At 49.7% G+C, this 137,885-nt stretch overlaps 8 protein-coding genes across 15 annotated transcripts; 3 read left to right on the top strand and 5 right to left on the bottom strand.

The window, feature by feature from the left end:
* Positions 1-8,249: 8,249 nt before the first annotated feature.
* Positions 8,250-9,181, bottom strand: PPP1R3E (protein phosphatase 1 regulatory subunit 3E; the record flags this gene model as incomplete). The annotated part of the gene is made up of 2 exons (XM_080926195.1): positions 8,250-8,672; positions 8,765-9,181. 2 exons carry the CDS (start codon positions 9,179-9,181, stop codon positions 8,250-8,252), a joined length of 840 nt encoding a protein of 279 aa, XP_080782321.1.
* A 7,786-nt stretch (positions 9,182-16,967) lies between these two features.
* Positions 16,968-32,364, top strand: LOC308427964 (bcl-2-like protein 2; the record flags this gene model as incomplete). Of its 3 annotated transcripts, XM_080926264.1 has the most annotated exons (7): positions 27,817-28,155; positions 28,501-28,615; positions 29,258-29,325; positions 29,436-29,542; positions 30,432-30,519; positions 30,610-30,761; positions 31,480-32,364. In XM_080926264.1, 7 exons carry the CDS (start codon positions 27,817-27,819, stop codon positions 31,517-31,519), a joined length of 909 nt encoding a protein of 302 aa, XP_080782390.1. In that variant the 3' UTR covers positions 31,520-32,364. The 3 variants fall into 3 exon arrangements, with proteins under 3 accessions (XP_080782391.1, XP_080782392.1, XP_080782390.1); XM_080926265.1 differs by lacking the exons at positions 27,817-28,155; positions 28,501-28,615; positions 29,258-29,325; ... (2 more) ...; positions 30,610-30,761; positions 31,480-32,364 and adding exons at positions 16,968-17,044; positions 17,325-17,412; positions 17,868-18,307; positions 18,894-21,695; XM_080926266.1 differs by lacking the exons at positions 27,817-28,155; positions 28,501-28,615; positions 29,258-29,325; ... (2 more) ...; positions 30,610-30,761; positions 31,480-32,364 and adding exons at positions 17,122-17,242; positions 17,325-17,412; positions 17,868-18,307; positions 18,894-21,695.
* Positions 32,365-41,321: 8,957 nt separating this feature from the next.
* SLC22A17 (solute carrier family 22 member 17) lies at positions 41,322-47,361 on the bottom strand. 3 transcript variants are annotated; one of them, XM_080926961.1, is made up of 10 exons: positions 47,207-47,361; positions 46,584-47,075; positions 46,387-46,490; positions 44,272-44,426; positions 43,387-43,552; positions 43,065-43,210; positions 42,810-42,915; positions 42,435-42,652; positions 42,053-42,164; positions 41,322-41,898 (listed from the first exon to the last, which is right to left on the bottom strand). In XM_080926961.1, the coding sequence occupies exons 2-10, from the start codon at positions 46,848-46,850 to the stop codon at positions 41,610-41,612; spliced, it is 1,563 nt and encodes a 520-aa protein (XP_080783087.1). In that variant the 5' UTR covers positions 46,851-47,075; positions 47,207-47,361; the 3' UTR covers positions 41,322-41,609. The 3 variants fall into 3 exon arrangements, with proteins under 3 accessions (XP_080783087.1, XP_080783088.1, XP_080783089.1); XM_080926962.1 differs by having other exon boundaries at positions 46,584-47,072; XM_080926963.1 differs by lacking the exons at positions 44,272-44,426; positions 46,387-46,490; positions 46,584-47,075; positions 47,207-47,361 and adding an exon at positions 43,697-43,944 and having other exon boundaries at positions 43,387-43,427.
* A 3,512-nt stretch (positions 47,362-50,873) lies between these two features.
* Positions 50,874-59,324, bottom strand: EFS (embryonal Fyn-associated substrate). Of its 2 annotated transcripts, XM_080925856.1 has the most exons (6): positions 59,089-59,121; positions 54,606-54,884; positions 54,216-54,356; positions 53,406-54,125; positions 53,071-53,142; positions 50,874-51,737 (listed from the first exon to the last, which is right to left on the bottom strand). In XM_080925856.1, the coding sequence occupies exons 1-6, from the start codon at positions 59,104-59,106 to the stop codon at positions 51,303-51,305; spliced, it is 1,665 nt and encodes a 554-aa protein (XP_080781982.1). In that variant the 5' UTR covers positions 59,107-59,121; the 3' UTR covers positions 50,874-51,302. The 2 variants fall into 2 exon arrangements, with proteins under 2 accessions (XP_080781982.1, XP_080781983.1); XM_080925857.1 differs by lacking the exon at positions 54,606-54,884 and having other exon boundaries at positions 59,089-59,324.
* A 6,924-nt stretch (positions 59,325-66,248) lies between these two features.
* On the top strand, positions 66,249-68,911 carry IL25 (interleukin 25; the record flags this gene model as incomplete). Its single annotated transcript, XM_080926328.1, has 3 exons — positions 66,249-66,257; positions 66,427-66,671; positions 68,656-68,911. The coding sequence occupies 3 exons, from the start codon at positions 66,249-66,251 to the stop codon at positions 68,909-68,911; spliced, it is 510 nt and encodes a 169-aa protein (XP_080782454.1).
* A 1,242-nt stretch (positions 68,912-70,153) lies between these two features.
* Positions 70,154-72,231, top strand: CMTM5 (CKLF like MARVEL transmembrane domain containing 5; the record flags this gene model as incomplete). The annotated part of the gene is made up of 5 exons (XM_080926907.1): positions 70,154-70,279; positions 71,068-71,220; positions 71,712-71,804; positions 71,977-72,061; positions 72,139-72,231. The coding sequence occupies 5 exons, from the start codon at positions 70,154-70,156 to the stop codon at positions 72,150-72,152; spliced, it is 471 nt and encodes a 156-aa protein (XP_080783033.1). The 3' UTR covers positions 72,153-72,231.
* Positions 72,232-74,640: 2,409 nt separating this feature from the next.
* Positions 74,641-98,907, bottom strand: LOC308427969 (myosin-6). Of its 2 annotated transcripts, none has more exons than XM_080926277.1 (38): positions 98,776-98,907; positions 98,212-98,429; positions 96,885-97,028; positions 96,483-96,639; positions 96,361-96,388; positions 95,998-96,109; positions 95,675-95,767; positions 94,740-94,803; positions 94,420-94,518; positions 93,910-94,013; positions 93,689-93,827; positions 92,975-93,243; positions 92,552-92,722; positions 91,214-91,523; positions 90,598-90,668; positions 90,250-90,337; positions 90,047-90,164; positions 89,788-89,911; positions 89,412-89,548; positions 86,889-87,144; positions 86,486-86,728; positions 86,152-86,328; positions 85,770-85,915; positions 85,419-85,509; positions 83,545-83,934; positions 83,099-83,225; positions 82,893-83,011; positions 82,425-82,621; positions 81,707-81,890; positions 81,416-81,581; positions 81,205-81,329; positions 80,113-80,421; positions 79,054-79,257; positions 77,200-77,325; positions 76,833-77,108; positions 75,790-75,885; positions 75,034-75,168; positions 74,641-74,693 (listed from the first exon to the last, which is right to left on the bottom strand). In XM_080926277.1, the coding sequence occupies exons 2-38, from the start codon at positions 98,410-98,412 to the stop codon at positions 74,673-74,675; spliced, it is 5,817 nt and encodes a 1,938-aa protein (XP_080782403.1). In that variant the 5' UTR covers positions 98,413-98,429; positions 98,776-98,907; the 3' UTR covers positions 74,641-74,672. The 2 variants fall into 2 exon arrangements, with proteins under 2 accessions (XP_080782403.1, XP_080782402.1); XM_080926276.1 differs by having other exon boundaries at positions 74,645-74,696.
* Positions 98,908-103,627: 4,720 nt separating this feature from the next.
* On the bottom strand, positions 103,628-126,314 carry LOC308427729 (myosin-7). Of its 2 annotated transcripts, XM_080925920.1 has the most exons (40): positions 126,278-126,313; positions 125,087-125,139; positions 124,487-124,695; positions 124,067-124,210; positions 123,665-123,821; positions 123,557-123,584; positions 122,930-123,038; positions 122,754-122,846; positions 122,588-122,651; positions 122,155-122,253; positions 121,829-121,932; positions 121,171-121,309; positions 120,961-121,079; positions 120,697-120,846; positions 120,274-120,444; positions 118,924-119,233; positions 118,574-118,641; positions 118,183-118,270; positions 117,403-117,520; positions 117,144-117,267; positions 116,762-116,898; positions 116,275-116,530; positions 115,354-115,596; positions 115,053-115,229; positions 113,963-114,108; positions 112,368-112,458; positions 111,280-111,669; positions 110,967-111,093; positions 110,720-110,838; positions 108,652-108,848; positions 108,005-108,188; positions 107,714-107,879; positions 107,435-107,559; positions 106,614-106,922; positions 106,179-106,382; positions 105,948-106,073; positions 105,580-105,855; positions 104,532-104,627; positions 104,290-104,424; positions 103,628-103,754 (listed from the first exon to the last, which is right to left on the bottom strand). In XM_080925920.1, the coding sequence occupies exons 3-40, from the start codon at positions 124,685-124,687 to the stop codon at positions 103,737-103,739; spliced, it is 5,808 nt and encodes a 1,935-aa protein (XP_080782046.1). In that variant the 5' UTR covers positions 124,688-124,695; positions 125,087-125,139; positions 126,278-126,313; the 3' UTR covers positions 103,628-103,736. The 2 variants fall into 2 exon arrangements, with proteins under 2 accessions (XP_080782046.1, XP_080782045.1); XM_080925919.1 differs by having other exon boundaries at positions 120,697-121,079; positions 126,278-126,314.
* Positions 126,315-137,885: the final 11,571 nt, after the last annotated feature.

The raw sequence follows: 137,885 nt of genomic DNA, 5'->3' as shown, positions 1-137,885 counted from the left end.
CTTTTTAGTTATTTTTGTTCCACTTATAACTGTTCTTGTTAACTAGAGTATGGTAACTGAGGACAAGGACTTTTTGCTTAAAAGCTCACCCTGAGAAAGGATCAGAGCTATACTGGGACCCTGAATATCTAGTATAGTCACCAGCTGACTGAGAGACTTGATGTTGGCTTAAACTTGTGTCCTGTAGTCTTCTTTGGGGGATACTCCATGACGATCACAACGTGTAAAGATAATTTTGTCTGATTACCCTCACCTGAAAATGAACATTATGCTAGAAAACTAAAATCCTTTTTTTGTTTGCTTGTTTGTTTTTCTTTTTTTCCATATAGGGTTTTTCTGTAACCTTGGCCATCCTGGAACTCACTGCAGACCAGGGTGGCCTCGAACTCAAGAGATACAGCTACCTCTGCCTCCCTAGTGCTGGGCCTAAAGGCATGCACCACCATAGTTCAGCACCTTATTCTTTATAGTGTCATTTACCTGTCAGGGCAACGGGGTGGGGACAACTCAGTGGGTCCTGCTCCTAGCCTGATGACCTAGGTTTGATTCTATGAAAACCACACCCTGGAAGATGGGTGCCATGTCCACAAGAGGACACTCTGCCTCAATGTGTGGGTCTTGAACACACACGAACCAGTGGTAGTGCACTGCTCAGGAGGCAGAGGCAGGAGGATCTCTGTGAGTTCCAGGACATCCTGGTCTACATACTGAGTTTGAGGACAGCCAGGGCCACATAGTGAGACCTAGTTTCAAACAAACAACAAAAAAACAAAACAAAACAAAACAAAACAAAAAAGTTCAATCTGATTTTGTATCCAAACATAGAAAACCGTTTCCCGGGTAGGTAATTTTTCATCAGCTTAAAAACAAACTATAACTGATTTGCATTTTCCCAACCTATAAATGTTCACTTTAAAAAAAAAAAGATTTATTACATGTAAGTACACTTGTAGCTATCTTCTGACACACCAGAAGAGGGCATCAGATCTCATTACAGATGGTTGTGAGCCACCATGTGGTTGCTGGGATTTGAACTCAGGACCTCTGGAAGAGCAGTCAGTGCTCTTAACCACTGAGCCATCTCACCAGCCCCAAATGTTCACTTTTTGCCTAATTTTGTATCTACTTTCTTAAAGTTATATATTTGAGGGACACAGAAGTCTGACTCTACTCTGTAACCAAATGACCATGTTCAGTTTCTGTCCAGTTTTCTGTGTCTCCTCTCCTAAGAAATGCCAGAGTTCAAGGGAGCTGAAAGGCTGAATAGTCACAAGTGCAGGTGCTGGGAATTTGGGATGGATTTGAAACAGTAAAAGCTACATTAAAGAAAAAGTTCAGGTGGACCCACACCAAACTAAGATGTCCAAGTTGGGAAAGAGGCTAGGATCACAGAACCCCTGCACAGCCTCCACCTACCTCTCCCTGGGGGTCTGGTTCTCATGCCGAATCCTTCATATATGGTATCACTTCCAAAATGTACTGAGCGGGTGCTCTGCGATGACATCACAGCTTGACTATTATGATGTAATGAGGAGGCCCGTGACTATGGTCCAACTAGTGTCGGTGTTCTGGGTCTCATGGTCAAAGAAAGCAGGCCACTCAAGGACGAAGTAAGGCTCATCCCAGGGAGTTCCAGTCACTACAGACTGAATCTCCAACAGCTGTACAAAAGCATATTTACTGATTGATGCAGAGAAGTCAGTTTTTGAACTGACTTAAAACTAGTTCCTCATACCAACGCCCCTAACCTGACCTATGCCTGGTGAAGGAGACCTCACACCTCTCGCTTCATGCTTACTTACTGTTCTTACTTTGCTTCAGGGTTGCCTTCGATAAGCATGGAACTTATGTTTGCACTGCCTAAGAGTCAGGATATAACTTAACTCCCAAACAATGAAGCATCCTGACCTAAGAAGAAATTAGCTTCTCCCAAGCTGGTCCCTTTAGCTGAACCACGAGCTAGTACCAGGCAGCTAGAGCTTGGCCCTCTGGACTTTCCACTGTCCAAAATGATAAAAGCATCCGATTGGAGCATCTGGGGTCAGGGTTGCCAACCCCTCTGTACCTCTTTCTCACCCAACTTTTACATGGTCCAAGACTCCAGTAGACTGGGAGGATAGCTCAGTGGGTAAAGGTATTAGGTTAGATTCATAAAGCTGTCACCTTGACAGCAGCTGAAGTCATCTGAGAGGACAGAACTTCAGTTAAGAAAGTGCCTCCATGTCATGGTATGCAAAGGCTCCTGGTACCCGAGAGGCGGAGGCAAATGAATCTCTGAGTTGGAGGCTAACCTAATCTACAGTGCATTCCAGGATAGCCAGGGTTACAGAGAAACCCCTTCTCAAAAAGCAAACTGAGAGAAAGAGGGAGGAAAGGAGAAAAGAAAATGCTTCCGTGAGCACAAGCCTGTAGGGCATTTTCTTAGTGATTGATGGAGGAGACCCCAGCCTATGCAGATGGCGCCATCCCTGGGCTGGTAGTCCTGGGTATTGCAGGATATTTGATCACACTGTGAATCCCAGGATTGTGTTGTTTACTGAGAAAAAAAAAAAAAAAAAAAAAAACCTGTTTCTACTTGTGGTGTGGCTCAGCCCTAGTACATGCCTTTAATCCAAGAGCTTTCTGCTTTACTACTGTAAAAGGGATTAAATAAAGTCAACCTTAAGAGGCAGAACAGTCAACTACTTGACAAAAAGTGAACATAGGGTTATTAAAACACACATACACACACACACACACACACACACACACACACACACACATTGAGTAAGAGAGTCAGAAGGACAGAGACACACAGGAAGTAGAAGGAAAGGACAATCTGTAGAGTTCTGAGAAAGCATATAAAAAAAGACCTTTTGGGTTGTTGGCTATGGTAAAGGTCATTTGGGTGCTTTCTCTGCCTTGCTCCTGAGTCTTCATTGGTAAAACCAAACGATTGAAATTTTGTTCAAAACACCTGGGTTCTATAAAGTAAGCAGGCTGAGCAAGCCCTGAGGACCAAGCCAGTAACCAGCACCTTCCATGGTCTCTGTATCAGTTCCTGCCTCCAGGTCTCTGTCCTGTGTGAGTTTCTGTCCTGACTTCCTTTGGTGATGAACAGCAATGGGAAGTGTAAGCTGAATAAATCCTTTCCTCCCCTTTTAGTCACAGTGTATCAATCAATGCAGCAGCAGAAACCCTGAGTAAGACAGATACTTGTGGCAAAGCTTAAAGATCTGAGTCTTAGGAAAGGAAAAAAAGCCATCTCCAAATTATCCTCTAACTTCCACAAGATGCCCTCCCAATAAATAAGAATTATTAAATAGTAACTAGGTACAGTGGCTCATGGTTTCATCCAAGATGAGACAGGACTATGTTAAAGGTCAGCCTGGATTACCTAGGACCTGGCCAGCCAGAGTTGTAGAACAAGACTTGCAAAAATCTGACAAGACAAACAAAAGCAAGAAACGATGTGGGGAAGGGAACTCACTCTCAACAATCCCTGTTCTTCACCCAAATAAATAGCTTCCTCCCTGATTCTCTAATTTTATTTATTTAGGTTTTTCAAGACAAGAGTTTGTGTAGCCCTGGCTGTCCTGGAACTAACTCACTCTGTAGATCAGGCTAGCCTTGAACTCGCAGAGATCCACCTACCTCTGCTTCCTAAATGGTGGACTTAAAGCTCTGCCAGCTCAGGAGTCACTGACACATTATGATGCTGAAGTCACTTCCTGTTTCTGGACTTATGTTCTCCGGGAAGGAACCCGAACCCTGGGATCTCTTGAGACAAGGTTTTCATCCAGAGGAGCTCCCACAGAAGCCAGAAACAAGAATCCGGGAATGAAGCTGGAGGTTCAAGAGCTAGGGCTGCTTATGAAGGAAATGGGCAACATTCTTACAGAGGACATTTGGCCTGGTGGCACAGATCCCTGGCCCTGGGAAGAATGAGGCAAGTGTGCTACAAGTTTCAGACCTGGCTGGGTTAAGCAGCAGGACCATGCCTCAAGAGTCAGAATATCAAAGAGAAGGAGACTGGAGATAAAAGAGCCAGGTGGAGGGTTTCAAGGCAGGCAGAGGGCTCTGTGGGCCAGAGAAAGGTGTTCCTGTTGGGATCCAAGAAATGAAGTGTTGTCTCAGGAACCATAGGGAAAGCCTCTACCACAGTGCCTTATGTAGGACTCTTAAAGTTAATTAGAGCGAGCAAATACCATATCCCATGTGTGGGTGGACTAAGGCAGCAAGGGGTTGGGAGTGGGTGAAACTTGGAAAGAACAGCATGATGCCACAGGGTTGGAGAGAGTTCAGAGCACTGACTGTTCTTCCCGAGGTCCTGAGTTCAAATCCCTGCACCCACATGGTGGCTCACAGCCATTGGTTCTGACGGAATCTGATGCCCTCTTCTGGTGTCGGAAGACAGCAACAGTGTGCCAACATATATAAAATAAATTCGTCTTAGAAAGAAAGAAGAAAGAAGTAAGTTTGCCAGAAGAAAGGGCGTCTCGCTTGATTTGTGGGTGGTAGGCTTTATAATTCTGCTATACCAAATTCAAGATAAAAATAGGGAAAATCTTTTCCCCCCAGAGGCAGGGTCTCACTGTGTATTCCTGAAACTTGCTCTGTAGACTAGGCTGGCCTTAAACTCAAGAGAGCTGCCTGCCTCTGCCTCCTTTTGTCCTGGGATTAAACACATGAATCACCACACCTCGTAAAAGAGGGAAAATCTTAGTCACCTGCCAGGAAAGTGACATCCGGGTAGGAAATGTCTTCTGGGAATCTCAAAAGGACTAGGTAGACAAATGCCACTCGAGACAGTACACATAGCAGCCCTTCCCTATTTGACAAGGCCTCGGTACACTGGAATTGTTAGTCCAGGCCTAACCTTGGGGACTAGAGAAGCATCACCTTGTCCCCAAGTGCTGTGCACTTGGATAAACAAGCCACTGGGCAGTGGTGATGAACACCTTTGATCCCAGCACTCGGGAGGCAGAGGCAGGCAGATCTCTGAGTTCGAGGCCAGCCTGGTCTATAGAGTTCCAGGAGAACCAGGGCTATACAGAGAAACCTTGTCTAGAAAAACAAAATGAAGCCACAAACCAACAGACTACCCAAACAAACTATAAGACTCTGGGCTGGGCTGGAGAGATGGTTCACCTACTAATCTTCCCAAGGGACTGAATTCAAATCCCAGCAACCACATGGTGGTTCACAACCATCTGTAACAGGATCCTCTCTTCTTGTGTGTCTGACAACAGCAACAATGTACTCACATAAAATAAATAAATCTTTTTAAAAAGAAGACAACGACCCCTGTTCTATATAGCTGAGGGTAGGGGTGTGAACAAGCCATGGTACCCCTTACAGAGAAAGCTCAGAATAAACTATGGTTCCCTAGCCCAAGCTCATGTTTGCCCACTTGGTACTACCAGGGGTCTCAGGGAGGAAACCCAGCAAAGACCACCTAGCAGTTACCCTAAGTTTGGAACCTTTCTCCAGGAGATGTCAAATAATTTACATGGGCAAGAGTGATGGGTGGGGAGGGAGGGAAGGAGGCACAGCCAATGGTATAGAGGATTGGCCAGGACAGAAGCCCACTGTATGGAGACCTGGCATTTCAGTAGGTTCCCAAGTTCTCTGGCAGGCAGGTGGGATAGGGCCTTGCTGGCCCTGCAGAGCTGGAATCCCGGCACAGGAGACAGCAGGAAAAAAACCTGAGGAACGATGGTCCTTCCCTAGGGTGAATAATACATCTATAGCAAAGTTTTTAATTTTGTTCTTATAGAAAAAAATACATACCACGGTTACACACAGACTGTGGGGCCTCCTGGGCTCACAATCCTACAGTCCTGAACAAATTACTGAGCTTAGACTTATTTCTAAAACAGGGATAATGCTCAAGTCACAGTGCCATTTGAAACATGCATGTAAAACATTTAGCATACAAAAGTTGAATGGGAGCCATTACTACTGTTAATATGACGTAACAATTAACACACACATTAAGGATGATGTCATAACACCTGAACCTCAACCCAGTGTCCCTGGGCTCCTTGTTGAAGACTAGAGAGTGCTTTGTTTGGGAGTTTCCAAGACAATTCTTGTCTTCACATTGCTGAACCTGAAGGTGGTCCACAGATGCAGCCATCTTCTTCACAAGGTAAAATGATGCTTAAATGGGCATTTATCCGAGGCATGACCAGAGGGGCAAAGGACAAGCCCCAAACTGAATTGAGTGTATGTGTAGATACCTGGCAGAGAAGAGGTACTGGAAAGGGGTGTGGGATGCCAGCTACCTGGGAGGTCCTTGTTTAACTGTGACATTAGGAATTCCTTGCCCTCTAGAGAGGTGTCTGAGGGAGGTGGATCAACAATGGCCTCCGAGGAAAAGAAGCTACAGCTCCTGCTATCTCAAGGGAAAAGGGTATCCAGCAGAGACTAACTTGTGAAGAGAGGAAATAAAGGTGTCCTACATGCTCAAAGAATCAAGTGGTGGGGAGGGAGAAAGGCAAGGAGAGGAAATAAGCAGCAAACCAACTCCCACCTCAGGAAAGACATGAAGTGAGAATGGAGTCACAGAAGACTCCACCTTTTCCATTTCACTGGCTCAGGGTATGGCTCAAACTGCCACCTTCTGGTGTCATTTTGTTCTCAAATGGCTCTCATGATTTCTATCTCTTGTACCCATAGTCCTTTGTTCTCCAGATATCCAAGACTGTTCCGTTCCGGAGCTCCCAATTAACACTTTCCCCGAAGAGCTGAGCTCGTCTCCATTTTTCTCTAAGGACCCAGACGAAAAGTCTGTGGAGGCAAGAGCAAAATCCAAAGGGCACAGGCTGAGGTATGGCTTGGGAACTATAGAGCACACTGGGTGACTGCTGGTTGCTTCCTGGGCCGTGGGCTCAGAGTACTGGGTAAGTCTTGTTCCTCCTCCTTCTTCTCCTCCTCCTCCTTCTTCACAATTTTCTGGGAGTCAAATGTAGCCCAGGATAGCTTGGTAATCATATGTAGCCCTGGCTGGCCTCAAACTCAAAACAGTCTGCCTGTGTGTGCCACCACACCTGGCTTGCTGTGTGGTCTTTTAATTGTAGCACTGTAGGGTTGAAAGATGTTGTTTCTAACCTATATTGTGCCATGAACAGGCCATATAATGCTAAAAAATAAAATAAAAAAGTAGCCCTAAGAGCAGAGAGGGTCACACCAATGACCCTAGCACAGCAAAGGTAAGGCAAGATGGCTGCCCATTGGAGGCCAGCCTGGGCTAGAGACCATGTTGAAAGAAAGAGAGGAGTGGAGTAGCTTTAAGAAAGGAAGAATGAAAAGTAGCCTTAAGAAAGAAGCCGAAAGAAAAAAAAAAAAAAAAAAAAAAAGAAAGGGGGGGGGGTAGATAGTTGAGAGATACCTCAGGGAGCTAGCTATCTAACTCCACTTTCTCACAGAGGAAACTGGAACCCAAAGACACAAAGAGACCTCAACCATACAGACACTCGGTGGTTTCCTCTTTAAGAGGCACAAAGAATAAATCGGTAGGGATTTTCATGATTCACTGTCCCTTGACATAAAGTGCTTAGAGGTTTCAAGAAGGCACCCAGATAAGAAGGCTGGAATTCACTTTTCTGGAAGCCTACGTAAACCCCTTGGATGCCCCACTATTTGGCTACAAGGGCAGGGTGGGGAGTTACTCTTGCCACCGTCTTTATTCCCAATGCTTGCATGATAGCTGAAGGAACTCAAAAAGTAACCTGTCATTGCTCCATCCTCCCCCCACCCCGTCCGAAGACTGAAGCCACGGGCTGCTGAGAGACAAGGGAATCCACAAGGGAATCCGGTCATACTGCCGGAAAGCAATGGTCAAATTCCTGGGGTTAAGCAAGGCAATTTCGGTTCAGATGAAGCTAGGATGGGCAGGACACAGGAACGTGAGGTGGTAAGGCCAGTTAAGAGGAAAGCAATCCGAATGACTTCACTGGGCTGGACTTTATACATCAAGGCTCCTCAGTCCATAAAGCTCCCAGCCCAAGGAGGCTTCCTGACCTTCCAGAGCCCTTCTGGTCCTATCTCATTCCTTGAGCTCCTTCCACTTAAACCCACCAATTTTTCCACCCCAATCTCGCTGAGTTTCGCAGGCAGTTTCCAGCCACCTCCGCTTGACTCTGGACCGCTCTCCACCCATCTGCCAATTGTGGTTCCCTGGTTCCTTGCGCCACAGCCCCCCCCCCCCCCCCACGCCTGGATGCTTCCACTTTTTCCCTGCTGTGGCCAGTAGGAGCCTAGTCTCAAATAAAATGGATCCAGCCCTGGGGCTCCGCGGCTCCGGCACCGCCAGGGTGCTCGGGCCCAAGGAGCGCGTAATCGCGGCCGCCGTTGTTGTCCCAGAACTCGCGGCCCGTAACCCGGTAGCGAAGGGCAAAGAGCAGCGTACCGCCCACCGGCGGCGCGGGCAGGCGGAAAGCGAAGCGGTCGGCCCGTGGCGGGGCCGGAGCAGGACCGGCGTAGGAGGCGGGCGATTCCCGCAGGCTGCGCCAGCCGTCCGCGCTCCAGCGCACGCTCACGCGCTTCTCGTAGGCCAGGTCCAGCACGCGCGCGCTCCCGGCCACGCCCAGAGGGCTCGCGTCTGCGCGCTCCAGGCAGATTCGCTGCGCCTGCAGTCGGGCGGCGAAGCCGGGCTCCAGGGCTGGCTCCAGGGCGACGCGCGCCTCCTGCGGAGAGAGAGGGCGGGGAGGCAGGTCAGGGCCGGACTCCGGAGAGGATAAGGCGGAGGCCCGGGGGCGGGGCACGGCGGGGCGCCTACCTGGAGGCCGCGGGCGCGCGGCGGGCACGGCGCGAAGTGGCGCAGGGCGTCCCTCTGCAGTTGCACCTGCACGTGGCGGGGTACCCGGGGCGGTTCCCCGGGGCGGAAGCGCCGGACCACGGCCAGCTCCAAGCCCAGCGCGTCGGCGAAACGCACTCTCTTGCGAGTGTCAGGGCTGCGGCTGCGGGCTGTCCGCGCCCCGCCGCCACCCGCGGGCGCAGAGCGGGCCCTGCGCCCCCGACCCGGAACGTGAGCCCGCGAGCGGGCGCCCGGCCGGGTCCCGCCTTCCCCCGGCTCCTCCTCCGACTCCTCCTCGAGGCTGGGCCGCTGGCTGCGGTAGTACGCGCGCTCCGTCAAGGCTGCTATAAAGCTCAGGTTGCGGGGGATGTCCGTGCGCGGTGGCCGCTCGTGGGACATGTCACTCCTGCGCCCCAGAGGGGCCAGCGCACAGTGCCCGGCGCGTCCTCGCCCTCCCGCCGGCTCTGTGTCCGCGCATAAGGTGCAGGGCTGCTCGGCAGCAGCTGACTGTGGACTCTCCTTGCTGTCACCCCGCGTACCCGGCCTGCTCGTTTTCCTTGACCATCTTTCCCTTCCTTTGGAGGCCAGCCCCGGTGTCAGACTATCCGTCCCGCTTGCTTCCAGCTCTCTGCTCTGAGCGTGCGCTCAGCGGCGCTCACCCTTCGGTTCTGCGGGCCTCGCTGACCCGGCCCCCGCCCACAGCCCTCTGACAGGTGGCTGGCATCTATCTTCACTGCTGCACCAGGGGGCGTGTCTGCCTCCATCCTTGGGGTCCCAGATAAATTACTCCAGTAAAAGAAGGGTTAAAGAGGAAGGGGAAAAAAATCTTTGTTTCTTTCCTTCCTTCTTTCTTTCTTTCTTTTCTTTTCTTTTTTTTCTTTTTTTCTTTTTTTTTTTTTTTTTTTTTTTTTGCACGAGAAAGTTAAAAGTGCTGACTATTTAACTCTCCTTAGATCTCAGCGTTTTCTTAAACCCAGGCTACAATGGGTGGCGATGGGTGTAGTGACAGAAAGGGCATGAATCCTAGATAGACTCAAAGAATGAGCGGCGGCATACCGCCTACTGAGAAAAGTAATGGCAACACCTAGCTTCCAGCCCTATGTCCCTGTGGCTTAGTTGTATGACCTTGAGAAAGGAGTAATTTCTCTTTACCTTGGTTTTCTCGAAGTTAAAAAGAAAAGAAAAGAAAAGAAAAAGTAGTTCTGGTCTCTAACTGCAAATCTTTTCAAGCATGAAGACTGTTGGGATTCTGTAAACCCCACCCCTCAGTTATTTGGCAATAGCTACCTATGCTCCGTCCCAGTGACCTGACACTATAAAGGGGGCTGCTTGCCCCCTCCTCTCTCTCTTGCTCTCCCATCCTTACCCCTCGCTTTCCCCTTCCCTTCCCCCCTCTCTCTCCACGTGCTCATGGCCGGCCTCTTCTCCTCTACTCCTCTATTCCTCTCTTTCTCTCTCTCTCTGCTTCTACCACCCTCTTAACTCCCCCATGACTTGAATAAACTCTATTCTGTACTATACTGTCGTGTGGCTGGTCCCTCAGGGGGAAGAGATTCCCAACATGAGTCCCCAGAGGCATTTCCCTTGCCCCCAGGCCTCACCGAATCTCCATGGACCATATCACCCCCACCACACACACACACACACACACACACACATCTTCATTCTTTTTCTAACAAAGACTGTTTCTGATTCGTGGCAGTTTTTACACATAATAGGTCTTCCAGTTATCGAGTTGAGTACCCAAAAGACACAGGACAGGCTGTTTTTCATTTTATTTTTGAAAAAAATACACTAGTGACAATGGTATGTAGAATGTTTTCTAACTTCTCTACTGATCTTTTTTGTTTAATAACAAAGGTTTGCTTCATTTTTAGTTATCTATATGGTGTCCGGGTTATGTATGCAGGAATGCAGGTACCCACAGAGGCCAAAAGGGGGCATCAGAGAGCTGTGAGCTGGTATAAATGGGTGCTAAAACTACACCAGGGTCCTCTAGAAGAGTGCTCTTAACTGCTGAGCCATCTCTCCTGCTTTCTATGCAGTTTTATAATACCCAACACTAGGCATTATTATAGTATTTATAATTGTTTCAAATATTACAGATGAGAAAATTGAGAGAGGGAAGAGATCCTTGCCCAGCAAGTGTCACATAGCTACCAATTGTGGAGCTAGGATTAGGACTTCAGTTAGTTTTATACAACATTAAAACATAATTGATAGTAATGATAATACTAGTATTTTCGTTACATGATAACCTCTGATATAGAAGTGGACGATGTGAGGCTGTAAAGATGGCTCACTTACCACTGCTCCAGTGGCTCTGATAGCATTTTCTGGCCTCCAAGGACACCTGCACACACATGAGTATAGCTCCCACTTGGACACAGACAAGCACATAATTAAAACTAAAAAAAAATTGTAATGGGCTGGGCATGGAGGTTTACTCCTTAAATCCCAGGACTTGGGAAGCAGGAACAAGCAGATTGCTGCAGTAATTATTAAAACTGGAAAGGCTTATCTCTTTATCGGCCCCCCACGGGGTCTCACTCCACGGGCGCTGCTTCTAGTGTGGAGCCGGTGCACAGACTGTCGCTTGGTCCAAGCCGCCCCCATCTCACTCTGCATACATGACTGCCTCCAACCCGGGTAAAAGTACCTCCTTGCCTAGCACAAACATAACTCTAAGGCCCGATAGCTTTTCACTCAGGTTTATATACCAAACTCTCAACCCACAAACTCTCTACACAATAAGATTACATCCAATGGACAAAGATATAAACTGCCCTTCTACATGAGATATAAGACCTATAAAATCCTTAATGTTCATAGCTACCTAATGCCAATTAAGTCCACCTGGATCCAGTTCATCCTTCCCGATGTCCATCTTGGTCCTTTTCTGTCCTCCTCACTCTCCCTTTTCTCTCCCTGACCCTCTCTCTCCACCTCCCTTCCCCTGCCCAATCACCAGCTCTCGCCTTTATTTAACAAATTAAAATGGAAAGGTTCTGATGAAGTCCTGAGTACAGTGACTAGGCAGCACTTCTTGGGGAAGTGAAATTAGCATCAAAATACAAACGGTTGTAGGACAATCCACACAGATCCCTAAGTTTGAGGCCAGCCTGGTTTACAGAGTGAATTCCAGAACAGCTGGGGCTACACCGAGAAAAACCCTGTCTTGAAAACCCAAAATAAACAAGCAAATAAATAAATAATATTTTGGGGCCAGGCATAATGGTGCAGGTGCACACCTTTGATCCCAGCACTCAAGAGGAAGAGGCAAATAGATCTCTGTTAGTTCAGAGGTTAGCCCTCGTCCACATGAGTTCCAGGACAGTCATGGCTATGTAGATAGACCTTGTTTTAAGAAGAAGAAGAGGAGGAGGAAAGAAAGAAATGTTACAAATAAAGTTTCCACATTGATTTATTCATTTGCAATCTTGGGATTTGAACCCATGGCCTCATACATGCTGGGCAAACACTCTATCACTGAGTTCATGAAGTCTCTCTAAATTTTTAGCAGGATGGCTTAACAAAACAACTATACAAGGGACTCAACTGGGTGTGAATATGAGACTTAATGCTATGTTATTATTGTACAGTTCATTCCTGTGTGCTCACCACAGCATTAAACATAGCATTAGCTAGGACTCACTTTAAAGTCAATACTGTGTTTCATACTTCACACACAAGATACATGGACACACTTTGTGTCTAAGCTGTAAAATAATTTGTCAGTGTTGGTGGTAGCTCGGGACAGTCAGTGGAAGAAAGAACCACTACAGGATGAATTCTGGCTTCTTAGCAACAGGGGGAACCACTTGGTGGGACTGGACCCCAACAGCCTCCTACAAGCTCTTTGCTGTTGATGCTCCTGTCGCTTTGGTTTTGTTTGGTTTTCTGAGACAGGGTTTTCGTATGTAGCCCTGGATGACCTGGCACTCTCTCTGTAGACCAGGTTGGCCTCAAACTCAGAGATCCACCTGCCTCTGCCTCTGGAGTATAGAGACTAAATGCATGTTTGCACCACTATACTCAGTTTAGAAGCTCTTTTTATTGTTATACAAAAAAACCTTTAACAAGTTAATGTCCTCAGACCAAAACTTCTTCTCTGACCTAGGGACTGTCTTAAAAGACCTATTACCTAAGCAGTTGTCAGCCATAGCTTGCTGTACCCTCTCCAAAAGCTTTGAGAAACATTCAAAGGAATAACCCCATAAAATCTCAGAAGAAAATCGCTGACAAAAGGCTACTGCAAAGCTTAGGTGTCATCACTCAAGATTCCTGCCAGATACCAACAGTTTGGCTAAAATCCCGTAACAATGATTGTACTACTACTGCCTTGTCTACAGCTGGAGCTACCACGTTTGGCTTTGTATGCTGGGGCTGGGAAGACCTTTCTTGCTTTAAATATTAAAAAGAATGATTTAACCTTTTAATGGCTCCCCTCGGCCTCACTCCACCAATTCGGCTCTAGTATGGAGCAGAGCGCACAGACTTTGTCACTCAGTCCACAGGCCACACCCTCCATGAGATTCCCTTCCCAGGTGGTTCACTCCGCCCACCCTGGTGCTTCTGTCTCAGGTGGATAGACTGCCCCAGCTTGTTTCTTTACCCCTCCGCCAGGCACAAACATTACTCCAAAACCTGATAAATTTTCATGTTGGTTTATATATTTTTAATCCACAAACCCTCTACACAATATGATTATATCCAATGGACAAAGATACAAACTGCCCTTCTATAAGAGATAAGAGACCTATAGAATCCCTTAAAATATCCATATCTACCTAACGCCAATTAAGACCACCTGGAGCTTTGGACAAAATATAAAAGTCTGGCTTTGATCTTCTAGCTGCTCAGACTGACACTGAATCTTCCAACTTACTTTTCTAAATAGTTTTTTGAGACAAGTTTTCTCTGTGTAAAAAGCCCTGGCTGTCCTGGACTCATTTCATAGACAAGGCTGTCCTCGAACTCAGAAATCCATCAACCTCTGCCTCCTGAGTGTTGGGATTAAAGGAGTGTGCTGCTTTGCCAGTATAAATCTTTATTTCTTAAAACAGCAATTGCAATAATCTCTAAACATCTGACTGGAACTGCTCAGAGATTGGCAGGAGGTATCAAATGATTCATTTAGTCGACATGTGCAGTTGACTTATTTGGCCATGAAGACACAAATGTGAATAAACTTCCCAGCCCTGACTGTCAAGGACCTTAAAAATGAAAGGTCAGATAGAAATATATTAGTGTATCTTAAGACCAGTAATAAGGGGGCTGGAGAGATGGCTCAGTGGTTAAGAGTACTGACTGCTCTTCCAGAGGTCCTGAGTTCAAATTCCATCAACCACATGGTGGCTCACAACCATCTGTAATGAGATCTGGTTTGTCTGAAGATAGCTACAGTGTAATTATATATAATAAATAAATACATCTTTTAAAAAAAGAATTTTCAGAGATCTTTCTGCCTCTACCTCCCTAGTGCTGGGAATGAAGGGACCTACCATTAGGTCTGGCCTGGCAATAAATTTATCTTAAAAAAAAGAGAGAGAGAGAGAAAAAAAAGACCAGTAATAAAAGCAAATTCAGTGTGGGGTGCATTAATTCCTACACTAATCAGGAGGTGCAGAAGGCTCATCAAGGCCATCTTTATCTACAGAGTGATTTCAAGGCCAGCCTGGAACCCACTGCAAAATAATCCCCCCAAGAGTATTCCTGGTAAATGTCTTAGATTCAACCATATTGCAAATGAAAACCTTAAACTGGATTGTGAAGGCCTGAATAACCACTGCCTTTCTGGTAACACCAAAACCAGTTTGAATAAAACTCCCATATTTGATAGCTGTCAAATGGTTTAAGTCCCCAAGGCCTCCCTGAGTAACTGACATCTTGTTTGGGAAGCTGAGATGTGAATGGTAGGCAAGTTGCCCGCCACAGTTGAACAACCCAACCAATGGGAGCAAGTTAAGTGTACCCCAAAGACATGTTCCTAAGGAAATCCCCTATCCCTAAATCCTGAGTGATAGGGTAACGTGGCACACATTTGTGGATTTCAGGCTTAAAAGCTCAGTAGCTTAGGATCACAGTCTCAGCTCCCATTTCTGATCAATCAGCCCAGAGGTGTGTTTTCAATGAACTATCCCTGATTGATTGAAATCTGTGTCCTGTATCCCAATACGATCTGTCTATAAAAGCAAATGGGGGCATCTTGCTGTGGCTTCGAGAATGATGAGTCTAAGAACAGAGGAGAAATGCGGGTAGATGGATGGAAGAACTGACAAGACTGGAACAGGCTGCATGTTCAGATGGAGCTGAGTGGGAACTCGGAACTGCTGTGGATTCCAGCTATAAGAACAGTGCTGACTACCAACGTGAAGAGGAGGCCATTTTGAGGCAATACATTGTCAAAGTGTGAACTTACAGGTCAGACTGGACTGATCTAGATTTAAGTCCTAGCTTCTCCTTGATGTGTGGATTTGGGCAAATGGTTTAATCTTTTCAAATCCTAGCTCCCCCCTCCCCCCCCCCCCCCCCCGTGGTATAAGGATTAAGCAGTCTAAGGAATGAGGTGAGAACAAAAATTTAAAAATTATACATGTAAAAAAAGTTCTGTGGCTCACACCTGCAATACCACCTGTGTGGACAGCTGGTGTAGACAGATTGTGAGTTCAAGGTCAGATTGACCTACAAGGAAAGAGCGTACACTGGGGGAGGGGGAGAATGAACACAGTCAATTCCCATAATGTAATCGCTACTTATGATCATGGTCATTGTGGCTTCTCTGGTGAACACAAAAATGGGAACACCAAGGTTTTAGTGGGAGAAGCAGAAGAAAGGACTGAAGGAAGGAAGCGTGAGTGGGTTGCCTCTTCCTGACCTTAGCTGCAGTTCCAGAGCCTGGGTGAGGATCCAGGTGGGAGGATCCCCAAGCTGATGAGCGCCCTCCTGTGGATCTGCTGCAGTCAGAAAGCTTCCTGCCTTGGAAACTTGCTCTCCAGAAATATATTATCATGTGCTGGGCAGTGCTACCTCATGCCTGTAATCCCATAATGTCTGAGGCAGGAGCAGGCAGATCTCTGTGAGTTCAAGGCCAGCCTGTTCTACAGAGTGAGTTCCAGGGGTATACAGAAAGAAACCATGTCTCAAAATACACACATACACACACACACACACAGACATGTTTTATATATATATTTATGCTATAAAATATGCACATATACATATATACATATATATATGCCTTTATATTATATATACATATGTTCACATTTTATAAATGTGTATATGAAATATATAAAAATGTATAAACTATACTGATAAATGTACTTTATATTTATATTGATACATTTATATATTATACACAATGTATGTTTATACTTATAAATACACTTACATAAATATATATTGTATGTGTATATATAAAAGCATATACTTATATAGACATATGTGCATAAATAAATGTATATATATCCATATTCTCATGTAAGTTATAGATACATATAATCTGTAAAACAGTCATTAACCTTAACATTGGTAACCTGTATTTATGGAGGGTGTGTATGATTAGTAAGTTTGTATCAATTTGTGCCTTTTATTAATTTTTTTTTTAAATAATAAGAATTAACTCATGTGGTGGGTAAGAAACTTAAGAAAAAATCAATCTGACAAAGATTGCTTGTGGACACTGTAAACCAAGGCCTGCCCCTGCCACCTTGATACCTAGCCGAAACTCCAGCCCAGGAAGAGCCCACTGCATTAGAGGTCCTGAGGGGAAGGAAGTGTGTGTGTGTGTGTTCAGTGTCCCTACTAGTTCCACAAGGGCAAGGCGTTGTTCCCAACTTAATGGGAACTGCTCTTTTTTTTCCTAGGCACGCAATCCAAAGCTGGAAAGTTCAACAAGTGCATGAACAGAGAAGACCTTCCGGAAATGCTGAATTTGCACTGAGCTGCTGAGGCCCGGTGTGTTTCTCTGGATAGGCTGCGGGCTTAGCGGGCAGCCGGCACAGGTCACCACGGCCTCTGAACAGCCCTTCATTGGCCCTCTCTTCCCGGAGTTGTGGCTCTTCCCAGCCCTGCCTCCCAGCCCCGCCCCTCTCTCTGGACGCATCTCTGTGTCCCATCATCACCCGGCGCCGGGCCCTCCCTCCCTGCCCTCCCCTCCTCCCTCCTTCCTTCCTTCCCTTCCTCCCTCTCTCCCTCCCTCCCTCCCAGCTCCTCCACCAGGAAACAACCGGATTCCGGATCCCGGCTGCGGCCTGACCCGTGAGATTCCTTAACCTGGCGGGCGGGCGGGGTTGGAGACCAGCTAAGGGTGGGGGAATGGGAGGAGCTGGGCCTTTAGGCTGCTCTTGGGGGAACCGGGAGTTGAGATGGTGTCGGCAGGAAGCCCGTGGTCCCGGGTTTCCCGAGAGGGCAGTCATTAAACATGGAATCGCTCCCACAGCTGGCAAAGCGTTGGAGGTAGGGCTCAGTCCAGTTCTTTCCGGGCCAGACCCAGATCCCTGGCCTTTTCCACCGAGTCCTCTCTCCCTCCCCTTTTCAGGGCTCCACTCTAACCGGGAGGATGAAAGGCCTCAGCTGGGGGCTCCCTGCCACCAGCACTGGGTCCTAAGAGCTGCCATCCAGGCTGGGTAAGTGTCCTGTTCCTTCCTGCCCCATTACAGCCCTTGGCTTTTCCCATCTTCCTATTCAGCCCCCGTCTCCTCCCTATCTTGTGCCTCTGCCAACACCTTCACATCTTCACATCAGGTCTTAAGCCTCTTCCTGTAACCAAAAAGGGGTGTGTGTGTGTGTGTGTGTGTGTGTGTGTGCAGAGGTGTTATACAGCTGGTGTTGTCGTATGAAAGGAATCTGAAGTAGTCTAAAAATAAGATTTCCTGTTGCACACTTAATTTGACATGTTATACGTGGCCAGCTGCTTATGTTCTAAACCTCCCCATGACTTAAACCCTTTGCTCTTGCTTGTCCGAGCCCAGTGGCCTCTGAGCATTTCACCCATCTCGGGAGCTTGATCAAACAGTAAATGTCCCTTCTTGGTCTCTGTCAATATTTTTCATATATTTATGTCAGTCTGTCATCCTTTCAGCCGCCCGGATGGCGACCCCAGCCTCAACCCCAGACACACGGGCTCTAGTGGCTGACTTTGTAGGCTATAAGCTGAGGCAGAAGGGTTATGTCTGTGGAGCTGGCCCTGGGGAAGGCCCAGCAGCTGACCCGCTGCACCAAGCCATGCGGGCCGCTGGAGACGAGTTTGAGACCCGCTTCCGGCGCACCTTCTCTGACCTGGCCGCTCAGCTACACGTTACCCCAGGCTCAGCCCAGCAACGCTTCACCCAGGTTTCCGATGAACTTTTCCAAGGGGGCCCCAACTGGGGCCGTCTAGTGGCATTCTTTGTCTTTGGGGCTGCCCTGTGCGCTGAGAGTGTCAACAAAGAAATGGAGCCATTGGTGGGACAAGTGCAGGATTGGATGGTGACCTACCTGGAGACACGGCTGGCTGACTGGATCCACAGCAGTGGGGGCTGGGTAAGAAGCTTCTCAATCGCTGCTCTCCACATCCCTCTGCAAAGTTGGTCTTCATGGGAAAATGGGGCCTCTGATGGGAGGCTGGGGTTGTGCTGGAAGGGCTCAGTTCCTCTATTTAAGTAGAATCAGACTGAGAGCATCAAGCTAACTGTACCCAGGGCTGCCATGCAGTAATCGCTTGGATGGGTTTCAGGGTCCCAAGGAGAAGACTGAATATAAACAAGGAGTTTTATAAACAGCCTTCAGAGAAAAGTTGTGACCCCTGTCCCCATCCCGAGTACATAGCATGGGTGGTGGGGTCGGATAGGCATGGGTCTTGGCTAGGCAAGCCTTAGCAAAGGATGCCAGCTCTGAACAGAACTTTATTGCCATGCAGGGGATGGGGTTCACTTCATGCAGATGGTGCAGAGGAGCCAGGGAAGGGCTTCCGTGGGGCTTGTGGGTAGTAGAGCTTTGGCTGGAGCAGCTGGGTGTGGGGGCAGTGCTCACAGTGGATGGAACTGGAACTCTTCCTTCCCTCTTCTCTCCACTATCCTTTCCTGATATCCCTCTCTCCTTCTTTCTCTACGCCCCTTCTCTCCCACAGGCGGAGTTCACAGCTCTATACGGGGACGGGGCCCTGGAGGAGGCACGGCGTCTGCGGGAGGGGAACTGGGCGTCAGTGAGGACAGTGCTGACGGGGGCTGTGGCACTGGGGGCCCTGGTAACTGTAGGGGCCTTTTTTGCTAGCAAGTGAGAAAGTCTAGGGCCAAGCGGGGCTAGGTGTGGCTAGGGGCCAGGAGAGCTGGAACAATAGAGAATGCCCTTGGAAGAAGCTGGATGGTCACGGAACAGAGGCAGGGGAAGGTGGTGTGTGTGGGAGCCAAGCATGCCAGGCAGGTGGCAGGAAGAATGAGTTGGAAACATTAAGGAATGTTTCAAGGCCAGGAACCCAGAGGGTGGAGTCATCCCACGGCTTGGGGGGGAAGCGGGAGGAATCCTGCCCGTACCGTGGGCACACAACTACCCGGAACTCGGCTTGTAGTTCCGAGGAAGGCGAACTTGCTTAAGAGATCTGTGTCTCTACTAGATGGATGGGATTTAGGGAACCTCGAATCCACCTCCCTTTGGAATGGAAGCTTGGTGATCAGGTGACTGGATGAAATGGCTGTGGCTGTGGGCTGCATGGGTACACCCGTGAATGTGCACACGCAAGCATGCTCGTGCATGCTGGGCTGTTTGTTGACTCTGGTGAAGGGGTACTTAGAGAAAACATTCCTTCTTGCTGTGGCAAGAACAAGGGCCAGTTCACTGCCCTTCTCCCCTCTGCCCCTTCCCTTGACCTTCTGTCTCCAGGCTGAGGGAGGAACACTGTACCTGGACTAGAGCTCTGGTACTGCTGCAAGTTGTTGGCAGGGCTTTGGAGAGAAGAGTTCTGCAGCTAGCCTTGTTCTTCATCACCTCCCTTTTGTGTGTATCTGTGCACCGGGGCTGACCAAGGGTTAAGGCTGTGGAGCCTGGATGGGTAGACGCTTTGGTAGTTGGACTTGCCTGTCACCTTCCCCTCCAATGGCGACACAGCGGTGCCTAAAGTGTTGCCTGTTTCTAGGACCTCTCTCTATCCAGCTGAAACTATAAATTGGGGCTCCAATTCTCCTTTAGAAGATATGGACAGAAATGCTGATCTAGGATTCAGTTTAGTTTCTAAACTGTCTCAGTGAGACTGCCCATCCTAGAGAGGACCATTCCAGCTCTTGGGAGTGATGGGGACAGGTACTCCTTGACTGGCCTGTTCTGTGTGGTGGCTTTTGGTGCTGCTTTATCAGGGGCCAGGTGTATGGGTTCTAGAGTACCTGCCATGACCTAAGCACGTTTTCTCTTGAAGCTCTTTGCATAGGTTGTGTTGTCAACACTTGAGTCCCTCAAGATGGTCACATTAGAACTCGCAGTCCGGTCCTCTAGAACAAAGGCAGACTGTAGCTCTTTCTTTTGAGGGAGAGATGATTCACTCCAAATACATGCCCTGAGCCAGACCTCACTGCTGCACTTTCCAAGGTGCTAACGTTGCTGCTCTTTAACGCCGACTTCGTCTGCAGTGCTCTAGAGCCCTACCTGCCTGTCCTGAGCACTGAGCAGCTTGGCTAGGCCACAGCTGACGCACCTCTTCGCTTGGTCCTAGAATGTGGCATCAGATTGTGCCTGCTAGAATGTGGGACCAAATTGGCCTCAGGTGTTTAGTCCAGACTTTTGCTTTTGAGAGAAGGTTGCACTTTTTTAATAGTGTCTATGGGGATGTGGGACGCTGCATGTACCAGTTGGTCTGTTTTGAGGGTGATGATCTTAGAAACTCAGAGCTGTCTGTGGCAAGCAGTTAGAGTGGGAGGCTCTAACTTGCTCAGGACAAACTAGGCCAGTGGTTTTCAAACTGCTTGGCAGAGCCCCGAAGTGTCCTAGGGGCTGCCTCAGGAGTCCTTAGGGAGATGAGGGAGTGGAGGGTTGGGCAGTTTGCCCAAACAGAACAGCTCCCCTTGTAGTTGTCTTATGGATCGGGGTTCAGGGTAAGATTTTATCTGTGGTAAGGGCTTTGCTGCTGAAAAAGTTAGAAAACCACTGACTAGACCATCAGCTCCACCTGGAGCCTGTGCTCCTCCGAGTTCAGGGAAGACTCTCTGCTCTGCCCTCTCCACAGGATACCCACCCAAGTTAGCCTTCCCGGTGGCCTTTAGCAAACAGGGGCAGTGGGAACCAGGGTCCGACATGCTCTGCTCTCAAGCCTTCAGAGGGGTGGAAGGAGAGGCCGTGTTATGATAGGCTGAATTCCCAGAAGCTTAGCTTAGATGGGGCCACAGTGGGGGGTTGTGACCTGTTCTGCCCTTTGTTTTAAGGGCCAGTGGAAACCCAGAGACCCTTCTGTCAGGGAAAACCAGGGACTGTCTTTTAGAGCCATATAGTTCCTTGGGATTAGCTCTTAGCCAAGAGGGCTGAGTATGGCTCCCAACTTTTAAATCCATTTCATTCTTTTAAATGAGGGAGATGGATATAATTTTTCAGATATTAAGTAGGTAGAGAGAGGATGTTCTTGCTCTCCAAAGCCCAAAGGGACAAATAGGGACTTTGCTTAGGCCAAGGCAAAAGCGGAAGTGGGGTACACAGTCCTGCAGTTACCAACCCTACTCCCCACTTACACTAGGGCATACATATACTATTTTACTTTTTTAAATCATAAACGGCAGGAGAACAGATTTGGTTAGTTTAGAAGAAAAAAAGCTCTATAAATATAAATATATATTCCTGTATTTTTATTTAATAATTTATAAATGCCAAGTTCATTTGACTTTTATTTTTGTGTAATATGTAATGGTCGTATTAAAAATAAATAAATAAATAAAGCCCAGAAATTTAATGAGAAGTACTGAACAGGGTTTTGTGACTTCTATACCGTACAGCCTGGGTTTTAGAACTTTCCTTAAACCAGTCATTTCTTATGACCATGGCCTTACTAAGGAAAAGAAATTGAGTTATAGGGATTTGGGGAAGAAAGTATTGAGGTTAAAAAACAAAAAACAAACAAAAAACAATCCACACTCACCTCACTCCTGGCCAAATACCCAAACCTAAGAACTCTATACCAACTCTAGCCTCAAGAAGGTACAGACACTATGGTACATCTGGAGCCCCCCAAACACAACAACCCCCTCCTCAAATATCCTGGCTTGGTGTGGTGGCACACAGTTGCAATCCCAGTAGTCGGGTAAAGCTAGGAGGGTGGGCCACCCAGGTATCTAGTGAGGTCAAGGCCAACTAAGGCTTCATGAGACATTGTCTCTAAACAAATTAATAGAAAGCAAAAGGTAATGCATGGAGGATGTTCTTAAGTAATATTCTCAAGTACAAAAAGCTAGGCTGTGAACTCAACTATGAGTTTTTGGCAGCCAAAGCAATCTGAAAAACAGTAGGATTCAAAGCTGTATGGTGACTCAGAAGGCAGAGTTTCCTGAAAAGATACTTAGTGACAGAATCAGTGGCAAATAGAATACTTTATATCTCTGTCCTTTTAGAAATGCCAAGCTGGGGTCCAGAAGGTCTTAAGTTTGTCTATCAGCCTCATTATAATTTAGACCAATATGTGACCTTATGGTGGTCTGATAACTGAGTTTTAGATAGTTCTGTGTAAAATCAACTCACCCAGATGGCACTTTTAGTAAAGCGGAGCAATATTTAGTTACCTTCTGACCACTGTGGGGGTAGAGAGGTTAGGCTGGGGTAGTGGCTCGTGCCTTAAATCTCTTGCACTTCAGGAGCAAGGACTTGAAGTATAGATCTGGCTGGGACCACACACACACACACACACACACACACACACAGAGAGAGAGAGAGAGAGAGAGAGACAGAGAGACAGAGAGGGAGAGAGGGAGAGAGAGGGGGAGGGAGGGAGTCTGCTCCAAGCCAGCCCAGCTGCAAGATAAGACTCATTGTCAGGAGAAAGAACAAAACCAAAACCCTACAGTGTCTTGCAAATGGGTATATTATAGATATTCTTCATCAAGTTTTGTTTACTTTTTCTTTCATTTTTTGAAATAGGATCTTGCTTGTAGCCTGGTCTGGCCTCAGAATTCAGTGTTGAGATTCCAGGTGTGTGCCACCAGGTCTGGCTGAATTGAGAATTAAAACAAAAAAACAAAAAAACAAAAAAAAACAAAAAAAAAAAAAAAAAAAACACCCTTAAATGCGGTTATGGGGAATATCCGTAAAATAACAATAAATAACTAATTGATAACCAATAAATAATAAAAACACAACCCAGAGCTGGATGTGGTGCTTCCAGTTTATACTTTCTGCCTCTGGGAAATAAGAGGCAGGATTGGTAGTTCAGTGTCAGTGTGGCTTACATGAGACCCTGATCAACACACATGAAGACAACAGAAGTTTTGACCAGAAAGCATAGTATGACAGATTACATGGTTGCTTTTCATTCATCATTCACCTCTAGAGAAAACTTAAATATTTTCAGCGTGTTAACATAGTTCTAGAGAATGGGAAGACACGTCTCAGCTCACGCGTTGATTTTACACTCCAGTAGGCAATCAAACAAATTTCATACAGGTGGTAGTAACACACACCTATAATCCCAGCACTTGAGAGGCAGAGGCAGGATGACTTCTTTGAGTTCAAGGCCAGCCTAGTGAGCAGAGCAGGTTCCAAGACAGGCAGGGATACACCAAAAAGCCATGTCTTGAAAAATAAAACAAAATAGATAAATCTCATAAATATGTTAGAAGGTAGTAAATACTAGGAGCAAAGATGCATGGTAACATACACCTTTCATCCTAGTGTCAGGCAGCTGCCAGGCAGCTCTGCAAGTTCAAGGCCAGCCTGGCATACATGTGAGACCCCCCCCCCCCCATGTAAAGATAGTTTTAAATAAAAAAGTCAAGGGTAGAAATATGTAGATACTCTAATTTTAAATCAAATGGTCAGGGAAACCTCATGTCTAAGATGACAAGTCAAACCATGAATTATGGTATAATTGAAGATACCTATTAGCACTTAAAATTCCTTGAATTTTCCTATAAAAAAAATAATGTGTGACAGTGTGAAGACGCACACTTTATATGTGTGAGCCTCCCTATTGCAATGAAGACTTCAGCGAGAGCAGATGATACCATCTATGGTTTTGTTTGGTGGGTGGGTTTTGTTCTTTCTGCTGTCAGTATTGTCTGATTTGGGGGGAAGGGGTTATGAATATAAGAATCTGATAGAGCAACTTAAAGCAAGGTTTTCAGATAAAAACTTGTTTGAAAAGTTAACCTGTCAAGCTCAGTGATGGGCACAGACACTCGCAATCTCAACATTAAAGGGATGGGAGGTGACACTGAAAGCTGGAGGTTGATCTGTCTACATAGTGAGTTCTAAGCCAGCCAGGGCCACATAGGCACACCCTTTATCAAAATCAGCCACTCAGTGGGCTGGCAAGATGATTCAGTGGGCAGTGGTGCTAGCCGCAGTGGCTGGCAATCTGAGTTCAGCCTTGGATGGTGGCAAGGGTATACTGAGTCTGGCTAGTCCTCTTACCTCACACAAGTGCCATGATACATGTGTTCCCTTCAAATGAGCGTAAGAAGAAGAAAAATTAAAGTTAGCTACTCAGTTGAGCTAGAGAAATGGCTATTGGTTAAGAGCACTTGCTGCTCAGATTAGAGGAATTCAGATCCTAGGATCTGTGTCTAGTTCAAACCCACCTGTAACCCCATCTCCAGGAGATTACAAACACCTTCTGGTTTCTGTGGGCACCAAAACAGACCCATCTATAAATAAAATGTTTTAAAAGTTATCCAGTCGGGCTGGAGAGATGGCCCAGCGATTAAGAGCACTGACTGCTCTTCCAGAGGTCCTGAGTTCAAATCCCAGAAACCACACGGTGGCTCACAACCATCTGTAATGAGATCTGACGCCCTCTTCTGGTGTGTCTGAAGATAGCAACGGTGTACTCACATATATCAAATAAATAAAAATCTTTTTTAAAAAAGTTATCCAGTCAACACTGAAATTAAGCAGCCTGGTAGAAACCCCTTTCACATTTAAATGATACCTCAGTTCTGTACAAGGTCTGATCTAGGAAGTTAATGCAAGCTAGGTCACACCACATCAGAAGACACCAGGATCTTTCTAAAATAGAAGACACCAAAGGCTGGACAGATAGCTCAGCATCATGAGTACTTTACTGCTCTTACAGAGCTGGTTTATATCTGAGCACCCATAGAACAGCTCACAACCGCCTGTACTCCAGTTCCAGGGAGTCTGACACCCTCTGGCTTTTGTGGGCTCTTACATGTAAGTGCTATACATAAACTTACACAGCACACATATACATGCATATAAAAGTAGTAAGTCTTTAAAAAGAGCATAAGGCTTCAAGTCAGCACTGTCCAGTGAAATATGATGCAAGTCACAAAGAGAGTTTTCCATTTTTCTAGGAGCCTCATTAAAAATGTAAGAGAGTGCCTTTAATCCTAGCAGTAGGAAGGTGGAAGCCTAAGGCTCTCACTATGTCCTTAAATACACTATGTAGACCAGGTTGGCCTTGAACTCAGAGACCCACCTGCCTCTCCCCCCCCCCCTTTGAGACACTCATGTAGCCCAGGTTAGCCTCAGCTTTCCTATGTAAGTGAGGCTAGCCTTCAACTCCTGATGCTTCTGCTTTCCCACTCCCCAAGCCCTAGGAATTCAGGCTATGTTTTAAAGATTTTAAAAATGTATATGTGTGTGAGAGAGAGTATGTGCATGTGTGTTAGTGCCCATGGAGGCCAGGAGGTTGAATTCAATAGAGCTGAAGTTACAGGTGGAGTGAGCGTGTGGGTGCTGAGAACTGAACTCAGGTCAAGAACTCCTGTGGTTTTTGAGACCAGGTTTCTCTGTGGCCTGGCTGTCCTGGAACTTGATCTGTAGATCTGCTGGCTTCATACTCACAGAGATCCACTTGCCTCTGCCTCTCCCCAGTGCTGGGATTAAAGGCACTCTAGCAGACTGATCTGGGACTCCTGGCTACTGTTTTTCTGTTTCAGCTTCTCAGGTGCTAAGATTACACATGTGTATAACAGTGTTGAGAAAATAATAACTTTAGGAAGCTGTGGTGGCAGGAGGATCTCAGGTTTGAGTCCAGAATGCATAACACGGCCCAGTCTCAAAAAAAAAAAAAAAAAAAAAGCCCGGCAGTGGTGGTGGCAGCACTTGGGAGGCAGAGGCAGGCAGATCTTGAAGTTTGAGGCCAGGCTGGTCTACAGAGGGAGCTCAAGGAAAGCCAGGGCTACACAGAGAGATCCGGTGTCAAATAACAAAATGAAAGGGATTTAGGGGAATATGGTTTTGCAAAGGGTATTTATCTAATAGATGGGTGTGGCAGCACACACCTTTAATCCCAGAATTTAGGAAATGGAGGTAGGCGGGTCTCTGAGATCAAAGTCAGCCTCAGCTATATAAATTGAGCTTCAGGCCAGCCAGAGTCAGTCAGTGAGATCCGGACTGAACAACATCACATTTCCGTTAGTTACCTTGCTTAAATTGGGCGCCAGCAAACCCTTCAAATTTTGAATTGCTTGGAATCAGTATACAAGACCTTTCTTTGGAACTCATTCAGTGCCTGACTTCGTTGATCAACTTTAGTTTAAATGAATTCGCAGCAACAGTTTGACTCTGCTTCCAGCTCCCAAAGTCCTGAGGTAAGGAATGCAACAGTGGGGTGTATTGAGCCATGTTTTCTGGCTTTGCTTAGCTTAAAGGGATTCCTTTTTGCCCCACTCCCCTGTTGCAACTGAGTTAACCTTTTTGATTGTGTTTGTATGAATCTACCCCCCCCCCACCATCCCCAGACTTGCATGGGGAATTTTCTCTGGGGTCTTCACAGGGGAATGGAAGCTAGGAACCTGCAGCTAGAAGTTGCAGTCACCCACTAATCACACGTGTCCTCTGCTAAGTGTTTCACCATTTATGGATACAAATACAGACAGGACTTGGGCGGCCTGCCTACAGCCACTCCACCTAACTAGGAAGCAGTGGGAATAGGCCCTCTTGTCTCAAGATAGAGTGGGAAGGCTGGTGGAAGGCATTCTCACTGAGGTGGCTTGGTTTAGGAGGAATTGCACTTATAGAGGATAAATCTGTGAATGAGAGGCATGGAGATGACATTTGCAAACTAGCCCTAAGGCTTCAGTAAGGGTTTTTTTGACACTCCAGCTGGCCAGGAAAAAGAGGGTGCTGTAACAAGTTAGGCAAGAGAACAGGCTGAATCTAAGCAGGGATTAGAATCCAAAAGAATCACCTATGCAGAACAACCGGACAGAGCTCCAAGTCTGAGTGAGGATTAGTGAGGTTTGTTGATCCTTATTTTTTTTTTTTTTTTTTCTTTAAATTTTGAGGTTACTTCTCTATGTAGTGCTGACTGTCCTGGAAACTCAATCTATAGAGTAGTCTGGTTTTGAACTCAGAGAAATCCGCTTGCCTCCGCTTTTCAAGCGCTGGTATTAAAGGCATAGGCCACAACACTTGGCCAGGCTTTCCCTAGCGTTAAACCAGGCAACCCTTTCGGGAGCTAGGATCACCTGTCTTACAACGGGTGTCAGCCCGTCGAATCCCGTAAGCCAATCGGCATTTAAGAATGGGCCATTTCGGTGAGGCGTTTGGAAGATTGGTCCTTTCACTTCACCAGTCAGGGGCCAATTGCGAAGCAGCCTCCATGTTGTGGGCCCGCCCATGGGCGGAGGATAAGCGGAAAGTCGTCACAGTGCAGGCGTATTGTTACCTAAGGACTCGACAGGAGGTGGGGTGTGTTGATTGACAGGCCTATTTCACCTACCGGGTTCAGAGAATTTGGCACAGTGGCCCGCCTTAGAGGTGGGATCTTGTTTGATTGCCAAGTAGAATTCCCCAATAGTATTCGAGCTCGAGGTAACGGGCAGGCAGACTGACTAATGAATCCTCGGCGTGGCCGGCTCAGTTCTCCAATCGCCGAGCGGCGGGCCCCAGTCTGAGCGGCGATGGCGGCGGCGGCGGCGGCGGCAGCAGCAGCGGGGGCTGCGGGCGGTCGGGGCTCCGGGCCGGGGCGGCGGCGCCATCTTGTGCCCGGGGCCGGTGGGGAGGCCGGGGAGGGGGACCCGGGGGGCGCAGGGGACTACGGGAACGGCCTGGAGTCTGAGGAGCTGGAGCCTGGGGAGCTGCTGCCGGAGCCCGAGCCCGAAGAGGAGCCGCCCCGGCCCCGCGCCCCTCCGGGAGCTCCGGGTCCTGGGCCCGGCTCGGGAGCCCCCGGCAGTCAGGAGGAGGAGGAAGAGCCGGGACTGGTTGAGACCGATCCCGGAGACGGCGCCATTGAGGACCCGGTGAGGGGAGGAGGCCGAGCGAGCGGGCCGGGTCATGGGAGGGCCGGGAGCACGGGCAGGAGGCAGGCAGGCGGGGGGTGGGGTTGGGCGGGGAATAACGTGGCTGGTGGCGGGCCGAGGCCGTTCGTGAGCGGCCTGATGGGGCATCATGGGTGCCTAGGGTGGCTCTTGAGGAGGTAAATTGACTCTTTTTTTCGGCGTGTTTTTTTTTTTTTAATTTATTTTTTATTTCAATCACGACCCTCGAACGAGGCGATGGAAATGGCCGAGCATGGCTGTGGCCGGGCCCAGACAAAATGTACGGCCCAGCCCCTGCGTCTGTGGTTAACTGCTCATTCATTGTAGGAGCTAGAAGCGATCAAAGCTCGAGTCAGGGAGATGGAGGAAGAGGCTGAGAAGCTAAAGGAGCTACAAAACGAGGTAGAGAAGCAGATGAATATGAGTCCACCCCCAGGCAATGGTGAGTAAATCGCCTCTTGCACATACAGTCCGGGTCTTTGGTTGATGGGGGGGGGGGTTACTGTAGCGTGGCATTAGAGGCTCGAGATCTTGAAGCTGCTCATGTGAGCAAATTTTCTGGGCAGGTACTGTGGTCCATAGTTCATAGTCTGACCTTTGTTAGACTTTCAAGCTGCTTTGGTAATAGTCTTGTGCCTTCCTTTGTCTGATTTATAAATGTGTTTCTCTTTGTTCTTAGTTTGTCTGTAACCTTGTGGCGATTACCAGCTGGCATTTGACCTTCAAGTCTTAATACGTTTTAGTTAGAGACCCTTTATTAGGACTTAGAAGGTGACGGATAGCTGTAAGGAGTTTTTTTAAATGTCAGATTTCAGTCCATTCAGTTACATGCACTCTGAGGCATTCAGCCAGAGCTGAATAGAGACTCGACTTGAGAAATGTGAAATCTTAAACACCTTTTTTCCTATGGTTTTTAAGAGGTAATTTCTTTCATGTATAGTGAGACCTACTATGTGCTGGGCACTGTTCTAGGTAATTGGTATAGCAGAACAGACCAAAGTCTTAGCCTGTTGGTGGAAGTGTGTATGTATTGATCCGGCAGAAAGTGTGCTTGCTTAAAGTAATTTTTTCTTTCCTCTAAAAGCTGGCCCAGTGATCATGTCTCTTGAGGAGAAGATGGAGGCTGATGCCCGTTCTATCTACGTTGGCAATGTATGTATTAAGGAAGTCTGGTTTGGGTCTAAGGGGACCTGCTTTTTTATTTCTTTGTTACCTGTTTAGATAGGAGTTCCCCCAGTACTTATAAAGTGTCCTTTCCTCAGGTGGACTACGGTGCAACAGCAGAAGAGCTGGAAGCCCATTTTCATGGCTGTGGTTCAGTCAACCGTGTGACTATACTCTGTGACAAATTTAGTGGCCATCCCAAAGGGTAAGGAGGGGATAAGCTGAGATCAGTTTAGTTACAGTTTAAAAATACATACCACTTTCAGTACCACTGCCACCATTGTCCAAGCTGGGAATTGAACCCAGGACCTTGATCATGCTGAGTGTGTGCTGTTGATCTACTCAGGTAGTGTTAACTCATCTTAAAAGTTCTACTTATTTAGGTGGTTAGTTTTGTTTTCGAGTTAGGGTTTCTCTGTTTAACCCTGGATATACTGGAATTAGCTCTGTAAACCAGGCTGGCTTCACACTCAATCTACCTGCTTCTGCCTCTCCAGTGCTGGGATTGGGCTTTAGGCTTATACATGACTGGCCTAACTTAAATTTCCCAAAGAATGGTAATTGCTTGTTAAAACAAGTAGTTTTGCCTGTTACATGTCTAGAAAGGTACATCAGTAGTTGTATATTAAGTGCTTCAAACACCAGGTAATAAACTAAAGACTGCAGGGGTGGGATTGCAAACTAGAAGGCAGCATCTACTCAGCACTGTGTATGGCTATATGGAAATCTGGAGACTGAACTATTGGACTCAGGGTGTATGCTAGGCAAGTCCTCTCACTGAGACATATCACACACACACACTTTTCAAACTTTTTATTGTGAAATGGGGTTTCTTAAGTTGCCCAGGCTGGTCTTAGCTACTCTGTAGTTTGGACAGACCATGAACTTAGGTTCTCCTGCCTCAGCCTATTGAATAGTTGGGCTGTTCACTATACCCAATAATACTTGGAAGTTTTTTTTATATAAATAGCTGCTATTTAAATAATTATTTTAAAACATTAACATTACATTCCATTTAACTATATTTTTACAAGTTGGGTTTAATCTGTAAGCTATTTGTAAAGTCTGATAAAATGGCCAAGTATTCTTTTCAGGTTTGCATATATAGAGTTCTCAGACAAAGAGTCAGTGAGGACGTCCTTGGCCTTAGATGAGTCCCTGTTTAGAGGAAGACAAATCAAGGTAAGCATAGTAGCCTAGCTATCCATTATGTAGAGATTCTCTGTCCAGTTTGACTCTGTTTCAATGCTTTCTGTTCTCGGTCCTTTTTAGGTGATTCCCAAACGAACCAACAGACCAGGCATCAGCACAACAGACCGGGGTTTCCCTCGTGCCCGATACCGTGCCCGGACTACCAATTACAACAGCTCGAGATCTCGATTCTACAGTGGTTTTAACAGCAGGCCCCGGGGTCGAATCTACAGGTCAGGATAGATGGGCTGCTCCTCTTCCCCGCCTCCCATGAGCCCTTAGGCTTCGTTCTCTCCTGATCTGAGGACCCTTACTCCCTTGACCTCCCTTTGGTTCCAGGGACTTGTTTCTGCTTGTGCAGAGTAAGGAAGTAGTTGCAGGCCAGTTCTGTGTTTTCTTGAGCAGAAATTGGTGGGGGTGGATTTGTTCTGAGATGTTTCCTCCCTCAGCCTTCTATGTGGGAATTGGTGGCAGTGAAAGTCTGTACGCTGAGGTTATAAGGCCTTCGGTGGGGTGGGAAGCATGGCTTGGACACTTTCCCCATGCTTGGAAGGATTCAGCTCCTGGCTGTTCCTCCCACAGCCCCGTGGGAGGGCTTGTTCCCAAGGTTAGCTGTCTGATGGGGCCTAGTGGCTCCACAGTGTGGCTATGCTTTATTTAAATTGCACTGTAAGATAAACCCTGCCTTTTTACCAGATAGGGCTTAAGTGCTGTGGAGCACTGGACAAACAGTGGATCCTTTTTTCTTGTCCTCAGTATCTTAGATGGATTTCCTTGCCCCCCTTTCCCACCTCAAGGCCCCTAGGTTGCCAGTTGTGTTATTCCTGGATTGAGGCCTCACTTTTGAGGTGCTCCCTTCAGTCACTGGGGCAGTTGCGGGCCCACGGGGAGGGTCTTGCACTGAACTCTCTAGTAACCCTGTTAACACCCAACTCTCCTTCTTTCTTCCAGGGGCCGGGCTAGAGCGACATCATGGTATTCCCCTTACTAAAAAAAGTGTGTATTAGGAGGAGAGAGAGGAAAAAAAGAGGAAAGAAGGAAAAAAAAAAGAATTAAAAAAAAAAAAAAAGAAAAACAGAAGATGACCTTGATGGAAAAAATATTTTAAAAAAAGATATACTGTGGAGGGGGGAGAATCCCGTAACTAACTGAGAGGGACCGCTTTGGGGAGTAGGGGAAGGCCCAGGGAGTGGGGCAGGGGCTACGGATTCCCTCTGGGGATTCGCCATGGACACATCTCAACTGTGCAAAGCTGCTCCCTGTTTCCCTGCTCCCTTCCTCCTCTTCGGGCCTGCTCAGGGGTAGGTGGGCACGGGTGGTAGGGCTTTTTTTACCCAGGGCTCTGGAAGGACACCGGACTGTTCCGCTTGTCTCCTTCCCTCGTCTCTCCCTGCCTTTTGCAGTCCCTGCCTGCTCCTGCCCTACCTGGTCTCCGCCCACCCTGCCCTTCTTCCCTCCGGCTCCCTGCCCCTCCAGTTTGCCTGGTGATCTATTTTGTTTCCTTTTGTGTTTCTTTTTCTGTTTTGAGTGTCTTTCTTTGCAGGTTTCTGTAGCCGGACGATCTCGCTCCCAGCGGCTCCAGTGTAAATTCCCCTTACCCTTGGGGAAATGCACTACTTTGTTTTGGGGAGTTTGGGGGTGTTTTTGTTTTTCAGGTGTTTTTGTTTTGTTTTGTTTTTTTCCTTTACCTTTTTTTTTTCCCTTTTATTTGGAGGGAATGGGAGGAAGTGGGAACAGGGTGGATAGGGGGTGGCTTTTGTTTTTATTTTTTTTTTAACTCATTTCCAGGGGATGGGAGTTTTTTTTTAAATAATGTGTCATGAATAAAGTTGTTTATGAAAAAAATTGGCTCTTTGAGTGTATCATTACATACCAGTTCTCTTAAGTCACAGATGGTTTTTAGTTTGGCAGGAGAAGTGTTGGGTGTTACAGAAGTTACAACTAGGGCTGGGTGGGCGACTCAGTGGTTAGAGCACTGACTGCTCTTCCACTGGTCCTTAGTTAATTCCCAGCAACCACATGGTGGCTCACAACCATCTGTAGTGGGATCAGATGCCCTCTTCTGGTGTGTCTGAGGATAGCGGCAGAGTACTCATGAAATCTTTACTTCCCCCCCAAAAAACTTTACAACTATTCATTTGAGGATGATTGGTTCATCTTTTGATCAGTAAAAGCAGCACTGGGATGTGGGCAGTCTGAGTTTGAGGTCATCCTGATCACCCTAGCTAACAGGGCAGCCAGGGTTAATATAGTTAACAGTGAGACAACTGAAAGCTGGATGAGTGCAAATGGACTGTATCATTTCTGAATTTGGGTCTTATTAACTCTTGTGTCTCAAGATGGACTCAAGAAGTGAAAAACAAGGACAACTAAAGGTCCCTCCCTGAGCCAGGATACTGTCACACCTTTCAACACAGGTAGAAGGAGGCAGATCTCTGAGTTAAAAGATCAGTTTGTCTATAGAGTTGCAGGCCAGAGGGGATTACAGTTCTAAATCGCAAGGTCAAACTGAAATCTTGGGTACTACATTATTTAATGCAAAACTGTTGGCAAGATGATTTTATTAGTGAGTTGTCTATACATGTACCATACCATATTTGCACTACCTGTGGAGGCCAAAAAGGGATGTGAGGATTCCAGGAACTGGTAAGGGCTGAAAACCAAACATCTGGAAGAGCGCTCACTACTCTTAACCACTGAACCATCATCCAACCCTAGCCTCAGGTTATCCATTCTGCCATTGCTAGTTCTGATGACTTGGTCTACATACCCTTCAGAACTCAAGAGCTGTGTTCTGCACCCATGAGACCTAATCCCGCTCATGTTTTCATGCAAGAGTGAACCACCAATGTATTTAGCATTTAGCCATTGTATTACCTCTTGTTTAAGTCCCCTGAGATACAGCTGAAATATATGATCTCTGGATACTTCTGCAAAGACAGGTTAACAGGAAGCAGTCTACAGTTTGGTATTGGAATAGCTTGAATGTGGTGGGGACTAACCCCATGCAAGAGGATTGCTTATAGATATACAGTAGAACTTTTATTATTTTGGTTTTTGGATTGTTTTTTTTTTTTTTTCTTTTTTTTTTTTTTTTTCTTTCTTTCTGTTTTTAAGTGGTTAGAAGACAGAAAACATGTCAAGAGGACTATTTTGTGAAGTTCTGGGAATCAAATCCTTGTCATGGGCCTTTACCCACTGGCTAGTTGGTAGTCAAAAAATACGAAAGTGAAGCCAGACATAATGGTACTTGCCTTTAATTCCAGCACTTAGGAAGGAGGCAGAGGCTGGCAGATCTCTAAATTCGAGGGCAGCCTGATCTACATAGTTCCAGGACAGCCAGAGCTACCTGAGACCCAGTGAGACCCTGTCTCAAAAACAAACCCCACTGAACTTGTTACAAATAAATACTGGTCTGTTCTCACTTATCCACTAGAGGGCACTAAATGGTTAGTTCTGAAAGATCCTAGACTTTGTTTTGAGACAAGGTTTCATTATGTAGCCTGGGAGGATATATGTAGCCTGTAACCTGGTAAGTATAGAGACCAGACTGGCCTGGTACTCGAGATCTGCCTGCCTATTTCTACGTGATGGCTGCATTTTAAGGTATGCACCACCACTCCCAGAACAAATTCAGTTTTGTGAATGAATTACTTTATGTCTGTTCCATTCTACTCTCACGTTTGTTATTTCTTCTGTTCTTTTACTACTTGGGTAACTTGTTCTTGTTGCTAAAAAGACCTGTGATGCCACCAATGAACATGAATTCAGAACTAAGGCCTTTCCAAGTTTGGCCCTAAGCATACTGTCTTGCCACATTGTATCACGCATCTGATATACATTCCAGCTGAATTTGCAGTGTTTTCATGTATGGTTTACACTGATTCTCTAGCTTGCCTAACATCTGTGTCGAAATCATGAACATGGAGTGATAAAAATAATGATGAAAAAGCCATAATATAGTTTAAATGAAATTATCCCACTTAAGCTGACAACGTGCTCTCTTCAACAGAGACCAGTTGCAGAAGTTACAGCCAATCAAAATGCAGAAAATGTATTTGTGGGATGCTGAACCCCAGTGGATCTATCTAATATATATATAAAGCCCAGGAAGCATCACACAAGATGGGACAGAAAAAAAGGGCCAGAGAATCAGGAAATCAAGAAATCAGCTGTGAGACTGTGTCTCCTAGAAATGATAAGGAAACTTCACTAATGTATGGTAATACCTCAACCAAATGACTATTTTAATATGATCTGAACAGGGCTGGAGAGATGGCTCAATGGTTAAGAGCACTGACTGCTCTTCCAGAAGTTCTGAGTTCAAATCACAGCAACCACATGGTGGCTCACAACCATCTGTTATGAGATCTGATGCCTTCCTTTAGTGTGTCTAAAGACAGCGACAGTGTACTCACATATAATAATTAAATAAAATTATTAAAAAATAAGATCTGAACAAATTCAACACACACAGAAGTGGGGGACCTCACAGGGGGTGCGAGAATGAGATAAATAGTTTCCCCCAGGGATTATCACCCTGATTGGTTATCCAATAGGAAGTGGTCAGCCCTAAAGTCACATACATACAAGTAACACTAAGATGGAGAATGTTGGGCTTAGGTATTTAAACGTATGTTTCTAACAGTAAGAAAAGCCACACCTTTGAGAGCTGGGGGACTGCGTGAGAGAGGTTGGAAAGAGGGAAGGGAAGGGGGAAATGATGTAAGTATATTTTAATTTAAAAAGAAGAAACCCTGTGGACCTCTTTCAAAGTGTAACCAGGTACCACAGTTTTTGATTCTTTGGTCAGAAACAGCAAGGTCCTCTCTAAAATAGTTGCACTCCAAGCTCCCCTGAGTGCACACATTTTATGCCTGCCATTTAATATGTGCCTAGATGCCAGTCCGTGTGGCATCTCTTGTCCTGGATGAGGCAGTTGAAACAGTAATGCTCCCTTCCTGTGAAGCTCCTGGTTCTTATTTCCTTTCCTGTGCTTTAGGGGCAGAAGCATGGAAGGAAAATCGCCATCCTTGGACAAACCCAGCTTTGGTAGATTATTCCTGCTCACCATTCCTGGTTAACTAAAGAACAGGAGGAAGCACATGACTGGCGTTCTGTTGTGGAGGAAGGGTACAGAAAGAAAAAGGGGGTTTTGAAGAAATTTTTGTCGTTTATTTGTTTGTTTTGTTATGTGGTAGTTTTTTTGTTTGTTTGTTTGTTTCTCGAGACATGGTTTCTCCATGTAGCCCTGGCTGTCCTGGAACTCACTGTGTAGACGAGGCTGGCCTCTAACTCAAGTAGATTTGCCTCTGCCTCCTGGATGTTGTGACTAAAGGTGTGCACTAGCCCACCTGGCTAGATTTGGAGATTTGCTTTGTTTTTGAGACAGGGGCTCACCATGTAGCTGTGACTGTTCTGGGACTCACTAAATAGACCAGGCTGGCCTCAAAGTCACAGAGATCTATCCACCTGCCTCTGCTTTCTAAGTGCTGGGGCTAAGGGCATGCACTACCATGCCTGGGTATGCTCTTTCCTAAAACCTATCAGGGTAGAGAAGTTCTGTTTTAAACAAGTACTGGGTTGTCTTGGCTTATCTTCCCTCAATCCCAGCTTCCCCACAAACACTAAGAAAATTCACCAGACCTGCTGGGCACAGCGGTGCATAACTTTAATCCCAGCACTCAGAAGGCAAAGACAGGTGGATCTCTGTGATTAAGGCTAGGCTGGTCTACATAGTAAGTCCCAGCATAGCTGGAGCTACATCAAAAGAAAAAAAAAGATACATCAACTCATGAACCTCTCATACCTTTTCCCCGACTCTGGGCTTATTGAAAAGCACATACAAACAAGTATTTACTAAGCATCTTCCAAATGTGGGTTCTGTTAAGGATGCTATGATTGAACTAGGAAAAAAAAAAGTCATTCCGTAAAGAGACCTTACTGAAAGATAGTGTCAGTTTGTCAGACCTCTGTTTTGTATGCCACTAAAAAAGCTTAAAAAAAATCCCTAAGTTTAATCTGCTCTTGTGTTTAGTATGGGAGTCACTCTTGGCAGCAGTTGGGGCAACTTGTACGACTAGCTTCTTTCCTTGTACCTCGTGGGCTGTAGTGACCGGGTTCAGGTGGGCATCGTCAGGAGTGCTTTCTCCCACTGAGCCAAAACTGAGAAATTGCCCTCCGTTGCTTACAGCAATGTACTTACTGTGAGTTCTAGCTGCTGGGTGAAAGGTTCCAGCCACTGTATCTGACTTCAGAAGTGTAACTCATTCTTAAAAATTGGTAAGAAGGGGTACACACGTCATGGCCCAGGTGGACAACCCTGCGGAGACAGTACTGTTCTATCTTTCTGTGGGGTGCAAGGATGGAATTCAAGTGGCCAGGCCTGTGCAGCAAGCCCTTTCACCCTTTCAACCACATCCGTGGCCCTCGAAGTGTATTTTACGAGTGTTCTACCTGCATGTACACATTTGTGCCAGAAGAGGGCATCAGACCTCATTACAGATGGTTGTGAGCCACCATGTGGTTGCTGGGATTTGAACTCAGGACCTCTAGAAGAGCAGTGAGTGCTCTTAACCACTGAGCCATCCCTCCAGCTCAGACATGTTATTTTTATACTGCTCTTATATTCTGCAAATTCAACACCCTTGGAGACTCTTTTCAAAATAAGGTCTCACTGTGTAGCCCCAGCTAGCCAGGAACTTGCTGTGTAGACCAAGCTGGCTTCAAACTTACAGAGATCTTCCTGTCTCAGCCTCCTGAGTGCCATATTAAAAAGATGTTTTTGTTGAAGAGATCTGCTTGTCTGTCTCTAATCGTTATAATCTACTATGGTCTCAATTTGGTAGCTCCAAACTTAGATATTGAAGCCCATTCCCAGGTGCAAGGCTCCATGGGAGCTGGGTAAGTCACAGGGCCCTGCTTTCATAAAAATAATTGGTGCCCGTCTCCAAAGATAACCCTGAAAGCTTTCTTGCACTTTCTACCGTGTGAGACGCAGCAAGATCTCACCTCTGACCTCCACACCAAACTGGCCAGCACCCCGAGCTTAATCTCCCCAGGGTCCTCAGAACAAGAGGTAACCAACTTTGTGCACTCTGTGTCTTACTTTCTCTTCAAAGTCACCCTCGCTTTTATACTTGTTTGCATTTTCTATGGAGATTGTAACTATTTGCCTCAAGAGTCTTCACACAGTGAACAAGATGAGGAGGTAGTGCTCCTTCTAAACCTGAAGCCAAACCAGACATTGGTAGCTAGCTAATTATTGTAAAGAGTTGGTTGCATGGTGACCAGACAAGGTTGGCTTGAGAAGATGAGATGTGTACTTCCTATCATGTGTGTGTATATCTATATCTATATGATATATATGTATATATATGTGTGTATATATGTGATATATATTTATATATCTTTAAAAAAAAGTTTTAAAGAATAGCATATGCTTGTGTGTTAACAGACGAGTGTGTGCCATGGTGCAAATGTGGTGATTAAAGAACAGCTTGTTAGAGTTGGTTCTTCTGTCCCACTTTGTGGGTCCTGGTGATGGAACCTACCATCAGTGATGATTGTCAGACGGAGCGGCAAGCACTCTCATGCCCTGAGCTACTTCATTGGCCTACTTCATACAACTTTTCATTTATTTTTTATTTCACGTGCTTTGGTGTTTTGTCTGCTTGTATGTCTGTGTGAGGGTGTGGGATCTACTGGAACTGGAGTTACAGTTGCTGTGAGCTGTTACATGTGAGCTAGGAGTTGGACCTGCGTCCTCTGGAAAAGCAGCCAGTGTTCTTAACTGCCGAGCCGTCTCTCCAGCCTCATACCGCTTTTTAAAGTTAGAAATGTATCCTTTATATTATTTCCTCACAATAATTCATTATGACTCTTAGTTGAAAAATCTAACCAGAACATTTATAAAGTTCCTATTTCAATCAGTATAATCTTTAAGAATAGGCATGTCTCTTATTTGCCTGAAAACCATTTCCTTGAAATTCCTGGGGATTCCTAATGAACTAGTATTGGAGAAATACCTTCTCACACAGCACTTACATTTCCTCTCTTGAGCTGGATATGGTTGGTGGTTCATACCTAGAGACCCAGTGCCTGGGAGGCTGAGGCAGGAAGGTCACTACGAGTTCAAAGCCAGCCTGAACTAATACCAGGCCAGCTGGGCTAAGTGTTGAATCTACCTCAAGCCCCGTTTTCCTCACCTCTCGAAATCTGGCTACTCCACTGGCCTGTCCACATAACCTTCACCGCATTGTCTTTACAAGCCATAGTCTTGCAACATCCTCATGAGAATGTCACCCCCTCAATAGGGCGAGAATCCAATACGGTCTTATGGTTGGTGACACTGATGTCAGTTGTTTGGGCTGACACACACACTGTCTCCGCTGGACTAGAAATTAGGGGGACTGCCCCTCCCTGCGACTCCCACCTTTATTCATCAGCCTCCCATACAAGAGCCACCGGAGCTTTCTGGTTGGTTTTGGTTTTCCTCCTCAACCTTTCTTTAGTGGCTCTATAGAGCTTTTCCCTGAACTGTCCCTTAGCCAGAACTGGTAAAACCCCATGAATCACAGCACCCAGGAGGCTGAGGCTGGAGGACTATGGCTTTGAAGTGAACCTGGGATACAAAGAAACTCCATTTAAAAAAAAAATCCCCTTTCACTTGGGAGGCAGAGGCAGATCTTCGTGAGCCTGAGGCCAGCATGGTCTACAAAGAAACCTTGTCTTAAAAAAAAAAAAAAAAAAAAAAAAAAAAGTCAAAAAATAAAAGAAAAAGAAAACAAAACTAAAAATCTAGACCAAATGCCATCTTATCTGATCTTGACGGTTGTTACCTCTGGAGTGAAAACTATGGTTCTGTCTCATTTCACTCACGGCTAAGTGACTCGAGTCATTTGACTCCATGTGTGCTGCTCTCTAGAATACACGCCTACATTCTGGCATTATAGGCCTAATAGGTGCATAGCCGACGGGCCTGGCTTAGAACCGTGGCTCTGCCGCTGGGTGGCAAACTCCCTCAAAGCCCCCCACTCCACTGTTTCTGTAATGTGATAGACCAGGAATGAAAAACAGCTCCTTATTGAGGGAGCATGAGGACCAAAGGAGGGTGCTCTCATGAGGTCTCCAGAAACTCTTTTTAGGGCTTGGTAGCATGGCATTGGGTGTGTGGCCTCAGACCTGAATCGGCAAAGGGGAACCCCAGCGCTGCAGAGCTAAATGTCAACCTCTTCTTTTTCTACAAGAGCCTGGCCTGACTTCCATTTTTCTAAAAAACCCTCTCTCAGAATCCCAGGATAAATCTCACCCCTCCATGCCCCAGAACTCTGCTTTCCCAGGGGAACTGGCTTGAGCTAGGCACACTCGGTAAGGAATCTCCTTGAAGGCTTCTTGTCTGTGAAGGTGTCTCATATCCTTCAAGCAGAGTCTTCTAGCCTGAGCTACATGGCAAGTTCAGGGCTAGCCTGGACTATATAGAAAGACCCCATCTCCAAAGCAAAGCCGTCTTCTGTACTAACTACAAATTTCTTCCTTCTCATTCCTACTGTGCAGGTTCTATTGACTTGATTTTATTTATTTGTTTATTTACTTGTTTATTTTTATGACCATACCTGATGTGCTCCAGGCTAGCCTTGTGGATTTCCCTGAGCCTTTGATCCTCCTGCCTCCACATTCGGAGTGCTGAGATTCAGGGCGTACACCACAGGGGCAGAGAACCCAACCTCAGGTTAGTCTATGCTAAGAAATCACTCCACCAACTGAGCTGCAGTCTCCTACTGCTACTTCCCAGGGGTGCCAAGAGACCCCTATTCTCACTGCCAAGGGAACCCCTAGTTTAAGGGAAGGTGACTAGAATACAGAGACAGCCTTAGCTACTTTCTCCTTTCTTTTCCTTTTGTTTTTGGTGGCTTTGATTTGTCTGCTTGTTTATATAGGGTCTCACTTGTAGCTCTGGCTGGCCTGGAACTCACTATGTAGATCAGGCTAGCCTCCCACAGATCCCCCTGCTTCTGCCCCACAATGACTGGGATTAAAGGTGTGTGCTCTGACTGTCTCGGCTCTAACTGGGCCTCATTAGTGTTGTAGCCTCAGACACGTTATCAAGTTCTAGATATTAGAACATCTCTCAGTATTAGGAGTGGAGCAGTTGCTCAAACTAGCCAATCAATCACATGCTTGCTAGAGCCCTCCCTCCCCCACCCACTGGCAAGAGACTTCCCGGAAGGAATCCTGCAGGATAGTTCCAGTCCGTGCTATACATGCTTCTCCACACTGAGCTCTTACTTTAACATGTTGTACATCTGGCAAACTCCCTTAAGTACAGCAACGTCAATGAAACAGACTATCTTATTGCTGTACACGAACATCACTGTAAGGGTGTGTGTTGGGTGCTTTTGGAGGGTGTGAGATTCCTGGAACTAGAGTTACAGGCAGTTGCGAGCAGACATACATGGTGCTGGGAACCAAACTCAGGTCCTCTGTCAGACCAGCAACACTCTACCATGGAACCATCTCTCTAGCCCCTAAAGTTAATTTTTATCGCTCCCAACAGCACAACCTAAATTGCTCCAAACACCTGCCTTGCAATTGGAAGGATAAAGAGAGACAAACTGTGAAGCACCTAGTAGGGCCCAGAGCAGGCAGTGAGTGACATTTCAGTCAGGGCAGGGCACAGGGAGAAAGCCTAGGTTCCACTGAGGAAGGTCTCTCCCCAAGAGATAAAAGGACAACAAAAGGGAGGGAAGTCCAGGCTATAATATGCTCATTTATTCAAAATGTCTTTTATTGAAACAGAATGAAAGAGCTCGAGGTCTGGGAAATGTCTTTGGGCACGGGATGGAGCCCAGACCTGATGATTATAGCGTGATGCTCTCCCTGTCTTGACTCTTGCTGACGAAGTGAACGGAAAGCAGCGGGGAGGAGATGGGGTTGGGGATGGCCCTCTGAGCTTTCCTAGACAGCTGGCGTGAAGTGAGCCTTCTGTATGGGGTGGCCTTGCCTTTCTGTCTGTCTACCTTGCTAGCCAGCCCTCTGTCACCTTTCTGTATGGCCAGCCTCCCACCAGGCTCAGAGGCTGCTTAGAGGGCAGGGTTAGGAGTGGCTAGCAGTGGGACGTGGTCACAGCGGTTAGGAGGTGGCTGCCTCAGCAGGGAAGGCCGACGGCACAGTTCCCCATCCCGGAGTACCTCTGGCAGAAGCTTGCGCTTGGTCTCCGGCAGCAGCATGATGCTGAGGATGCAGAGGAGGGCACAGGCCGCCAGTACCACATGCTGCAGAAAGGCTCCATGGCCCATGTGGAGGCGCTGAGCTGGAGAACTCAGCCCCCCGAGCGCCCCAAGTGCCATGATAAGACCCAGGCCACGGCCCCTGAGAAACATGGAGAAGGCAAGCCTATAGCTGAGCCTCACCTCGGCTGTCTTCCAACAGCTCCTCTTTTGCATCCTTTACCTCTTTACCTCAGCCAAAGTTCTCAAGGCCTGGCTGACCCGGCCCCTTCCTCTACCATCACCCCTGTTCTTACCGGACAGTGGTGGGGATGACTTCAGCAGCAAGGAGGGTACTGAGGATGGCAGAAGCTTGGGAGGAGAAGAGTCCAAGGACAGAGAAGGTTGTGATGGCAGCATCGTTCAGATCTGGGGACCAAAAGGTCTATGAATGGAGGTGGGGAGCTCACACCTGGCCTAGTCTCAGATGTCAGTCAGCCTCTTGGGTCTCAAACCCTCTGCTTCATGCTGTTTGGGCTCTGGGCATCAGTAATGGAGTGGAGGAACAGACACGCTTACACAGCTGGACAGCTGTCTGGGGAGGGAGGGTCTAAGTCTCGGAAAGCCTATGCTTTTCAGAGCCACCTCTGTTCAGAGTCCCTTACTGGGCCCACAAGGTGGAAAAGAGAAGGTGCTCACAATCCCACAGGCCCAGCAAGACCAGGGATGCAATCCCTGTGAGAGTCATTGAGAGAAGCAGGATGCCCCGACGGCCGAAACGGTCCACAGTCACCCCCAGGAAGACGCAGGCCAGGGCCGCTGTGCCACTGGCCAGCAGAGAGCACAAGTAGAAGTCTGAAGGGCTCCCTCCTCCTCCCACAGGCTGGTAGCAGTGGCGGATGGCATGGGCAATAAAGCTGTGTGACAGGTTAGGGGAGCAAAGAACAGCGTCTGAACCCCAGTCCACAGCTTCCCAAGGCTTCATCCTCTGCAGGGTCTCAAGAGGCTCCCCCCACCGAACCAGCCCCTGTCCCAGCTACTGGCCTGGCCCTCAGTTCAGACAGCCAGGCTCACTTGGTGAAGCCCAGGATAAGCAGATTTTTCCAGATGTTGCGGTAGTTGAGGAGGGACGCGAAGGAGAAGGTGGACGTTGCAGGGAGAGAACAGGTATTCTCCAGTTCTTTCCGGGGTGGGGTGGGGGGAGGGGAGAAGAGCAGTTAGAAACAGCTGAGACCCCGTGATCTCCCACAGGGAGGTGGAGGCCCTGGACAGGGCACAGGTACATGCACACCAAAGTCAACAGACGGGGACCCCATGCTCCTCTCTCACCCTGCAAGGCTTCCTGGGCCTCTTCTCCCAGCATCTGTCCATGGGGCCGGTTTCGCTCAGCCAGGATCCTCAGCACAGACTGAGCTTCCTCAATCTGCCGTTTCACTATCAGCCACCGTGCAGACTCCAGAAACAGACCAGGCCAGCTACAGGCAGGGTGGTAGAGTAGACTGTAAAGCCCTCTTTCTCTGGATGAAGGGATGGGAAGCTACCACCTCTGAGGGACTGGGCGGTTTGGTGGAGAGGAGTGGCTTCTGGACTAAGGGCTACGCTGGAGATAAAGATGGCAAGAACCAGGCCAGAGGTGAAGGGTGATACTAACCCATAAAACAGGAAGAGGATGCAGGGAGCGGTGATCATTCGCTGCAGAAACCGCCAGTCCTTAGAGACAAGGGCCAGGCCCAGGAACAGGAAGTGCCCTCCCACCCCTACCAACTCCCCTGCCAGGGCCACCCGAAGCCTCTGGGTTGGGTCGCACAGCTCCAGGCCTGGAGATACAGCAGGGGTGAAGGGAGGAGAGCCAGGGAATAAGGAGGTGTAAGAGGGAAGAGGAGAGGGAGGGGTGGAGGAAAGGACAGAAAGCTAAGTCAGGCCCCAGCTGAGGCTGCAGCCATCACCTCCCACAGACTGACCTCTGGGTGGCAAGGAGGAAGAGCCTACACCTGTCTCCTCCTCAAATCTTGCTAGACTTTAGGCTCAGAGCCTCCTGGGTGCTCAACATTGTCGGTTTGTAAGTCCCTTTGTATTCCATCTCTTATTCATCCCTTCTCTCATTTGACCTTCACATTGACCCCTGTCCAAGGTCACACAAGCTTCTCAAGATTTCATCTAGGGTGGGGTTTGAGACAAGGTCTCACAATGTAGCCCAGGTGACACTTGGACTCACAGCCTTTCTGCCACAGTCACCCAGTATTGGCAATTACAGCTGTATGCTGACATGTGTGGCCAATCTTTCTTTTTCTTTCTTTCTTTTTTTTATAAAAACCAGGCTCTGTTCCCTGACAAACGTAAGGCTGGGTCAGGATTTTAAAGATCGCAGCCACTGAGGAGGACAGTGTGAGAAACAGCAGGTCACCTGCCTGGATCCTTTAAAGGACCTGGGCAGGAAGACAGATGCAATCTGGGACCCGGGGCAGTGGAAATTGCCTGGAGATGCAAAAAAGTGGGTTGAGACCCAAGGCAGAGGTCTCTGGCCGGGGCCACTTACGCATCAGGTAGACGCCAAGATCAACACCAGCTAGCAGGAAGCCCAGGAGGAATCGGAGAGCCATAATGCCTGTGGAAGATCCTGCAGCGGCGCCTCCTACTCCACAGGGACCCACAAGCCCCAAGGTCAGCAGCACAATCCCACGACGGCCAAATCTGTAAAGTAGGGAGGGTTGCTGGCCCCCCGACCCCTGATGGAGGAGGTACTAGGTGGAGCCTAGCTGCCGACCTCAGAGCTGATATGAGGATAAGGCGCAGAGAGCAAGAGTTGTATTGGTGGCGGACACCTTTGATCCCAGCACTAGGGAGGCAGAGGCAGGCAGATTTGTATGACTTCAGAGCCATCCTCAGTGAGTTCCAGGGCAGCCAAGACTACTACACATTCGTATGATGTCTGACTCCTGGGCAATGGATTCTAGCTATGGTTTTATAGGAGGGGGATCATGACTCTTGGGGACAGGGCTATCTGTCAGAGATTAGGACATTTAACCTTGGGTGTGAGATCAACCATGACGGGGGCTGGGGGGCGTGAGATCCTGCTTAGGGTACTTGGGGCCTTCATCCATGTTGGTAGAAACCTTCACGAGAGGGGATAGATCTTGTTTTGCTCAGATCACCCGGATCAGTCAGAGGCGCTGGGTGTCACAGATCTATGTATGCAGAGGGAGCTCCTTATCCGGAAGTAACCGGTGGCTACGTGTACATGCAAATACTATTTATTCATCAGTGAAGAAACAGCTATTGTCTTATTTGGGGATAAGATCACTGTTCATAAAGTTGGGGCTTGGGGGTAATTAAACATATGGGTAGGTAGTAGAATGAGCCATTTGGTCGGGAGAGGAGCTACGGATTCAGGAGAATGGGTCTACTGATCCGTGAAATTAGAATACTTATTTTTGGAGAATTGATCTTTAGCGGTGGAAACGCTGAAGGTCTTAGTGTAGGTTGGCGGGTGCCAATGGGGACAAATAAGTTAATCTATGAGAAGAGACACTACGGATAAAGGATGACAGTGACTATGGTAGGTATTGGCAGCTCATGATGGTCACTGATCTCAAGCAAGGACAGGGCTATCCGCTGCTGGAGATGAAGACAGACAAAGTCATGGTATTTAGTTAAGGCTGTTTTCCGTGATTTGACTAATGTGGTTAAGGCTTCTGACTTTAGGAGACTAAATTAACTGTCACAGGGAATGGGGCCATTATTCCATAGGAATGAGGCCACTGAAGCTTGGGGGCAGGCTACTTCTCTGCGTGTCTAGGATCACTGGCCCACAGGTATATGTGGTTATTAAGCTGTGAGGATGACCTCTGGTTTTCAGGAACCTGACCACTATTCAAGTATTAACGTCTGAATCACTTAGGCAGGACTATGGACCACATGACAATGGTCAACAGTCCTGGTTTTCAGAAGCAGAGGCAACAGGGGCTTGGCTCTACCCAGAGTTAGCCCGATGAGCCACTGGTTCATGGAAATGGGAGTTTGGGTCCAAGAGGATCTGGAAGCTCTGGCCAGCCATGAAGATAGAACCATTGGCTCATGGGAAGAGGCAGTGGGTGGCAGGCATGAAAGTGTCACTTCAGAGTGGATCTAGCAGAGAAAATTAGCAACTGCAGGGGATGGGGTCCTGGTCAGAGATGGGGTCATCTATCTGTGAACTTAACTTATTGGTCAATGGGAATGGTGCTGGTTCCATTTTGGAATAGTATGTGGCCACTGAGACGAACTAGCAGCCTTGGTAGGTTATTAGCCAGTGAAGATCGAATCTCAGCAAGGGCAACCAGAGGAAGATGGACATGAAATGTGGAGGCCAGGTTTTGGTTGAAGAATTGATTGTTAACTTTTGAGATGAAGTCACTGTCCCATGGATACAGATCTTCTGGCAGTGATTGGGATAACAGGTCACGAGTGTGAGGTCATTTCCTTGTGTGGAAGTGGGTATAGAAGGTGTATTTCTTCATGGGGGGGGTGGATGAAACATTAGTTACACAGGAGTCCAGAGGAGACTACCGAGTATAGACAAGGGTCCGTGTCCTCTTGCGAACCCAGCGGCTTGGGCTAGCTCTGTTAGCAACCCCTCTTTTCTATCCACCCTACCCCCCCACAACATCCTCACCTGTCCGCGGGGTAACCGAGGAACAGGTAGCCGGAGGCAAAGCCCAAGATGAAGAGGATCTGCTCCAGGATCACCTGCCAGCCCAGGTCACACACCAGATCCCACTGGAGACGTGAGAGTGGTGCAGCCGCATGAGGCCGGGTCCTTGCTGCCCTGGCCCGGCCCGCTCCCACTCCGGGTCCCGCCCGCCGCCTCACCTGGCCGATGGCATTGGTGGTGAGCACAGGCAGTCCATTATAGTCCCAGTCCTTTAGGCAATGGTTAAAATCCGGTGGGGCGAAGCCACTGCACGAAGGGTCCGTACTGGTGACGACTCCGCTGGTGGCGCTGGCTGCTAGGGCTGCGCCGGCGACGCTGACGCCGCTGGAGTTGGGGGGCTGCTCCCAGCCCGAAGCGTTGGGGGGTAAGGCGCCGTAGTGGCAGTGCAGCGGGGGCGCCAGCGTGAAGATGGGGTCTGAGGCCATGCCCAGCGCCACGAAGAGCACGGGCAGGCAGCACAGGCCGAGCTGCAGTTGCTGACCGCCACCCAGGGCCCCCACCTGGGCGAGCAGAGCCTCGAAGCTGAGGGGGCCCGGGGGCGCGGCCAGCGACAGGCTGCTGCCCAGCGCATCGCCCTCCCCCTCCCGCCGGCGCTCCCGCTCACCCTGCAGCTGCTCGGGGGGGACGGCATCTCCGAGGCTCCCGACCTGCTGCGGCGAGGGGTGGAGGGGAGAAGGTGAGGCGGGGGGGGGGGAGGCCGCGTACACGCGGGGGCCGCGGGTGGGAGGCGGGGCGCGAGCGGGGAGAGGTCGCGGGAGGCCCCGGGGGCGCAGACACTTACGCCATTGGTGCCGGGGGCGATCTCCACGGTGCTGTCGATTTTGTTGCCGCCCCCGCCATTGGGCTCGGGGGTCCCGGTGGCTACGCGGGGAGCCAGCTTGCCGACCGCTGGGGCCCTGTCGGCCGCGCCGAGAGAACGAGCTGTTGTCTGGCCCGACTATGTGTGGAGGGCTGCGACGCGGAGGGCCGGGAGACCCCGCTCTGCAGCTCTGCAGCCGCGGGCGCCTCCTCCGTCTCTACGCTCTCTGCGCTGTTTTCCCCTCCCCTTCCTCCAGACTCTCCTCCCCTTCTCACGTCAGCAGAACCCGGGTCCAGACTGTTCGTCAGAGATAAAGGGGGGCCAAGGCCCCCGTGGAAGGAGGGGCTGGGGTCTCCGTCGTTTGTTTTGTGGGGGCTGCAGGCCATTGCGGTTAAAAAAAAAAAGTGAAGGGTATAGCGGGGACAAACGCCTGAGATTCCTTCTTATTCCAATTCTTTCCTGTCATTCATCCTTGCAGTCTCCACCCTTTTACATGAATTTTATCGATAAAATGTACTAAGTGCCCACCGTATCCGAGGCAGTGTGTGAGGCCCAAAGGGGATGGACAAAATGCCCTTAGAGGTGGTTTGTAGGGGAGGCACCTATGTAATTCAGTAATTGCAGTATGGTTTATGAAGATGGAGGAGTCTGTTGGCACCTTACTTCTTCGGCTCTCTAGCTTCTGTTCTCTTCAGGGGAACAAGTCTCTTTTCCCACACCTAACTAGGATAGATCACCATTTTCCAGCAACGTTTGGCATTGCGGACCACCTCTGCTTCTAAACTTCCTTCTTCTAAACTTGACTACCAAGTCTCACCTTGTGGCTTTTTTTCTCCTGTTCATCTTCTCCACGGTAGTCCCTTGCTCCGCCTCCTCCTCGGTGTTGATGCTTACCTTCACATCTCATACCTCCGTGCTATCTGTATGAGACACCATCGACCCAGACAAGACACCCTGATTCCTGTTCCCACCTCTTCTGCAAGTCCAGAGTCAGTAAAGCGTGAATGTCTCTTAGGGGCCTCAGGAGCACAACCATCCAACCCTCTCCTCATATTCCGGGTGTCTTCTAACACTTCCATCTTTGAGACAATGGCACCCTCACCATCCACCCGTGGTCCGATGGTCCGTGTGTGCCCGTGGAATGCCTTCTACTCCGCAGTTCTTCACTCTGCGCGGACCGTTGGACCCTGTGTTCCCAGCTGGTGTTATGGGCCCACTGTTTCTTATGGTGTTACTTGTGGTGCAGATGGAATGAGCTTTAAGAAAAAATACCGGTGCTTAATTTTTAGAACTGTGTTACTGTGTAAGTGCATGACGTGTATGTGTAGATATGTATGTCATGCTGCGTTTGTTGAAGGCCAGAGGATAACTTGGGCGCTCTTGTCTTCCGTCTTTTCATGCGTTCTGGAGAAAAGGAGTGATTTCCAGGCCTGCACCCTGAACCACCCTGCCAGGTCCACAAATGGAGGTCTAATTTGGTCTCTCTTGCTCAACTGCCTTCAATGTCTTCTCTTACCAAGAAAAATATTCTAGACAATGCACACCTGGGCCTACATGCCTGGTCACATAATCTCTATAGCCACATTCCACCTCTCTGTCCACTTTTAATTCCAACCCCTGGCTAGCCCTCTTTATTTTCCCAGCATCCAAGGGCCTCTGCACAAGCTGGTCCCTAGGCCCAAAGCCTTCTTTAAGGTTCCCACATCCTTTGGCTGTCAGTTCAAGCATCTTTGACTCAGAGCCCAACTTGCTATCCAAAGTGTGGCTGAGGGACCCACAGCACCCGCACCACTTGAGAGACTCCTGAGAATGCACAAACCTTGCTCTCATCAGACCTTTGAATCATAATTCTCAACTAGATATCCAGACATATGTGGGTATGAAAGTTAGGTCTTTTCATTCTTAGAGAGGTTTGATGGGTATCTCACCCTCAGCCAGGTAAATCCAGGAAGGAGCATCGAGTCTCGGTAATCTCCTGTTTCTCTACAAATGCAATGCAAGTCCGAGCCGCAGAATTACTGCTTCATTATGTCCTCTGTTCAGAAAATTTCCAAATACAGGAATTCTTTTCCACAGCAAGTGTCCTTAGGACACCCCCCAACACATACTCCCTTCCTCTCTCTCTCTCTCTCTCTCTCTCTCTCTCTCTCTCTCTCTCTCACACACACACACACACACACACACACATACACTCACACACACAAACGTCTCTTTCAGAATTACTTTCTCTTACAACCTGAATTCCCTGGAACTAGCTGGTCCCCATCTTTTTCTTGATCTTGGAATAACGTTTCCTTAGTTTTTTTTTTTTTTTTTTTTTTGTTTGTTTTTATGTTTTTTGGTTTTGTTTTGTTTTGAGACATGGTCTATGTTGACTAGTCACATAAACCTACCTCTGTTTCCCAAGTGCTGGGATTAAATAGCTCAGCTTAGTACTTCTTTAACTTAAGCATTTTCTTGTCTTCAAAAGCCCTGTAAGAACATTTTGATCACTCTCATACTAAAGCTAATGACAAGGGGCTGCAGTGACTTACTCACACACAGGGAAGAACATGGCACATCTAATATCTGAACTGAGGACCCCATGTTAAGGGTTCTTTCTGGAAAGCTTATCTGGAACATAGGAATGACCTTCTATGTATGGGAGTGAATTTGTTGGCCCCCAAGTCTGGAAATGTTTTCCCTCAAGCAGGACGAGAAAGGGGCTCAACTTGAAGAGGCAAAAAGCACAGGATCCCGATTAAAACTTGACGTGCCCTTGTGCTACGCAGATGGGGTCTTGGGGGGAACAAAACTAAAGTGGGGGTTACCTTCTTGCGGTTAACAGCTAGAGTGCTGGTTGCCTTCTTGTGGTTAATGGCTAGACTGAACGTCATTTAAGCCATGGGCTGTCATCTCCTCGGTGTTCCGAGGACTTCTAACCTGTTGCATTCATCTGCAGTCTCAATTTGTCTAAGTGAGAGAAGTCCGGGGAACGTGTCCCCAAAGAAGCCTGATCAGACAGCAACCACCTTTTGGTTGGCTACAGGTGACCAAAGGGGGAAACTGAGGTTAGCTTTCTGGCTGGGGTGCTCTTGAAAGAGGCTGTTTTGGTCAAATCTTCCACACCTGCACCTATAATGACACTGAATGACAATGAAGTCTGCAAACACTAGCCACAGACCCTTCTTGGTTCTTTCGTCCCATGTCAGCTCAGGCATCACCTCCCGGTCTTCCTGACTAAGACTCTTTCTCCAGTTGCTCCCTTCTCCTAGCCTCTTATATCACTCCCTGCTTTCCATCACACCAGCAACTTATTTGAGACAGGGTCTCAGTGTGGCCCAGGCCAACCTCTAACTCACAGATCCAGATCCACCTGTCTCTGGCTCCCAAGTGAGAGAATTTAAGATATGCAGTGTGATGCCTGCTTTTTTTTTTTTTCCCCTTTGATGCCACTCACAGTAAGGACACGCCGTCTGTCCTGGTCTTGCTGGAAGAATGTATTCACTATGTACCTTTGGCCCATTGCAGGGGCTGAGGACAAGTCTATGAACAGATGTTTAAGGAGCAAAGTCGCTCCCCACAGTATGACTCCCTCAGGAATGGGGAAGGATGCCAGGCCTTCCCCCTCAGGCCTTCAAGAAGCAGAGTCAGGAACTATACGGCAGGGTTTATTGAGGCCATGCCTGCGGCCAGCTTTCCTGACTTGTGAGGGGAGAAGTTCTCCAGTGTTTCCTAGACTCTTACATTGTCACCTTCGGCCAAGAAACAGGAAAGGCTCTCTGTGTGGCGCCAAGTTTTGGCCACCTGATTTTCTGTGTTCCAAACTCCCAAAGGCAGTACAGCGACCTCCACCCAGGATGATGAGGAGATTCCAGTCCCTCCCTACCCCAGATGGCCTAATGCCTGTCTGGACAAAGCAAGAAATATTAAATATAAATAATTTATACAAAATGGCTCATACAAAAAGCAGTAGGTATGGGGGGGGAGATGCCTCAGTGAGTGACTAAAATGACCAAGAGATGAACCTCTAGCCACCTTCAACATGGAGCACAGGGCTCTGGCAGGCAGGGGAGGATAAGGCTGGACGGACAGGCCCTCAGGGGAGCAGGCCAGCGAGCAAGGTGGTAAAGCGTAGGGCCTGCCCTGCAAGCTCTGCCACACATCGCGCCATCTCTTGGACCGCAGTGTCAGATGGGTAACCTAAGGCAGCCCCCTTGACAGCGAGCACAGTGGCCCGCAAAATCTGGGCCAGCGCTGTACCCGCGGTCCCCACCTGTGCTCGGAGAGGTGCAGAGGCTGCCAGCCGGCCCAGGGTGTCCCCAACGAATACCAGGCGGTGAGCAGCCACGACCACTCGTTTGCCGTGGGGCACAAAGAGACATGGCGGCTGGTTGGCCTGGATACTGGACTTGAGAGCGGCCACAGCCGCCTGCAGAGCTGAGTAGTGGCTCTGGCACTGTCCTGCATAGAAGTGCAGAAGTTGTAGGTCTCCAGTGGACAGGACCAATGGCTCCTCTGGGGATAGGGCTTCCTGTGGATGGAGAGGAATGTAGTGAAGGCAAAGGGATCAATGTCACTTCCACATTGCTGCCCCTCCCTTTTTATTGAGTGCAACCCCCGTATCTTTTCTCAGCATCAAAGAAGGTAGATGCTCAGAGACAGCAGTAAAGTGCCCAGAGCTGATTCCAGAAAGATCTGAATTAAAAAAGAAAAACAAAAACCTAAAAATGTTAGCTACATCCAAATGTTTAAGAACTCAGGGCATCCATATGTAATCAATTTAGTTCATACCAACTCTACAAAACCAAATCTGAGCTGGGCATAGTCAGTTGCTCACACCCGTAACTCTGGCACTGGAGAACATGAGACAGGGGGTTTGCTTTGAGTTCGAAGTCAGCCAGTGCTACATAGTAAGATTTTGCCTGAAAATACCAATAAAAAGTACCCTGTCGTGTGTTTTGATTTTTAGACATTTAGTGTGAGGAGTGTGAGAGACGATGTGTATGTGTGGTGCTAACATGTCATAGCATGATGTATGTGGAGGTCTGTTCTCCCCTTCCACTATGTGAGTGCTTGGTTAGATTCCGCTCACTCGGCTTGGCAGCAAACGCCTTTGTCCACTGAACCATCTCTCCAGACTCTTGATATATATCTCGTTTTAATTCAGACTAGCCACATTCCAAGTGCTCAAAACCCACACGAGGTAACTGTATTAGATAGTGCAGGTTTGGCCTGTATTTCAGAACGCTATTGTAAACACTGATTGAGATAAAGTGTTGAATTGGCTTAGCTCAGCAACCTGCATTTAGTACACACCACATGAACACTACCAGTGGCGGTGACAGCACAGGCAGCCTTCCCAGCACAGGATCCAGCACTCCGGAAATGCCTGATGAATGGGGGGGGGGGGCTACTTGGGAAATACCTAAGGAATGGGGGATACTATATTATGTCCTTCTGGCCTTTGGCTAAGATCTGGTGTAGTGGAAACTGCCTCATTTTGGACGTCTAGAAAGATGAAGCAATGCTACAGAACCCAGGTTAATCACCCGTGGAGACCAGCTTAGGAGCCAGTCTCTTAGGAGCCTAGAAATTCACTGCTGGAGAGAAGTCACCTGGCCAGCTTTGATCCATTGCCCAGAAATTCTTTCAGCTCTCCTGGCTACCGGACTTACTTCCAGCACAGTCTTTTCTGTCTTCCCAGATTCCCAACAGACTCGTCCATGATCCAGCGCCTTCTGTTGACTCCCAGATCCTTTCTGCTCTGTCCTGGCTTCCACTGTATCTAGCCCTGCCCTCCCTGTCTGGATGATGGTCTGGCATACCCATTCCTCCAAGTCCTAGTTCCACCCCTCCAGGTTTACCTTCTGTTCCGCCAGTCCCCTCTCCGGCAATTCAGGATCCAGGGGTCTAGAACCCTGAGCTTTATCCACACCCTGCAGAGGGATCAATTGTTAGTGTTAGGGAAAGGGGGCTGATACAGGCTCCTGCTGCCTCAGCTCTTCAGGAAAGCATTCCCAGCATCAGAGCTTGCAGTCCTTGCCCTGCAGGGGGCAGCTGCTCGCCTTCATGCTGGGACCAGAGCATGTGGTATTGACTCAAGTACTGTGGGCCATGCTGCAGTCCTGAGTTACTGGGCAGGCCAGGAGAAAGGGAACTAGCTAGGGAGACCCTTATGGTGGGGTTGCCAGGATCTTACCTTCAGATGCACATAGTCATATTCCTCGGCCACTGGGATGCCTTCATATTCATTGTGAGGGTCTGCTGCATCATTGTCTACCTCTCTGCACGCTGGATCTCCCTCGGGTTTGAGGCCCCCATAACCTGGCAGGCAGGGTGGGGGAGGGGGTAGAGGCCTGTCCTGGATACTGCCCTTTCGGCCTGGGGCAGGAGAAGGAGCTGGAGAAGGAGCAGGAGCCTCAGAGACAGGGAGGGCAGGCAGAGGGCGGCGGGACAGGCTCTCAGTGGATGGTAACCTGGGCCTGTGTTGGGGTGGAGAGCTTCTGGTCAGGAGCTGGGCCACAGTGTCCAGGTCGGTGGAGGAAGAAGCTGCTGGGGGCTCTGGGGACGGTGGCTCTGGCCCCAGCAGAGGTACATCATAGATGCCTTCATCTGCATCCCTGCTTTCTCCATTTGCCAGTAGTTCTTCAGGTGCTTCATACAGGTTGAGCAGAGCTGAGGCCCGCTTCAGGTTGGAAGGGGCGGCGTAAAGGGGAGGCCCTGGTTCCCGGCCCCCTTCCCACTCCAGATCTGGCTCCAGCTCTGTGGGTGGCTTCAAGGCCAGAGGCACATCATAGGGAGTTTCATCCTCTCCAGGGGACTGTGAGACAACTGGGGCCACAGGACAGGAAAAGGAGGCCGGGGAATCATAGGGACAGTTGGAGGGAGCCCGGAGGATGTTGGGAGGCACATCATAGACCTGGTGGGAGGGATCAACATTAGCCTTCAGCTCAGCAGTGGATTACCACTGAGAATTCTGGCCCTCACCCAACATACACAAAACTCTAACCTCTACCGCATCTCTGGAGGCAGTCAGCTGTATCCCATTGACTCTGGGGACCTTGTAGATGGAGTCAGAAGAGGGTGAGCAGGATCTATCTGGAAGTCCTGAGGCAGGGCAGGGTCGAGCTGGTGGTGGTATCACATACACCTAAGGGATGAAGAGGTGGGTGTGTCAGGAGTGGAAGTCATTGAAACAGATACATAATTTCAGGAGCTTATAGACTTTCTGGCCTCCTCCCTCCACACTTCCTGTGCTGAGCTTAGAAGCAGGTGGCAGACATCCACCAGTGAAAGGTCAAGGGTCAAGGTCTCAGTCAGGATCTCCCTGTAAATCTATCCCCAGACCCTGCAGAGGGTGAAGACCACCAGGCCCAGGATGAGAAGATCTACTTCTTACCTCTTGCTCCTCACAGCCATGCTCTGGGGTGGGACATGATGAGCCAGGTTGGGTGGGAGGTGCTGGGCAGAGGCTAGGGTTGGGTGCTGGGCCAGCAGGAAGGAGCTTCACTCTGTTAGCAGGGACAATACCCTGCTGGCCATGCAGGGAGCAAAGGCACCAACCATCAAGTCCACTAGCACCCTCCCTCTGCAGTACCCGTAGAACATCCCCTCGGCGGAAGGACAGCTCCTGGGGGGACTCAGCAGTGTTGTCGTACAGTGCCCGGGCAAGCTGGGCCTGGTGGGAGATGTTAGGGGAGAATGGTTCTCACACTCAGATCAGGTCATGTGGAAATTAGACCAGCTCCCCTTCCAGTCAAACTAAAAAGTTTCACTCCTGACTCAGCTGCTCCTGATTAGGCTCTTCCTTGCCAGCACCATGGAGGGTACATTCCCCCTCCTTCCCTCTTCCATCGTAGTGCCTTTGCACTTATATTTCCTCTAAGTCAGGTTCTCTTTTCTGATTCCATCTTACTGATCCTTTTAAATCCTTCAGTTGTGAGAAAAATGTCTCTTCAAAGAAAGAGGCTTCTCTTTACTCTCTTCCCCATCACATTCTGTGCCTGGATCCACCCTCTGTTACTTTCAAAACACTTACGTTTTGTTATTATTGAGTTCTGCTATCACAGAACTATAAGCCCTATAAGAACAAGGGCTGCTATACTCCATGATCCCTCCAATAGGGTCCCATTCAGTACTAGTCCTCAATACACATTCGTTGAAGAGTTTCTTTGAAGTACATGAAGGTCTGGCTAGTATCTCTCATAGAATCTCTTTCATGTTCTCTCTGTCCTCCAGTAATTACTCCCCCAAGTAAAAGCTTAGACTAAACAACTATAGAGACCTGTCTTTCTGAGGGAACCTGGAAGACATTTAGACCAAGGCCCACTTGAGAAAGAAAACAAAGAAAAACTTGTTTTGTTCCTAGCCTGAGATAATCCAGAAGAGGCTGAGGAAGCAAGAAGAGAAATGTGTGTTCAGAGCAGAGCTGGGAGGTAATCTCAGCAGTTGGGAAAGCTAAAGCAGGAGAAGTGCTTTGAAGGTCTGAAGCCAGCCTGCAGACCTGTCTAGACAGGAACCGAAGCTTTCCCCCATTAAGGGCATGAGCTTAGGTACCGAGTCACAAACACAAAGTATCCAGAGACTCATAAGTCTTTCCACCAAAATCTCCATTTTAGAAGAAAAATCGGGACACAGGTTTAGGCTGTGCCCTATGGCTGACGTGGAAAGAAGAGCACGGTTTGACGTAAGAGCTTGTACTCTCTCACGGGTGCTTCCTCCGCCCTTCTGCACCCACTGTGATTTTCCTTTACATCATTTTGTTTGTGTGTATGTGTGCTGCAGCGTGGAGGCCAGAGCACATGTGGAGGCCCAGTGACTAACTTGAAGGAGCCGGTTCTCTCCTTCCAGCATGTGAGTTTTGGGGACTGAACTTGGGTCCTCAGACTTGGCAACAGGCACTTTTACTGACTAAGCCACCCCACTAGCTTTTTCTTTCAGTTTAAAATTTTACTAGTACAGCAGTGAGCGGGGCAATGACTCTGAGGTGAGAACGGTGCTTACATGGGCTGCTATAGTCAACCTCCCTCTGTTCTCCCCCTCTTAGCATTCCTGCTCCATAAACATCCTTTGAGAGAATAAGCTAACTCCGTTCGGAGCACACTCAGCTTCAGGTGTGATTGCTAAGTGACTACTTGTCAGGGGGGAATCCCAGGCAGTGTGACTCACCCGGAAGCACTGGGGAACAGCCAGTTAGACACTGCTGGCCAGGTAGCCATGTGGATCAATTAAGTCTCCAGTCAGAAGCTCAGTGTTTAAAAGTGGATACTATTCTTCCAGAGGACCCAACCAACTTTGGTTCTTGGTAGCCATAATGCATGACTTGCAGCTGCCTGTATCTAGTTCCAAGGGGTCCATCATGTCTAGCTTCTGTGAGCACCTGCACTCATATGTGCAGACATGTTCATATACATAATTAAAGTAAACAAGGACAAAGTATTTAGCTAAACTCAGTCTGGTGGTCGAGGCTCATAATCTTTGAGAAGCCGAAGCAAGAGGATTGAAAGTTTGAAGCCAGCCTGGGCCATTTATCTGATCTTATCTCAATATGAAAAAGACGGCTGAGGATGTAACTCAGTTGGTGGAGTAACTATGTATCGTATGTAAGCATATGTATCTTAGCACACAAATGCGCTGAAGTCTTTAGTCACTGGGATTGTGGAAGCTATCCTGTTACCCCTGCACTGTTGAAGTGGAGGCAGATGGGTCAGGGCTAGGCTACATAAAACTTTGCTTAAAAAAAAAAAAAAAAGGCTGGGAATCTGAGCATGTGTGTAGCTCGGTAGTAGAACACGTTCCCTGGGTGTTTTGAGGCATTAGGTTCAACCTCTAGTACTACAAAAAAAATCATCATCATCATCATCATCAAATAAACAACTAAACGCCCAGCTGCAGCAGGATGTTCAGCCCACTCACAGACATACCGTTCCCCTGGGACTGTTTTGTGCTAGGAAGCAAGTTGTGCAACCCTCGTGTTCCTTTCTTTCACTCCCAAACAACCATCCACCCTTTCTTCCCTTTCTTTTTGAGACACTGGGGTCAAATCCAGGTCCCTTTGCATGTCAGGGAAACGTCGACATGCTACACGCCAGGCCTGCATCACACTATTTCTCATTATACTGTGATGTCTAAAAGGAGCACGTCTGCCAGAAGAAAGCATGCTAAACAGACAACACACAGGCTGGCTCTGTACTCTCCCCCTTCCCTGTGTGTGCACATGCCCGTGGAGGCCAGTGGTTGTTAGTGGGATTGTCCTTAGTCATACACAACTGTTTTTCCTTTGAGAGAGCCTCAACCTTGGGCTCACTGGTTCAGCTAGACTAGCTGGACATCAACCCTCTGCAATCCCCTTGTTTCTGCCTCCCCAGTGCTGGGATTACAGGCGAGTACCGCTTCACGTGGCTCTTTATGTGGATGCTGGGGGGGGGGGGTCAAACTTAGATCCTTAATTTATGCGGCAAGCACTTTACCAACGGAGCCATGTCCCCAACCCGTGTCTTTCCTTCTAATTGAAAACTAGAAATTCGTATTTTGGATCTAACCAATGATTAAAGACAAAGTTGTGTGCAGGTGGACTTGGGGTTGAGTCCATTTCTTGCTTGGATGCCTTTAAGGAGATTTTGAACATCCCTGTACTGTGGCTTTCTTCATTGTAGAATTTCCCTATCTACAGCCAAATACCTATTTTTGGATGATAACATGCCCTCCTAAGGTTGAAAGCCGCATCAAAAGACCATGATAAAGTTTAGTGGAGGGCCAGGTGTATATACTATAAATATGACTATTGTTATGATCTTATGGGTTTCATTAGCATACATACACCCCACCCAAATCCTTTATGGACAAAAAGTGACAGTGAATCCAGGATCCTGACAGCAGCTTTGGCACTCCCAAAGGCACCCTGCTTGCAGAGGACTAAAAGGTTCTGTCTAAGGAATGAAAATCGGATCCATCCTCAGGGTGTTCTGTGGCTCTAGGCTTTTCTTTCACTTTCGTAATTTTTCTTCCCATAGCCAGAGTCCAGGAAAGCAGGTGGTGGCCTGGCTTCCCCCGGGAATTCTCAGGGCTGGAGAAGCTGAGAAGGAATGGATTGTTCCATAAACTCTAAGACCGAAAGTAGAGGTGCGGCCGTCTGGCTCCTCCCTATACTAGGTTTGAATTTTATCCAATGGGGTCATGCTTTGCAGTTTGCCTAAACCCAGGCCAGAGCTGCTGATAGGATGGTGGATACTGGGTGTGATCGCTCCTGCTTTATCTCCTCCTAGGGACCCAGCTGACTTGTGAGGCAATGACTTATTCGGAGTGGCAGGGTGCCACTGCATGGTCTGGTAGGCCTCCATTCGCAGTTCCAACATGCCAACTGTCCCTGTCTTTTGTCCCCAGTCACCAGAAAGTGGCCCGAGGCTGGCTGACATCATCTCCCCTCCTCTGTGTTATTTTCCCCTGCCTGTTCCCTTGCCTGTTTCTCCATTTTCCCCAACCCTTTAGAGTTGGGCTTCCTTGGCCTTCCATTTTCCTTGGGCTTCCTCGTCTTTGTCAGAAAACTCCTTTTACTTAGCTCCCAATTACAAGCCCCTGCCAACCCCCAGTGGGCATCTGTTTCCACCCAGCAAGAGCAGATAGGATGGGGTTACACTCCGCCCTCCCCCACTACCCCCGTCTATCCACAGCCACTATGAAGAAAGAGAATAGGGAGAGAGGAGGAGGGGCCAGCCCAGAACCAGAAGGCACAGGGAATGAGGACTGAGGGAGAAAGGAACAAAAGAGAGAGGACACAGCTTCTGGGAGAGGAGATCACAGAGTGGGTAGAAATAAACGCGACAGAGCCATAGAGCAGGTTGGAGGTCTCTGCCTGGCAAACCTCCTTTCCCTGGTGAACTCACCGACGTGGCAATGGCCATGGCTCTGGCCTCCAGCGTCGCCTGCTTCAGGCTAGGCTCAGTTTCGCTGATTTCAGCGATGGCTGCCCCACACCATGGTTCCCGGCCTCCAAGCCAGAAGGTCACCCTAAGCTGTAGCGCTTGAGGAGATGTCTCCCCCAAAGTTGGAGGAAGAGAAAGAAAACCCACAAAACTTTCCAAATAGGAGGCAGCTTGGCCAAGCAGGAGGAGTAGGGCGGGCCTGGGCGTCGCTACGGGACCTCATCCAAGGGGCGCGCTCTAAACTGTCCCCAGGGTCTTTCGGGGATTCAGGCCCCCACAGCTGCCGCCTTAAGTCGCAGAGGCCTCCTGGACACACATGGGTCTAAAGCTCACTTCCCAGGTTAAGAGACAGGAGCTGCGGCTGCTTTCGACGCCTCTCCAGGCAGCTCAGGCTAGCCCCGAGGGCTGGGAGAAGCCGCCCGAGTGGTTGGGCAGGACGAGCGACTCTAGGGGCCAACCCTCCCCCAGCGGCGCAGAGCGGTGCTCCCAGGGCTGTGGTCGTGGCAGCCGGGGCACTGCGGCGGGACCCGCGGGGAAGGAGGAGGAGCGACAACTGAGCTGCGTGTCGCCAAACTCGCTCAAGTCAGCGCAAAGGCCGGCGCCAAAGGCCTAAGAGCGCGTGGCAGTGGAGCTGGGCCGTCTGCCCAGGCCCGCACCGAGGCGGGCTCTCCCCGCCACACTCCTCCTCTGCACAGCCGGGTTTTAGAGGTGGCCGCTAGGCACCTCTCAGTCTCAGCGCTCAAGGGCGCGCACCACCCTTTGCGCCGGGCACCCCACTGGCCCCAGTCCCCGCTCACACACCCTGGACCGGGCCCTCGGCGCGTTCCAAAGCTTAGGGAAGCTCCAGGTGTCTTGGGGACCGAAGAAAAAGGCAACAGAGCAAAGGGATCAGAGAAGGGGAGGGGCAGTCCTGTGGGCTCGCCTAGGGTCGAGGTGGGGGGGGGGGACACTGAAGATTAAAAAAGATCCGAGGTCGCGCGTGGCTCCCGCTCACCCCTTGCACTCCGCGCCCCCTTCCCTCCCCTGCCTGGACTCGGGTCTCCCGAAGCAAGCTCTCTCCCCTCCCTTTGGGCCCACTCCTCTCGCGAGGGGCTCAGACCAGGGGATTAAGATAAGTGGGGGAGGGGAAAGGGGAAGCTGCAGAGAAAGGGGACGATCCTTTCCGAGGTGGTGTTGAGTTTCAGCTCCCGACCCTTGGGCCAAACTGCGCGCCCCAGCCCAGTCCCTCTCCCCCGCACCTTCCTCCTCGGGACCGCGCGGCAGACCGCCGGGTGGTCCAGTCTGCGCGCTCTGGGGAGCTCGGCTCTGCCCGCCACGCCCCCGCTCTCCCCCGCCAGCCCCACGCCTCTCCCTGCCTCCCTTTCATTAGCCCCACATCTGTCTTTCCCGAGGGAGGGGACGCGCTGCTTCCGCCGCGCCAGGGTCCTGGCGGTTTCACCACGCTGGCTTTGCAGGGGGCGGCGGGAGCCAGGCGGGGAGGTCCAGAGGGCCACAGGCTTGGAGTCTGATGTTGAACAAAGATTCTGGCCCTTGAGAGTGAGAAGCCTTAGCGTCTGGCTCCAGATCCCAGACTGGCCGGTTGCACCGCCTTTTCGCCTCCTTTGCCAGTCCGGGCCTGTTTTGCTTCTTCAGCTTGGCCCTCGCTGCTCCTGGAGCAGTTGGAGTAGAGACTGGGCAGAGACGACAGAACTCTTTCAGAGGGGCTGGAATGGGGAATTTTAGCTGAACCCCAGCTCTTTGCCTTGTGTACCCTTACGGGCCGGCTTCCCTCCGGTCACCCTCTCCTCTGGCCTTCGAGGAGATACACGTCAGAGCTTCTCAGAGGGTTGAGGGAGACCTGTCTGTCTTCTTCCATTTGGGTTGGGGGTGGGGGCGGTATTTAGAAAACAAGCTGCTAAATAGGAGGTGGAAAGCTGTAATGATTTCCCAGTGTTTACGTTTGACAAACGAACACTTAAAAGCACAAAATAGGTAGCGAGCTCTGTCGGAACCTCTTTAGGGGAGAACGTATGAAATCTTACTTAAGGACCTTGTGAACTGGAGGCTTTGAGACCACTGTTCCTCTCCCACGGTGTCCCACAGGCTTAATCGTGGCATTTTCCAGAACCGCCTGTGGGGACGGTGTTTACTGCCTGGTTACCTAGAACCCTCTGCCGAGGGGAGAGCTGGCACCTAAGGGGTGACTCAGTGAGAGGTTCTGGCTGAACACAGGTTGAATGGTGCTGCTGGCTCTGGGTGGTAATGCTGGAGGGCAGACCTCATGCCCTGGCCGGAAACCTTCAACATACTCAGACTCCATTAGAACGAAAAGGGATTTTAACACTTCTAGATCCATCTGGAGTGAGAGTTCTCCAGTCCCAGTTTCAGTTTGGCTGGAGGTGGTCACTAGGGAAACCTTTCTAACCTCTTAGACTCCAGTCCTTGGAGGGGAGGGGGGGCGGATCTGGCCACCTTGGCACTGCTAGGGACTGAGTGCATATGACCCTACCCAGAGTCACCAGCACAAAACAAAGGTAAGAAGGACACCTTGGATCCCAAATATAAACACTCTGACAGACACAGAGAAATAGATGCAGGCCAGAGGAAGCTAGGCAGAAAGATGTGAAAGGTTCACGCAGGGATGGTTTGAGAGATGAGTGAGGCACTCAGAGCTTGAGGAATGACCTTAGGTAGGGGCTGCTTCTGTCTTAAGAGTGAATCCTGGCTTATTAGCTCTGTTACCTTGGTCAAGTCAGAGGCCATCTCGAAGTATGTATTCCTCCCGTGAAACAGTTGCTTTGGCCAGGAGAACATAGACGGAAGTGCCCCTTCTTCCTCTAATAAGGCTTTCATGAAAACGGGATGTTCTTAGCTGAGGGAGTGGGTTATACACTTACATCTGCTCTCTCCTTTATGGTATTCAAACCAGGAAGAGTTCCAGCCTCGGGGTGCGGTTAGAGAAAACTTAGGCTGGGAAGGGGTGATGTCTTGCATAGAGAACAGCCTCGTGTGGTCTTGCACCGTGGTTTGACTTGGCCACATTCAAACAGTAGCAAAGAAGGAAGTCCCTTCTGTCTCCACAGATCCCTCTTCTCCCTCTTTCTTTTCCCAGCAGGGTCCAGATGTCTTCTTTCTCCCTTGTCCCATCCACAAGTTCCTCCTCATTGCAACCCAGCCTCCTCTTCACCCCTAGTTTTCCATTCACATTGTCCTATTTGCTTCTGAAATGTGTCAGAGCCTGCAGACCCATCACCATGCCAAAAAGGCCTTTCCTGTTAGCGTTTCCTTCTCATCCTCTCCAGTCTCTCACCTCCACCGGGGCTCTGTGCCCTTCCTGTATCGGTCACTGTCTCATTTTCTTCATTGTGATTTGTTATAATTGGAAGGCTTTGTTCTCATTATCTTCTCTCTCCTGAGCTGTAAGCCTTGGGGAGGAAGAGGCCCCATCTCTCTTGTCTCCCTTTTCATTCCTAGCACTTAGAATGTCAGTGTCTAGTGTACAGTAGACGCTCAATAAATATTTGGTGAGCAGATGAATGAATACAGGAGCTATGGATATAGGGCATCATTGGGTTAGCCTTGGAAGGCAACATTGGGTTAGCCTTGGAAAGATGCCATCCCTGGGTCCTTGCCTTCTTCATCTGATAACTCCATGTGTTTCCCAGACCAAACTGGGTTCTCCTTTAAGGTAATCTCCTGAGCTTGATCACTCAGTACTTAATAGTTGCACTAAAAATAATTAGCATGCTGGAGAGATGGCTCAGTGATTAAAAACACATACTGCTCTTCTTGAGGACCTGAGTTTAATTCCTAGCACCTACATTACATGACTGATCTGTAACACCAGCCCCAGGTAGATCTCTCTGTGGGTACTTGAATTCATGTACACAACCTCCTCCTACACAATGCACATAATTAAAACAATAAAAACAAACTTTTAAAAATAATTTGTATCCAGGGCCATTATTATCTACAAATCAGAATGTGGGAATACTATTCTAGAGGTCCCCATCTTTGCGGTTGCTGGGTCTCTCAGAGGAGTATGATGGGGATACCCCATGCCAAGAGATGCTTACCGGCAGGTACATGGGGATCTCAGTATTTAAAAAACCCGAGTCCTGGCTTCTTATATAGTGAACAGAAATGAACTCAATCCTGACGACGCCTCACTGTTTTAGGACCCGGGGTCCAGGGCAGCTAATCTTTTTGGCACCTCTAAGATCACTCACTCCAGGGACATACACGCTCTACCACATACACTCTTACCAACAAGGAAGCAGAAGCCAAAGGAGCATCCAAGGTCATGAACAGATTAAAATCTCAAGGCAGCAGGCACAGGCTTGAGCACACTTTTGACAGACAGTTGTATTTGAACTCCCTGCAAGCCCCCAGAGCTTTTCTGAGCATAAAGTAGAAGACAGTTAGTTCATCACATTTCCCAGTCTCTTTCTGGACAGGTGCTGACCTCCTTTCCCAGAGGCATGGGGTAGAAATTCTAGCCCAGTTTGGCTACTAGGCAAGTAGAGGCATGTTTGGAGGGTACTCGTGATGTCAGATGTTGGTCCAACCTTTCTCTGCTCCCACCTCCAGCATTCTCCCCATTGCCACCCCCACACTCCTCAAGGATTCCCTGGAAGCTGAAATGACTCAGGGATTCCAAAAGTAGTCACCCAGGAGGAAACCCTCTGGAAAATGTTTCTCATGGCAGGGAGTCACCCTAAAGTGTCCCACAAAGCTTCTACCGAGATAAGGACAGAGGCTGAGCAAGCAGGGTTGGGTGGGGGCCTGTGGCTCAGAGAATAGGTTCATGGGTCATCCTGGTCATCATAGTATGGGGAAAGCCAATCCTGGGGAAGACTGTAATTAAAAGGAGATTCCATCTTCCCTCCAGAGGCTTCCTCAGGCCTGAAGTACAGAGGCAGAGAGAAAGCCCAAATGTCTCCATCACCCAGCCTAGTTCCATTTTGCAGTGTCAGCATTTCTGTGCCTAAGAATACCTGTTCTGCACTGGTCAAAGTCTGCTTCCTTGATTCCTATAGGAATCCTTCACTTTGAAACAACACGACCAACTAAAGGACCCTACTCTGGGCTTGGGGTTGCTAAGGAACACCACAAGCCACTTGAGGCCATATACCAGACAAAAGGCTGAGGAACAGGAAGCTGGAATAATGGATCCCAGCCAGCAGGGCTGGATGCCAAAGAGGACAGGAATGCCCTGTGGTCTTGGGCAGGTAGGAATGAAACAAGTCCAGCCCTAGTCCAGGGGAATAGGAACACATTTTCTCTGGGGGTCCCCTTCCATCCACAGCTGCCTGCAAATTGGCTCAAGCTAGGAGCTTAGGTTTGGGGTTACTGAGGGCTGGAATGGAAAGGCAGCTCAGACTCTTTCTATAACTGTGTAGCCTTGATTAAATTCTGTTGGGTCTCACTTTCCTCATCTCCAGTATGAGGATTTCAGTTTTCATGTCGTGGTTTTATTGTCAAGATGACAAGATGATGTGTGTAGGGCTCAGCACAACGTCTGGCACACTCAAGTGCACAGGAGCAAGACCACCTTAAAGGGAGATGGTACTCAGGAGCACTGGGGCAAGGTTGGGAGCACCACAGCAAGGGTAGGAGCACCACAGCAAGGGTGGGTATGGCATCAGTTGAAGATTCCTGGCCTTATTATTCTCCCCAAGTGTCCTAACCCTGGCCACCAATAGTTTATCCTCAATGCCTCCCACTGTTCCGGGCCCCTAAGATTCACCCAAAGCAATGTCTTCTGACTTTTGAGAATGTGCTCTGTTGTCATGACACCGATGCCTCCAGACTGTTTTGTCCCATAGCATCTGAAAGAGCGGTCCTCTATAGTATGCATTATTCCTGGCTCCCTTTGTTGACTTTCTGATCCCTTGGTTACTTCAGGAGTATTTTCTGAGGGAAAGCACATGCAAATCAGCACGCATTATTCTAGAGACAGTGTGTATGAGTGTGTTGGGGTGGGGCAGAAGGTCCCTGGGCAAACAGAGAAAGGCCCGGAGGAAGCGCACTGGCTGGTCTCTGCACAGTCCTCGCAAGCAGATTGGACCTTGATTGACCTGTGTCTTTGGAATCTATCTGGCATATACACACACCTACCTGGCCAATAGGACCCCACAAGAGTGCAGAGGCTGAGTGGGCTCCCTATGGCCTGAGAGTGGCAACAACCCTTGCTGGGACCCTTGTCCCTTGGGCCCTGTAAACAGGGGTGAGACCTCCTGCTGGGTCTTGGGTAATACAGTGGACACTTCTCCACACTCCAGTCCCTCATTTGTGCAGTATTGACAGTCACCTACAGCCTTCTTCATCACTCTCGCCCACCCAACCAGAAAACTCCTTCAGGCACATCCTGGTAGCACTGTAGGGCAAGGGCTGCATCTCATCCCAGGAAGAGGCCAGGGAAAGTCTAGGGACAGGGATGGGAACAGGGTGGCAAAGTGAGAAGGCAAAGGGGAACTAGGGGCAGTAATGGACAGTGAAGAGGACTCACGCTCAAAAGGGCTGGGGTCAGGGACCAAAAGGAAAGGCGGCCAAAGAAGCTGAAGAGGGGGCAAGTGTTTATTAAGGCAGGTAGGCAGAGACATCTAATAAGAAGAGAGACAGCTGGAGGTCAGATCTTAGGCAGGACTAGCTGAAGTCTTGGAAATGGTACCCTGGAAAGGAGACTGTATGACATGGTTAATCTGAGGTAGCAAACATCAGGGAAATTTTCATCATGCCAATGCACAGAGACATAGACAGATTGCAGAATGCTATTGCTACGACCCCCGCCCGGAAAGTGCAAGGAACAAAGTTTACCCAATCAGCTGCCAGGCTGCTAATGATGGCCATTACAACTTCCATGAGGGTAGCATTTAAACAGCTTTGGGGAACACTTCCAGGGTTGGGTTGGGTTTTTGTTGTTGTTGTTGTTGGTTTTTTTTTTTCTTTTGGCTTTTCTTTTCTTCTTCTTCTTTTTTTAATCTCAAGTCACTCCCTCTAAAAGATAGTGGAAATAAATTTGAATAAACAAAACAGGTTTGCTGAAAATAAAACCAGGACACCTCAGCTGCTCCAGTCAGCCTGCTTCCAGAAGGCCTGTCGGGCAGGGTAGTACCTGTGGCTGTTGAGCAGTGTCCGGCATGTACCAGGTGAGTGGCCCTGATGCCTGGCTGAGAGAGAAAGAAGTAGAGATGGTACTGAGTATGAAGGAAGGCTAGACTTCCAGGCTTCTGGTCTCAGGGAGCTGCAGGGGGAAGGGGCGGGGCTCATATAGGAATGGGACCTGAGAGTAGCTTTCTCATTGGCTTTTGCTCATAGGCTGTAGCATTCTTGGCAATGATCGTGGGAACCCACACCTTCAGTTTGCGGATCCAGGAGAACTGCAGCCACTTGCCCAACTGCTGCTCCAGCAAAGAAAAAGACTCCCCTGAGTACTGGCTGAAGTGGAAATCTGCACCTGTGTCTCCCCCAGAGCCTCTGAGTCACACCCACCACCCAGAATCCTGCAGGGCCAGCAAGGATGGCCCCCTCAACAGCAGGGCCATCTCTCCCTGGAGCTATGAGTGAGTGCACTTGTATTCATGTATCCCCTGAGGGGCCAAGGGAGTTACACCCAATTTGACCTACCAGCCTCTTTTAATTAATTAAACAGACTAGAAAGTTTGGGAGCTACAAAGGCCTGAATTTGAGCCTCAGCTCTGTCTATTATGCTGGGTGATGTTTTCAAAGTTTCTTCCTTTCTCCTTTACTCTAGATTATATCCTAGAGGCTAATATATAGATCAAATGTAACAATGTAAAGCCTGTATTTACATTGATTCTGTTTCTTGTTTGGTCTCAATCATAACTCACACTTCCCTAAAGTATCAAGTAGTAGTATATGACACAGACACAAAGTATCACTATGCCGAACAGCTGTCCCTCAACTCTTGTGGGGCAGGTGGAAGGTCGGATTCCTAGGCTTGTTATTTTTAATCAAAACCATGGTTGTTTTAGTCTTTTACACAGTTTATCGCATAAACATTGGAACTCTTTATTTCCCCATGATATGAAATGGGGACAGGGAAACAATTTACAAGTTAGAGTCTTAGGGATTCCAAACAATTTTTTTCATTCCTTTATCTTCACATGTTTATATACCACTCCCACTGGTGTGTTTCAGTTGCTTAGCCTTACCTTTGAAGGGTTATGGAGATATTCCTGCTATAGTTTTAACTGGTCAGTTTTAACTTAAATTGTGTCTTAAGACACCAGTGCATAATGTTTTGAAGTAGTCTCAGAGGCTACATGGACGATCTGCTTGTGTGTGGGGGGGGCGTGTCTCAGATACACCTGTCCTCTTCTCGGATAGGCAGTAATAACCCTTGATAACCACTTAGCAGACCTTCTACAATATATGCTCTATACAACACTGGTCCCACAAAGCTGTTTCTCAGAAAAAAAAAAGAAATAGTGTTAAATAAATTTCTGAAAGGTTACAGAGCCCTATCCCTTGAAGTTTCAATGTTCTCCATACATTACAATTGGCAAGAGGTCTACAAAAAGAAACCATTAGTTTCCCCCAAACTTATTGGATTGTAGAAGCGTTTGTTTTTCAGACAGACAGACAGACAGACAGATAGACAGACAGACAGATAGACAGACAGACAGACAGACAAAGAACAACAACAAAATCCCAAGGTATTTATTACGGAATCTACTTCGTGAAATGCTTGCAGTAGTTGGACCCCAGTTTTCCAGGGCTTGTATGGAAAATGGTTCTACCATATTGGGGCTTCCTGCTAGGCTACTGGATGCAATGCTTTTAAAATATCTTCTTTCCAGTTTTTGTTTTGGTCTGGTTTTTTTTTTTTTTTTTTTTTTTTTTTTGCCACAAATCTTTTTTGAATTGATAAGAAAAAAAAAAGAAAACCAGTCTTTCCCATGAGCTAAATGTGTTTGTAATATAGGCTTAGGCCGTGGCTGGAGGGTGGGCATGAAGCAGCTCTCCCTGGGGAGTAAGTAGAGCAAAAGGAAACACTTGGTGTTTGTTATGTATTCTTTTATATGTACCTGTTGGCTGTGTGGCACAGGTTAGCCTCAAACTCATGACAGTCTTTGCCTCAGCCTCTCAAGTGCTGAAATTACAGGCATGTACCACCATATCTGCCCACGGCAATTTTTAGTTTTTTAATAGATGTAATTCACATGAACACCTTAAGGTGTAATACCTTACTAAGAAGCCACATGCGTGTCAGACAGATGCAGTGCTGGTCTGGTGGAGGCTGGCAGGACGTTCTTAACCTTCCTCTGTGCTGTAATTAGTTGTCGTGGCTATGTCCTGGCATTGAGGACCAATAAGAAAGCCACCTCTTTGTCACTTACCTATATTAATAGTGGGAGGAAATAAGTCTCAGAGAGGAAGGGCATTCAAAGTTACACAGTATTGGGTGTCAGATTTAAGAAGTTGGGTCCCCGATCATACCATTTCCTCCCTCCAGCTTCTCCACCCTACCTGCCCCTTGCTCCTAGCCTGTCCCTCCATGACTGATCAGCTCTGTCCCCACAGGTTGGACAGGGACGTGGATCGTGTTCCCCAGGACCTGTACCATGCTCGATGCCTGTGCCCACACTGCGTCAGCCTAGAGACAAGTTCCAGCATAGACCTACGGGGCAACTCAGTACCAGTCTACCACAACCAGACAGTCTTCTACCGGCGGCCATGCCACGGCGAGCGAGGTTCCCATCCCCGTTACTGCGTAGAGGAAAGACTCTACCGAGTCTCCTTGGCGTGTGTGTGTGTGCTGCCCCGTGTGATGGCTTAGTCATGCTTGCCACCTGCCTGAGGCTGATCCCTTGTTGGGAGAGCGGGCCAGGTCTACAAAGTGGGCCAGGGTACCTGAATGTTCAAGCCTTCCAAAGCCCTACCTGAAGCATCCTGGGACAAGATGGAGAACTCGGGGAGAAACTCTGACTTTTGCACTTTTTGAAAGCACTTTTGGGAAGGAGCAGGTTCAGCTTGTGTTGCTGGAAGATGCTGTTATGCAATTTCCTCTCAGGAACAAACTCCAAAGGCCTGCTGACCCCTGCTTCTGAACCCCCCAGCCCAGCACGGCCACTTTTCCACCTTTCCCTTTTGCCTTTTGTTGCATTTGTTTGTGAATGACAACTCTGCGAGAATCCAGGTGTAATTACTTTGAAGCAGATGGTTCTGAGGAGAATGCTGTTATTGAACGTGAAGAGATTTATTCAAATAAATATCTGTATTTTAAAATGGTCGCATTTGTCTTTGCATCAGGGGAACTTGAGCATTCTGTGGTCCCCAGCTGGGTCCTTTCTTCTCCCTAGCTCGCCCTCTCTGCAACTCCCCCTACTTTCCTGGGTGTTTATTACATCCTCCCCTCCCATCCCTTCGTCCATCCCTGAACACAAGGGTGGGGGTCAGACAGCTCAACATGGAGTAGAGACAGAAGCCCATTGAGGTACCACAGTAGGCACACAGCGCCCCCTTGTCTCCCCAACAATCCTCCTTTGTCCTCTGGTTCTGGCTGTTGCAGCTTGGTCCAGCAGGGTACTGCCTGGGCTGGGCTCCAGTTCCCACCTCCCTTAAAGGAAAAGAGAGAAAGACCCAGCCAAATAAGAGTGTTAAGGTTATGGGAGGGGGGCATAAACATCTTCAGGCTTTGGTTGCTGGGGACTCCTTGCTCTGTCTATCTCTCTTCTACCCCCAACTCCTCTGGTTTCTTTCCCATCTCTTCCTCTCCTTGTTCCTTCTTTCCTTCTTCAGGGTGAGTTAGGCTGGAGGAAGAGGAGGGTTAACCACCTCTCTCTCACTCCTCCCCATGCCTCCTAGGGGCCCTGCAGGCCAGAGCAGAGGCACTCTGGGCAGCTGGGTGAGGACCATCTGGGCAAACCTTCCCTGGGTACTGTCTTTCCCCAGAGTCCTACAGCAGGCCCCAGCTTCACTTTCAGGTTCCTGTCTGCTTCTCTAGCCAGATTTCTGTTTCTCTTGCTGGACTGCTGGGAATCTGGTGAGGGAGAGTCTGTGTCCTGAGAGCCCCAAAGAGATGTTCAGTTCTTGCGATCATCGGGAGCGGCCCCCAGAGGAAGGAGCAGCTGCAGGGCTCCAGGGCTTCGGAGTGGACAAGACCTTTCTGTCTTCCCTCAAAGGCATCCTGCTGGAAACTGAGCTGGTAACAGCTGTCTCCCCAACCTTGTACCCCCATCTCTCCCATTCCAGCTCCCTGGCTCTGTGCTGGCCTCCTGGGCTCATCATTTCATGCCCCCTGGTCCCCCCTCCTCTTCCCAGGTGTTCTGTCTTTTCCCTCCCAGGCTTACCTTTTGCAACTCTTAGCTTTCTGGCTGCGGCTCTGTCTGGAGGCACTTAGAGCATGCATCACTCACCGCGAGACGGAAGTTAGATGGAAAGATAGCTTTCTAGGATACAGAGGGAATGAGCCGTGGGTGGGGGTGGGTAGATTTCCTGCAGCCACACTTTGTCAGTTGCGGCCCATTAACATCTAGTCTCAGGCCCTCCCAGTGCTGGCACAGGGTTTCTTTCTTATCTGCCGTCCTGTCCTATCCGCAGCAAGCCCCTGCCTTCTATGCCTCTCTCAGTATGGTGTCTGTTCTTGTTATCTGACTTTTAGCCATCAGGAGGAGGCAAGCTTTGTGGGGCAGGGGTGCTGTGAGCTGGAGTGTACGCTGTGTTCTGTGCCCCCGGGGAACTCCCCTGTGCAGATTTGGCCAAACTGCTGGAGTTGCTGGGATTCCTGGAATAGCAGGAATGGGAGGATGGAGATGCCCTTGATGGTCCCTGACTCCAGGGATGAGTCACTTCTTGGTCTTCATTGAGAACTCTTCCTTCTCCGCGAGGCTGGGTAAAAGTGTCAGCTGAGAAGAAGGGTTCCCAACCGCAGCCAAACCATGGCCTGGCCTATGCATGTGTCTCTTCAGAAAGCTCCCGTCCTTGGTCCTACAGGCCCTGACCTTCATCATCTTCATTTGCTTCACGGCCTCCATCTCCGCCTACATGGCTGCAGCCTTGCTAGAGTTCTTCATCACACTGGCCTTCCTCTTCCTCTATGCCACGCAGTATTACCAGCGCTTCGATAGGCTTAACTGGCCTTGTCTGGTGAGCAACACTGCCTCTCCCATCCCATCCTGGTCTCTTCCTTCTCTCTGATTGCCCGGTTTTCCTGTAGCCTCGTGGCTCCCCTTCATGTCCACAACTGAGCTGTCCTTTGACTCATGCTGTGTCCTGAGTTCAAACGTGAACTTTGGCCCACGACAGGTCCCTTGTTAAAGGAGGATTGTCAAGGAGAATGTGCAGACTCTAGGCCTGTTCTCCACACATAAAAGGCCTAGCCCAGTCCTGCTCTGTGTGGTGTGTTTATTTGTTTTCCCTCTGCCTCCTGGTTGGTCTAGATTTATCTGCTTCCATCCTCTGGGTAGGGCTCTGAGATCACTCCCTTGATGGTACTTGGCTTGTGTCTGGGGCAACCCTGGGCAGGAACTCAGTCTCTGAGAACCAGATAAGGAAAGCTGACTAGTTTAGGAGACCTCCAGGTAACGAACCTTTCCAGCATCCTCCAACTCCTCCTCCCCCTGCCTCTGGCTTCCCAGGACTTCCTCCGGTGTATCAGTGCCATCATCATCTTCCTGGTGGTCTCCTTTGCTGCTGTGACCTCGAGGGAGGGAGCTGCCATTGCTGCTTTTGTGAGTCCATTTCTACAGTGCTCTCTAGCACCCAGGACTTGTGGCTGGTACTGACACACTTCCTGTGCCCCAAACAAAGCCTGTGCATGCTCAGATATCATTCCTTCACTTCTGGGCCCCATTCCCCACTCCCCTAGTCTGATGATCTCTGCTGCCCCATCCCTTTCCACAGGTTTTTGGCATCATCCTGGTCTCTGTTTTTGCTTATGATGCATTCAAGATCTACAGAACAGAGTTGATGCCCAGGACCACGGAAGGTGGGTGTCTGTGCCCTCCCTCTTGTCCCATACGCTGCAGACAGACGTGGTCTTTCTGACTGGTTACCTCTCCATAGGGGACCGGCAGTGACTCCAGGATTACCTGGCCCACGACCAGACACAAGAAACCACGGAACCCAACTCTGTCATTCTTGAATCCACTGAACCCCAAGTGCCCATTGTCTGTCTATCCCACGCCCTCAGAGATGTGTGCTTGAGAAGTCCCAGGGATCTGTGGAAAGTGAAGTTCTGGGGTTTGGGCAGGTTGCTGTGCTTCCAAGTCACTCCCAAATTAAAAAACATAAAATAAAATCCTAGTGGTGGGTCTTCTTCTTCCTTAAAACTTATACAGACTAGGAAGCCAAGGAGTTATTCATGGAGATGTGCTCCAGGGAGCTGAGATCCCTCTATGGGGTAAGGGAGCACGTGTTAGGTGGAGGATGCGGAAGACATACTTTGAAGGAAAAGCTTTTCACTTCAGCCTGACACATCGGAGGAATGTGAGATTACCAAGATGCCATGTGCCAGGCTGTTCAGGAGTGAGGTGTCTAGGCCTTCCTGACCCAATCAACAGCCTAGCACACCTGTAAGACAGGGGCAACGGTCCTTTTCTGGGGTTTGTGTAGAGCTCCCCCTTGTGGTATGGGGAGGGCTGGGCGGCAGACCACAGTGGAGAGGACAGTCAAAGGTCTTAGGAGAAATTCCTAAAATACCAGCCCCTGAAAGAAAAGTCCTTAGGTGTGACCTGGTCACGTGCTCTCATTCTGTGTGAAAGAAAACTGGGGCTTATGGGCAAGTGACAAAGCTGGATCTAGAAAGTCTTGACCTTGAAAACAGTACTGTTTTGAGTCCCTTTGAAGCTCTGAAAAACAGGGGCCCATCCTCCCTTTGCTAGTGGACCGCCTTTCCTAGCTTGCCAAATTCTCAGAACACATTAGCTGAGTGTTTCCTCTCTGCAGAGCCCATGTTCAACACACCAGAGATTTAGAGGTAACGGTTGGGTCTGGAAGGACAAATCAATTTGGAAAGGAGTTTGAGACAAAAACTGACTGGTCCATGAGCCTCCAGTGCAGACAGTACCTCCCCACCTGGCTGGAGAAACCATCATGGTTCATAAATGTGGTTCCATTCCAGCTTTCTTGCCCCTCTCTTTAATGCTTTACCCTTCTCCTGAAATGCCTTTCCCTTCTGGAGTGGGCCTTTCAGCTGAAGGCTCTGCCTGGAACCCTGACTGTCCGCTGGACCTTGAACTTGGGCGATGTAGCACGCTTTCCTGTGACGACTGCACTTCTCTTAGATTTTCCCTGCCTCTCGTTTCCTGTCTTCCTATCTTTGTGTCCTGTCAGTCATTCTAGGGAGGGAGCCTACTGGACTTTGGGTTTCCCTGGATTCTGTTCATGGTTCTCGGGCTTTTTCTGCATAGTCTGTGCTTGGTCAGGATGGAGGTAGGATGGGCAAAGTCTCTGAGGAGAGATGGAGAAGTGGGGAGAAGATTGTAGGCTTGAAGGGGTTATAAAGGGGTCTAGAGAACCTTGTCCAAATGCCCAGAGGATGGCAAGGTTTGCTTTTCAGGAGATCTCAGCTCCATCCCTGAGCAGCTGTGTGTCTAACCCTCCTAGGAGGAGGAGGAGGAGGAAGAGGAGGAGGAGAGAGAGAGAGACAGAGAGACAGAGACAGACAGACAGACAGAGACAAGTACAAAGAGACATAGACACACACAAACACAGAAAGACAGAGAGAGACTGAGAGACAGAGAGAGTTGGACTTATGCCCAACTGTGGGTCTGTATATCCACCTATGCATGCCTCTGTAAAGGGGTACAAAAGGAGGGTGGTCTCTGTTTGGTCCATACCCCATAATGATTTGGGCTCAGTGTCATTTGGTTCCTGAGTCCTGGAATGTCCTCATGGTGAGGCCTGACTCACAGATGCTGGGGTGGGAAGATGTACCCTGTGGGCTCCATCTAAGGAGCTGAGTTGATGGGGTCTCAGCTGTTTCTAGGTGTCCCACAGCAGTTTCCTGTGCGTCCATCCCGAGCAGTGCAGAGGCTCTTTGAGTATCAGTGGGAAGATCATCTTGGAGAGAACACATGGCAACTTTAAGTTCTGCCAGCTAAGAGGGCAAGCTGTGGAAGGCTGGCTTCCAGTCAGCACCAAACTTCTAACACCACCCCCCTTGTCTGACTTGGCTCGACCTTTTAGTGCCTTTGTTCTTTGTACACTTTGGGGGTTTGTTGTTATGCAGGCTGGCTTTGAACTTGCTTTTCAAATGAGCCTGCCTCTTGCCTCTACCTCTACTTGAGGCTTGGCCACCCATTATACCTGGATTTGTTTCTCCTACTTTTGAAAGTTTTTCCCTTTCTTTACTTGGACAGTCAGAGCTGGGACTGTAATGGCTGCTGGGGCAGGTGCTTCATTTCTCTCTTGGCCTCCACAGACATGGGGTCCTTCCGGTCCCACAGTTCCTTCAGTCTCTAGCGTGGCCACCCTCCTCCTGTGCCACCAAAATTGCCATCCCAGATAGACAATTAGTAGAAAGGACAGAGGGCACAGGCAGAGTCGAGCATTCATGTTTATTGTGGATTAACAACAGCGAGGTTCTGCTGGAAAGGTCATTCCTCATCGTGCATTTTCTGCTGAGAAAGGATGAGAATGGAATAAGAGGTGTGAGGCCACTGGGCAAGATGGCCTGGGGAGGAATCTCTAGGGATTTCAGAGGTTCTAGAAAGACACCCTTGGAAAGGGAAGGGTTAAACCTCAGGAGTCTTGAAGTCTCATGATGGCTGTGCTTGTCATTTAGAGCACAGTTCTGGGGCTGCTTTGAGTGGGAGAGTGGCTTCTCAGTTATAGGTGTCTGTGGGACTCTCAGGTTATACGCATTGCCTGTTCTATGTCTAAATGCACATGGGATGTGCATGCAGCTGTTCAGAGCATCAGTGAGTGCATGACTGGTACTTCAGGGGAGGAACCCACCTTGGCACCAATGTCCCGGCTCTTGGCCCGCAGCTTGTTGACCTGGGACTCGGCGATGTCCGCCCTCTCCTCTGCCTCATCCAGCTCGTGTTGCACCTTGCGGAACTTGGACAGGTTGGTGTTGGCCTGCTCCTCCTATGAGCAGATAAACGGGATGGGAGATTGGGGTGAGAAAAACCCTGGGAACAAACCTCAGGTTTTCATGGTCTGTGACCCTGAGCCACTCACCCAGTTCCTGTAACAGCCCTCCCAGGCATGCCCTGCTTGGCACCTTCCTCAAACATGTTCAGTGTTTAAGATCCTTCATCACCACTCACTGCCTGGAACAAGCCCATGCTGCCTTGAGAATCCTGACTTACCGCATTCGGTTCCAGTGGTGCCTCAGACAGATGTCTGCCGAATTAGGGGTTTTCTGCACATCTGTGCGCAAACACACTATACCCACATGTTTCTGTCTTCTCTTTCACCCTGTCTTTAGTTCTGTCCAGACCCACCTCCAACTCTTGTCCCTTTCCTGTCCTGCATCTCCCTTGGTCTTATGGTATGTGGACTGTAAGCAACCAGTGGGCAGATGCAGGGCAGGGACAGCACTGATCTGTAGAATGTAGGTTGCTAGATACAGTTCTGATTGTACATGCAGAAAAATGTCTGAGCTGAAGGTCGGAGCAGACCCTTGCCTTGGCCCCACTGTGGTGGAGGCTCACTGGCTCTCGCTAGCAGGTGTGTGGATAAAAGGAGAGGCAACTCTGAACTCACCGCCTCCTCAGCCTGGCGCTTGTAGGCCTTCACCTTCAACTGCAGCTTGTCCACCAGGTCCTGCAGCCTCATCAAGTTCTTCTTGTCTTCCTCTGTCTGAAGGTGGGTGGGAGACAGAGAGGGAGGGAGAAGCCAGTTTGGAAGAGAGAACCAACTGTGGTCATCAGTCCCTCCTCCCTTACTCTAGTCCTCTCCTTAGGCCTCAGCTGCCTTGCCCTCTGGTGGCTCGGGTCAAGGGGTGCTTGAAGTGAGGGGGAGGTTCTCAGAGCCATAGTGAACTTTGATTTATTTCTTTGTATTTGCACTGGTGTTTGGCCTGCATGTATGTCTGTGTGAGAGTGTCTGGCCTTGGAGTTACAGAGAGTTTGTGAGCTGCCATGTGGGTTCTCTGGAAGAGCAGCCACTGCTTTTAATCACTGAGCCACTTCAACCTCTTACTATGGTCCTATGGAGACAGAGGGTCCGCCTGGTAAAGAGACTTTCTCTTGCGGTAACATGGGCACTTTTGGCCCAGTGGTTCAAAGTGACCAGAAGAGGAATAGTAAGGAAAGCTGGTGTTATTACCATGTAGATTATTCTAACTAACATAGCCCGATATTCTGGCACATTCTCCTGAGCCAGAATTTGGGCAGCAGGATCTGTGGCTCCCTTTGGTCATTCCTGTCTTCATGTCATGCTCTGGGGCACCATTGCCCCTTTGTCCAAAATAGGTCTGCCATCTCTACCCTACACCTCTTGTGTTCCCTTCTTAAGTGTACCAAGTCACCCTTCTCCTCAGGCTTCTCTCCCAGACACTGAAAATAGCAGGTCAATGGCCAATCTCAGCTATGTAAATGGCATTCTCTGGCATGCTGAGACATTGCCCTCAGGCCTAGGTGCCCTGTTGGAGAAACTGCAGCCAGCTAGCATCTAAAGGTGCTGGTGCAACGTGGCGCCCGGCATTAGTGCGATGTCACATCACCGCAGAACCACCACAGAGCCCTGCTTGAGCCCCTGAATGGGCTTGTGAAGCCATTGCTCCATCTTGATCTGCCCTGCCCAACCTGGTAGGTGAGCTCCTTGATGCGCCTCTCGCTCTTCCTCATGCCCTTCACCGACTCCGCATTGCGCTTCTGCTCAGCCTCCAGCTCGTTCTCCAGCTCCCGGACCCGGGCCTCCAGCTTCTGCAGCTGCTTCTTGCCGCCCTTGAGGGCGATCTGCTCTGCCTCGTCCAGCCGGTGCTGCAGGTCCTTGATGGTCTGCTCCATGTTCTTCTTCATGCGCTCCAGGTGTGCGCTGGTGTCCTGCTCCTTCTTCAGCTCCTCCGCCATCATGGCGGCCTGTGCACGGGAGAGGGGGGCCTGTGGTCTGCTCACTGCCCATGCTAGGGAGATGCTGGTCTGGAGTGGGTGGGCAGGGTGGGGGACTCACATCTGTGATGGCCTTCTTGGCTTTCTCTTCTGCGTTCCTACACTCCTGCACTGCCTCCTCCACCTCTGTCTGGAGCTGGGTCAGGTCCGTCTCCATCTTCTTCTTCTGGTTGATGAGGCTGGTGTTCTGGATATGAGTAGAAAAAATACCAAATGCAGTTTTATTGTTTAGTTCCATATTTTTGTTCAGAGAAAATTAGAAGTTGTTGAAAAGGGAGGAGGAAGGAGAGGAGGAAAAAGAGGAGGAGGAAGGGGAGGAAGAAAAGGAGGGGGAGGATGAAGAGAAAGAGGAGGAGTGGGAGAAGGAAGAGGAGGAGGAGGAAGGGGAGGAAGAAGAGGAGAGGGAGGAGGAAGAGAAAGAGGAGGAGTGGGAGAAGGAAGGGGAGGAGGAGGAAGGGGAGGAAGAAGAGGAGAGGGAGGAGGAAGAGAAAGAGGAGGAGTGGGAGAAGGAAGGGGAGGAGGAGGAAGGGGAGGAAGAAGAGGAGGAAAAGTCATCTAAGGCTGGGGCGATGGCTCAGGCAGAAAATCACCTGCTGCTCAAGCATGGGGGTCTGAGTTCAGATCCCCAGAACCTATGTGAAAGCTGACACAGTGGTGCACACCTGTAACCCCAGTGCCCAGAGGTCAGACACAGATGGAAGTCTGAAGCTCACTGGTCAGCCCACCCAGCCAACTGCTGAGCTCTACATCCAGTGAGACACTTTACCTCAGAAGATAAGACGGGGCGTGACAGAAGAAGACGCCCAGTGTTAACATTTGGCCTCCTTACACAAGCCCACATGTGTACACGTGTACTTCACACCCATGTGCACACACATGAACATGTACAAATAACACCAAGAAAACATTAAACAAGTCTGGCTTTCGGGATTTCCCTCACTTTCCCTTTCCTTATGAGAGTGGATATAGTCCAGAAAATTACTCAGCACTGGAGAAAGACCCTGAACAGCTCAAGATCAGTAGTTTTACCCTTGAACGCTTAGGAATATATTTGTATATAGGAACATATTCCAAAGAAAGTGGGAAGACTTCAAAGCATAACTAGAAATGATCATAATTAGAGAAAAGTGTCCTTGACTGAAGTAGAGGGCACAGTCACTGGATGGTGTCATTTACACATATGCTAAATTATGGGGCAAAGCCACACAAGGCACTGAAATAGTTTGGCACGAACACTCATCTGGATGAGTAGAACTGGGAACAGTGGGAATAGAAAGCAGAGTCCTCCCCACAGTTTGCCTGGTTAGAAGATGCTTATTTAAAATCTCTCTCTCTGCATATGTGTGTGCACGTGTGTGTGCATGTGTATGTGTATACATGTGAGTGTGCATATGTGTGCGTGCATATGCATGTGTATATATGAGAGTGTACATGTACATGTATGTGTGTGTGTGCATTCGTATGAGTGTTTGAGTCAATATGTACATGTGAGTACAGGTACCCACAGAGGCCACAAGTCTCAGATCTTCCAGAACTGGAGTTGTAAGAGATTGTGAACCACCTGACTTGGGTGCTGGGGACCAAGTTTTTGGGGTCCTGCGAAAGAACAGTAGACACACTTAACTCCAGCCCCAGTTACGCATCTTTAAACTCCCAAACTCCTATCTTTACAAATTAAGTTGGAGGCTCTCTTGTAGATCAGGCTATCAGATGACAAATGCAGTCCACGGCCCCCAGATTTGTGACTCACGGGCACCACCATTCAGCCGTGACATCTTTAGCTCCTAAGTCTGTTGCTCTTGCTCAAGATAATGGTTCTCCCAGCTGCTACTGACAGGTGAGAGCTGACCCAAGATGCAATGCTGCTTGACTTGCTCTGACTCTCAGCGGGTTTCTGCACAGGGTCCCCCCTCACCTGCGAGTGCAGCAGCTGCACCCGCTCACTGGTCTCAATCAGCTCCTGCTCTGCCAGCTTCCGAGACCGCTCTGTCTGCTCCACCACAGCCCGCAGCTCCTCCAGCTCCGCCTGCAGCAGGTTGTTGCGCCGCTCCACGATGGCGATGTTCTCCTTCAGGTCGTCGTTGGCATGGACTGCGTCGTCCAGCTGGAGCTGGGTGTCCTACGGGGAAAGTATGATGGTAAATGGCCGAGACCTCATGCCAACAGATCTCCCATTTTGGGTCTGGCACACCCCATCTGATCCCGTCCAACAGCTTTTGTCATCAGGAAGATAAGCACCTGTCTCATTATCTCTCCTGTCCAGAGTGCACTGTTCCCAGTGTCTCATATTTATGTTAGCCCATTTATTCCCTGTCTGTGGATTGATGTTAAGGTGATACGTGATTGGACAGTGGAGAGGTAGGCAGGAAAAGGTAGAAAAATGGAAGAGGATCAAAGAGGAGGGAGAGAAATAAGATGGAGACAGAGAAAGCAGACCCAGGTGGACTTAAGGGGTTCTGTAGGTCATTTTATCTCATACGGAAGGGCAGTTTGAGTCTTGGTCCACTGGATGTAATCTTATTGAATAGAGGGTTTGTGGATTGAGAATTAAATATATAAACCTGTACAAAAAGCTAGTGGGCCATACAGTCATGTTTGTGATGGGCCGTGGGGTAAAGAAACGCACCAGGACAGAAGCACCAGGGCAGGCGGAGTGAACTTCCTGGAAAGGGAATCTCGTGGAGCATGGAGCTCACAGACCGAGTGACAGAGTCTGTGAGCTCAGCTCTATGCTAGAGTGGCGTCCGCAGAGTGAGACCGTGGGGGCCGATAAAGACATAAGCCATCCGGTTTAATATTTACGGCAATACCTGTCCTTTCCTATCTCTTTTTCAAGCATTAACCGGGCCTCTTAGCTTCCAAGATCAGATGAGATTGGGTATATTCAGAGTGGTGTGGTTGTAGCCCCTTATCATCTTTCTGGGAGCTATACATGCTCCGACTCACCACCTTCTAGACGCCTGGCTCCTGTTACCTTCAAGTGGGCTTGAGCATTCTTCAGGTGCTTCTGGGCCTCGGAGGCTATTCTATTGGCTTGGCTGAGCTGGATCTCCATCTCGTTGAGGTCGCCCTCCATCTTCTTCTTCACCCGCAGGGCCTCATTGCGGCTCCGGGTCTCGGCGTCCAGGGAGGTCTGCAGGGAGTCCACCACCCGCAGGTGGTTGCGCTTGGCCTGCTCCATCTCCTCATCCTTCTCTGCCAGCTTCCTTTCGATCTCTGCCTTGATCTGGTTGAACTCCAGCTGGGCTCGGAGGATCTTGCCCTCCTCGTGTTCCAGGGAGGCCTGGAAAGGGGAGAGGAATCAGAGGTGGGTAATCAAGGCCGAATTGGGTTGGGTGTGGGGGATGAGGGGAGACAGACTTTAACCAGGACTGACTATGGCCTGGGAAGGAGCTGCAGTGATTGGTCCTGTAACCAGATTGCTATGGGAGAGAAAGAGCTAAACCTCCAGAGCTGCCTGACTCCTGGACCTTCCTCTGTAAAGGAAAGGGTTCAGACTTCTCTCATATTTTTGGTTGAGAGCCTAGCCTTTAATGGCTGAGCCATCTCTCCAGCCCGAATTAGGACTTTTCAGTCATTGGGCCTTTGGGACTAACATAGCAGGAGCTCCTGACCCACTGGATTAAAAATATCACAGAAAAGGTAGAAGTTTCTATAGCCCTAATCTGGGCTGTCCCAGGTTCTTAGACTGCACAGCAATCGTGGCTAATACATAAGTGTTTGATGTGATCTCACTTAACAGATGAGGACAGAAACGCACATGGAGGGTCTCAAGCCAGGGTCCAAACCCAGGTCATTTGACCCCAGAGCCTCTGTTCCTCCCAATGGTTTGATCAGTAATTATGATAGCTTGATTCCAAACCAGGAAGCAAGCCTTCTGTCTTAAAAACCAGACTGTGGCATCGTCTAATGGGAAGACCTTAGTTTGGAGGCAGGCATGGTTCTGGTGTATGTGACCTTCTACTAAGAATTCGAGCCACTAGGTTTGTCTTGGGGTCAGAGTGACGTGTGTGGGGCAGGATAGAGTAGGACAGACTGGAGCGTACAGACAGAGTGAGGCCCTTACCTCAGCCTCCTCCAGGGCCGACTGCAGCTCCAGCTTCTCCACTTCCAGCTGTTTGCGGGCCTTCTCCAGCTCGTGCACATTTTTCCCCCCTTCTCCCAGCTGTTCAGTTAGATCTGAGATCTCCTCTGAGGATCAGAGGATCAGGAAGATCAATATACCGTGCCCCACTTCCCCTTCCCTCCGGCCCTTCCCTGCCCCTGAGCTCGCCCACCCTGGAGGTTCTTGTTCTCCCGCTTGAAGGTCTCCAGGTGCTCTAGAGACTCCTCATAGGCGTTCTTGAGCTTGAAGAGCTCTGTGCTCAGGGAGCGCGCCTCCTTCTGGGAAGACTCCAGCTCTGACTGTGACTCCTCATACTTCTGTTTCCACTCAGCCAGGATCTGTAGGGATGAGCACTGTGTCCAGAGCTACCCCAGGCCCCTGTCCTGTCTCAGCCCTCCTCTCCTGCCTCCGAGGAGCATGCTCTGGCCACCACCAGCAGGCACAGTGTCCACGGTGGGCCTACCTTATCGAAGTTCCTCTGTTTCTTGTCCAGGGCTGCGGCGGCGGCATTGGAGCGCTCCACGTCCACCATCAGGTCCTCGATCTCGTTCTGCAACCTGTGCTTGGTCTTCTCCAGGGAGGAGCACTTGGCGTTCACGGCCTCGACTGCCTCCTCTGCCTCCTGAAGCCTCTGAGCCAGCTTCTTCCTGCAGCAGGAAAATGCGTGTGACTGACTTGGAGCCACAAGACCGTGAGATGATCCCTTTCTTTCTAGTGTTGACGAGAAAGACCCAGCTTCTCCCCACAGCTCCCTAAGATGTAACCCCAGCCTAGAGGAGGTGAGGGCTACTGGCACCTAGAACTGTCTCCCACCGCAGGCTGCTCAGACTCCCCCATACATACAAGCACATCTGGTGGCAGTGCAGCCCCGCCCTTTCCCCCAAGCCCAGGCTGAATGACGAGAACTCCTCTGACCAACAAGCTTTTTGCTCGTCTTATACGCGAGTGTCAGGTATAACCCGGGCCAAAAGCTCGCCTGTCAAAGGAAGTAAGCAAGGGCCAGCCAGGCATACAGGTTGCAGGACTCGGGCATTCTGTCAAACACTTCCATGGATCACCAGGTCTCCCCATCTCTGTTCTCCCACTCCAAAGATCTTTCCTGCATCTACTCAGCCTGTCTCCACAGCAGATGCTTTGCTCCGTTCTCTTTGCAAATCCAGGGACAGTCACTGTGGACTCACTTGGCTTCCTCCAGCTCCTCCGTCCTCTGTATGGCGTCGGTCTCATACTTGGTCCTCCACTGGGCCACCTCTGAGTTGGCCTTGGACAGGACACGCTGTAGCTCAGCCTTGGCCTCCATCTCTTCTTCATACTGTTCCCGCAGCAGGTCACAATCGTGCCGGGCTGACTGCAGTGCGTGGGCCAGGGCGTTCTTGGCCTGGGAAGAGGTGGGCATTGAGGAGATTGGGACAAATCCAGCCCTCCAGTCTCTAGATTCTTAAGTCTATTTACTTCAGTCAAGACCCAGACTCACCCACACGAGGTGATTTTCACTTGCCTACCTCTTTCCCTTACAAATAGGAAGTCATTAGATGGCCAGGGGTCCATTTAGTAGGGAGATAGGTTAGTAGGTTATCTTTGGCACCCGGGTGTGCTTATGGAGGTACTGTGTCCAGGGGTGCCACCAAGCCTGTCCCACTGGGCCTCACCTTGCCTTCCTCCTCCAGCTGCCTCTTGAGGTCCTCCATCTGCTGGGTGTAAGAGAGCTTGCCTCGGGTGAGCTGGGAAATCAATGCCTCCTTTTCTTCCAGTTGCCGGGACAGCTCCCCTGGGGGTGGAATGAAGGGTTCTTGGACGATGGAAGGGGAAAAGCAAAGCTACAAGCAGTAGGCTAGGAGAGGGTCGGGGCACCCACCGTTCTCTGTCTGCAGCTTGGCTCGCTGTGTGGTGAAGTCATTGAGAGAGCGCTGGGCTTCTTCCAGCTTAACTCGGTACTCGTTGGCCTGGTCCTCCAGTGTCCGGGACACTTTCTCCAGGTTTGCCTTCAGGCATTAAAGAACAGACAAAAGGTGAATGTGGGAAGAGCCAGGACTGGCAGGGAAGAGGCGTTGTGTGGACCCAGACCAGAGGAAGGAAAAGAGGGCAAGGATGGGGAGAGCTCAGAGGACAGGCAAGAGGGTGGTATGGAGTAGAAGAAACTCAGTCTGAAGAAGGAAATGCATTAAAGAAAGATTAGTAGATAAACGTGGGTGAAGTCTACAGAGAGGCAGGGTAGACAGGAGGTGAAGGCCAAAGGACACTAAAGGAAATGACAAGAGAGGGCATAGCTGCGAGGTGGAGGGGGCTGCTGGGAGCGCCCACCTTGGCCTTGATGATCTGCTCCATGTTGGAGGTGACGTCATCCAGCTCCAGCTTGAACTCACTCTTCTCTTTCTCCAGCTTCTGCTTCACCCGCTGCAGGTTGTCTATCTGCTCGCCCAGCTCGGCCACGCTGTCGGCGTGCTTCTTGCGCAGGGCCGCGGCCGTGGCCTCGTGCTGCAGCGTGGCCTCCTCCAGGTCCCGCCGCATCTTCTGGAACTCGGCCTCGCGCTTCTTGTTCATCTCGATCTGCACAGATGTGGCTCCGCCGGCTTCCTCCAGCCTCTCGCTGATCTCCTCCAGCTCCCGGGACAGGTCAGAGCGCAGCTTCTCCACCTTGGCCCTGGCTGTGCGCTCGGCCTCCAGCTCCTCCTCCAGCTCCTCGATGCGTGCCTAGTCGGGAACACAGAGGTTCGGACCTGCCTCCTGCACCCCTCCTGGACCCTTCCATTAAGACCCCCTCCTGGGGCTCTAAAAGTCTACCAGTTTCTAGCATCGGTTTTCAGCCACTAGGTAGCTAGCAGTGCCTGGAGATGTTTTAACTTGTGTGGAGGAAGCTATAGTAGCTGTAGGTAGAAGCAAGAGGTGCTGCTAAGCATCCTGGAATAGACTAGCCATCATTAGGAAACTGGTTGATGCCAAAGTTTAGAGGATTTCCCAAAGGCACCCGAGACCAAGCTTGCGAATCTGTAACCTAAATGTTGAGGATTTATTTGTGTTTGGAGCAGGATCCTGAGACCTGAGGTTATGAACCTCAAGAGCCCACATTTTCTCCTGCCTCTACTCCACTAACTCTAAGGCAAGGAAATAAGCACTTACGGTTTTACTAACATTTGCAGCTAAGCTGCCTCAAAGAATAATCAAATACTATTGTCATTATCTGAGCCAACCACGAAGTCTAATCAACCGTATCCCCCACACTTCATGGGTTCCTTGGTTATGCTCGGACCCATATGGCATCTTGATTGCTCCTTTCCAAGCCAGGCTGCACCGACAAGATGCCCTCTTCTTCATACCCCTACCTTATTGTCATGGCCTTAGTCTTGGTCCTGACTAAATCAGGAGCATGACCATCTGCCATTTTGGTCTTTCATCTCTATAGGGAAGATTTGTGGGATTTATTTTGTGGCACAATAAACGAAGTTTAATGAACAATGGAGTAGATCCTGTCGAAGGAGAGAGGGGACCTGCACCTCTACTCTCAAGGTAGAGAAGGTAGGACTTGAAGCACAGACCCTACACAGAAGAGGGAGGTGCTATAGCTTGGTGCCAAGACCCGGTTTGAATAATGTTATTATCTTCTGGAGGCCAAAGAACTTGCCCAGACTCAGGGGATGGCTCAGTATTCTGGGTAAGATAAAAAGATGTACCCAAGAAGACGGGACTTACTGCCACCGACCAGGTGGGAAGAATGCTGAGTGTCACGGAGGCTAGGTGACTTACTCCAGGAGGTAGGAGTTAACTGTTCAGGAATGCCTGTGGTTCTCAGCCTGTGTTAGAGGTTGGGATTAGCAGCCAAGGACTGTGAACAGATCAGCCCCTGGGAAGGGAATTTGTGGGGGTATGCCTCATCCCTGTGCAGAGAGCGAATAGAGAAGATCGGAGAACTGAGACCTCTGTTGTTCCAGAACAGGAAGTTCAACAGGCAGAGCATCTTGGGGAAAAGAAGCCCCATTAGTAGGCATGACTCTCTCCCAAAACAGCTTTGCTAAGAAGATGACATATTCTTGCTCAATAATGGGAAAGCTGCCGTTCCTGCATTTAGGAGTGCTTGGGTCCTGGGCTGCCTGGAATTCCAGGCATTGTCTAGAACCTTAAACACCACCCACAGTCTCCAGGCTCTGGGCTCCCTTCATCCACCCTGGGAAGTGGGTCACCTGGTTTTCCTTCAGCTTCTTCTGCAGCTGAAGAGCCAGGGCCTGTTCATCCTCAATTTTACTGTTCTGCTGACTGATGTCAAACTCTTTCCTGCAGCAGAAGGAACATATAACTGATGGTCTTCCTTCCTCTGGGCCTGTCTTATTGCTCTGTGCCAGAACCAGCCTCCCAAACCCTGGCCCAGACAGCAAAGGGGTAGAGCGTTGACTGCCCTCACTTTCAGTGTGCCCAGGGAAGCCAAACCAGTACAGATACATCACTTAGTGCCATGGTTACCAGGCCAGAAACATATCCTTGTCAGCCGCCCTTGCCCACCATGTCAGCCCCGCCCCACACGCGATGGGGCATACTTCTTGAGCTTTTCTTCCAGCTGAAGCTTGTCATTCTCCAGGTCCATGATGCTCTCCTGGGTCAGCTTTAGGTCACCCTCCAGCTTCCGCTTCGCTCGCTCCAGGTCCATGCGCACCTTCTTCTCCTGCTCCAGGGATCCCTCCAGCTGGCCGAGAGAACAAAACAAATAAATGCTGGAAAGACTGGAATTCACAGTGTATACCTTAAACTTGAAGTCCATTGTGGGTTGGTACTCAGAGATTTGCCTGATGAGGAATCACAGAGAACAGAGACGCTCCTGGAGTCATAGGCGTTAGATGCAGGGGGGAAAATTCTTCATCTACAGGCATTGGCTACAAAGTCTTGATCGGAGAAGGATGGAACATGGCTGGTATCACTTACATCATCCACCTGCTGCTCCAGCTTGACTTTGGACTTGGTCAGTGTGTTGACCTTGTCTTCCTCAGCTTGCAGGTCATCTAGGGCTTGCTGGTGAGCCTCTTGCAGAGCTTTCTTCTCTTTGGTGAGTTTGGCAATGATCTCGTCCAGCCCAGCCATCTCCTCTGTTAGGTTTTTAACCTGCCAAAAATAAATAAACAAAAAATAGTTCCACATTGCTTTCAGGATCAAACGATGTCACTGTAGAGACACCTATAAAGATGCTAACAACTAGGCCCGTAGTCTGGTCTGGAAATTTTCTAGAGACCTGGGCTGAAGCAGAGGGAGCTGACCTCACCTTGTTCTCAGTTGCATGCTTTTCCTTCTCCACCTTGGCCAGCGTCAGCTCCAGGTCATCAATGTCCTTCTTGAGCTCCGAGCATTCGTCTTCCAGCTTGCGCTTCTTGGCAGTGAGCTCAGCGTTCATCTCCTCCTCATCCTCCAGCCTCTCGGTCATCTCCTTCACCTTGGCCTCCAGCTGGATCTTGTTCTTGATCAGCTGGTCGCAGCGTTCCTCGGCATCATTGAGGTTGTCTTGTTCCTGGGGGCAAGGACCAGAAGAAGTCAACGATTAAAGAGATTAAAGAGAAAAGATGCAGGGTCTTGTGAAGGGCCGGAGCTTCTGCATTCCCAGACTCTGGAGAAGAGATACGCAATAAAAGAAGAAACAGAAAAGGGGAGATAAAAGCACGTGTCCTCACCGCCTGCACTTGGAGCTGCAGGTCATTCTTCTCCTGCAGCAGGGACACCATCTTCTCCTCCAGCTCCTTGCGGCGAGCCTCAGACTTCTCTAGTGTTTCTTTGACTCGCCCAAACTCCTCCTTCATGTTGGCCATCTCCTTCTCCGTCTCTGCGCTCTTCAGCAGGGGCTTGATCTTGAAGTAGAGCTTCATCCACGGCCAATTCTTGACCCCCATGAAGGCGCGGATGTTCCACTGGATAACCAGCAGGGCATCTCTGACAAGAAAGAGTGGAATCAGACAGAACTCTAGAAAAAAGTCTCCTCAGTCATGGGACCAGTCGCACTGGCCTCCTCTGTCTAAGCAAGTTTGCAGGCACAAAGGACAAGGGGCATTGTAGCCTCACTCCCCATGAGTTCAATAAAAGCGTGGTATGCATTCCCCTACTGGGCAGCAATAGTAATAGAAGCCACTGAGAGATCTTCTGTGTTCAATGTTCATTTTCGGGACACCTTCAAATACAGACTGTGTAACATTTTACATTTCAGAATGCCTGACACACACACACACACACACACACACACACACACACACACGTTTATAAATTTAAAAACAGCAGGAGATGGAGCATTCAACCACTGAGCTGGAAGCGGGCTCCTCTCTCCACCTTCCCTGGGCCTCTACTGAAAGCAGCCACTGATATTGATCTTGGTTTTCATTTTCTTATTTAAAAAATGATTACTTTTGGCTGGGTGTGCTGATGTAGATTTTTTTAATCCCAGCACTCAGGTGGGCTGCTGTGGTTCAGGGTCAGCCTGATCTGCATAGTAAATTCCAAGCCAGCCCTGCCTGGATATGTAGTAAGACACGTATCTCAGTTTTTCTTTTGGTTAAACTTGTGCTTGTGTGTGTTATATCTGGGCACACACATGTGAGTATACATACCCATGTGTGCCTAGAGACAAGAGGAGGGCATTAGGCGTCTCCTTTCATTCTCTTAAGGCACTGAACCTGGGGCTTGCCGTTTCTGTTAGGCTGGTGTGCAGCAAGCTCTACTGACCCTGCTGTCTCTCTACCCCACAGTGCCAGAGTTATGGATTAGGCAGCCACACCCGGCTTTTCGTGTGGCTGCCGGAGAAGTCAAGGCGCTTGAGAGCTCACGTTTGCACAGTAAACACCTGCCTGAGCCATTTCCTCCATTCCTGATTTTCTTCTTCTTCAAAAAAAAAGTGTTTTGAGCAACGTACAAAGGTCACTTTAAACAATGCACTTCTGTTTTTGTGATTTCTGAGCTTCATAGATCAATTCTGTGTCATACTGTATGTCTGCTCGTATGAACTGCCTTTTATTCCCTTAGTGACTTCCGTTTTTAAAGCTCAAATGCATTACAGCATGTCACTGTAGTTTAGCTGTTTTCACTGTTACACAGTATTTCACCAAATGGCTGGAATACTATTTAGTCACTCTCTTTTAAGTGGAAAGCAAGGTTGTTTCTAGATCTGCTCTTACAACTAAGACTGCCATGAAGATTGATTCTTTTTTCTTCTGTCTCCTGGTGGACCTGTGAAGGGGTTTCTCTGTGGATTGTATTTGGGGATAAAATGGGAAGCATGTGATGATTAAAAAAATAAAGACATAGATAGACACAGAGGGAATCGGTTAGGAGTAAGAAGGGGCCAGCAGGAGTGGGGGGCAGCGGGCTGAATATGATCACTGAGAATTGTGTACACGTATGCACTTGTCAAAAAGCCTGACAAAATGGAAAGTATTTGATAGTTCGACTCTAAAGAAGAGAACAGGCTGGCGAGATGGCTCAGCAGGCAAAGGTACGTGCTGTCAAGTGTCACAGCTGGACCCTGTGACTGAACATGGCAGGAGCAGAGATCTGGTCCTGCATTTCGTCCTCTGACTTCCACACGCACCATGCTTTATGCACAGATGTAAGAGCCTGTGAGGTGGTCTACAGGGGGAAGCTGTCTGGAGGCCTCAGTTTATCCCTGGGATCCACATAGTAGAACAAGAAACAACAGCTATGGCAGCATACACCTCGAGGCTCAGCACTCTGGAGACAAAGGCAGGCATGTCTCTGAGTTCGAGGCCAGCCTGGTCTACAGATTGAGTTCAAGAACAACCAAGGCTACACAAAGAAACCCTGTCTCAATCAATCTCAATCAATCAATCAACTGAGAAAGAACCAACTCTTTGGGTTGTCTTCTGACCTTCATATATGTGACATGGCACTACCCCAATACATAAATGAATCTAATAAAAAAAAACCCTAAGTATATTAAAAAGAATAAAATGCTTTTCAAAATTCTATACTAATTTCCACATCTGTAAACAATAGGCCAGCCTTCTTAATTCATCTCCTGTTTTCAAGTGTCATGGAGTCTTTTAAAAATAGTTCATAATGAAACCTCCTGCAGTAGACCCGCTTGTCCACATCACAGCAAGCAGGAGCCACGATCTGAATCCAGATCCGTATACCTACCCAGCACTGCTGGTCCTCCTCTCCACTGACACGTTCCCTCCAGCCTGCCTCACCTGCGCTCCAGTATCTTCTTGAACTCAATGCGCATGAGCTGGCCTCGGGCCTGGGCCTGGATTCTGGTGATGATGCGGCTCAGCCTCTCATCCCGCATCTCCTCCAGCAGCCCCAGCAGCCCCGCCTTGAAGAACACCTGAGGGCAAGTGGGTAGAATCAACGTGGGCACAGCATCAACGGAGGGTGACCAAGGTACAGGAGCGGGGGGGGGGATGTTCAATAAGCTCCCAGGGACCCGTCACCCGTGCGTTCTAGTCTGACCGAGAGGATGGAAAAGGAGAGGGTGGAGCCTGTGCGAGTCTGCCTCCCAGTCTCAGTGGTACCACTCAGCATGGCTACCTGCTCTACAGCCATTATGTAGAGCTCTAGACCCACCTTCGTGTGACCAAACTTGTACTGGTTGTGGTCAATGTCCAGGGAGCCCAGCAGCTTCTCAGCCCCCTTCCTGCTGTCAATGAATTGCCCCTCAGGGATGGCTGCTGGGTTCAGGATTCGATACCTTGGGAAGGAAGTTCTCAGAGTCATTTGCCTTCTGCATGGGTCTGTCCTGCCTACAGTATTCCAGGGCCACCGTAGACCCCAACTCCCACAAAGGCAGCCCACCTCTGACTGTGAGTCCTAGGGTACCCCTTACCTCTGCCGGAAGTCCCCATAAAGAATGCGGTTGGGGAAGCCCTTCCTGCAGATGCGGATACCTTCCAGCACACCGTTGCATCGCAGCTGGTGCATGACCAGAGGGTTGTCCATCACCCCTGGGGCAGCAGAAAGGATGGAGGTCAGCCTTTGGTTAAGTGGGTGCCAGGCAGTACCTTGACTAAAGCCTTCCCTATGGCTCACCTGGAGCCTTCCGCTCATTGGGAATGAGGCAGCGCACAAAGTGAGGGTGGGTGGTCTTCAGGTTTGTCATCAGCTTGTTCAGATTTTCCTGAATAAGAGTAGAGTGAAGAGTCAGGGGTCCCATGAACCTTCCCTTGTGTTTCTGAGTCCAGGGCTCCAGATACTCCATCACCAGAACCATCAAGTGGGGTGAGTTCAGTCTCGTAGTGTTAAATAACCCAAAATGATCATGTAACTCTAGTTTCCTTCTGTCCCATACACATAGCATTGGGGTAGAGAGAGTGTTGCAGCCGAGAAGCTCCGGCCTAACCCACTACAGGTGTTCTGGAGTCTCTGGGCCCGTCTTACCCGGTGGAGAGCAGACACTGTCTGGAAGGATGAGCCTTTCTTCTTGCCTCCTTTGCCTTTACCACTGTCACCTAATAACCCGAGAAAGACCAAGAACAAGACCCTAAAAACACAAATACTCCCAGGCAGGGTCAGGGCTCTGATCTTCAGAGGCTGCGTGAGTTTGGGCAAGCAATTTTCCAAGTCTATTTTTCATGAGGGTAGAAGTAACTATGTCTGAAAGCCTGGTCTTCCATCTCCTAACACCGTAGCTGTTAGACTTTTTCTGTTACCTATTCTTTTTATACCTCACCTAAGTCATTTCCAACCAAGCCCATTTTCTTCCTTCTCTGAACTGGAGGCTCATCTGCCCTACCCTTTGTTCAGCAATCTTGCCAACCTGTATTAAAAACTCCTTTGAGCGTACTTCTGTGCTGGGCATCTAACAGTAAAGTGTGTACCTCTCTTCCTGACCTCTGGTTGTTCTTGGACTTCAGGAATCAGACATGTGTACCTGTACCCGTGACACTAGGTAGGTAAAGGCATAGGGGATGCAGATGGACTGTGTTGGGCTCCCCTACTGCCTCTGGACCCCAAACCTGTGAAAATCCCGAGCCCACTGTATCTGCCCCCTTACCGGTATCAGCAGAAGCATAGGTAGAGAAGAGCGTGGCCATGAGCTTGAGAGAGGACTTCTGGTACAAACCCACCACCGTCTCGTTGAGGGGGTCTTTGTTCTTTTCCAGCCAACCCAGGATATTGTAGTCCACGGTGCCCGCATAGTGGACCAGAGAGAAGTGGGCTTCCTGCTTCCCCTTGACATTGCGAGGCTTCTGGAAGTTGTTGGACTTGCCTAGGTGGTTGTCATACAGCTTGGCCTTGAAGGTCATGTCTGAGGCCTTGGGGAACATGCACTCCTCCTCCAGGATGGACATGATACCCATGGGCTGACAGCATGGAACAAGGAGAGAAAGGATGGTTGATTCCACTCCCAATTTCCTGGACTCCCACACTCTAACCAGAAGAAGGCTCTATAGAGCTGCATTACTGAAGGGTCAAAAGCTGCCTGGGCAGAACCTTCTGGCCCAAGACAATACTCTTAATGAACTTAAATCCTGTTACATCCAGAGTTACTCCACACATGTTTTTTCTCTTGTCCCAGTAGCAAGACAGATTTGTATTCCTAGTCATTCTCCTTAAAGCCTGAAAAGACTAGAAACATTTTTTTTTTCAGGTTAGAGACATATGTCTGCCCACAGAATTTGGCTACAGTGGCAGCCAGACCCCTGTCAGCAGCCATTAAAGGGTTGGCTGAGTGAATCCTGGTTCTAAAGACACTTTTGCCTTCAGAGTATGAAATTCTTAGTTTTTCTTGCGGCTAGACCACTTTTGAGAATTTGGTAAGCTAGTGACCATTTTCATTTTCTAGGATGATGCATATATGTCTTCCCCAAATTTTAAGGGTTTTGTGGTGTCTGGGAAATGAGAACCTTGGTCTAGAATTCAAGTAATAACTCAGTTTGAGGGAAGGTTCCTTTTCAGTGAACAGTGATTGATCATATTCAGGTCATATACTTGGGTTCTGACCTATAGCAAAAGGCAAGGCACATGTAGGCAATCATGCGTCAGGGACACCACTCCTCTCCTGAGGAGATGGGCTGAGAATTGATTATTTCTCAGCAAACAGGAAGAGTATGAAGTAAACATTTCCAATTGCAGCCTAGGACTTTTCCATGATTGATGTTTCTTATGTGTGAGAGAAGGGTCAGGAGTCCCTGGGAGGTTACCATCATAGAGTGAGATAAAATTCAAGGTTTGAGGGAATGAAGAGAGCTGTGAGTGTTTGTGACCTCACGGTACGTGAAGCTGAGTCTGGGGAGCAGCTTGGGATTCTAGTTTCCTGAGGGTAGAATGGATGGAATGACTACTTTAGGTTGACAGAGAAGGGAGCTCAGATGGTGGAGACAGGGCTCACCTTCTCAATGAGGTCGATGCAGGCCTGCAGGTCCATCCCAAAGTCGATGAACTCCCACTCGATGCCTTCCTTCTTGTACTCCTCCTGCTCCAGCACGAACATGTGGTGGTTGAAGAACTGTTGCAGCTTCTCATTGGTGAAGTTGATACACAACTGCTCAAAGCTGTTGAACTACAGGGGTGAGGAAGCCAGTTAGGCAGGCAGATTCTGTGCCACACACCTGCCCGAGCCCAGCAGAGGCATGGCTGGTCCCCTCTCAGGTCATAGCAGGAAAGGTAGGGCTTCTCCTGAGGGCAGGGACAGTGATTGGCTCTATCCAGTCCCCCCATGCCTGGCCTATGGCTGTCCATCTACAGGTGACTGGAGTTCTGAGTGGGTAGGTAAGGAACAAATAGTGCCCCAAGCCAGGGCTCCCAGACTCACATCGAAGATCTCAAAGCCGGCGATGTCCAGGACACCTATGAAGTACTGGCGTGGCTGCTTGGTCTCCAGAGTCGCATTGATGCGTGTCACCATCCAGTTGAACATCTTCTCATACACTGACTTGGCCAGTGCCCCGATGGAGTAGTACACCTGCTGTACACTCTGCCCCTTGGTGACATACTCGTTACCCACCTTCACCCGAGGGTGGCACAGGCCCTTGAGCAGGTCGGCTGAGTTCAATCCCATGAGGTAGGCAGATTTGTCAGCATCTGATTGGCAAAGAGAGCAGAAGCACTTCCAATACCTGCATTCCTTGTCCCAGCTAATGTCTGATTAGTATGGCTGTGGATCTACTGGCCATGTTCTTGTTCCACCCCATCCTCCACCTCATCTCTCTATCCCACAAGCCTCAGTTCATCAGTCATACAGGGACTTGGTTGGGATCTAGCTGAAGAGCAGGCCCAGGAGCAGGGCCTAGCCCTGGGTGAAGATGCTGACCACTGGTTCTCATACTGCTCCCAGTTTCCTTCAACTTTCTGTGTTATCGTCTGGACAACTTTGCTGCCAACCTAATTCCTTAAGACTTGTTGAAAGAACCACTGGGCTCAGCACAAGAGACTCAGTCCCTAGTGAATGTCTTCAGTACTTGAGGCCAATGGGCCTCTTGAGCCCGTGCAACACCTAGGGTTTCCTCAACAGTGCACCTTCCCACACCTTCAGTGCCGTCTGGCTCCGCCTGCTCCTCCCGCTGCTTCTGTTTGAACTTCATGTTCCCATAGTGCATGATGGCGCCTGTCAGCTTGTAGACACCAGCCTTCTCCTCTGCTGTGAAGCTCAGCACATCAAAGGCGCTCTGGGACAGAGGAGAGAATGAGTAAAGGATGGTCTGGGAGCCCTCCAGAACCCCCAAGGGCTTCTCCAGGCTCCTCACTTACATCAGTGGCCAAAAGCTCTTCTGAGTCATCAATGGAGGCCACAGACACCTCTCCCTGAGAGACGAAGGCGTAGTCGTATGGGTTGTTGGTAACCAGCAGCATGTCTGTGTCAGGCATGGAAGGCAGGGCAGGGATGGGTAAGGACGTAGAGAACGGGAAGGAGGGGAGAATGGAGGAAGAGTAGAGGGAGGGAGATAAGACAGGGAGGAGATAGAAAAGAGGACAGTCAGTGAAGGCATGGGGGAACCCAGGAAAGAAGCCCCAAGGTCACGGTGAAGGAGAAGCATGTGAAGAGAAAGGGGAAGGGGAGAAAACATGGCAGAGAGGAAAGACACAAAATGAGGAGCAAGGTACTTGACAGGGCATCAAGAAAGGTGCAGACCAGCTAGGGGGAGAAAGGAGGAAGAACAGATCAAAGGGAAGAGGGAACAAGAAAGTAAGACAGAGCCAGAGGAGGAGCCCCATGGGTGGGTTCTGGGAACCGCATGGGCAGTGGTCAGGTCATGTTACCCAGCAGCTCTGGCTTCTTGTTGGACAGGATCTGGTAGAAGATATGGTAGTTCCTCTCAGCCTTCAGCTGGAAGATCACCCGGGACTTCTCCAGAAGGTCTGAGGCACGGAGAGTGGAGGAGATTAGGTGAGAGAAGAGAGGTGAGTTAGCAAAAGAACAGGGATCAGAGCAGGAGGCTTTTACATCATGGTCATGAAACCCAAGAAGAGGCTAGATTCATTAAAGAATATTAAAGCCGCAAGGAGGTCAGAGACCTAGGCAGAAGACAGGGAGGAGATGGGGCTGCCTGAGGGGAGGGAAGCCAGATGGCAGGACTCACAGGTCTCTATGTCTGCAGAAGCCAGCTTTCCAGTGGCTCCAAAGTGGATCCTGATGAATTTCCCCTGTGGGTAGACCAAACAGAGTGAAGGCACTGGCCAGAAGTGTGGAATCAAAATGTGGACAAAATGTAGTTCAACCCAGAATGCCCTGATGGTTCTAGAGCATAAAAGGCCTGTTTGGTGTCAGGTTAGTATCAGTAAAACAGAAAAGGCTTCTTGTACCCAGATTTCAGTGAGGAGCTGAGGAGAGAACAGCAGTGAGCCTTAGTCTATGTTAGAAGCCTCCGGTTTGTGGCTCTCACCTCATTCCCCTTCATTCCCTCAGTGTTCTGTGAGGTAGCTGTCATTACCCCTGCTTCATAAGTGATGGACTTGGGGGGGGGTGGTGACTAGCTCAGTATGTAGAAATTCATGTGTTTGGCCCCAGAACATATGGAAATGTTGGTAAGAGATCTCAAATATGACACAAATCAGCTCTGTCCATATCAGAAAGTTTGATTTCTTTCTAGGTTTCCCAGAATTCAAGGATCCAGACTGAGTCAGGAGGGTTTGCGCGCTCTCTCTCTCTCTCTCTCTCTCCCTCCCTCCCTCCCTCCCTCCCTCCCTCCCTCCCTCTCTCTCTCCCTCCCTTCCTCCCTTCCTCCCTCCTTCTCTCTCTCCCCTCCTTCCTTCCCTCTTTCTCTATCCCCTCCTTCCCTCCTTCCTTCCCTCCCTCCTTCCTTCCCCCCCACACCCTCTCTCTCTCTCTCTCTGTGTGTGTATGTGTGTGTGTGTGTGTGTGTGTGTGTGTATCTGTATGTCTATGTATGCCTGTATATATAAAATCCAGGTATAGTATAATAACAAAGTATATCAACTCTTGGCAAAATAGAACTCCCATTTTCTTGGTAAGTTTGGATGAGGTCACTTAAAGTAGAGGTCCAGGGTCACTCACAAAGCGGGAGGAGTTGTCATTCCGGACAGTCTTGGCATTGCCAAAGGCCTCCAGAGCAGGGTTAGCCTGGATAATCTGGTCCTCCAGGGTGCCCTGTGAAAGGAGCAGAAATTTGGGGGTTTATCTTCCATTCACCTTTAGAAGGTTTTGGTTGGCTGGGAGCCTAAGCTGATTCTCAGGGGTAGGATGTGGATGATGAATCCTCAGACCCCACACAGGTCTCAGAGCATGCGTGTCCCACCAGAAAGATCTTCTGCACTGACCCTCCCAAGCCCTGCTCTTCTCCCTGCATCTCCTTGGCTGAGCCTGTGGCCCATGCTCACCTTGTTTGCATTAGGATTGTCCTTCTTGCTACGGTCCCCTATGGCTGCAATGCTTGCAAAGTACTGGATGACACGCTTTGTGTTCACAGTCTTCCCCGCTCCGGATTCTCCACTTGAGGCAACAAGGGACAATCAGAAGCCAGGAATTCCACTATCGTTCATGAGAAGTGCACCGCACCTGTCCTTTCCTAGCCTAGGCTACCAGAGCCCAGCACAGCATAAGATTTGCCTTCTAAAGAGCTCAGTCCCCTTCTGCCATACCCTTACAATTATAGCCTTGAAGACTCTCCTTCCCTACTGTACCCAGGGGTTAGCCTGGCCATCCCCACCCGAAACCCCTGTGGAGGATTAGTGCTTGCTCACGTGATGAGGATGGACTGGTTCTCCCGATCTGGAAGAGAGAAGAGGAGAGGCAATGGGTTGAGGGATGAGAATCCAGAAGGGAATTCAGGTCGAGGGGACCCGGGTCAGGGCACCGGGCTTACCTGTCAGCATGTACTGATAGGCGTTGTCAGAGATGGAGAAGATGTGAGGTGGAGCCTCGCTCCTCTTCTTGCCCCGGTAGGCAGCCACCACTTCCGAATTGTACACTGGCAGCCACTTATAGGGGTTGACGGTGACACAGAAGAGGCCTGAGTAGGTCTGGGGGTAAGGAAGAGAAAGTGAGGGGTGGTTGTCAGAATTAGAGACAGACCCCAGGAGACGAAGGAAGCAAAGGGCAAAGCTCAGAATCCTTCCAGTGGTATAACCGAGCCAAAGGAGCAGGGGCTGGCATAGCGTGCCGTGCTTCCTGAACACAGACCAGGCAGTAGGCAGTGGCTTGGCTTCAGGAGACTGCAGTTGCTCAGGAAGCTCTAGGTTCTGGGATGGACCAGAGCTGTACTCACGTAGATCATCCAGGCTGCGTAGCGCTCCTTGAGGTTGTACAGCACAGCCGGCTCGTGCAGGAAGGTCAGCATGGCCATGTCCTCGATCTTGTCGAACTTGGGAGGGTTCTGCTGCATCACCTGGTCTTCTTTTAAGGTCACTGTCTGGAGAAGAGTGGGAGACAGGATGAATGACTGCCTTCCGTGGGCTCCTGTCAGATCTGGTTTACCAGCCTTCTGCTCTCACCCAGTCCCTGACTTGGCGTCACTCCCATGGTTCTTGGCTGACAACGCTTTCTGCTTCCTGCCCGTAAGTCCCCCAGGATCCAGTTCCCAGGTCATTTTTCTGCCCAAACTCTAGAGATGGTTCAGAATTCCTCTCTCCTGCCAGCTCCTGACCCTGTCCAGTGATCATCTCTTGTCTGACTCCATTTGTTAAACATTCAAAGGCAAAGCTGGGGGCTATCAGCCCTGCAATCTGTGTACACAGTGCCGTGCCTCTGGGCCTGTCTCCCGAACATAGTTCTCAAGAGCACACTGTTGCTCCAGAAAAGCCTTTTCCCCTGTGGGACAAGCAGCATTCCTCCAACCCTGTACTCCTTATCTGTCAGAATCGGGGGTGGACTGGTATCAGTTTTCTATCACTTGTTATCATGTGTCAGTTGGTTTGTTGTTGTTGTTATTGTTTTGTTTTGTTTTTTACAGTGGAAGAGGTGGTGGCTCTTAACAGTCAAACATTGTCCTCTCCTACTGACCAGAGGTCACTGAACTTGGATAGATTACAATCCTTTGTGGGCTGTGGCTATCAATGTACACATCCTGGAGAAGCAACATCTGGGCAGCCAGCCTGCGAGGCACACAGCTCTGAGCAGGGGTAACTCTCATAGCTAGACTGAGCACCCAGGAGACAGGGGTTCCATCCTGTGTGTATCACTGGCCTCAGGAATTATCTCTCAGATAAAAAGTTTCTGCTTTTTTTGTTCATCTGGGTCTGAATTTTAGGAGAAAGGGATTTGAGATATGAACTTTTTGGGAGAAACTGAGGCACAGACAGGAGGGACACAAGTGTTGGAAAGGGGGGCTGCCTTTAATGCTATGCTGGTGCCTTCATCTAAAGACCTCTCCGAGGAGGGAGACAGCGTCTTTCTGCCAAGAGAGCATCCCTTGGGTGACGCCCTGGTGCACCTGCTTAGATCCCCCTGAAAAAGTTCTGATCCTGAGGTTCTCAAGGGAGCATAACTTTGGCATCCCCACCCCTTCTCAGGCTCCTCAGCTCCCAGTATAGAAGGCTCTGCCCCAAACCCTTCCCCCAAGCCTCCCTCCCCTGCCTTGCCCCCATTATCCATACCTTGCCATTTTCAGTTTCGGCAGTGACCTTGCCCCCTTCCCGGGACACGATCTTGGCCTTGACAAACTCCTCCTTGTCATCAGGCACGAAGCACTCTGTTCGGATGTCGAAGGGCCGGGTCTGGGCCTCTAAGCGCTCCTTCTCTGACTTACGCAGGTACTGGGCCGCCGCCCCGAAGTCAGCCATCTGGGCATCCGTCATCCTGTTACTCTTAAACTCTTATGAGGGAGATAGGAGGGACCTGTCATTCCCGGTGTGGGCCAGGCTTCTATACCAAGCCCTGTCTTTCCTACTCCACCATTCCCTGCCTCTTCTACACCAAAACCTATGGCTCTTCCACCGGACACCGTGTAAAGGGCCCGCTTCCCCACCATGAAAAGTTCCACTATTCACGCCCCTGAAGTCATCCGAAGGAGGTTCTCTTTGAGAAGTCTATGTGGGGTAAGGGTGACTGAAGTTTACTAAGAGTGCTGGGCTCCTGGGCAGAGAACAAGAGGGTTGGAAGCCTGGCTTCTGGGAGAATCATGATCGGCTGTCTCCAGGGGGAACTGGGGGCATTCTCACCCGGTTAATCTTTTCACAGAGAATCCTGAAGAATTTGGACCACAGCTGGAATGAGGCACCGTAGAGGTGCAGCTGGAAGCAGAGAAAGACTGGCAGAGAGGAGTAGCAGAAGCTGAGAGACGGACCCAGAGATCCTGACAAGGATGGAACAGGACAAGACAGGGAGTGAGATAGGTAAGGAAGCACCCAGAAGGACTGAAGCTGTGGCTCACTGGTAGCTTGTTTACTTGATGTGTATGAAACCCTGGGTTTGGTTCCCAGCACTCTGACACAGAAAGAAAAGAGAGATAAAGATGAGAAGGGGGAAACGGAGTGAGAAACGGTTGGGAAAGGAGAACATGCGAGAAGGCAAGGCAGAGACAGTAGGGATAGATGGAGTAGGCAGCGCAGGGCAAGTCTTGGTGAACACTAAGAGCCAAGATTAATCAAGACAAGGGAGAGGGCCCCCCGGGAGGAGGACAGAGGAGGCGGTGTAAGGGAAGGGGCACCCAGCGTTTCTTCTGGAAACATCCTGCCACTGTGACCTTCCCAGGCTGGGGGAAGGCCATCCTAGCTGATCTTTGACTGACCTGAACCCCACTTCTAGGGAAGGCAGCTTTCTTCTAGGTGGGGACAGGTCTGGTGTGGTTGAAGGGCCCCCACCCTAAACTCCTTCTTACCTGGGACGGAGAAATCTCAGTCTGAGAGCTCTCAGTGTTCCTGTCCCTTTATATACCATTCCATGTGCCTGCTGCCTAAATTTGGAGTCATCTGCTGGGACCCTCCCTCCCACTTCCCTCCTGCCCTGGCTCCTCCTCCCTTGATCCCTTGGCTCTGGAGGTGACAGGACAGCAGGCCCCGAGGTTTGCCCATGAAAGGTTTGTTGCCCTCGCCCCTCTGGCTCTGTGGCCTTTTTTTAGTCCTTGGGCACATTCCTCCCCCCCAAAGGGCCGATGGGCAGATAGAGAAGAGACAGGACCGTCTCACACCACCTCCCCTACCCACATGGTCCTTACCTCAGTTATTTTTAATCTGAAGGGTGAGTTGAACACACTGGGTAAGGGTCACCTTCTCTTACAGGCCTAATATTTGTCCTGTCTCCAACACACAAGCTCCCACTCCGGGCTCCCCCTTCCCTCCTTTCTACCCTGGCTATCTGCACAGCTTCAGCCTGAGGGGTGCTTCCTACTCTCTCGGACCTGGAGTTCCACGGTGCTGTCTCCCCAGGGACAATGATGTCCAGGGAGGGCACTCATTTTGCAGGTGTATGACTCAGTTTCCCTTTGATAGTAAGAGAATTCTACACTTCTCTCTTCCTCTCCTTACTCTGTACAGATACTGTCTGTGGTCTCTGTTGCCTGTATCTCTAGACAGGTGTCCTCCAAAGACCTTGCTACCTTGGTTTAGGGACATATAGAGAGTGTACACTCTATTTTCAATGCTCCCTGACCTTCAGACCATCATTCAATCTCTCTAAACCATGGAAGAGACTCGCCGATTATGCCTTAGACAATTTACCTGAAGTCTGGTAATTTCATGTGCAGAACTGTGAACAGCTGCACATCCTTGGCCATTTCCAGTCAGACACACACACAGGCATACATGCACACAGACTTCACACATTAACCCAGTTAAGCCTGCAGGTTTTCTTTCTTGCTTCCACACATACTAATGCATATATCATGAGCAATCACATTTGGACACGTAGGTTGTTACCCTCCCTTTGCAACCCTCTACTCCTGATGGAAGGGGGGGGGGGAGGCCCAGAGGTGTTAATCCTGGGGCTGAGGGAGGAGGGGTGTAAGTGAGGGGTTGCTCCCTTCCGCCTCTCTAGGCTGCCAGAGGATGCAGGTGCTGCTTAGGATGCTTGGCAGGCCCAGAGATTTACACCAGTTGGCCCCAGGCTCCAGCTTCCATGGGCAGAGGCTCTGCAGACTGACCCCTTCCCAAGTGCCCTTCTCTAACCTCTTCTGAGGCCTTATACTCACATGCATACCCTCCTCTGTGGCACCATCAAGCACTCAAGGCCCAGAGGCAACTCCTGTCCTCCAGGGCTGCCATTTTTTTTTTTTTCAGAGGTTGTAGGTGTTGGGTCTTAGCCGGTCATGCCTGTTATAACTAAGTAGACATTGTGTTCAGGAGACAAAGCTAGAACCCCTACTCTGGATTTCCCCGACACCCTCACATCCAGGAGATACACCCTATCTACTGTCACCTCTCAATATAGCTCTAGAGTGTGTGGAGGTGGGTAAGACACACTGCAGTCAGTTTTTCTTGGTACAGCACTCTCAGTGATGTGGTGCCTCCCCAGGGTTGCCAGCACCCTAGAATACTTCCCTTCCCTTATGGTGGGTTGGTGCAGGAGCATGCACTTCTCTCCAGGGGTCTTAGATCTTGCACGGCAGTATTCTTGAAGGGATCTGATTCAGCCTTGCATACCAAATGGTTGCTCTCAGAGGATGAAGGCCACCTGTCTGCAGATGTGTCCCTGGAGGTCACTTGAGGCTTCTGTGTGCAAGCTGCAAGGTTAGTCCATGGCCTAATATGTCACTGCCTGGTTTTCAAGCTCTTGAGGGCATGATAAGGCACTGAGAACATTGGGTCAGCCTGGGCCAGGTCTAAGTGACAAAGGCTCTGTCCTCAGGGAACCTGATATGCCAATCAGGCCAAACTTGGCATAGGTAGTGAGGGCTCATGGGGGATGGTGGGCGCAGAGTTTCCATTGCCTCCTATGGAAGACACAAGGAAGGAGTTAACTCAGTTCTGGGCTCTGCCCTCTTGTGTGGCCTGGTTTGCCCTCTTCTTCCTTTCTTAGGCCCCCTTGTCTCCCTGGCTCTCACATACTTTTTTCAGCTGCCTCCCAAACCAGCCCTGCAGTCCGGTGAACATTCTAGAGTATGTGGACACAGATGGACGCTCTGGTCACAGGTGAGAGGGACCATCCTTTTGTTACCTGGATTCCCCCGTCTGTCTCTTCCTGTGTCTACCTTCTGTTCCCTGTCTCTGGTTTACCAGCCCTAGCCTCTGCTGTTCCGACACTCATACATCAGCTCTGCCTTTGGTAGGTAGGCTGGTTTCACAGAGTGGAGCGCTCAACCTGGCCTGTTCTTGCTCCCGTGTCTTGCCCCAGGCTCTCCCTCTACTCTCTCCAGTTTCCCTTCTCCTTAACTTCTATGATCGACACCTAAAGGTAGCCTGGGTTTTTCCCTTTACAGCATTGCCGCCGGCGTTTCCAGTTCCTCTGTTCCAGGCTCCATCTCCTCTTCTCTCCTCACCCATCCCGAGCATCATCCTTATCTTGAGGCCCTACCGCCAGTCCTTGAGCCTCTGTGTGTGCACAGCCTGGCTGCCTTTATCTCTTGCTCTTGTAGGCTATGGCTCCTGGCTTCCCTGGACTTCTCCACACATCTCCTCCTCCCATTGTGATCCTCTTTAGACTCCACAGATCTCTTTGTTGCTGCTCAGGTCTGTTCTAGAAGGAATGAGCTCAGGGAGGGGAAAGAGACGAGGGCATAAAGAGAAAACTTGGGGGACCTGGGTTCTTTCTGTGTCCTTATGTTCAAAATGGTTTTCTTTTCTGTTTCCTCTGCTGAAGCCATGCATTGGTGTCTCTTCTCTTCTGATTCTTTCCTTCCTTCCTCCGTCCTCCCTCGCCTGCTGTTTTTGCGATCGGCAACCCCTTCTCCTCAGCACAGGGCCCGTGCTCTGGTTGCCTAACTCAGTGATCAGAACACAGAGAGAGCTGTTGAACAGGGGTCTGGCTGTGCACAAGTGTGTCTATGGGTGAGGTTGAGGGGAGATTCAGCCCAGCCCAGGACCAGGTTCAAAGAGATGTCTTCAGATCCCATCGTCTTCCAGACCCACATTCCTAAACCTACCCTCAACAGCCCAGCTGTGTTAGAACATCTGGTGAACTAGTTTTGCTTAGCGGGAGCAGACTTGCTCACCCCTTTTTCTCTCTCCACACCCTCCAGGGATTTAGTTCTCCCCCTTCCAAAATCTGGTCCTTCTGTTGCCTGCTATTTATTTATTTATTTATTTATTTATTTATTTATTTATTTATTTATGTCTTCAGACACACCAGAAGAGGGCATCAGATCTCATTACAAATGGTTTTGAACCATCATGTGGTTGCTGGGATTTGAACTCAGGACCTCTGGAAGAGCAGTCAGTGATCTTGGCCATCTCTCCAGCCCAACCTGCTTTCTCTTGAGATAGCTTGCCGTATGTAGGGCCACAGTCTATCTTACAGCTCTTGCAGAGGTTAAAAGCCTTGCAAATGGAAGCCATGGTGGGGAAATGAAGGGGAAAAATTAATATCGTAGATAGAGTGTGGGGAGGGGTGGGTCCTGGGAAGACGGGGAAGAAGAAAGAAAGGTAGGCTAAGGTTGCTGTCCTTCTGCCTAAGTGGCAGAGGCAAGGACCACTGTGGATAGCTGTGTTTGGAATGCCATGTGACCACATCTGTCATCCTGTGCCCTCCCAGAGACCTGCCTGGGATGGAGGTCTAAGGGGACATTACTATGTTTACCAAGGGGGTCATACCTCTGCAGACTGAAAAGTTGCTGATCAGTTCCTACACTCCAGGCCTCCTGTGGCCCAGATCTGCATACTGTCAGTGCAGAACCCTGATTGGAACCGGCATGTAGGTGGGTGGGGGATGGGCTCAGCACTCCTGATGAGTGGGAGGCACCCCTTCTTGCTACACTTAGCAGGAGGAGGATCTGTGAGCCAGTGCTGAACCAGGAAGGCTCAGTACCTCACAGAGTCTTGGGGAGCAGCCTTCGCCATTTCCCCTCCTTCTTCCGAGCCCCACCTCCTCACCCTAGACCCCCAGAGACCCAGGTCAGTGAAGAAGAGTCTAGAGACAGGATTTTGGCTTTAAAGAAAATTGTTTTATTCTGCTTCCGCCTAAGGTGCTGTTTCAAAGGCTCCAGGTCTGGGGGCTTCCCAGGCACACTTAGGGTTGGGCAGCACATGGTCTACTCCTCATTCAGGCCCTTTTGAAATAAAACAAAGTCCAAATTAGCTCCAGGGAAGCCAGCATTGTCGGGACAGTTCATGGAACCAGAAGTTGAGACAAGGGCGTCTGGTAGGTGGAGACCCTTGTGTGACTTGCCGAATCCCTTCTGTGGGCAGGGATATGTTTCCAGGGCTCAGTGTGGAAGGAGAAAGTTCTGGATGTAAGGGTTATTGAGTAGGCTGGATGGAAGCTACCTCTGTGAGACCAGGGTAGCACTTGGGATGTTCTCTCCATGGTTGAGTTTCAGGGATAGGAGGCAGAAGGAAGTGGGAATGGACACAGTGGACTAGGATCTAACAGGTGTGCATAAATTGGGGCTGTACATCTGATGCCTCTTGATCTGGGGTTCCCAGAATCACTGCAAATGAGGTCACAGAGGACCTTAGATGTCACTGGGAACTCACTCAGCCTTAGCTTTCGGGGCTTTGTGGTTCAGCTAGGAACTGTCTGAGGGGACAGTGGAGTTATGCCCCTGTGGGAGGTGACAAGTGAGGTCCAGGGGAGGAACCCACCTTGGCACCAATGTCCCGGCTCTTGGCCCGCAGCTTGTTGACCTGGGACTCGGCGATGTCCGCCCTCTCCTCTGCCTCATCCAGCTCGTGTTGCACCTTGCGGAACTTGGACAGGTTGGTGTTGGCCTGCTCCTCCTATGAGCAATATTGGGAATGTGTAAGGAGGGTCTCTTAGCCTTCAGTCTAGGAGGGCTGGCACCGTATGTCCCTCCTCCTGACTCCAACCCAGTACGGTCACTCACCGCCTCCTCAGCCTGGCGCTTGTACGCCTTCACCTTGAGCTGCAGCTTGTCCACCAGGTCCTGCAGCCGTAGTAGGTTCTTCCTGTCTTCCTCTGTCTGTGAGTCAGAGGAGGGAAGGAGGTGAGAGTGCATGGACCTAGAGGGCAGCACCCCACCACGGCTTCTCTTGTCTTCTTCATTCCAAATCCTACATGCTGAGTCAATGCTTGCTCTCTGGCCCTCACAGAACATCTGGATTTGCTTCTAAGTTCTTACTCAAGGGGCATCTTTTGTGAGACGTGGCCTCTATGTAGCCAAGACGTGACCCTCCTGCCTCAGCTTCCTGGATATTGGGGTCATAGGCATGCACCAGTAAGCTCACTTAGAATGTGAGTGTTTTAAATAACTCTGTGAAGAGAGAACCCAATAAGCTAACGGGATGCCTGAAAGTGCGGTGACTTACGTCATCCTAGGGAGCAGGGACCCTGAAGGCCCTGGAACGCCACGGAGCATAAACCCACTGGCTCTGGGCCCAGCATGTACAGGGATTGACTCTGGGGCTGTAAGCATGATGGAATTTACTAGGCTGCCATGGGATGACACGAACTTGATCTTAGGCTGAGGACAAAGTGTCCTTAGCAGGTGTAGCATGCTAGACAGAAAGACAAATAAACTCTGAGGGAGAGCTATGGGAAGCTGGGGTTATGCTGCCCTGGGTACCTGAAACACTTTGAGACTTATCTGAACGGCTTCGGTGTCTTTGGTAGCAGGCCTGGCTATAAATTATCTGCTATAGAAGGGTATTGCTGCTTGAAACGGTGCCTGTCTAGAGCCCATCTCTGAAGGATGGGCTGAGGGTGAATGTCAAGGTGGAGCACACAGCTATGAAGCTCAATCAATGGCCTTCTGGGCCTGGGGACAAGAGTTGGCTATGATAGGACAGGGCGGAAGGACATGGGGGGGGTGGTGCATGCCAGCTCTGGCTAGGGAAAGGTAGCAAAGTTGGTTGCTTGTCACTGTGGCTCTGGCTCTTGTCACCGTAAGACCTGTGATTGTAGTAGTGCCCAACCTGGTAGGTGAGCTCCTTGATGCGCCTCTCGCTCTTCCTCATGCCCTTCACCGACTCCGCATTGCGCTTCTGCTCAGCCTCCAGCTCGTTCTCCAGCTCCCGGACCCGGGCCTCCAGCTTCTGCAGCTGCTTCTTGCCGCCCTTGAGGGCGATCTGCTCTGCCTCGTCCAGCCGGTGCTGCAGGTCCTTGATGGTCTGCTCCATGTTCTTCTTCATGCGCTCCAGGTGTGCGCTGGTGTCCTGCTCCTTCTTCAGCTCCTCTGCCATCATGGCGGCCTGTGCACGGGAGAGGGGGGGCCTGTGGTCTGCTCACTGCCCATGCTAGGGAGATGCTGGTCTGGAGTGGGTGGGCAGGGTGGGGGACTCACATCTGTGATGGCCTTCTTGGCTTTCTCTTCTGCGTTCCTACACTCCTGCACTGCCTCCTCCACCTCTGTCTGGAGCTGGGTCAGGTCCGTCTCCATCTTCTTCTTCTGGTTGATGAGGCTGGTGTTCTGGGAAGAGAGTGGCAGAACAGGAAAACCACTGGGCGTCTCTGAGGGGCTCCTTCCCCTGTCTGTCATCTGCGGAGCTCAGGGATGCACAGGGTCCCCCCTCACCTGCGAGTGCAGCAGCTGCACCCGCTCACTGGTCTCAATCAGCTCCTGCTCTGCCAGCTTCCGAGACCGCTCTGTCTGCTCCACCGCGGCCCGCAGCTCCTCCAGCTCCGCCTGCAGCAGGTTGTTGCGCCGCTCCACGATGGCGATGTTCTCCTTCAGGTCGTCGTTGGCATGGACTGCGTCGTCCAGCTGGAGCTGGGTGTCCTGGGGATCAGAGAAATGAGTGTGAGCTAGAGAACTGGCTGCGGTGCCTTCACGAAGCTGTCACGCAGAATTTGGTGTGAGTGCTGGGCCGTTGTGGTTGCTCGGGGTTGTCCTGTCAGATTTCACTACAGTGATGGCGTGAGCAGGGAGAGCCAGTGTCCCTACCACCTAATTAGCCTTGATAGAAGCCATGGGTGAGGTGACCTCCTGTTTCCAGACGCCTCTGAGTACCTTCAGCAAGCTCTGGAGGCTCTTCACTTGCTTCTGGGCCTCAGCAGCCATGCGGTTGGCGTGGCTGAGCTGGATCTCCATCTCGTTGAGGTCGCCCTCCATCTTCTTCTTCACCCGCAGGGCCTCATTGCGGCTCCGGGTCTCGGCGTCCAGGGAGGTCTGCAGGGAGTCCACCACCCGCAGGTGGTTGCGCTTGGCCTGCTCCATCTCCTCATCCTTCTCTGCCAGCTTCCTTTCGATCTCTGCCTTGATCTGGTTGAACTCCAGCTGGGCTCGGAGGATCTTGCCCTCCTCGTGTTCCAGCGAGGCCTGGAAAGGGTGTGAGGGGAAAGAGTTTTGCAGGCAGATAGCCAGAGACCAGGACGGAAGCAAGGGTCTGTCTAAAAACTGTGGGGCAGAGAGCATTTCGAGAATGGCTCCATAAGAGGTCCCGAGGGAGGAAATAGGAGAGTGTGTACAAGAGAAATGAAAGCAAGCTGAAGAGGAGGGGACGCAGACTCCCAGGGGCTCGGAGGAAAGCGGCTTTGAAGACAAAGAGGAAAATGAAATGTGTTGCCAAGGAAACAGAGGCAATGAAACACAGAGTGTAGCAAACAGGCAGGCAGGGTGCAGAGGGGAATGAACTGAAATAGGAGCTCCTCTAAGGTACGGTAAATAAAATGTTTGCATGAAGGAACCTGAGTAACCTTGAACTATCTGACATTGACGGATGTTCGCTGGGTGCCTGCTATGCCCAGCACCATCCTAGACCCTGGCAATGGACAGGGACCAAGGTCTAGATCCTAGTCACTAACTAACCCCGCTCTCTCCTGCATGCCCACCTCAGCCTCTTCCAGGGCCGACTGCAGCTCCAGCTTCTCGGCTTCCAGTTGTTTTCGGGTCTTCTCCAGCTCATGGATGCTCTTCCCAGTTGAGCCCAGCTGTTCAGTCAAGTCTGAGATCTCCTCTGCGTGGGCACATAGTGACTCAGTCAGAAATTTCTGTGGTCTCAATAAGGTAGGGCCATGCTCCTTTGCCTAGACTTCCATTGGGGCCCTCAGACATGGGGACACGGCCCTTCCCCTTCCCTCCAGCCCTTCCCTGCCCCTGAGCTCGCCCACCCTGGAGGTTCTTGTTCTCCCGCTTGAAGGTCTCCAGGTGCTCTAGAGACTCCTCATAGGCGTTCTTGAGCTTGAAGAGCTCTGTGCTCAGGGAGCGCGCCTCCTTCTGGGAAGACTCCAGCTCTGACTGTGACTCCTCATACTTCTGTTTCCACTCAGCCAGGATCTGTAGGGATGAGCACTGTGTCCAGAGCTACCCCAGGCCCCTGTCCTGTCTCAGCCCTCCTCCCCTGCCTCCAAGGAGCATGCTCTGGCCACCACCAGCAGGCACAGTGTCCATGGTGGGCCTACCTTATCGAAGTTCCTCTGTTTCTTGTCCAGGGCTGCGGCGGCGGCATTGGAGCGCTCCACGTCCACCATCAGGTCCTCGATCTCGTTCTGCAGCCTGTGCTTGGTCTTCTCCAGGGAGGAGCACTTGGCGTTCACGGCCTCGACTGCCTCCTCTGCCTCCTGAAGCCTCTGAGCCAGCTTCTTCCTGCAGCAGGGGGAATAGGGAGGGTGGCCAGGAAGAGAGGGATGGGGAGGATGGAGGAGGTAGGTTTGGACAAGAGGAAAACATGTGACTTTCAAAAGACTAACCCTGACTACCTAGAAGCATTCAGAAAAGCCTGAGGTCAGGCTTCGGAGGCTGGGAACTTGGCAGGCAAATCTTAGTAGCTGAGCATGAAGACTTAGAGAGCTCGTGAGGACCGTGAGCCTGATCCTCCTCGGCTGCACCAGCCCCATTCCCTACAGCACCGCACCCCAGGTGGGAGCACTCGGCCCTCAGACAAACCTTTTGTTCGTCTTATATTCGGATGAGAAACATAACGCGAGCAAAAAGCTTCCCTGAGAGGAGCAGGAGGTGGGGGTGCCTAAGAGTCCTCTACATGTGGACTATTGAGTATCAGACTGGGCTGCAAAGAAGCCTCAGCCAGGGCCGGCTACCCAGGACTCACTTGGCTTCCTCCAGCTCCTCCGTCCTCTGTATGGCGTCGGTCTCATACTTGGTCCTCCATTGGGCCACCTCTGAGTTGGCCTTGGACAGGACACGCTGTAGCTCAGCCTTGGCCTCTGTCTCCTCCTCGTACTGTTCCCGCAGCAGGTCACAGTCGTGCCGGGCTGACTGCAGTGCATGGGCCAGGGCGTTCTTGGCCTGGGAAGAGGTGGGCATCAAGGAAGTGGATTATTTTTTCTCTCTGCCATCCCTTTACCGCAGTCTCAACATGTTCCCTTGACCACATCTACCTCCAGTGAACCTGGAGTGGCTTGCTGAGCAAGGATGACCCTAAATGGTAAATCTGTGCTGCACTGTTCACAAAGTTCTTGTGCCCACTGCCCGATGCTCCTTGCAGCAGATCTGATCCCCCAGTACATTTACAGGTGCAAACAGAGACATCAAGAAGTTTCCCTTAAGATCACCACACTAGAAGAGGTAGGTTAGTCCTAAGCTTTGAGGTTTCATGAGGAAGAGTTGGGGTGTTTCTACATGTGTAGGGAGGCCTGAAGTCAACCATGGGTATCATTTCACAGACCCTGTCTATCATATTTTTTTGAGGCAAAGCCTGTTACTGAGACGTAGGAATCACCAACATGGTTGGGCTGGCTGCCTGTCAGTCCAAGAGATCTTCCTGTACAGTGATAATTTTAGAATTTTGGTTTCTTAAAAAAAAAAAAAGAAAGAAAGAAAGAAGAGTGTGTGTTTGTTTTAATCCCAGGTGTGGAGTATGGGGCTGCTTCAGGCTGTCCACAGCAGCTGATTATGATTTGGCTCATGCTCTAGCAGGGCTGTGATTTTGCCAGCTGCAAAAGGTTCCTGCAATTGTGTGATATTTGGAATTCTAGGGACGTTTTGGAGGGTATAGAAATGCTAGGGCCCAGAGAGATGGGGTTGGATGTTGGGGGTTGTTGGTCACTGTTGCTGTTGCTCATGGTTTGTTAAGTAGTCTTGTGCAAAGAAGAAAGTAGAAGAAGAAGAGGAGGAAGAGAAGGAGGAGGAGGAAGAAGAGGAAGAAGAGGAGGAAGAGGAAGAAAAGAAAGAAGAGGAAGAAGAAAAGAAAGAAGAGAAGGAGGAAGAGAAAATGATTAGATATCTTGATGATGAAAATCAAACTTGCCCCAAGCAACTCAACACACCTAATCAGCAGGAAGTAGTCTAACAATAATGTCACCCCCTTTCTGACTCCTGACATTTTTCAGGGGTCTCTTTCCTTTCTCCTCTATCATTTTTTTCTCTCTTATCTAGTGTTGAGTGTGGAAGAAAAGGGGTGGAGAAGGGTAGGGGGAGAAGGAATTCACAAAGTAATAAAGAGCAGCTACAGTGCCTGTCTCTGCCTTCTCAGCACTGGGAACCGAACTCAGGCCCAGACATTTTCATGTTCCCGCAGCAAGCACTTTACTGACTGAGCTATCTCCCCAGCCATAGCCCTATGAGTTTTAAGAACTCTTTACCACGAACTCAGCACCGTGCTAGGGATAGGCTCCGGCTTTCTTTCTCCAGGCTTCGGGTTGCTCTCATAATCCTGTGACCATTTTGTGTAGCCCCTGCACCTCATATCTGCACCCAAGAAGGCCAGAACCCATCTCCTCAGACCAGTGGCTCTCAACTTTCCTAATGCTGTGACCTTTAATACAGTTCCTCACGTTGTGCTGACCCTCAACCGTAAAATTATTTTTATTACTACTTCATAAGTGTAGTTTACTACTGTTCTAGATCTTAATGTAAATGTCTAATATGCATGATATCTAATATACAACCCCCAAAAGGTTGCAGCCCAGAGGTTGAGAATTGCTGCTTTGGATAATTTTCTGCCCGCCTTACCCACCCACCCCCACCCCTGCATGGCAGTAGGAGGACAAAGGTACTCTCTCAGCCTGGGAAACAGATACTTGATAAAGGCTGGGTTAATACTTCATTTTTACAGTTTGTAGAGAATGTTGGACCAGACAAGCCTCATTCTCAGAGAAGAAAGAAATCCAGATTCAGACCAATTGGTGCATTCTATGCTTGGGCCCCCCAGACCTCACCTTGACCTCCTCTTCCAGCTGCCTCTTGAGGTCCTCCAGCTGCTGGGTGTACGTGAGCTTGCCTCGGGTCAGCTGAGAGATCAGAGCCTCCTTCTCATCCAGTTGCCGGGACAACTCCCCTGGGAAAGCACCAAGGTACCCTCAACCCTGCCCCTAATCCTTAGGCTCCCTTCTCTGGAGAGTCTGTGGGCATGTGAGGGGCGTGTCCACCCAAGGCCAGGACTGCTCAGGAGGTTGGGGCTCTCACCGTTCTCTGTCTGCAGCTTGGCTCGCTGACTGGTGAGGTCATTGACAGAACGCTGTGTCTCCTCAGCCTTGCTCCGGTGCTCATTCATCTGGTCTTCCAAGGTCCGGCACATCTTCTCCAGGTTAGCCTGAGGAGGAAAAAGTTACAGGGGAGGTGCAGGAAAAAACTAAAATGGAGTAAGGATTGCAATTAAAGAGAAAACCATGGAGGGTAAGGGGACAACCAGACGAGCCGTCAAGGTCAAGGAAGAACGAGGAACAGCACCGGAAGCAGATGGAGAGGATTAGAGGAGGGGGCTGCTGGGAGCGCCCACCTTGGCCTTGATGATCTGCTCCATGTTGGAGGTGACGTCATCCAGCTCCAGCTTGAACTCACTCTTCTCTTTCTCCAGCTTCTGCTTCACCCGCTGCAGGTTGTCTATCTGCTCGCCCAGCTCGGCCACGCTGTCGGCGTGCTTCTTGCGCAGGGCCGCGGCTGTGGCCTCGTGCTGCAGCGTGGCCTCCTCCAGGTCCCGCCGCATCTTCTGGAACTCGGCCTCGCGCTTCTTGTTCATCTCGATCTGCACAGATGTGGCTCCGCCGGCTTCCTCCAGCCTCTCGCTGATCTCCTCCAGCTCCCTGGACAGGTCAGAGCGCAGCTTCTCCACCTTGGCCCTGGCTGTGCGCTCGGCCTCCAGCTCCTCCTCCAGCTCCTCGATGCGTGCCTAGTCAGGGACACAGAGGTTCGGACCTGCCTCCTGCACCCCTCCTGGGGCTCCAAAAGACCCCTAGCCCATGAGAACATTAAGTAAGTCTGATGAATTACTGGAGAGGGGGACATAGAAGGATTTGGGAGAAAGTGTCTTGCACAGCCCAGTACGTTTTCCTTTAGGCTCAGGCATTGAACATTCTCTACATTAGAAGGAAGCAGATCTTTTAGAGAAGGACAAAAAAGAGAAAAACAATGTGTCTCGTGGGTTTTTACAAGCAGTTTAGTGGGGGAAATGTAGCAAAAGTGTAACTGAGAAAATCACACCTGTTTGACCAAACAGCTGAAGACCTAATTCAATGCCTGCTACAGAGGAAAGAACCATAAAGACTGAAGGGGACTTTAAAGTCACCAGGGGACAGGGTGGGCATGGAGATTCTGCAGTGGCGGTCCCCGATCTCTTGACTACACAGACTGAGACAAGAAACCAGGAGACCTGCCATCTAGACCTTTCTCCTCTCCCGGGATCTCTTCCTGGGTCTTCCTTGGAATCATATAAGCCCCAACCAGGTGCTCCCTATAGGAAGCGTTGTTCATTTCATCTCCTTTTGCAGGCACACAGTTCTGTGATGCAGGAGTACCATACCCTGAGGGCTCCAGGGAAGCTGAGAGCCAGCCAGGGAAGCCACATTCAACTGGAGCCCCTGGCATTACCTGAAGCTCTTTGAGCTTCTTCTGCAGCTGGCTACCCAGGGCTTGCTCATCCTCAATCCTGGCATTGAGTGCGTTTAACTCAAAGTCCTTCCTGTAGGGAGGAAAGGGGTTGGGTAGCAGGCCAGGTAGGCACTTGGAGTATCCACCAGAGATTGGAAACTATAAAACCAATAGAGGACATGCAAAAAAAAATACTTCCAAGACTGACTTAGGATGCCTAAAGGGTAACACCTGCTGTCGGGTTCAAGTCCAGTAAATGTAGTGAAAAGCCCTGTAGCAGGGTGGCGCTCTGTGGAACTCTCCCCTCTTTTTTTGTAAAAAGATTTGGTGGGGGAGGTATTTATTTATTTAATGTATGAGTGTACACTGTCACTGTCTTCAGACACATCAGAAAAGGGCATCAGATTCCATTACAGATGGTTTTGAGTCACATTGTGGTTGCTGGGAATTGAACTCAGGACCTCTGGAAGAACAGTCAGGACTCTTAACCACTGAGCCATCTCTCCAGCCCAGGCTTTCCCCTCTTATCCCAAGTTTTCTCCTCTGTGAAGTAATGAAACCATTGCAAAGGTCCTTTTTCTTTCTCTCTGGTGCTGTGGTCTTTAACTTGTCACTGTTAGCTTAGGCAACTCAGTCACCCCCTCCCCTTTTTAAAGGTGTGTATTCACAGTACATAGTGCTGGGTTTCATAAAGATGGTTTCTCACACCTGGATCATGTACCTTGACCATGCCCACTTCCCACTCCACTCCTTAATCTTTCTGGGCCCTAGCTAGCTCTTTGTTAACATAGGGTGACAGCCACCATCTTTGTAAGTACTCTGAGCAGGCTGCTGTAGAGAGCAGGAGAGAGCGCTGCTCCTCCAGGAGAAGCAAGATTGGTTCTCAGTGCTCACCCTGCAGCTCCCAACTCTGCCTCATAGGCCAGCCAGGGGGTCTCTGCGCTCTTCTGACTTCTGTGAGCAATGCGCTCACATGCATGTGCGTAAAACACACACACACACACACACACATGCAGTTAAAAATAAAATATAAAAAAAGAGGTTGAAAACCCATTAGGACCATATGTACTTCATTCATTCATTCATTCATTCATTCATTTAGCAAATTTTGTGCCTCGGAAAGCGTAAAGACTCCTGTGCAAATACAAGTTGAAGTACTGTAAGATCCTCAAGTAACAAAACATGATTTTGCAGCTCACTTTTCACCAAGTCTGTGTGCTCACCTTTGGGAAGGATTGGCAATAAAGACTGGGACTACACTCTACCTAGGAAAAAGAAGTGACTCGACCCCTTCATCGCTTGAACAGCAGAGCAATTCCTTTGAAATTATGTGCAGCCTTCCTTCCTGTCTGACCAAGTGCTCACAAAAGGAAGCAAGCCTTTATTTTTCACCTGTCCCAAGGGGCTAGCGGGACAAGGTGCTTGAGACATCCAAGTGAGACTCCTTGCTAGGGAGGACCTTGGGACCTTGGGTTAAGGAGCCTTTGCTCTTAGTTTGAGCATCCGTTGTCTCTTAGGATGGCCCTTGCTTGGGTCAGCATGTTCTGTGGTGAGCTGGGCTGGGTAAAGGGCCCTGGCAGCATGGAACACCGTACTTTTTGAGTCGCTCATCCAACTGCTGCTTGTCATTCTCCAGGTCCATGATGCTCTCCTGGGTCAGCTTTAGGTCACCCTCCAGCTTCCGCTTTGCTCGCTCCAGGTCCATGCGCACCTTCTTCTCCTGCTCCAGGGATCCCTCCAGCTGCCATGGAGAAGAGCCAGTCATGGGCCACAAGGTAGGACCTCCTCACCTGAGTCTTGTTCATCTATATTTTATAAATCCCTAGAGAATCCAGGACTTTGGATACTTCCCTAGAGAGGACCAACATTTCCAGGGAACCATGAGAATGTCTAGACTGAAAGGTTATAGATTATTTTGTGAATGAATGAATGTGGGATGAGAATCCAGAGCCATAATCATTCATTCAGCATTCTGTAAGTACCTACGGGTTCCAGGCTCTGTGCAGGGTGCTGGAGACACAAAACTGAGTAAACTCAAGTGCCCATCTGAGGGGAGCTCTGAGTCCTGCGACTGAGACAGATACTGCGTTACTAGAGCAGAGTAAAAGGGAGTCCATGGGCAGAGGCACGGTTGAGGGAACAATGGTAGTTTGAGACAAGACTCTGCAAAGATCCTCCCCCGAAGAGTCTAACAATGTACTGAAGAGACATACAGTGTTCTTATGTGATAATCCTCTAAACTCTGTAGTTAAAGACAAAGCTACGTGCGTTTAAATTTTTCACTTTAATAAAATGCCAGCTCAGGCCAGGCATTGTGGCACATGCCTTAAACCTCGGCACTCAAGAGGCAGAGGTAGGAGTCTGAGGTCAGCATCATCTATGGAATGAGTTCCAGGACAGTCAGGGCTACACAGAAAAAAACTGTCTGAAAAATGCAAAAACAAAACAAAACAAAATAGCTACCCCCGTTCTTGGTCATAACAGTGAGATTAGATACATTTTTTTACATCGATAACCCTCCTGCTTTCTAGTCCCAGTTTTACTCTGGGAGGACATCAATAGACCAAAGACTTTACAGTACCACAACCCCCACACCCAAGCACACCCATTCACACACACCTCTCAACACAGAAAGACACACTTAGTACTTAGAAGTACTAAGCCCATAATACCCCATCTGCTTACATCATCCACCTGCTGCTCCAGCTTGACCTTGGCCTTGGTCAGTGTGTTGACCTTGTCTTCCTCAGCTTGAAGGTCATCCAGAGCCTGCTGGTGAGCCTCTTGCAGAGCTTTCTTCTCCTTGGTCAGCTTGACAATGATCTCATCTAAACCAGCCATCTCTTCTGTCAGGTTTTTCACCTACAAAACAGAAATCCCACTTTCCCTTTGAGACAAAGGACACCATCCTGGGGACACCTAGAGGAATCTCCATGCTACCGTAAGGAACATGCTGTGCTTTGAAACCTGGGGGAGCTGGCCTCACCTTGTTCTCTGTTGCATGCTTTTCCTTCTCCACCTTGGCCAGCGTCAGCTCCAGGTCATCAATGTCCCTCTTGAGCTCCGAGCATTCGTCTTCCAGCTTGCGCTTCTTGGCAGTGAGCTCAGCGTTCATCTCCTCCTCATCCTCCAGCCTCTCGGTCATCTCCTTCACCTTGGCCTCCAGCTGGATCTTGTTCTTGATCAGCTGGTCGCAGCGTTCCTCGGCATCTGCCAAGTTGTCTTGTTCCTGGGGGCAAGGACCAGAAAGGGAGGCTGGTCAGAGAGGACAGACCCTTGTCTTCATAGGTGGAGGGGAGAGATACAGTAGCCAGATAGGGGAGGGACTCCGGCTTGTTCTCAGCTGAGAAGAGCCTCAGGAGGCCAAGGAGGCAGGTTTAGGATGGTCTAACTTGGGGGCACTAGGGAAAGGTGCAGAGGAGGAAACTCAGTCTTCACATGGCCTTCTCCTCACTTTTAAGAACTGCATTTGCTGATGTTATACTCTGTGAATTTTAACCTACGAGATAGGCAGGTAGCTCCCATCTAAAATGAAGAAATTTGTGTGTATGTGTGTGTGTATGTGTGTGTGTACAAGTATATTTTTTTAGACAGAATTTCTTATGGCCCAGGCTGACTTTGCATTCACTCTATAACCAATGGTAATCTTGAACTCCTGATTCTCCTGCCTCCACCTCCCAAGTGCTGGGGTAACAGGGGTGTGCCACCAGATATGCCTAAGCCTGTGTGTTTAAAGGAAGATTCTATTTTTTTTTATCTTTTCTCCTTCTGAGGAGTCTTTGAAGGTGTGCTACCAGAATCCTCAGCCTGGGAGGGACAAGATTGTATGCACCTACACAGAGAGGTGTGTGATTGTGGGGATCTTGACCAAAGCACAGGGGACAAAACAATGTCTATGTGGCCTCACCGCCTGCACTTGGAGCTGCAGGTCATTCTTCTCCTGCAGCAGGGACACCATCTTCTCCTCCAGCTCCTTGCGGCGAGCCTCAGACTTCTCTAGTGCTTCTTTGACTCGCCCAAACTCCTCCTTCATGGTGGCCATCTCCTTCTCCGTCTCTGCGCTCTTCAGCAGCGGTTTGATCTTGAAGTAGAGCTTCATCCACGGCCAATTCTTGACCCCCATGAAGGCGCGGATGTTCCACTGGATAACCAGCAGCGAGTCTCTGCAGGCGCAGTGAGAACAGTGGTGTGGCGCTTCCCCTGTCCCGTCCCATCTGAGGCACTTATTCCTAGATAAATCCACCTTCCCTCCATTTATCTCGCCCTCTCTTCAAAAGCTAAGGACCAGCTTGTGTTCCTAGGATTCCCTCCTAATGATTTCCTCCTACTGGGCTCACTGAAGTCTTTCTCTTGAACCTCAGGAGGGTTGGGGATCTCCTATAGAGACCTCTCACCTGCGCTCCAGTATCTTCTTGAACTCCATTCTGGAAAGCACACCTCGGGCCTGGGCCTGGATTCTGGTGATGATGCGGCTCAGCCTCTCATCCCGCATCTCCTCCAGCAGCCCCAGCAGCCCCGCCTTGAAGAACACCTGAGGGCAAGTGGGTAGAATCAACGTGGGCACAGCATCAATGGAGGGTGACCAAGGTACAGGAGCGGGGGGGGGGGAGGGGATGTTCAATAAGCTCCCAGGGACCCGTCACCCGTGCGTTCTAGTCTGACCCAGGGGATGGGAAAGGAGAGGGTGGAGCCTGTGCGAGTCTGCCTCCCAGTCTCAGCAGTACCACTCAGCATGGCTACCTGCTTTACAGCCATTATGTAGAGCTCTAGACCCACCTTCGTGTGACCAAACTTGTACTGGTTGTGGTCAATGTCCAGGGAGCCCAGCAGCTTCTCAGCCCCCTTCCTGCTGTCAATGAATTGCCCCTCAGGGATGGCTGCTGGGTTCAGGATTCGATACCTTGGGAAGGAAGTTCTCAGAGTCATTTGCCTTCTGCATGGGTCTGTCCTGCCTACAGTATTTCAGGGCCACCGTAGACCCCAACTCCCACAAAGGCAGCCCACCTCTGACTGTGAGTCCTCGGGTACCCCTTACCTCTGCCGGAAGTCCCCATAAAGAATGCGGTTGGGGAAGCCCTTCCTGCAGATGCGGATACCTTCCAGCACACCGTTGCATCGCAGCTGGTGCATGACCAGAGGGTTGTCCATCACCCCTGGGGCAGCAGGAGGGAGAGAAATGATTGGGGAGGGTGTTGGACTAACACAAGTCCTCCAGGTTCTCAAAATATTCTCTCATCTATTATTTTATATAATTTACACTTATTATTATCATGGGTGGTTTCAGGACAGATGTATTTTTTAAGACTTATTTATTATATATAAGTACACAGTAGCTGTCTTCAGACACAGCTGAAGAGGGCATCAGATCCCATTACAGATGGTTGTGAGCCACCATGTGGTTTCTGGGATTTGAACTCGAGACCTCTGAAAGAACAGTCAGTGCTCCTAACCACTGAGCCATCATCTCTCCAGCCCCAGACGTGTCTCTTATTCTATGTGAATGGGTTAAGAGATTGGATGCGGGGCAGGTCACTGAGCTAACTAAAATCTAAGCCTGGCTCTGAACCTGGGTTCAGATACTTTGTTTCCAGTGTTTAAAAACAGATAGATATTCCTTGGCTGTCTCATTAAGGGCTGGAAGTCACTCATGAGGTGGTAACCATAGAAGTGCCTTACTCTGAGGTACATTTCTAACATAGGGTAATGCTGGAAGAAGAATGTGACTTGGAAACCACCATGCCTTGGAGATTACTCAAGGTCCCATCTCTGAGACAGTGGGTGTTCAGAGTAGGATAGAGCAAGTTCGTGGGCTCACCTGGAGACTTTGTCTCATTGGGGATGATACAGCGTACAAAGTGAGGGTGGGTGGAGCGCAGGTTTGTCATCAGCTTGTTCAGGTTTTCCTGTGGCAGAAAAAGAGGGCGGGATAAAGAGCAAGGAAGGAGAAGTAGGAAGCGAAGAGGAGGGAAGAAAGGAGAGAAGGCGGGAAGCGAGGAGAGGAAACGATGCCGGAGAAGACACGGGTGATGGGAGAGGTTGATGGAGATGAGAAGTGAAAAGGGGTGAGAAGAGGAGATGAAGAAAGACAGCAACACGGAAAGGACCCAGAAGAACTGGTGATGGGAGGAGCTGGCGAACAGGACCCAAGGCTGAGGCAGGAGAATGAATGGGGAGACATGGGAGGCTGGAGCTGGGCACACACTCACCCTGTGCAAAGCAGACACAGTCTGAAAGGACGAGCCTTTCTTTGCCTTGCCTTTGCCCTTGTCCGCAGCTGTGAGAAAGGAAGTCGAGGGAAGGGTAATTAGTGGGCACGTAAAGAGGCAAGGAGGGAAAGGGGCGGAAACCTATTGCTCCTCCTCACATTTTGTCTTTCTTGGCCACCAGACAAGGGTTTTCAATATGGCAGCTTCAGCGTCTCCACCCAGCTCTATCTCACTGAGTCTATTCTGTACACCTCGGGGCGTACCGTGAAAGCGGAGTGGTGAGATTTGCAATCGATGTGCCTCAGAACTATGGCGTACACCTTAGAGTGCGAATGCCCAGGGGTACTTACGTGCATCAGCTCCAGCGTAGTTGGCAAACAGATTGCTGAGCAGCTTGAGGGAGGACTTCTGGTACAAACCCACCACCGTCTCGTTGAGGGGGTCCTTGTTCTTCTGTAGCCAGCCCAGGATATTGTAGTCCACAGTGCCCGCGTAGTGGACCAGAGAGAAGTGGGCTTCCTGCTTCCCCTTGACATTGCGAGGCTTCTGGAAGTTGCTGGACTTGCCCAGATGGTTGTCATACAGCTTGGCCTTGAAGGTCATGTCTGTGGCCTTGGGGAACATGCACTCCTCCTCTAGGATGGACATGATGCCCATGGGCTAAGAGTGTAGGGAGAGAATCATTGAGTAAGCTTCACTTAGTAAAGATATTTTTCTGTATGTCTGTATTTACTCAGACATGCCTGTAGGATATGGAGAGACCAGGCTTGGCACCAGGATAGCAGCTGTCTGTCTACCACTGACACCTGTCCATCTGTCTACCACTGACACCTATCCAGCTGTCTACCACTGACACCTGTCCATCTGTCTACCACTGACACCTGTCCATCTGTCTACCACTGACACCTGTCCATCTGTCTACCACTGACACCTGTCTGTCTACCACTGAAACCTGTCACACCTGTCTACCACTGACACCTGTCCATCTGTCTACCACTGACACCTGTCCATCTGTCTACCACTGACACCTGTCACACCTGTCTACCACTGATACCTGTCCAGCTGTCTACCACTGACACCTGTCTATCTGTCTATCACTGACATCTGTCCAGCTGTCTACCTGACACCTGTCACAGCTTTCTACCTGACACCTGTCCAGATGTCTACCACTGACACCTGTCCAGGTTTCCACAAGTGGGAACTTTTGTTGATGTCAGAGAGACTCTTTTTTTCTTCCGAATCTGAGTTTGTGGCTGCTTCTGATATCTCTGTCATACTCCACCACCCAGATCCCTGTGATGCTGAGTTTAAACATAGATACCCTACCTAGGTAGTGATGGCACACGCACTTAGGAGGCAGGGGCAGGTGGATCCCTGAGTTCAAGGCCATCCAGAACTAGACAGCCAGTTCCAGGACAGTCAGGGCTACACAGAGGAACCTTGTCTTGAAAAACCAAAATCCCAAAATAAAACAAAAAACACCAAAAAAAACCAAAACACTCTTATAACCCCCCCATACCACCATCACATTTTCAGATCCTTGGATGTGTGTAGCCTGCCATGGATATTCTGAACAACACAGGACTCTGATACTTAGACTGAACTCCTCCGAAGGCAGATGAGCCATCACTTTATCTGAAATTCCGAAGGCTTTGTGTAAGGTGTAGGGGGAAGGCTCAGATGGTGGAGACAGGGCTCACCTTCTCAATGAGGTCGATGCAGGCCTGCAGGTCCATCCCAAAGTCAATGAACGTCCACTCGATGCCTTCCTTCTTGTACTCCTCCTGCTCCAGCACGAACATGTGGTGGTTGAAGAACTGTTGCAGCTTCTCATTGGTGAAGTTGATACACAGCTGCTCAAAGCTGTTGAACTGCAGGGGTGAGGAAGCCAGTCAGGCAGGCAGATTCTGTGCCACACACCTGCCCGAGCCCAGCAGAGGCATGGCTGGTCCCCTCTCAGGTCATGGCAGGAAAGGTAGGGCTTCTCCTGAGGGCAGGGGTAGTGATTGGCTCTATCCAGTCCCCCCATGCCTGGCCCATGGCTGTCCATCTACAGGTGACTGGAGTTCTGAGTGGGTAGGTAAGAAACAAATAGTGCCCCAAGCCAGGGCTCCCAGACTCACGTCGAAGATCTCAAAGCCGGCGATGTCCAGGACACCTATGAAGTACTGGCGTGGCTGCTTGGTCTCCAGGGTCGCATTGATGCGTGTCACCATCCAGTTGAACATCTTCTCATACACTGACTTGGCCAGTGCCCCGATGGCGTATGACACCTGCAGGGAAGAAATCCAGATGAGATGGGCTCTCGGGGAGGATGAACCTGAAGGTTCACATTCTACCATGCTGTGATCTCTCCGCCATCCCTTTATCTTCCAAAGACAACCCACCTGCTGGACATTCTGTCCCTTGGTGACATACTCGTTGCCCACTTTGACTCTAGGGTGGCACAGCCCCTTAAGCAGGTCAGCTGAGTTCAGCCCCATGAGGTAGGCGGATTTGTCAGCCTCTGGAAGGAAAGGCAGGTAGCGAAGTTAGTAGAGCTGTTCTTGCAGACGCGGCCCATGTGGTCCTCAGTGACTCCATGGCTTCCCTCTCACCTTCAGTGCCGTCTGGCTCCGCCTGCTCCTCCCGCTGCTTCTGTTTGAACTTCATGTTTCCAAAGTGCATGATGGCGCCTGTCAGCTTGTAGATGGAGTTCTTCTCTTCTGGAGTGAAGCCCAGCACATCGAAGGCGCTCTGTAAGCAGCCCCCATATCAGCGAATCCCAGAAAAGAAAGTGTGGCCAGTTAAATGAGACCCTCATGCTCTGGAGAGAGAATCTGAATGTGTCTTCCTACTCCCTGTAAAGCATGAGAGTCCTACAAGCAGAGAGGGACTCGGGAACAAAGACAGACAGTAGACGATCCGGGCCCAGCCTTACCACCATCCATTGTCAGGTGTCCTTTCCCTGCCTAGGTTTTCCTCCTCATGTGTATCCCAACAGCTCACTTCAGCCCCCAGGAGCTACAGGGCTCTCGTTCCTGTCTCCCTGCCCATGGTTCCCTACACACTGTGGTTTGACAACAGCAAATACTGTGTATTCTCCTGCTTCGTGGCACGTGTCTTAGCACATCCTGTTCACATGGTGCGTTCTAGCTCTCCAGGAGGGTGTGCCGCTTTAAAACTCAGATAGGCAGTGTCTTGGCTCTGTTCCTAAGCTGGCAGCATGTGCCACCACTAAGTGTCCGCCCCGTGACTGAGTGCTCACATACTTACATCGGTGGCCATGAGCTCTTCAGAGTCATCAATTGAGGCCACAGTTGTCTCTCCTTGGGAGATGAATGCATAATCGTAGGGGTTGTTGGTGATCAGCAGCATGTCTAGGAGTAGAGGAAATGTGGTTCAGATGTGCACAACCCCTGGCTATCCTGGGGGCTGCTGGCTATAGCAAATGGGCCAAGGGAGAGGCTTAGATAGGACTCGACTTGACCCCCAAGATTGAATCCAGAAGTATCACAGGGCCCATGGCATACCGCCAGAACCCAGCCTTAAGCAGAGAGGACCAGGTTGCCATGGAAACAGCTGGTCTCAGTCTGACTCACCTAGAAGCTCAGGCTTTTTATTAGACAGGATTTGGTAGAAAATGTGATAATCTCTTTCTGCTTTCAGCTGGAAAATAACCCTGGATTTTTCCAGAAGGTCTGTGAACAGGCAAATAGAAGGAGAGGAATGAGAGGTTAGAATGGAGATACAAGAAGGGAAAGGGATGGGGATCATGGCAAGTAAAGGACAAAGGGAGAGACCAGTGTATGGATGCAGAGGTAACACATGAAGGTGGAGTCAGAGACGCAGAAGGAAAGATAGCATCGTAGGGAGAAACCCCAAGGAATCATGCACTGATAGCAGAGGAAAGGCAGAGAAAGCCTCAGGCTGATGTAGAGACGTTAAGAAGTGTGTTCACAAGAGATTGAGATGATGCTGTAAAATCAGGATGGGCTCAGCCTAAACAAGCCCTGGCAAATTCGTGGAACTTACAGGTCTCTATGTCTGCAGATGCCAACTTCCCTGTTGCCCCAAAATGGATTCGAATGAATTTCCCCTGAAGACATGGATGGAAGAGGGTAGCAATGAGCCTGGGAAAGGTTCACATTTGAGGCCATCCTTCGGCCAACCCAAGTTCCAAGTTCAAAGTATCACTCACAAAGCGGGAGGAGTTGTCATTCCGGACTGTCTTGGCATTGCCAAAGGCCTCCAGAGCAGGATTGGCTTGGATGATTTGATCTTCCAGGGTGCCCTGAAAGAGGTCAAGAAGGATGGGAGGTGAAAGCTGTCTTCTCTCTTTCTGTAGTACAGGCCCTTAGGTGACAGCAGGCCTACCTTGCCTGGGGTCTGGTCCTTCTTGCTTCGGTCCCCAATGGCAGCAATAACAGCAAAATACTGGATGACCCTCTTAGTGTTGACAGTCTTACCAGCTCCGGATTCTCCACTGTTGTGACAAGCAAAGGCTTAATAGGCAGTAAAACGCTGGTTAAGACCCACGAGTGAGGAGAGAGAACCTGTTCTAGTGGAGAGGAGGTGCTCTGATCAGGAAGGTGCTAGAGACCGGCACATGGGACCAGGTTAGCAAGCAGAAAAATTGATGCCACAGAGGACAGGGGGTCAATCGGAGGAGAGGGCTGTTTGGGAAGGGTAGGTGGGGAGGAGAGAAAAGGTTTCAGAAGGGAAAGGTAAGGGAAATGAAGAAGGGAGATACCTGGATCATTCCAAATGAGCTTATGCATGAATGAGGAGTTAGACATGGGTAAGGAAGCAAGAGAAAGACGGAAAGGGAGAAAGGCACAGAGAAAGGAGTTGGAGCAAAGATTGGAGAAGAAAGAGACGGGCATGTGGGTAGAGAGAAAGAGGAGCACAGGTGCATGCAAAGGAGTCTGGGTTCCGCACCACACCCCCACCCCACCCCTGCCCAGGGAGGTCTGGGATTAGGGATTCTGGAGCTATGCTCACGTGATCAGGATGGACTGGTTCTCCCGATCTGGAAGAGAGAAGAGGAGAGGCAATGGGTCCAGAAGGGAAATCAGGTCGAGGGGACCCGGGTCAGGGCACCGGGCTTACCTGTCAGCATGTACTGATAGGCGTTGTCAGAGATGGAGAAGATGTGAGGTGGAGCCTCGCTCCTCTTCTTGCCCCGGTAGGCAGCCACCACTTCCGCATTGTACACTGGCAGCCACTTATAGGGGTTGACGGTGACGCAGAAGAGGCCTGAGTAGGTCTGGGGGTAAGGAAGAGGAAGTGAGGGGTGGTTGTCAGAATTAGAGACAGACCCCAGGAGACGAAGGAAGCAAAGGGCAAAGCTCAGAATCCTTCCAGTGGTATAACTGAGCCAAAAGAGCAGGGGCTGACGTAGCGTGCCGTGCTTCCTGAACACAGACCAGGCAGTAGGCAGTGGCTTGGCTTCAGGAGACTGCAGTTGCTCAGGAAGCTCTAGGTTCTGGGATGGACCGGAGCTGTACTCACGTAGATCATCCAAGAGGCGTAGCGCTCCTTGAGATTGTACAGCACAGCCGGCTCGTGCAGGAAGGTCAGCATGGCCATGTCCTCGATCTTGTCGAACTTGGGAGGGTTCTGCTGCATCACCTGGTCCTCCTTCACGGTCACCGTCTGTAACAGCCCATGCATGCTCTCCTATCAGCCTGTGTCTGTCCTGCTCTCTTAGCATGAAGGCAGTAAGGCAAGGTACAGAGTAGGGGGGATGGTGTATGGCTGAGAGGGGACTGCATGTTGGGAGTAAGGAGACTTTTGGGAAAGTTTGAACCCTCATCCTACCCAAAGGACAGGAAGCTTGGGGGTCCTCAGGTATGCACGCGTGTTCCCTCTTTGGGCACCCCAGGTGTGGGGCTCTCTTGAGTGCCCTCTCACACCAGTCTTGACACCTACCTTGCCATTCTCTGTCTCTGCGGTGACTTTGCCACCCTCTCGAGACACAATCTTGGCCTTGACAAACTCTTCTTTGTCATCAGGCACAAAAACATCTTTCTTGAGGTCAAAGGGCCTGGTCTGGGCCTCCAACCGCTCCTTCTCAGACTTTCTCAGGAAGGGGGCTGCAGCCCCAAATGCAGCCATCTCCGCATCCGCCATGGCCGAACCTGGTGAGGAGCAGCTGTTACCTATACGCCCTTCCTCCCAACCTTGGGCTCTCCCCTCAGCACCATGCTCAGCACTCGGGAACTTGCCTTTCTTCAAGCTAACCCCTAGTCCAAAGAGTAGCCTGATAGCTGAGCCAGGCAAAGGGGACAGCTTTACTTTTGTTCAACCGGGGCACTCTTTGGGTGTATCCTGGCCTTCTCGCACGGACAGAACTCTGCATCAATGTCTGACTGTTAACAGACCCCAACCCTCACTGGCCATGAGTACGGAGCTTCAGAAAACCAGGCCATTGTCTAAACAGGTAGAAAGGGGCATTCCTGGCTTTGGGCTTTGGGCTAGTACCTCCAGTTTTCCCAGATCCCCCAACGTTTAGATGTCAGCTTTTCTCACCTTGGATTCTCAAATGTGTCTAGTGATAAAAAGGTAGGCCCAGGCCTGTAGAACTGGAGGAAGGGAAGAGACTGTGTCAGGGTAGGCTGTGGCCCAAGCTGGCTAGTGCACCTCCCTCCTCTCTGGCTCTGTTCTTCGGCACAAGGAAGAGTGATCAGCAGTGCTCCTCAGCCTTTCTGGTCACTGCCATCCTTCCTTAAGAGCTCTAGTTCCTTTCTCTCAAAAACTAACAGCTTTCAGTGGCTTTAAGCCACAGGCCTCCTCCTTTAGGGGCTGTTCTACCCTTACCTGTACCCATCTTCCTTTCTTTGAGCCACATACAAAACATTTGTCCAGACACTTTTACTGTTTTACTCAGCGGTTGCCCCTTGGACACATGAAGAAGTCAAGGCTGAAGGCCATACTTTTCTCAGAGCATAAGACAAGAGGCAGAGTCCAGACTTCAGACTCAAGCTTCATGATCCTAACGGCCCTCTAACTACCCTAGCGCACCCCAGTGTCCCCTGCACACGCTCTGATGAACATGCATGCCTGCAGCTTGTGCACACACTTGACATGAACATAAACTTCCTTCCATCCTCAGCTGCATGCTCCCCACAGTGTTTGTGTGCAACAGCCCTGCACATAGGCAGGCTCCCATGACTGTTCATTCTTCAGCAGAGCCCCCTCTCCACACACACACCCCTGCATGTCTGTGAGTAGCTGCTTCAGAGACTACATGCAGGGTCATATCATACGTAGTAATAATTCCTCCGTGTACGGTCAGACGCTTCCACACACATTCACAGAACTGGCTTTCTTCAGAATTATTCATCCCCATCCTGTCCCTCTTCCCCCCAAAATGCTTATATCCAGGCATGATGTATCTTATGTGATAAAATATAAACTGATCCTTACGCTTAAGACATGTGGGCTTGTACTTGTGCACGCATGCACACACATGCTCTCACACACACACTGCTATTGCATTCTGGGCCACATACACATATAGATATATCCCCTCCACCCCTTGGAACGCTTGGGCTCCCACATTCCTATGGCACAAGCATGCACAGTTAGATCTGCACAGGAGTATTCAATAATAACCTGGCACTACATGAAGTCCTGCCAGAAGCCTGCTCTTCTAGAGGAATCACTTCCTGAACCTGGAGCCCCTTTTCCCTGAGGAAGATCTCCAGCTCCCATTCCTACCTGAGGGCAGCAAGTAAAGAAACAGCAGGAGAATGCTCAGAGCCAGACCTGGTCTCAGGGGCCATATATATGGGGCAGCAGGGCGCCCCATCCCCCACCTGCACCCAGTCCCTAGCCAGATTTAGAAAGGGCTGTTGTCACTAAAAGCATTTCCCCCGACTCTCCCCCCCTTCCCTTGTCCAAACAGTACTCCCCCCTCCCCCCCAGCTAGGAAACAATTGGAAGTGGTCGTCATTGTTGTGGTATGGTGTGTTCAGGGTCTGAGTTCCAGGGGGTGGGGTGGCTCAGAGTGAAGCAAAAATATCTCTTACATTCCACAGCTCGCTAGAGAGTAAGCTGACCGCGACCACCATGACCTCAGGCAGGCAGGGCCCTGGCTGGCCTGCAAGAGGGCCCTGCTGACCCTGGCATGGCTACCCCTTAGAAGCCTTGCCCCCAGTACTAGCCTGGTCCTATTTCCAGTTTCCTCCCCACTCTCCTGGCTTTAGTCCTGCATCTGACTGAGATGAGAAAGGGGTTGGGTCACAGTAGCACAGAGGGGCAGGGCAGAGTTGGGGGCATGGCCCTGGTATGGTGGTTGGGTTGGAGCAAATAGGAGGTAGGTTCCTGTTGGGACCAGAGAGTTTAGACACAGGAACTCTGGCTCAAGCGCTGCTTTCCTTGGGCCAGCAGGCAATGTGGCTCTGGGATCATTGAGCTTCAGAGCCAAGCAGATCTTTAGTGATCCATCTGAGTGCTTTGCTTTATGAAGATGGAGGTGTCTCCTCTAACATTACACAGCTTCAGGGGAGCAAAAGTCAAAGCAGGGAACCTCAGCAGATAGGAAGTTGATCCCAGTCAGGGGAGGAGGGCTAGGGATTCCAAGGAAGCCATGCCAAAGCTGTTTGTGAAGGAGGACCAGTTGCCTAACAGTCCTACTGCGGAGCCCTTTCCTAGTGCTGCCCTGCAGACTTGAGAGGCACAAGGTCCGAACCTCCCAACACTATAAACAACATGGCTACGGTTGCCTGGAGCACCTGCCTCTGTCTAGACATGGATGCGATCTGTGTTCTTACAAGTGGAAAGAGGGCCAGGACAGGAAAGATCTTGCCTTTCCCTGCAGGCCTTGGGAGCAATGCTGGCACCCAGCCTCGTTTTTGTTCTCCCAGCATGCGCTATGGAAGCTTCACTGCACGGTGTCTAGGCAACCGATTCACGGTTTGGTTTGAAAATCCCCTTTCTTCCCAAACACAGCTCTGAGCGCATGCGGATTAATCCAGTTGATTAGATGTCAGTTTGAAGGAGAGAGGCAGGCCTGGGGGATGGGGTGCAAAGCAGGTATATTTTGAAGGTGGGGTGTTCCAGGAAGGGCTTCTACGGGGTTTCTTGGTAACCAAAGCACGGGGTGAGGATGCTGTGCAGCTGTGTGTGTGTGTGTGTGTGTGTGTGTGTGTGTGTGTGTGCGTGTGTGTGTGTGTGGTGGGTGAGGAGTGGGGGATAGACTGTAGAGGCTGCACCCTACTTCCCTGCAGCTCCTGCAGCTCTGCAGTCCCCAGGCATGCAGTTGTAGTTGCGGTCGCTGAGGAGCAGCTCTTAGTGCCAACATGCCCAGAACAAATTCCAGGGGTCTCTTCCAGACCCTGCCAGGTGTTAACAGATCAGCCTCACTAGGAGGAGCCTCCAGAGCCAAAGGAAGGCAAGCGTTCTTTCATACTCCGCTAGCTTTCTGCACACAGGGAGGTGCCTTCCTGCCATACTTAGGGATAGGCCTCAGGCCCAGGTACATGCAGTGAGATGGATAAAGATGCTGGGAACACAGGTGAGCCATTTTAAAGCCAGTGTCTTTGAGTGGGGCCAACCTGTGTGGCTGTGGGAATGGGTAACCATCTCTATGACTTAGCCACACACCTACCCCGCTCGTTTCAGGCTTGGAGGGCTTTGGTCTATAGCTGTTTTGGAGTATTGTTCTCAATACCGCAAGGCAGAATGTAAAACCCACTTTGCTAATTTCAAGCTCTCTGCCTCACATTCCAGATGTTCGGTCTTCCTTTTGCTTGCGGCTGTTGGCTGTTGGGTGGCTCTTCCTATTCTTTCCTATGTGAGCATTTGTGGAGGGCCAGCTATGAGCTTGGCACTGTTGTAGTCAATGGGGATACATAGCAATGAACCAAGCAAGCATCCCTGCTCCGGGTAGCTTTGTCCAACTGTTGGTAGCAGCGGACCCAGGCTTCAGAGCACAGCCTGTGCTTTGCAGGCGTGACATTCCAAGTGGGGAGAATGGGGGCCCAAACCCATGTGAGGAGTGGGTGGTGATTGTGGAGCACACTACAGAGTGACAGGAGACAAGACAAAGGGACAGCAAGTGCTATAAATAAAGAAGGAGGGACTGGGCTGGAGGGTGCTGCACTGGGGTAGACCAAATAAGGCCTGGGGAGAAAGAAGGTGATCCACGTCCCCTAGCCTCCCCTCCCCAGGCATTGTGCCTGCTTTGTCTGGGCTCTGTCACCACACTGATCAAATGTCAGGCCCAAACAGGAGCCATGTGCTGTGAACATGCCAGTGGAGACCAGCGGAAAGGTTGCTAAAATTACTACTGGGAATTAGGGGGAGGGAGGGGTCCACAGGCTTAAACTAAAAGAAAAGACATCTGGACCCTTAAAACCCAAAGGGAGAGGGTCAAAAGACTTCTGGCCCAAGGGGAGAAAGGAGCTCTCAGTTGTTTGAGAACAGGAGAGGGGACCCAGAAGTGGAAGCCAGTGCTCCTCAATGCCAGAATCCCTGACCTTGGGGAACCTATCCCTGGCTCCATGTGGCCCCCAGGATTAGGGAGCTGAGCTAGTCTCTCTCAGGTTTCTCTTTACAAACAGCTGCTACTTCTTGCCATTCTTTTGTATCCTGGCTGCTTCCAGAAAGCTTTGTACTCTGCATACCTGCCACCCACTCAATATACCAGACTCTGCTCGCCCCAATCTCTGCTTCCCAATAGACAGGGCCAGCTGGGGAGGCCGACCAGTTGCAATTTGGAGGGGCACTGTGTGGGGTGGCCAGTCTAGAAGCTTGAGGGAGCTTAAAGAGAAGCTTGCTGGGGGCACAGAGATCCCCTTTGAGACCCAGCCCCACATTTTCTAGCTGTCTGGTCTAGCTCAGTCACATAACCCCCTGAGCTAGTCTTGCCCTCAAGGTGGTTTTCCCTAAGGATTATGGAGACTTTTCATAGGTGAGGGGTCTAGCGCACATCAGCACATAGCAGACTTTTACAGTGGAACATTTTTTATCCCAAGGAACAGCGACATCATCGGGGATACAGCTGTAAGTTTTCAGCCCCCACATTTTCCGCAGCCCACCCTGTCTCATTGGTTGAAGACAAGACCTTCGGGTGGCCCTAGACCCAACCCATCTGCACAGGCTAGCCTTGAGTCAGGAGATCACTGCCCTGCTGCTGTCTGTAAAACTTTTCTCATGACCAAGGTGGACCCAAAGCCCACCAAAAGCTGGCCCAGCAAAACAGCATGTTGTCAGAACAAATGGGGGCTAAAATGCAGCATTTGCTTTTAGTGTCTGGGACCAAGAAGAAAGTTGCGGATAGAGATGGGCAGCCAGGCTATGGGGAGGAGGCACTGTTGCCTTCATGAGGTAGGCCGGCCAGGGACCCCTCAAATATTCCTGTAGGGTCAGCCATGGAAGCAGAGCATCTAGAAACCTCTGAAGAAGAATACTAGAATATATTGATACAAAAAAAAAAAAAAAAGGGTGGGGAGGCAAACTTAGCTTGGTGAGGAGGTGGGATAGGTCCCACACCCGGGAGGCAGAAGTGAGCAGGTCTCTGTGAGTTTGAGGCCAGCCTGGTCTATATAGAGAATTCCAGGCCAGTCAGGGAGACAGTGAGACCCTGCCAGTGAGAGACAGTCACTGTTGGACTAGTCCAGCTGTTAAGGCCCCCAGCTTCAAGACCATGTAACTACTATATTCTCAGCTCTCCGGTGTGATTCTGCCAGTGTTAATAACCTCAAGCTGACTTAGGAAATTCTTGGGGCTGGAGAGATGGTTTAGTGGTTAAGAGCACTGACTGCTCTTCCAGCGGTCCTGAGTTCAAATCCCAGCAACCACATGGTGGCTCACAACCATCTGTAATGGGATCTGATGTCCTCTTCTGGTGAGTCTGAAGACAGCTACAGTGTACTTATATATAATAAATAAATAAGTCTTTTTTTTTTTTAAGGCAAACTGGAAAAGAGCAAAGGATGGGGAGAGAAAGATGGCTCACTGGTTAGAGCATTAGCTGTTCTTGCAGAGGAACAGAGGTTGGAGGTCTGATTCTCAAGACCCACAGGGCAGCGTACTTTATATAATTCCAGCAACAAGGGCTCTGATGCCCTCTTCTGGCTTCCACCAGGAACACACATAATATATAAGCACATATGCAGGCAAAAACCCAAACACAAAAACAAGTGCAAATGAATCCTTTAAAAAGAGGAAAAGCGCTGGACTTGGTGGTACATGTCAATTCCAGTACTCCGGAGGCAAAGACAGATAGATTTCTGTGAATTCAAGGCCATCCTGAATTGCAAGATTGTCTGGGCTACATGGAGTCCCTGTCTCAAATTAAATAAATAAGTAAGTAAATAAGTAAGTAAGTAAGTAAGTGAGTAAGTAAATAAATAAATAAATAAATAAATAAGTAAATAAGTAAGTAAGTAAGTAAATAAATAAATAAATAAATAAATAAATAAATAAATAAATAAGTAAATAAGAACACCTGGGATCGATTCCCAGCACCCACATGGCAGCTCACAGTTGTCTGCAATGAAACAGGGCCTGGATCTGAAATGAGCCAGGAGCTAAGAACCTCTTGGTCTATGGGGCTGACACCATGAAGTGTTTAAAGACAAGAACACAGACCTGGAGTTTAAAAGGTGGAGAAGGCTTTGTGAAGCATTGTATGGCAAGCTGTGTCCCCAGCAGTGGGAGTCAGCGAATGGTGGGTGAGCTGGACAGGACATACGTGTGCAGTGTGACATGAGAGTGCCTACACACATCATGCACATGCATACACACATCCACCAACACACACTGAAAAGTAGGAAGAGAGAAAGAAAAAGGAGCCAAAGAGAGTTAAGGCGAGGTTCGATTCCTAGAAATCACAGGCGTCTTTCAAGAGGAGCAGGTGGCCGGCAGTGTCAGATTCCAAAGAAAGGCAGGGTGACAGGAAGGCCAAGGAGAGAATTTGGGTGGCCTTGCAGGAAGCTGCTTCCAGAGAGTCACAGGGCAGTGCCAGGCTGCTGTGCTTCAATTAAGAATAAGGATGAGCAGGGTTTAAGTGGAGTGGAGAGGACGGGAAGTGTGGGGTGGGGGGGTGCTGCGGGAGGGGGTGGGCGGGGGGTGGGTGGGAGGGGGTGGGCAGGGGGGGCGGGGGGGGGGTCATAGCTCCCAAGGGAGCAGTTTGGCAGCGGACTGAATGAGACAGGAAGTGGATCGGATAGCATGGCTTGTTTTGTTTTTAAGATAAGGCAGCCCAGAGCACTTGGAGTAGGGGTGATAGAGAATGTCCTCGGTTTGCTCTCTGCTTCCTTTTGGCTTCTCTGGCACAGGTTTCCTTATTTCCGGCTCTCTTTCGGGAACTTAGGAGGGTGGCTTGTAAATGCTCAGACACTGTGAGATGGGCTCAGTGGCCCTTCCTCACCTTCACAGATGCATGGAGGCAGCTTGAAGCAGAGCTTGCTGCAGCTTTCTCCCCTCCCCTCTCTCCCTCCCTCCCTTCCTTTCCCCTCCTTCTCCTCCCTCTCCCTTCCCTCTCCCTCCTCTCCCTTTCCCTTCCCTCTCCTCCCCTCTTCTTCCCTCCCCTCTCCCCCTCCTTCTCCCCTCCCCTCCCCTCCCTTTCCTCCCCTCCCCTCCTTTTCCTCCCCTTTCCTCCCCTCCTTCCCTCCCCTCCCTTTCCTCCCCTCCCCTCCCCTCCCTTTCCTCCCCTCCCCTCTCTTCCCTCCTGGGTTTTCACTGAGGGGCCTGAGTCTCTGAGCCTCCAGAGGTCTCTGCTTTCAGGTAAAATGGGAGGCCCATAGAGGACTGGGAAGTAAGACATGCTTACAGACTGGGGGTTAGCCTTTGCTTGTGCTTCAGGGTCTGTGATTTATCCTAGAAAAACAATGTTGGAAGCCAAAAGTGCCCTAGAGCAGTGATTCCCAACCTTCCCAAAGACCCTTCTATACACCTCCTGTGGTGGTGACCTCCAACCATAAAATTATCTCTCTTGCTACTTCCTAACTGTAATTTTGCTACTGTTTTGAATTGTAACACAAATATTTTTGGAGACAGAGGTTTGTCAAAGGAGTTGCGACCCACAGGTTGAGAACCACTTCTCTAGAGGCTCACCTTATAACCCAAGACTAAGATGACTTTCTGATCTCTGGGTTGGGCCCTCGCTGCTCTTTAAAAACATAATAGAATATGTTCCTGTGCTGCACAGACATGTAGCCCACCACAGTGTGTTGAAACTTTCATTCTCTCTCTCTCTCTCTCTCTCTCTCTCTCTCTCTCTCTGACTTTCCTGGGCATGGGAAGAGGTAATAAGTCTCTCCCTCACCTGAGCCTCCCAAGTCATATTTAAAAGATGGGACTTCAGGGTCTGGCTGCTGCTTTCTTCGTGGGATGCTTTTCAGGAGCTGCAGGCAGCTTGAGAGTCAGAGTACCTCTGGGGTCTGTGGACAGAAACCGAGAGTGGGCAGACTCCCTAAGTCTGAAGAGATGAACCTTATAAAAGGGCTCGGAATTAACTAGGCTGGAAGAGCTGGCCCATTCTGATCAGGGAGAGTGGAAAGGAGGCAGGGGAGTGTGGTGTTGTTTGTTGCTGTTTTGAGAGTGGGAAAGAGGAGCAGAGAGTCCGTCTACGAAGTTGCAAGGGTGGGACAGCCAGAGGTAGGCCCAACTGAGAGCTAAGACAGTATCTGAACAGGGCAAGACTGTAGAAAGATGGTTGCCACTGTGTGTCATGAGGGAGGTGACCTTGGCCAAGGGCAGTGCCTCCTGGTGGATAGAAACCAGGGCAGAGGTTTAGGCTTGTGCAAGGGGCCGTGCTGGGCCCCTTGTCTCTGAGATTACAGTCTTAGCTGCCAAAGCAACTCTATGGGGGAGGAACAAAGCAAAGGCCCTTTTGTGGTGCTCGGTTCCTAATAATAGCCATGGCTGGGCTCCAGGAGGTGCCGCCATAGCTTGTCCCCAGTCTTGTTCGGAGGTGTTCCGTGCCTCGTGCCACAGCATTGATCGCTAACACTAGAGTTTAGCTCCACCTCAGCCTGTTCCCCGTGTTTACCCAGCTCTGCTGTAAGAGAAAGCAGAGGGCAGAGGAAGAGTGGGTGTTAGGGAGGGAGACAAAGGGCCCAAGCCCGGAAAACCAATCTGGAGCCATAACTGGAAACAGTGATGTTCCGGGGAGGAGGAGAGAAGGTGGAATGGAGGAACCAGGACTGGCTAGACGGGGGAACCGAGGGCACCGGGGGTGGGAAGACTCGTGGGAAGTAGTGGAAGGAAGTGTATCGAGGAAAAGAAGTGGGTTCAGGAAACTTGGGGTGGGGTGAGGAGCTGATGGGGGTTGAGCAGATAAAGGTGACATGACAGTGGCTCTCCTCAACTACACAGCAGAGGGGGTGGCACAGCTCTTGGGAAAGCTCGGGAAAGGCTCTTGAAGGCCATTCCTCTGAGATGATAACAATGCATTTCAAATCCTTTCCTAATCTCCCCGCCTATTATTAGCCCTGAGTCCTCTCAACTGAGAGGCCACAGGCCCCAGGGCTTTGTCCTTTCCCCCCATGCCCTTGGCTAGAATTAGACGGGCCCCTGCCTGCACGATCATCTGCTAAGAAAGGTCATTCTGGCTTCTGGGTGGTGTCACTAAAGAAGAGTGTGGAAAGATGGTGGGAAGGGATTGGAAGGTTACTGAACACCCCCCCACACACACACACACATTGTGGACGTGGAACACCCCCTGACTTAAAGACGGTTAGAAGCCAAGACCTGTACTGAGTATATGCTAACAGTTTTGGGTGGCAGCATAAGCCCAGAAACAGAAAGGCAGAGGCAGCCATGTTGGAGGGTGGAGCAGGGGGTGAGGATTCCTGGCAGGTGGCTTGCTGAGGGGTCTTCAGAGGACTGGGCTTCCAGGTTATACATCCTGGCTGTTGGCCGGTGCTGTGACCATTCTGGAGGGAAAAAGAGACCCAAGACAGTGGCTTAAGCTCTTGTGGCCTAAGCTCTGGAGGACTAGATCCCATGAGATTAGACAAGGAACTGCAGACTCCATGTTTTCTGGGGAGGCCAGGGACTTGCCAAGTTTCAGGTTTCGCTGGAAACAACCATTGTCTTTTTGTCCTGTTTGCTCCTTTTGTGGTTTCCCTGTGGCCTTCCTCGTGCCCTTAGACCCCTTGAGTGTTGCTCATTGTCTTCAGGATTTTTCTTTTTTAATAATATACAGAAGCTATTGCATGTATTTTATCTGGAGCTTTTGCCTCTGACAAATCTTTAAAAATAAGTGGGTGATAAATAAAGTACCAAAGGCAGAGAGCAGCTGCCGTTCCGGTGAGGCTGCGGCTGCCACTGGGGCATAGATGGGATTCTCTGGATCTTACTCAGGGAGCGCAGGGCAGAGAGAGCACAGCTTGCCCATCTCCTCTGTGTCTTTCCTTCGAATCTCTTTCTTTCTCTTCTTTCTCTTCCTCCCTCCTTCCTTTACCCCTTCATTCGTTTTTCTCAAAACATAAAAGCAATACTTGTTGTAAAGATGAATGGATTTCGCTCTTGCTCTCTTGCTTCTCTTGTTCTTACCCCACTGTCCCTCCTCTTCCACATTTCCTCCCCCCCCCATGTGCTCATGGCCGGCCTCTCCTCCTCTTCTCCCCCCCACTCCCACTCCTATTACCCTTTTAACTCCCCTTCCCATGCCCTGAATAAACTCTATTCTATACTAAAATAAATAAATAAATAAATAAATAAATGATGACTGAACTTCTATAATGCAAGAGAGGTAAAGTCCTTCTGCGGTGCCGCCTCACTGCAGAGGGGCTGTGGTTAACAGCTCAAAGTCTCCATCTGAACCTGATTGTTCGTTGGCTTGTTTCCAGCTGGGGTCTCATCATATTAACCAGGCTAGTCTTGAACTCCTGGCTTAAGAGATCGTCTTGGATCAGCCTCCAAAAGTAGCTGGCACTACAGACATATTCCACCGTGTAGGGCATGAGATGAGTTTTAACTAGAAAAAACAAAAGTAAAAGATGTTTATAATTGCTGGAGGGGCTTCTCATGTCACAACCATCCCAGAATAGTCCCTTCAAGTCACCTGCATGTGAGCACTTGTCAAAGATCCAAAGGCTCGAGGACAATCAGTTCTCAAAAAAGAAGCAACCAGATAAATGTCACGGCACACACCTGGAGTACCTGCACTCAGGAGGTGTGCAGAAGGATCGGAAGTTCAAAGACAGTCTCTGCCGCCTCGTGAGCTGAAGGCCAGCCAGACCAGTTTGGAATCCTATTTAAGACCAAGCCAACAAGGGTGAGCTGGCTCATCAGATAAAGGTGCTTGCAGACAAGCGTGGGTTTGATTCCTGGGACCCACATGGTAGGAGGGAAGGTGCCAGTTGCCCTCTGAGCTTCACACATGTGATGTGGCACCTCACCACACAAATACCTGAACACACACGAATAAATTAACCAGTGTTATTAAAACAAACAAAAGAACAAAACAATCCGGGGGCACAGTGAAAACAATTTGGGCTGCATTCCAAGACCTGTCTCAAAAACAAAGTAAAAGGATAAAGAAAAATAGACCATTCCAATCGATACTGATCAAAAGAGAGTTAAAGTAATCATATTGATTTTAGGTTACAAGGACCTTAAAGAATTGAAAATTATTAGGGGTAGAGTGTGGCTAAGGGGGTCAGTTCTCCCAGAAGACAAAATAGTTTCTACTGTTGGCTGAAGTCCCAGGGAAAAAAGCTTCTCTTCTATTAAGGACTCTATTAGGCTGATTAACTGATTAGAATTTCTGTGTTTCGGGGAGAATTTGGAATATTGCAGGTATAGAGCCAACTTAGCTTATCATTAGCCCTGTTAATAGCCACTTATAGCCTGTGTCTGACCTGGCATCCTGATAGCTATCAGGTAACATCGTTGTGGAATACACAGTTTCCACCAACCCAGAGGCAAGAACGTTCCATAGCGTCTGTGACTCAAGCAGAGGCTTCTTTGTTGGATCTGCCTCCATGATGGTCACCAGTGTATTTAGGAAATCCTGGATTTATGATTTCCTTGTGTTCTGTTACTGGGACAATTTCATCAAACTGTTACCATGTTGTAAGCCAGTACTGGGGTAACTGAATCTGTGTGCCCAGGACATAGCCACCCATGAGTGGTTCTAGAATAAACCATCTCTTACTCCCTTTGAAGTGAGAGCTGTGTCCTTGTTTCAACACCCAAGGAGAAAGGCTCAGACTACCTAAGGCGAAAGCATACAGGAGGGCAAGGAGATCTACATAAACCAACTGTCATGGCTGAAGATTTCAATTCCCCTCTACTAAACGATAGATCTCAGGGTCAGAGAGTCATCAAGAGCCTAATTGAACCAAACAGAGATCAATTGATTGGACCTAACTGACGGGTAAAAATTTCTCTATCCAATGGCAACCACATACACACTTTACTTGAACTCATGAAGAACATTCATGAAGACGTTGTGAATGCACCTGACCATTGAAAAGGAGAGGGATTGTGGGTAACTGCTTTGCAGCCACAGAGAACTGAATCAGGAATCAACAGCAGCAAGATTCCTGGGCATTTTCAGAATATTTGACAATTAAATAGAATATTTCTAAATAGTATACAGGTTAAAGAGTAAGCCTTGAGACATGTATTTTGAGCTGACTTGTTGTGGGATTGTATGCCTATATACTCAGGACACCGAATTAACAGAATTAAGAGCTTGGGGCCAGCCTAGGCTATGAAGTAACCATGTCTCAAACAATAAAACAAACAAAAGGGCTGGAGAGATGGCTCAGTGGTTAAGACCACTGACTGCTCTTCCAGAGGTCCTGAGTTCAAATCCCAGCAACCACATGATGGCTCAGAACCATCTGTAATGGGATCCGATGCCCTCTTCTGGTGTATCTGAAGATAGCTATAGTGTAATTATATACTTACTTATATAAATAAATAAATCTTTAAAAAATAAAACAAACAAAAACAGGAAACTATTTTAGTTACAGAAATTTTATCAGAAAATTGTGTGAAGACTAAAAAGAGATTTAAAAACCTGAAAGATCTGAAACCAGATGTGGTGCTACATACCTTGAATCCCAGCCTTGGGGAAATAGAAGCAGGCAGATCTCTGTGAGTTCAAAGCCTGTCTGGTCTACATAGTGAGTTTCAGGAATACATTCGAGATCCTCAGGGATCAGGCAAAGATATGGTACACAGGCAAACATGCATCCATACACCACACACACACACACACACACACACACACACACTTTAAAAAATACATTCAGTTTGACCCATCAAATAGTCACTATAAAATCCAGGACATTTCTAACAGTGTCAGAGTTCAACTGATTCAAAATTTCAAAACTTGGACGGACTGTTTTTTAGCTCT

Source organism: Micromys minutus (assembly GCF_963924665.1).
Source record: "Micromys minutus genome assembly, chromosome: 12".
In the NCBI taxonomy this organism is placed as follows: Eukaryota; Metazoa; Chordata; class Mammalia; order Rodentia; family Muridae; genus Micromys; species Micromys minutus.
This window is presented reverse-complemented; position numbering and strand designations above follow the sequence as displayed.

Excerpts from the sequence above, each read along its gene's own strand:
- LOC308427729 (XM_080925919.1), bottom strand. The coding sequence starts at position 124,687 with ATGGCGGATGCGGAGATGGCTGCATTTGGGGCTGCAGCCCCCTTCCTG. Across the intron at positions 121,310-121,828 it reads AAGAGCTCATGGCCACCGAT|AGCGCCTTCGATGTGCTGGG; the intron begins GTAAGTATGTGA and ends GGCTGCTTACAG. Across the intron at positions 117,268-117,402 it reads TATGGGGACTTCCGGCAGAG|GTATCGAATCCTGAACCCAG; the intron begins GTAAGGGGTACC and ends TTCCTTCCCAAG.
- SLC22A17 (XM_080926961.1), bottom strand. The coding sequence starts at position 46,850 with ATGGCCTCAGACCCCATCTTCACGCTGGCGCCCCCGCTGCACTGCCAC. Across the intron at positions 42,916-43,064 it reads GGCCCAGGAAGCCTTGCAGG|AACTGGAGAATACCTGTTCT; the intron begins GTGAGAGAGGAG and ends CACCCCGGAAAG. Across the intron at positions 41,899-42,052 it reads GTCATCCCCACCACTGTCCG|GGGCCGTGGCCTGGGTCTTA; the intron begins GTAAGAACAGGG and ends CATGTTTCTCAG.
- EFS (XM_080925856.1), bottom strand. Across the intron at positions 54,357-54,605 it reads ATGGCTGTGAGGAGCAAGAG|GTGTATGTGATACCACCACC; the intron begins GTAAGAAGTAGA and ends TTCATCCCTTAG. Across the intron at positions 53,143-53,405 it reads ATGACTATGTGCATCTGAAG|GGTGTGGATAAAGCTCAGGG; the intron begins GTAAGATCCTGG and ends ATCCCTCTGCAG.
- LOC308427969 (XM_080926276.1), bottom strand. The coding sequence starts at position 98,412 with ATGACGGATGCCCAGATGGCTGACTTCGGGGCGGCGGCCCAGTACCTG. Across the intron at positions 94,519-94,739 it reads TTCTGCAGACATAGAGACCT|ACCTTCTGGAGAAGTCCCGG; the intron begins GTGAGTCCTGCC and ends TCCGTGCCTCAG. Across the intron at positions 81,582-81,706 it reads AACAGAGGAACTTCGATAAG|ATCCTGGCTGAGTGGAAACA; the intron begins GTAGGCCCACCG and ends TCATCCCTACAG.